The following is a 101,718-nucleotide window of genomic DNA, read 5'->3' as shown; positions in this document are numbered from 1 at the left end:
GCTTAAGGTGGTAGCCAAACAAATCCTTAACTGCAGCATTAAGGCCATACCAAGTTTATACATATATACAAAGAAATTTCCATATAAAAGACATACTATCACATTTTATTCTGGGAAAGGATGAGGAGCTTTGTAATTCTGACCCAATTTTTCAGGCCAATTAATTGTTGAAGATGTCCCCAGGATCCTTCTAAATCTCTTCTACTTTGGCTAGCTGTCAGTTGCTTTTATGTGGGCTTGTGACTTTTGTAGTCTCTTACGTGGAAGTATGAATCATCTTGAACCTCTTCCATTATGGGTGATGAAGCACTTTGTAGTTTAACTCACCCTGCCCAAAAGCCCAGCATATTTCTTTTACATCTCCCAAAAGTATTGGAATCACAGTTGGAATTGTAACTTGCAGTTGTCTTACCTGTAACAGACTCCATAGCCAATGCTGGCATTGTGACCTGAAGAATTACACAGTGCCTGTTCTTCGGGGTTAAAATAGCTTTTTGAGTAGTTAAAGTTTAATGAACCAAATTGTGAGGTTTCAAGGTAACATCCCCTGGACCTGTTGAAAATTAACACTTTTGCTCCCTGTATGTCATGACATACTTAAGTTCCTTTTTGGAAAAAAGGAAGTGTAAAATCACTTGCAGAAAAATAACACGGGGTTTGCTCTTCTGTCTAAATATCAAATCAGGCAGCTTTTAAGACAGGGTAGGTCTGTTGTGCAAATATCTAAATGCGTGAAATGGGGAAAATCTAAGGGCAAGTCCTTTGGAGATGACTTCCAGTTAGGCAGAAGTCATTTGCTTTGGCAGGGCTGGGGTATGACCCTTGAGAGTGCACACTCTGGTTCTTTTGGCAGAAATTGGGCCATCTTAGTGGATGAATCTTAAGTAAAAAAAAAAAAAGGTTACTAGGTCTAAGATAAATTATGTAAATAAAATCTTTCCCCAGTGACTGAGCCTTTATTTGATAGTTATAACTCCTTTAGAATGTTTGAAATCAGTCTAATACTTTTTCATTAATGTTGTCTTAGCTGTGAGTTGGAAATCACTGGTAGTCCTGTTTGTCCCCATTTTCCAAGTATGCATAGCTCCAGCATGTTTACAACAGTTACGGCTGCAAGGTAATCATTCTCCTCCCATGGGTTCCCTGGGCCAGTCAAGTTTGAGAATGAGGTCTCTGGAAATGGCCTGTCTTGAGAGGACCAAAGATTGTGATTTGGAAGCCCTTTAGTATGTTTGCATACTTAGAAAGTGAGCACTCACTGTCCTTCCCAGTCATGCACCAACTGCTTTTAACGCAAAATGATGCTAGCTGTTTACATTGCAATAATTTAATCCGTTCTAGACAAAGTGATTTTAGCCAACAGGTCAGTCGTGGTGCTGATCTGCACAGTGAGGCGTGGACATCCTTTGGCAGTCTTGTTCTTCCCTACAGGGCTTAGAAGTGTTAAGGGTTCTGTCTTGGGCACTTTGTGGTTCACTTTGTACATTTCAAGTCTAATGATAGCAGTTGAAGACGTGTCCAGCTTTTAAAACTTACTTGGAGGCCTCTGAGGTGCCTGCTATATTTTAGTCTTGAAAGTAGAACTTGGCTGTTGAGCTTTTTTTCCTTTAGGTAATCATTTTATCTGTGCCCAATATACTAAATAGCAAGGTGCACTTATGGGGGTTTACACTCATCTCATTTTAACTGTCATTAGTGCTGAAAATATTATAGTGGATTAAGTACTGGAAGATTGGACCATGAAACTATGATATATGAATTTTAAGTGTTCTGAAGTGCATTGTGGGAACATCAGTTTTTTAGCTTTTTACATGTCATTCAGGCATATTGAGCATGGTACACCTTTAAATGAGGTAGAAATACACCTAATATGGAAAAAATTGCGTTTAGCAAATGGCTTATTTGATACTTAAGTACTACTTTTAAACAAGATTTGGGGAAGTCTTTCATTTACAGGGTAGGTAATACCTATTGCCCCACAATATTCTTTCTAAAGAATTTGCCTAAGAAAGGTAAATTGTTAACAAACACACACACACACACACACACACAACTATTTACATACTTCCAGTAGCAATGACTTGATTAAAAACCAGTGACATTTTGTCTTTATTTTTTTCTGTTCATATTTGGCTTCTCCCCTGCCCCCCATACCCTTTTTACTTGTGGACATGATCTCATGGTTTGAATAGGGAAGTTCTCTCTATAGAGGTTGGGAGGAGTCATTTCAGATGCAGCTAAGAAATAAAAAGAACATGCTAGACTGTATTTTCCTTCTAGGTCAGCTCTGTTTAATATTTCAGATCACAAAAGGTAATAGTATTTGGACCACAAGCTCTCCTTTAGAAACATGTGCATTGTATTAAGTTTTGGTTTGATAGTTGACAAAGATAAACTCTAGAAGTAACTTTAGAATCACTGTAGAATAGTGAGCTTACTGTAGAACCATGATTTTACCATACCTCTGTTATTCCCTTTCTAGTGCCTACCTAGCACAACTAAATGCTTAATACTTGGGTTGAATTGATGCCCTTGAAGATGTGAATTTCTAGTAGGTATCATATCTGCTTCTTAGATGAAGGAAAAGATAAGTTCTCCCAAAATAAGGACAGGGAAATCTGAATTAGGCTGGAAGTGTCAGCTCATGGGAAGAAGATAGAATGAGCTGCTCTGCACATGAAGGGAATACTGTGTTGATTGGTCTTTGAGAACCGCCATGTTCCAGAGTCCTGATCCCTTATTCTATATTTAAGGGGTTATGATGTACTTCAAATCCATCTTTCCAAACATACCTAGCATTCATTACACGTTAGCCAAACAGATAATCACTGTACCTTGTATATGCCCCTAGTTTTTTACCTCCAAATTTTTACTCACGGTGTTCCTTTAGCTGGAATACTCTCCCCATCCATCAAAGCCTCCTCTTTAAGGTACTGCTGCTCAAATGGCCCATAAGCCTTGAAATGTCCCATGGTTTATTTTCTGCCTGCTCCATGGCACCCTCCTTTCTCTGTTAATATTTTCTGCATCCCACATTAGTGATTATTTTGGCACTTGTATCATCCCCTCCTATACTGAAAGAAAAGAGGCTGTGTTTTATTCAGATGCCCTGCTTTTAAGGCATACTGCCTTGCCATATAATAGATTTAATAGGCAGGTGTAAGGGATGTTAAAAACAAAGCTGATAGACTGGAAGGAGCATACATATTCTAGTCCTGACTGACACTTAAGTTTTGAGACTTGTTCCCTGAGCTTCCACTTGTAACTCAAACCTTGAAAGGCTGAACTGCTTTCTCCAGGCTGGGACATTGCACAAAGTCATCTAAAGGCAAGTCTGTAGCAGCTACTGGGAGATTCACTGAAGCTGAGTTGAGGTCACTAAGTAGGGTCCATTCAGAGTGCCCCTTTCCTCAGCAGCATCCAGAGCTGCACAGAAGGGGCAGCCCTGGTCCTCAGAGCAGTAGCTAAGACCTTCCTGGTGCTGCTGTAGCTTCTGGATACAGCTGAAGAGACGTACATGAAGCCAAGTGGGACCAAGGAAATGTAGTAAGCAGAGGCCTTGTCCCATGAGCTCCTCTCTGGCTAATTAGCACACATCCAGTTACCCAGGGGATTAAGTCAGAAACAAAAGGACTTGGAGACAAGCTGCGGTTTCTACTTAGAATAATTTTTTTGTGGGGTATGTCCATACATTTCCCTGTAATTCCATTTTCCCACTTTATTTCCAGAGCCTGGATGGGAGTAAAGAACCATTAGAAGACCCTCCTTTACTGGAACATTGGTCAGCCTGCCATTTTTAATACTCTTGTCACAATGGTATCTCGTATGAAGAGATGCTCCCACTTTACCTGAATACCTGCCTGAAGGAAGGGGTTTACCTGTGTTAACCCTTTGAAAGGTGGGTGAGACCACAGTTACATAACTCCAGATAGGAGACTGCTATGGAAAATAACCTTTTGTTTTAGAGTCTTAGCTCAAATGTCCTGTTCTCCATGAGACCTTGGATTGTCCCTAGGAGACACCGTTTCTCTGAATTCTGTCTCTGCCTCTGTCACCGTATCTCCCCTTGAATGAGTTATTCATATCCACAATCACATCTCACTGCACTAAGTTGTAAGATCTTTAGTTAGGGATGGTGTTTTTCTTTTCGTTCCTGTGCTTTGGCATTGTTTGTAGTAGGTTCTTAGTCGAGTGGATGTTTTAAAGGAATTCCGAACTTATGAAAGACTTCCAGAAAAAGTCAAGTCCTTACTCTTGAAGCTGGCCACATCCAAGCCATTCCAGGCACCCGCTGCTCTCATGCAGGACTACAAACCAGCGTTTTCTCACTATCCTCCAAATGGCATATATTCTACCCTGCCTTGTTGCTTACTCATTTTATTCTATTCCACAATTCTCCAGCCAGGAAATAGCCCCATATCAACTCTAAATCCCTCATACACCCAAAAGTAGATGAGTAGGCTCTCAACTTTTAAGGTGGGCTGATAGATTTATATTGTTTATATCCAAGTTCTACCTCCAAGTTCTGAGAAGAGGAAGGCCATGGATTGTCTTGTTTGGTTCTTAATCAAGAAGTTTGATTTCTAGTCTAGTACAAGATAGTATTCCTTGGCATTTAAGAGATTATAGGAGCATAAATTTTTGTTTAAGTAGAATGTACCAAGGCAAAAGGGTCCCTATTTCTTAGCAGTTATAAGATTCATTTAAGTTAAAATGAACTAATAAACACCTATATAGTTTTTTTAATGACAGAGTAAATTACCACATCAGTCACTTGATTTTATACTCAATATTGGGAAGATAGGGCTTTTTACAGAGGAGGGGTGACTAAGGTCACAGCCAAATAATTTGTTGAAGGTCAAAAACAGGTGAAGTGGAAGAGGGAAACACCTATCATGCCTAGTTCCAAAACTTAGCTTCCTGTTGTCCATAGAATCATATCTGAACTTTGGCAAGCACTCACCTCCTGTTGAACTCTGTCCACCTCAGGAGGCAGGTGTGTTTAAAAAGATACTGAGTTTCTGAAGTTGCTTAAGAAAACAGTGGAATCTGAAGAAAGGCAGGCCAAAACAAGGCCTTGCGGGAAACTGTGCAGCAGGGCAAGTGTAGGAATGGGAGCTCCATTATGCTTGTGTCTGTGTGAGACAGCAAATGTCTTTTGTCCTCATGTGAGCTGGTACTGCTCTGTAACTGGTTAATGGCCTAATGGCTAATAAAATAAACTTTCTGAGCTTCGGTTTCCTCATCTATAAATTGAGACGATCAGGGCCATTGGGGGAATTAAATTATGTAATTTAAGAATTGATATATAGTAGGTGCTCAATAGCTGTATTGTGATTCAGGGTTCATTCACAGTCTTTTACTAGTCCACATCTAAGTGACAACTATTTACAGAGCTATATGTGCTTTCTATGTAGGTGGTATTCAGATGATACCTGGGCGAAAGGGATGTAGATGCTTGATAAGTGGGCTAGAATTTAGGTCTTCTCAGTGCGTGTATAAGCTATGAGGTGAGCACAGAGGGGCTGGTCCTGAAATGTCACTGAATAGGCTGCTCTGTAGGGCAGGTGGATTTGGCTTTTGGGGAGCCAGCCTCAATTCTGAAAGCAAGCTCTTGGATGACCTCTTCTGGCAAACAGAGGAAGACGCGGTAAGAGATAATGACAATGCTTAAACATTACAGTGAGGGGGTGGGGTTAATATGTATTATGTCATTTTATCCAGACAGTGGACCTGTGTCGTGGGTTTTATTGTCCCCAAATACATAAAGAAGCTGATTGCCTGCCTATAGTAGTTGCATCTCTGCCTTCTTGGAAGCTAGTGCCCTTTCTGCTGTACTAGAAAACCATGAATGGGTATAGAGAGGAAAATGGAGAGGGTGAGCTGAAGAGTGGGACCCCCTTAAGTCTGGGGGAAGTGCTCTTCTTTTTTTCAGCAGCTAAAGGACAACTGGAGAAGTGGCTTTAAAAGAAAACTGCTGGGGAAACCCTTCAAGCTCAACAAATTCGGTACTTCTGTTGTACAGATAGGAAAGCTGAAGCTTGGAAGGGAAAATATGTAAGAATCGTACAGAGACCATATAGTAACCACCTAGAATATAGAATCACTATTTCACTGTAGTTGTGTCATCACACGTGTATCCATTCTAGAGTAGGGTAGGAAACGACTGGTTTACAGTGTGGTTTCTATTTTATTATGGGAAATCTAAAATTGTCTTTTTAAAAAAAAGTCTATTAATTCTTAACCTTGGAAACAAGAAAAAAGTTCGATCTGCAATATTCTCGTTAATTCCAGGGCCAGATGAAGAGAGAGTGAACATCATTTGTCATAATGTCAACCTATAAACGTTTTGAAGAGATTCCATTGATATAAAGCATAAATGTGTCCTTGCTGGGAAAGATAAGAGCAGTGTTTTCTGATTATAAGGAGTGTTTGTTGGAGCTACAGGAGTGTGGAAGCAATTTCAGAAACATCATTGCCAGGGTGTGGTTTTGTTTGGGGGTGCAGCATGGAGTGAGCTGGCCCAAGTCCAGCCACACCTACTATAGTATTTTTTCTTTTTATTAGTATAGCCTAGCTAATGGTATGAGTTTAGATGAATCTCTGTAGTGGTCTGGAGTAGGCCCGCTTTTTCTGCCTGTAATTGCAGCTAGCATAATGGACAAATAGGGGAAAATTGTCTTAAATCTTGCTGGAAGCTTCTGGTTAGGATTGAATTGTATATGTGGGGAAACACGCTGGGAGGGGACTTGGAGTCATTGGGGTTACCTCCCTAGGGCTATCCCACAAGCTCTGCTCTGATGTGTTTCTCTTTGATTCTTCCAGAGGCTCTGGCAGAGAGAACTCAACTGCCATGGGAAATGGGTTACAGCCTTCACAGGACATACAGGTTAAAATACCAGAGCGGAGTGTTGTCCTGGTGTTGGATGGGATTCTCAGGTGAGCAGCCAGTCTAAGAGGCAAGTCCATCAGCGCTGTGAAATACCTTGTCTTTCACGGCCAAAAAGCCCCACCAGAACAAAACAATGAAGATTGTAATCTCCTTGAGAGCCAAGGCTCTCCTCTTTCTTAAGCTCTCCCTACCTGCCCACCAAAAGGCCTGGGATGGGGTTCCAAGCTTGACACTGAAACAGGGAGATAGTCAAACCTTCTCTAACACATGGTATACCCTTTTCTTTAACCCATCAAAGTGTCCAGGGTTTGCCTTTGAAAAATCTCCTTCAACTTCCTCTTTTTACAGGGTAGTGAGCAGGCCAAGTAAGGCCAAGTAGCGCCCCTGTGTTCCCGTGATGAGCCTGAGGGAGCGCCAGAACAAGCACTCACCTCCTGTTGAACTCTGTCCACCTCAGGAGGCAGGTGTGTTTAAAAAGATACTGAGTTTCTGAAGTTGCTTAAGAAAACAGTGGAATCTGAAGAAAGGCAGGCCAAAAACAAGGCCTTGCGGGAAACTGTGCAGCAGGGCAAGTGTAGGAATGGGAGTCCCATTATGCTTGCGTCTGTGTGAGACAGCAAATGTCTTTTGTCCTCATGTGAGCTGGTACTGCTCTGTAACTGGTTAATGGCCTTATGTAGAACATAATTTTTATCACTGGGCTCTTGAAGGGTATATTTTTGGCTTGCCATTCTCTAGACTCTGACTTTTCGACCCAATGTTCCAATGGAAATTTTCCAGAGCAGTGAAATTTCAAAGTGCACAGGCAAGAGGAAGAATGGACATTGCAGCCTTAAAACAAACGAGACAGGAGCTACTATGTCCATTCTCGTCCCCCCACGCCCCACCCCCTCAGAAACAAACCAGCGTCTTCTGGAAGTGTTTGGCTTCACAAAATGAGATGAACAAGCTGATGAGACCGGGTATGCTGGCAGGGAGGCAGTGGGAGGAGGTAAGGGGACAGCACAAGAGGGAGAAGTGGTGGTCTGAATGCTAGCTGAAGAAGCCTGAACGATCCTAAAAATCATTGGGCAGTAATTTCTACTTTGGAACTCATTTTGCTGTTCTAAAGAATGATAAAGCACCTGAATTATTGCTTTAAATAACCACACAGCTCCATCAAAACAGCGTGTAACAGCACCCACGTTTGAACAAACCTATCTCCTGCCATTGCTGCCTTTACAGCTGGAGAAACCCTGAAGGAAGCAACAGGATACTAATTTGGTTAGCAGCAGCATCTACTCTGGGCCCTCAAGATTCTAGGTTCCTTGGGCCAGGGGGATTTTTCAGAGTTCTCTCTTTCTGCTGGGATTTCAACCCTCCCAAGGGTATTCTCCTTATCCCATTTGGATTTCAGGATACTGTGAAACAAAAACCTTTCCAACATATGCTCTTCCTTACACTGATACAAGTAGTTAAACAAGCCAGCTCAAACAAAACAAAGCATATTTCTTTTACTCCTTCTTTTGGTCAGGATAAGCTCCTATTTCTGGCTTTGTAGAGCTGCAGGAAAATAGGAAGGTTCTCAATTCAAATTTCTGGAGTTGGTTTCTGAGAGAAGGGGCTTAGTGGAGGACGAGAAGATAAATTATATTTTAAGAACATGCTTGTTCTTAATTTTTGGTCTGGTCGGTTCTTGAATTGAAGATGCTTTATATCAGAGGGTAGAGGCCCATTCGACCTTCCTCAGCAGACCTTACCAGCCCCTCAGAGTGCAAGCCTTCAAGTTAGTCTGAAAAAAAACACCGCCCATAGAGAAAGCCCAGTCTTGCCCGCCTCTTCGGAGTTGGGGTGGAGGGCGGGTGCTTGTGGAATAAATCTGATAGCTTCCACAGTGGTACTCATCGTCCCTGGGCTGGGATTCCAGTCAGCCTGGGGAAAAGTTGCCAATCTCAGCTTGGCCCCAGTCCTCAAGCTGACACAGATTGTACCACTAGCAAACCCTTTCCTTGCCAGCTTCTACTAAGGAGGCAGTTACTGCAGACACGATGAGGACTCCGCTCCTTTCGAGTTCAGTGTGCTGCAGTTAACTCAGGAGTCTCATTTTCACAAAAGACTGACTTATCCGTGATGGTAGCAGCTTAGCTGGGGCACTGGTCTCTGCAGTCGAATATCATGGAGACTAACAAAACACAATCTCTTTTTAATGATGCCCATAACAGTGTGTACTTTTTTTTTTTTAATGTGTACTTTGAAGGAAAGGAACTAACTCCTGTCATATTTATTTTCTCCCTAGTATGAAAAAATAGTCTATGAAAAATACTGATAGGCCTCTTAGAGGGATACATTTCTTATTTACTGACAGCTTAGGAGAAGAAATAATTTGGATCAGATGACCTTTTATCTTTCTCTCTCTTTCTCTCTCACACACATACTCTGCATCTTTCTATTCACTCCTGTCCTTGGTCACTTTCTAATAGCCTTAGCCAAGAACGGACTCCTGAATGTTTGAAAGGACCAGAGGGTGGCAGAGCTGAGCCATTAATTTTGGCTGCTCTTGAAACTAATCTAGGTAGGTTGTAAGCTAAGGTGAGAAGTTACTGGTATCGTTATCTGTCTACTTAGTTAATATTTCTTAAATCTGACTCCTAGGAAGAGCTGCAGTTTTGGAGGTGGGTGAACTCACCATCTGCTCTATGCCAGTGTCCAGTTCTACCTTCATGCATAAATATTGATCTAGCCATGTAGAGAGTTTGAAAACCAGTAAACCACTCATTACACCTCAGTCAGTTTTCCCCCTACCATAACATTTGGCATATGTAGTCCCAAAGTGTGATATCCTCTGTGCACAAACTGAAAGGGAAATTAAGAAAGCGTCCTATTTTTTGGAGCAACCTAAAAAATGTTTTTGGCTTAAATTATCTAGTTTGATTTTTTTATGATAAAATCCATGAAATTTATTGCTAAATCCTTTCTACATTATACATTGATGATAATGCCTTCTCTTTGAGCATGCTCCCATTTCTAATTCACGATGGTATTTTTGACTTTATCATGATGTTCTTTTCCCACCACTGCTCATCTTTGATAAAGTAAAGCAAAAAGAAAAATCTGCAAATGCTCCAAAGAAGGTAGGTCCATGTACATGTGCATATATATATATATATATATATATATATATATATATGCGCACATCTATCTAGAGGGTTCAGAAATTAAAGTGACATTAAACTTTTCATTGTGTAAACCTCCTTATAGTTCAAGCACAGGGGACAGTTAGAGCTGGAAGGGTTAGAGATCTGTACCACTCTCCCCATTGTGTTTGTAGAGGAACTAAAGCTAAATCATTTACCTAACGTTACCCAGCACATTATAGGTAGGACTAAAATTCAGGTTCTTTTCCACTATAATGTATTCACTCACATTTGTTTTCCATGAGGAATACCAAGTCTGGAATAGTTGGAGCAAAGATTTCAGTGACCTTCCTTCTCTGTGTCTCAAAAAGATGATTCTGTTGTCTGTTAGATACTGTTGACTAGACCTGGCAGCTCCCAGTGGGCCCAAAGTTGAGTATTGGTGGCAGAAGTTCAGGGACCCAGCAGAGGTTGGGCAAATGGCCCAGTGATTTCTCTGTTTTGGAGCAATTCCAGACACCTCACACAAGGAGCCCGGTTTGAAATCTGCAGATGCTGCTGTTTGAGTGGAGGCAGAATGTCTTGGAACAACTGGTGTTGTCTTCAGTCCCTGACAGAGGCCTTATGCCTTTGCTGCCAGATCACCTCGATTTCAGACATTCTGAATTTAGTCCGGTAATGAGTAAACTGGAGAAAAGGGCTTCTTTAAATTTTTTTTTTGTTTTATTAAAAAACGATTTTCCCCTTAAAGTGAATAAAGTGCTAGTGAAAGGGGCAAATAGCCTCTCCAGTGACTCACGCGCCACTGCGGGATTGAGGATTTCCTCCCTTAAATAAAGTGAATGTCGTGCTAATAGCAGTTCAGAGACTGATACTCGAGTCTTGAACTGGTGGTACTTATTCAGATCCCTGTGTTGCCCTTTTCCTCCTTTAGACACAGTCTGTGGTGCGGAAAAGGATACAAAGATAGTTGTGGATGAGAGCGCCTCACTCAGGATTCTGGGCTCTATCCCACATCGTCCAAGGCTAGAATACAGTTTAATTTTCTGGTCTGCACATGCCAAGAGAGGGAAGGCAATGACTTACTGACCTTGACCCTGGATGTTTTTTCATTCAAGCCTCAAATCCTTTTTTGGCTGCACAGTGCATTTTCTTTACCCAAATCACTCTAGATCCTTGTCTTTTGGCTTGGTGTTTTGGGCCTCTAGAGGTATTAGCCATTGTGCCACAGGGAATGGGAGAAATTTCCCTCGGGGAAGGGGCTTGAGGGAAGAGTTAGGGTCCCAGTGTCTCCCTTCTCTTCTCCCCCACACTGGGGATACTCTAAAGACCCATGTGAAACCCCAAGCCTCAGGACAAACCGACCGCCCGCTGTGTCCCACCATCTACCACTACTTTGATCCAAAGCCAAAAAAGTGCAAAGGAAGAATCGTAACCCAGTATACTGGTCACAAGCTGCAGCAGGGAGCATGCCCCAGACAGCAATGCCATCATTCAAGCACGATGCTGTTGGCGGAGAGGACAGAGGCTACTCCTGTCTTTAGCAGTCCCTGCCGCAGACCCTCCATCGGTGAACATCCGTGTCCTTCAGCAGGGTCCCCCACCCCTCACAATTTATTTCCTAATCCCTCTCCTTTTTTCTGGAGTGCCCTGGCTAACCTGGGGTAGTTCTGGCACTTCAGAGTTAGAAGGAAATATTTGTCTAACTTTCCTAAATGTTAAAGCTAAGCAAAGCACCAAAAAGGAAAACAGAAAAAGATTTATAAAAATATAATGGGTTCATCCCCCCCCATGCTTCCCGCATTATTTGTGGCATATGAAATGTCAAAATATAATGAACAGACTTTCTAAACATTACTATCTCTTCCCACCCGTATATATCTGAGCTGCAGCAGCATCGTTACTACCCTTTCACCTCTTAAAACTTCACTCTGTAGAGCCATTATAGAATAAATCTACTTCATCCCACCGACCCCACCTTCCCAAATACATACCCATTTGCAGTTCCAAAGAGACTCTCCAAAAAAATAGACATTTGAAAAAAGTGCATCTGTTCATACTCAGTCTATCTGCATATTACTTCTTGAGATTATTCCTTTTTTTTTTTTAACCATAAAAAAGATTGCATATTGGCAAAATGACGGGAAAACCATGGCGGCCATATCAGGGTGGCAGCGGAGGGTAGGTGGGGTGGGTGTTGAAGCACAGAAGCGAGAGGGCTCAGAGAGGGGCAGGCGTGGTCCTTAGCCTTGAGACCTGAGGACTGAGGTGGACTTGTCTTGATTATCAATCCTTGGGCCTCTGAGATGTCCCATCTCCTTAGCCATTCCCTCTCTCCTCTCCGCCTTTGCCCATGGCCACTACCCATGGCCAGGCCGCATAACCCTCTGGAAGCAGAGGTGGGATGGCTTTTTGGCATGTGCCCACCCGGGCTGGTTTGAAGACAGGCATGGCATTTGGAGGGCTGTGATACGGGACACACAGCAGAGCAAGCTTTGTGACTGTTTCCACTCTGGGAAAAATTGTCCATCACTTCTGTGGCTTTAAAAATTTAAGCAGTTACTAGGCTGATAGGTTTAGAAACAAATCTTTTGTTCTTGTGGTTTTGCATTAATATTAAGCATGAATATATATCATATATTACATTGCTTTCCTTCTGCTCTGGGGCAGACGGCACTCTCCTTCCGAATAGGAAAACTGCCCAGCCCATGGACTCCAATTTTTGAAAGCTGTTATTCCCCCACTCCCTCCCCCCACCCCTAACCCTCCCCTTCCTCCCGACCCCTCAGCTCCGATATTAGAAAAGCCCCTCCCTCCCCCCCTCCCAGCAGCCCACCCAGGGTTAAATATTAAATAGTGCCACATTCTAAGATTCATGCATCACTGCATTTTGCTGTTGCACACAGTGCAGAGAAAGAGGGAGTTGTGTGTGTGTGCCCCTCCCTCTCTCCTCCTCTTCCTTAGGCTCTCAGATTCCTGTGCTAGTCCCACTCTGCCCTCTCCCAGCCTCCCCCATGCCCCTCTGTCCCAGACCCGTCACTGGTTGTGAACATCCTCCCTGCGGACGATCTTGTAGATGATCCAGTAGAACATGTTGAAGATGAGGAAGGCCATGGGGAAGCCGATGCGGGATATTTTGTCGATCTTCTTGGCCCTCTGGATGAAGAGTTTTCGCATCTCCTCCGGGGACTTAGATGGTGCGGGAGGGGGGTTGGTGGTGGTGTTGTTGTTGGCGCCTTTGACCGAGATGCCATCTTTGGCCTGCAGACAGGCTGGGCCCATCCCATAGGCAGAGAAGTTGAAGCGGCCCTCTCCGGCCTCATCCTCCTGGAATAGATTCAGCATGGGGCTCTACTTAAAATAAGACAGGGGCTGGGCACCCTCCCTGCAAGGCACTCCCCTGGGGGCCAGGCCAGGCCCGTCTGGTTCTCCCTGCCCCCCTGCCTCTACCGTTCCAGGTTTCCTAAGGCTCTCAGGCTGGCTGGGGAGTTATGCCTTATAGAGGGGCGCCACTTGCGTGCTGAAACAGATGCAAACCAGGGGATGGGAACGTGGCCTAGAGTCTGCAGACCAAGTCCGGCTCGGTCACTTGCTGGCCGTGTGGCCTTAGGCAAGTCACTTCTCTCTTTGAGTCTCAGGTTTTTTTACTTCATATGTTCCTATAAATGGGGGGAAAGATTCGCCCCACTACATCCAAGGGGCCTCTCTGACCATCAGAGGTTACAGATGAGCAGACGTCCCGATGCTGTTTTGTTAGAAATGGGGACAGTTTGGAGAGATCCCCTGCTTTGTCTCTGTTGTCTTCTTGCCCTTCTCCCCCACCCGTCCCCCCAGGTGGTGTGTTCTCGGGCGTGGGTTTGGGGGGAGAGCAAAGGCTGTGGGCCTCAGCCCTGTTTTACACGCTGCCAGGGAAGCCACAGCTGCTTTCTTCCTCCACGTTCGCACAGCCCTGGCACTTGTGACCTCAGACACAGCTCTGGATTAAGTTACTGTTCAAAGCCCTTCATCATTTGGCTCCAAATTACTTTTACAGGCCTTTGCCCTTCCCCTCACCTTATGCTTGGCACACCTGCCAGTTTGGTTGCACTTTGCCAGTCCCCCCTGTGCATTTCTCGCACCCTGCCTTACGCTCACTACCAACATGCCTCTGCCCGTATTCTTCTAATGTCTCCCTTTCCTAGCTCGTGGTGATCTTCTCCTGACCTGACTCGTGCAGACACTGTTGTCCACTGTCATCACATCTAGCTTTGAGACCTTCCCCTGTGAGCTCCGCGCTGGCACCGAGAGGCTCCCATTGTCCTCCCACAGGGAGACAGCCTGTCTTCCGCTTGTTCCTGTGTAGGACAGGGCTGACAGAGAACAGGAGACACCGTGTACGAGCCCCTTTCCAGCTCTGTTCCTGCCACCCTTGCTTGGGCCACACCACGGGCTTGTTGGGACAATTTCCAGCCCAGTCTTCCTACTGCCTCCCGGCCGGCCCCCTTAACCCAGCTGAATTGTCATAACACACATCTTATTGGTCATCTTCTGCTTGAACTCTTTAATGGGCTGCCACTGGCTTCAGGATAATTAAGGTCCTTGCGTGGTGAGCAAGGCCTTAGATGGCCCAGACGCTGCCCTCTCCAGGCTCATCTGTGCTATTCTCTTTCCAGCACCGTATGCACCAATCATCGCAAAATATTTACAGATATTCAGACGTGCCATGCTCTTTCTTTTTTAACCGTGGGCCTCTGCTCAGATTGTCCTCTCTTCCAGGAACGTGCTCCTAACCTCTGCTTCCAACACCTTCTCTTTCACTGAACTAAAGTCTTACTCAGAAGCCTTCCCCAAGGGCAAGAATAGACGAGGTGCCCCTGCTATGTGCTCCATGAGCTCCCTATACATCCCTTTCTGTTGTTTTTTTAAGGCTCTTATCACATTATGTTTCTTTAAAAATATATATATATATATAATCTTTATCTCTTGCAAACCTTTTTTATTTCTATGTTTTAGAGAGCGGGGGTGGGGGAAGGGCAGAGGGAGAGGAAGAGAGAGAATCTTAAGCAGGCTTCACGCCCAGTGCAGAGCCCAATGCAGGGCTTGATCTCAGGACCCTGAGACTGTGACCTGAGCTGAAATCAAGAGACTCTTAACCGGTTGAGCCACCCAGGTGCTCCACATTATGTTTCTTGATTAATGTCTGTTTCTCCCATTAGACTCTAAGCTCCATGCAGGCAGAGTCTTATTCAGGTTCATTGCACCCTCAATACTGAACATACGAACAGGGTTTCTGGACATAAGCTCAAAGCTCAGTAAATATTTGTTGAATAAGTAAATGTTTACCAGTATATCTTCACTACTCCTAGCTTCCTTTTTTTTTTTTTTTTTTTTAAATGGGGTTGTATTCTTGGCACCAGGAGGATTTGAGACATGAAAAATGCTCAAGAAATCTTTGGCAAATCGTTGAATCTGGTCCAACACCCTCATTGCAGAAAGGGGGAAAGAACATGTGCTTGGCAAATAGATCCCAATAAATATTTTTCTATGAGTAGGGCAACAGTAGAGGGTTTGTGCCAGGTCCAAGGAAAGGAGTTGGGGGCAGCTATCCAAATTACTGGACCCTGTGGCTGGAAGGGGTCTGGGTCCAGCTCTGTTGCTGCCCTTGCTGCAGGACGGGGTGCTTGAAAATGTTTTCTCACTGGGCTCTAGTTATGCAAGGGAAGCACCAAATTAATTTTATATACAGCTTTGGGCGAATTATTCTCTGCCTTCCTCATCAATTAAACATGGAAGTGGAAGGAGTGGAGGTGTGGCCTGGAGGCCCCATCTAGTTAGATGATCATCAATTTCACACTATAGCCGGGAGAAAGGAAATTCCCTAGAAATGACGGAGAGAGGCTTGCTATTCCTGTTCTCCCCAGCAGATGGCAGGAAGTGAAGGCTTGGGGATGGAGCGGTTACAATCTGGTCGTCTCCTCCTCCCAGGGAGGTTGGGAGGATGCCTGCCTAGTCTGGCTCACAGATTTCCTAATAATCTGACTAATGAGGCCGGCCAGGGAATTTGAGGACCAGATGCTTAGTGCCCAACAAATGAGGTAACATGGGAGGATGGTGGGATTTGAGGAGCCTGGCCAAGATCACAGGCTCTGAGAAACTCAGGCATGGAGCTAGTTCCTTTTCACTCACCATCTGGGGCTGGAAACCCCCTCTCCAAACTTCCTGCTGAAGGGAGGTTTCTGCAGCCCAAGTTTATACCCTGCTGATGTACAAGCCACATCCAGAGGGGCTTACTCCAAAGGAAGCACTGCTTTATGGTGAACCCAATTCTGCATCCTTGTAGTTTCTGACATTTGGGTCAATTTCAGAGTCTTTAGGAACAAGGTCACACTGATTCAGCTACACACAAGGGGCCACACAGGAGAAATGTGAATGAAGAAATGAGCCAGGGCTGACAAAATCTCCAGTCAGAAGGGACTGTGTCAAAGCAGAGAATGCATTCCCTACCTAAGGGCAATTCCAGTGCCCCAGTATCAGGCGGGATGTGAATCCAGTGGGACCAGAGGCTGTGACTTTTTGAGTGAAGATTAAAGTGTGATTTTTAAATGCTGGCACCTTATTCTAGACTTCTAGACACTGCTAGTGAAATTAAAGACAGTTGCATGTTGCATTTGATTTCTGGCTACTGGTTTTTGACCTCTGCCTTGGGATACGTCTTCGTTCTTATTTTGATCTAATAAATCGCAGGGTTGTTTTTATCTGCTTCAGGATGGAAACATTGGTGAACAGATAAGCAACTGATGGTGTATGGTCAGTGGGAGCCATGGGATCTCCAGCACCTACCCTGCTTTTGCCACTAGTGCCTCTGTGGTCCTAGTGACTTGCTCCTCCTTGCGGTTGTCATCGGCATGGAGGAGTGGACAGGATGCCCTCTAAAGGGCTCTTTCAACACGAACATGAGCTGTGAGAGAGCAAGGAGGGAACTGAGCAGGGATATCTGATCAAATCTGATAGTGGCTTTATTTATATTTCACCTGGCCCTAGAGAAAGGTTAGTTTTTCTCTGGTGTGTAAAACTGGTAGGGAGTTGGCAAGGGTGGAGGCAGCCTTTGGAGGTACTGTAGGCCCACCATACTGCACGTCTGCAGGGGGCTCCATTTGCATTTCTTTCTCTGCAAATAGTGCCCCCTGGAGTTGTGCAGTGCACAGTCTAGTGGGCTGATGCTAGGCAAATATGGACATAGTTCCTCCAAATAAGTGTCTTTTCAACAAATGTATTAACCCTCTTTTAGCAGAGGAAAGTGCAAAAAACAGCTAGCCAGTGGGGAAAAAGGAAAAATAATAAATTCCCAAGATTGTTATGTTTGGTCAGTTCCTTGCTTAGATTATTTTAATAGAGGCTAAGTATCCAATGGGCAGTAAGGACTAAAACTAGAAGTCTTTTGAGAAATCCTGTCTGGCTTGCTGCACCTAAGGTAGTTTTCTCTTCCAATGCAGATTTAGAAGGATGGTTATACCTGAACTCCCATGGACATCTTCTGTCTTGAAATGTCTGCCTCTTGCCTATGATAAACTGCTAGAAGTTAATTGAATTAGATTGCTGATGTTTAAGGAACATTCTGATGGAAATCTGTGCGTGTGTAATCATTTTATTCCCTGGCACTTGTGTGACAGGAACAAAACTTAAAGCTACTTTGTAATCTGATTTAATCCTCACCCCAGTTCCCCACTGTGCCAATTTAGTCCACTTTACAGATGGAGAAACTGGGCCCAGAAAAAGATGAGTGTGAAGTCACATAGTAAATAGTGATAAAGAGACAGGGTCCTCTGACACAGCACATTGTAGCTGGATAGACAGCTATTTGAAGTAGGTCAGTCTAAAGCTTGGGAGGGAGGGCCTTGGTGTGTGGCAGGGATGTGGCATGGCCTGACAGGTCATAGTGTATGGGTTCTTGTTTGCCCCAATCTGTTGCTGGAAAAACTTCTGGCTAGGCTGTCTGACCGCAAGGGCTCCTCTTTGTTCATGAGTTTATTCCTTTGTCCATCAGTTCAGTAAATGCCAACAGCATGTTCACTGTATGTCAGGCATTGTGTTAGGCACCAGAGACATCGCACTGAGCAAAAGTTGACATGGTCTCCACCCTTACGAAGCTTATAATTCAGTGGAAGAGATAAGCACAAAACAACTGCATCATGAATGTGTGATTATAAATCAAGATGACTGTTCAGAAGGAGGGAAACTGAGTTTTATTAGAGCATGACCTTTGCTAGCTCACACAGCATCCTTGTGCAGATGAGAAAAAATGGCACCCCTCCTTTGTAGACATATGAATTAGAATCCTTCCTCTGGCAGATACTGTCCATGCCAAAGCAGGACCTAGAGAAAAGTGCCTCGTTGGCAAGGGGGCCCATGGAGGATACAGTCTGCATGCCCATACTTGACAGCTTTGCATGAGAACCTCACTACAGGACCTCTACCTTGACCCAGGTATCAGGGAAGATGCCTCAGCTGAGAACCTGAAAATGAGTGCTTGGTTAACACTAAGTAAAGTGCACTGGGAGGGCATTCCAGGAGAGAGCAAGACGTCTGAAGTCCTGTGTATATGTTTGAGCAACAAGGGAAAAAACTAGGGTGGTTGGTGCTCAGAAAGCAAAGGAGAAAGTGAAGATGAGGCTGGAAAGAAAAGTGGGTTCTCTGATCTCCAGGGGGAGAGGTCTTTTGGGGAAATATTTATTGACCAAGGTGTGCAACCAGTTTGTTCCCACAGACAGCACTCTCCCCAATGGCATTTGCTGGTTAGAACACAGCCTCTGAGTTAGCAGAGGGTGGTGACTTTGTATAGATGGTTGGCCAAGTAGTTCTGTATTCACACCCTCATAAAGTGAGAGAATTCACTCTGAGGGAGCATCTTGTGTGATGCTCCTTTCTTGCACGTAGGAAGCAAAGGCCTGGCACCTGGACATTCTACTCAAAGATCTTCCTTTTGTGGTGCAATTCCCTTCTGGAACCAAACCCTTGGAAATAATGCAGCCTTGCTGAAGACACCAATAAACATCTTTCAGCCTGCCAAGCTTCAAGGTCACAGCTCGTTATTATCTTAGCCCCATCAGTGTTTGCTCCATCAGTTCTGCTTCAGGTGTAACCTGATCATTTCTATAGTGTTATGGTTGGAAGAGTAACTCTCTACAGGCCCAACAAGGCATTATTTATGGGAGGGGAAGTTAGGAGTTGTAGGCCTTCAATCCCTATTTTATGTCTGCCTTACCCACTGAGAAGGATGGACCAGTGAAACAAGTATCACAAGACAAGGCTGCCTGGAACTCTTCTGCTGACCACCAGCTGTCCCTCCTTAGGTAGCGATCCAAAGGCCTACCTTGTGATGTCTTCGCTTCCTCCTGAATCGGAGCAGCTCTTTGTGCTGCCGAGACACAAAGTTGACAGCAGCATACTCAAGCAGGGCTGAGAACACGAAGAGCAGGCACACTGCCATCCAAATGTCAATGGCTTTCACATAGGACACCTGGAGTGGGGGTGGGGAAGAATGCAGGGGCGTGAGGGCAAGGGAGAATTAAATATCTCAATATTTCTGCTCCTCAGTAACTCCCCCATCACTCACTGCTATTCCCTCCTCAGCTGGGATATTAGGAAAGTGCAGAGGAAAACAGAAGAAAAATGCACCAAGAAGACTGTACAAAACATTGGAGAAAATAGAATATGGTACCCAGAAGAGTAGTAAGGAGAGAAGGATGGTGTACCTCTCATGATCGTTGAGTGAAACCAAATGTTGTGTTTAGTCTAAGGGTGATAGGAACAGAAGGGTTTACCTAACATTAGAAGTAAACAGAGAATGTTAGCAAAAGTAGCAGAGTAAGATCTTAAAAAACTCTTCTCCTGTATAAGAGCAATGAGGACAACAGCAAAAATGGTCAGAATCAACTTTCTCAGAAGCTCTGTTAACCAAAGGCTAACAGCAATCTTGAAAGCATTTACTTAAAAAGTCAGCTGAATGCCAGTAAGAGCATCAAAATTTGTGGCATTAAAAAAAACCACCAGCTTCATTGAGATGAAATTCATACACCATACAATTCACACAAAGTGTACATTTCAATAGTTTTTAATACATTCAAGATATGTGCAACCATCATCATAGTCAATTTTGGAATGTTTTCACCACCTCCAAAAGAAATCTAGTAACTTTTAGCCATTATTCTTTTTCTTATTCCCGCAATTCCTGTCCACCCCCACCATCACAAGCAACCATTAATCTACATTCTCTCTCTATAGATTTCCCCATTCTGGGCATTTCCTATGAATGGAATCATACACCCTGTGGCCTTTTATGACTAGCTTCTTTCACTTAGCATAATGTTTTCAAGATTCATCCATGTTGTAGTATATATCTATATTCCATTCTTTTTTTAAAAAGATTTATTTATTTATTTGAGAGAAAGAGAGAGAGTGTCTGCAAGCAGGGGAGGAGCAGAGGGAGAGGGAGAAAATCCCAAGCAGACTCCCCTTTGAGCACAGAGCCTGCTATAGGGCTCGATCCCATGACCCTGAGATCACGATCTGAGCCAAAACCAAGATTTGGATGCTTAACTGACTGAGCCACCCAGGTGCCCCTACATTTCATTCTTTCTTATAGCCAAATAATATTTCTTTGGGGGGAGAGGCAGAGGGAGAAGCAGACTCCCTGCCGAACAAGGAGCCCGATGTGGGACTCCATCCCAGGACCCTGGGATCATGACCTGAGCCAATGGCAGACGCTTAACCATCTGAGCCACCCAGGTGCCCTAAATAATATTTCATTGTAGGGATATACCACATTTTGTTGATCCAGTCATCAGTTGATAGACATTTGGTTGTTTCTACCTTTTGGCTGTTACAAATAATGCTGCTATGACCATCTGTGTACAAGTTTTTGTGTGGACTTATGTTTTCATTTCTCTTGGGGCCTTGTGATGTTTTAACTTGCTGAATTCTCGTTCTCCTGTGCTAGCCTTGAAAACCAACAGCCTGCAAGCATAGTGAAAACCAGCATCCAGGCAATCAGTGAATGGGGCAGAACAGAGTTGGAGCTTCTTTAAAGCCCCATTCCCAGAGAACTGTCATTATTTGCTGAAAGACCCCACTCACAAGGAAGGCTGTCTTTATTTGACCTGACTTGGAGCTGGCCTAGTGTGAACAGCCTATTTCCTGGGGGCATCTGTTGAAAATAGTCAGTGGCAACTGTTGAACATCACATCAGCCTGAGGCATTAGGTAAAGTTGAAGCAAACAGTAGGTTGATTAACAAGCTTAAAAGGAAAATCTGGGGGAATGAGATATCCACAGGGGGCTTTAGAAAGCTTTGACATATTTCTGGGAATTGGTGTGCATGCTTAGGCCTGTGTGCTCCTCAGGAAAAGGCCTGAGAAGACTCCTTAGCTCTCAACTCTGGCTAACCTTGACATACTGAGCAAGCTGCAAGTGAAGGGTAAGGCAACACTGTAAACTGCCTGGCTGAGTTGTGTCCTAATACGTCCATAGAGCCCTAGGAAAAGGGAGATTTCTAGGTTCTATGCATTTAAGCAAATTTCTGTCCAATTTTAGCTAACCACCAAGCTAACTGAGTAGAGACCAGTGATCCCACACAACAAAGAATACAGACCTTACAGAATTAGTTCTGTAGTAACAAGCGTTACTAAACAAACAGCAACAACAAATCTTGAGGAGGGAGAATCTGATTTCCAGAGATGCCACATTACATTATGTAAAACATGTAATTTGCAACCAAAAATTATAAGATATGCAAAAAATAAAGGATGGCCCTGCAATGGACTAAATGTTTGTGTCCCCACCCTCCACTTCATAGATTGAAATCCTAATTCCAATGTAATGGTATTTGGAGGTGGGACTGTTGGGATGTAATTAGATCATAAGACTGGAACCCTTGTGAAGGGATTAGTGCCTTTATAAGAAGAGGCCAGCTAGCTGGCTAACTCTCTTTCCAGCCTGTGAGGATATAATAATAAGTTGGTGGTTTGTAACTGGAAGAGGGTCCTCGCCAGAACGGTACTATGCTGGCACCTGATCTCAGACTTCAAGCCTCCAGAACTGTGAAAAATAAATTTCCTTTATTTATAAGGCACCCAATCTCTGGTACTTGGTTATACCAACCCAAATTGACTAAGACAGGCCCATACATAGAAAAAAAAAAAAAGGCAGTCCAAAGAAGCTGCCCCTGAGGAAGCCCAGATATTGGGCTTAATAAAGGCTTTATTTTTTTTTCAAATTTTTATTTATTATTTTATTATTTTTTAAAGATTTTATTTATTTGTCAGAGAGAACACAAGCAGGGGGAGCAGCAGGTAGAGGGAGAAGCAGGTTCCCTGCTGAGCAAGGAACCTGATGCAGGACTCGATCCCAGGACCCTGGGATCATGACCTGAGCTGAAGGCAGATGTTTAACCAACTGAGCCATCCAGGTGTCCCTTAATAAAGGCTTTAAATCAATTATTTTAAATGTGTTCAAGGAACTAACGGAGACCTGTACAAATAATAAAGCATGAGAACAAAGTCTCACCAAACAGAACATAAGATAGAAATGATAAAAAGAACCAAATAGAAATTCTGGAGTTGAAAAATAACTGAACTGAAGAGTTCACTAGAGTGGATAAATAGCACATTTGAGGAGACAGAAGAAAGAAACAGTGAAGTTGAAGAATCAGTGAACTCGAGGTTATGTTGTCAGAGGAGCAGAATGAAGAAAAATGAACAGAGCCTCAGAGACCTGTGGGTAACCATCAAGTACACTAACATATGTTTAATGAGTGTGCCTGAAGGAAAGGAGAGAAAGAAGCAGAAAGGGTATTTGAAGAAATAATGGCCAAAATTTTCCCGAATTTGAAGAAAAACACTAATGTACACATCTAAGAAATTCATGAACCCCAAGCAAAACAAAGGGCTCCACACCTACACACTTGATAATCAAACTGTCAGAAGACAAAGAGAGAATCTTTTTTCTTTAAAGATTTATTATTTGAGAGAGAGAGAATGAGAGATAGAGAGCACGAGAGGGAAGAGGATCAGAGGGAGAAGCAGACTCCCCGCCGAGCAGGGAGCCCGATGCGGGACTCAATCCCGGGACTCCAGGATCAGGACCTGAGCCGAAGGCAGTCGCTTAACCAACTGAGCCACCCGGGAGCCCCAAAGAGAGAATCTTAAAAGCTGCAAGAGAGAAGCAACTTGTCGTGCAAGGGATCCTCAGTAAGAATGACAACTGATTTATCATTAGATTATATACTTTTAAATTGGGGGGTGGGTAGAGATTATTAAAGCATAGGGACAGATCTGGTGGGCATATAGAGCTTCATCGTGATTGTGAGGAGCGAGATTTCTCATTAGAATCCAAGCAGTCTAATACAAATGGCTAACAGACACATGAAAAAATGCTCAACATCACTCATTATGAGGGAAATACAAACCAACACCACATTGAGATAGCACCTCACACCAGCCAGAATGGCTAAAATGAACAAGTCAGGAAACGACAGATGTTGGCAAGGATGTGGAGAAAGGGGAACCCTCCTACACTGTTGGTGGGAATGCAAGCTGGTGCAGCCACTCTGGAAAACAGTATGGAGGTTCCTCAAAAAGTTGAAAATAGAGCTACCCTATGACCCAGCAATTGCTTTACTAGGTATTTATCCAAAGGATATAAAAATAGTGATTCGAAGGGGCACCTGCACCCCAATGTTTACAGCAACATTATCAACAATAGCCAAACTATGGAAAGAGCCCAAATGTCCATCAACTGAAGAATGGCTAAAGAAGATGTGGTATGTATGTGTGTATATATATATATATACACATATATATATACACACACACACACACACACATGTACACACATATACACACACACAATGGAATATTATGCAGTCATCAAAAAAACACCCTGAAGTCTTGCCATTTGCAATGACGTGGATGGAACTAGAGGGTATTACGTGAAGCAAAATAAGTCAAAGAAAGACAAATACCATATGATTTCACTCATATGTGGAATTTAAGAAACAAAGCAAAGGAACATAGAGGAAGGGAGGGAAAAATAAAATAAGATGAAGAAAAAATAAGACAGGGAGGCAAACCATAAGAGACTCTTAACTATAGAGAATAGACTGAGGGTTGCTGGCAGGAGGTGGGTGGGGGGTGGGCATTAAGGAGGGCACTTGGGTTTTTTTTTTAATTTTTTATTGCTATGTTAATCACCATATATTACATCATTTGTTTTGGTGTAGTGTTCCATGATTCATTGTTTGTTCATAACACCCAGTGCTCCATGCAGAATGTGCCCTCTTTAATACCCATCACGAGGCTAACCCATGCCCCTACCCTCCTCCCCTCTAGAAACCTCAGTTTGTTTTCCAGAGTCCATCATCTCTCCTGGTTCGTCTCCCCCTCTAACTTACTCCCCTTCATTCTTCCTCTCCTGCTATCTTCTTCTTTTTCTTTTTTTCTTAAAATATGTTGCGTTATTTGTTTCAGAAGTACAGATCTGTGATTCAACAGTCTTACACAATTCACAGCGCTCACCATAGCACATACCCTCCCCAATGTCTATCACCCAGCCATCCCGTCCCTCCCACCCCCCACCACTCCAGCAACCCTCAGTTTGTTCCTGAGATTAAGAATTCCTCATATCAGTGAGGTCATATGATACATGTCTTTCTCTGATTGACTTATTTCACTCAGCATAACACCCTCCAGTTGCATCCACGTCGTTGCAAATGGCAAGATCTCATTCCTTTTGATGGCTGCATAATATTCCATTGTGTATATATACCACTTCTTCTTTATCCATTCATCTGTCGATGGACATCTTGGCTCTTTGCACAGTTTGACTATTGTGGACATTGCTGCTATAAACATTGGGGTGCACGTACCCCTTTGGGTCCCTACATTTGTATCTTTGGGGTAAATACCCAGTAGTGCAATTGCTGGATCGAATGGTAGCTCTAATTTCAACTGTTTGAGGAACCTCCATACTGTTTTCCAGAGGGGTTGAAGGAGGGCACTTGTGATGAGCAATGGCTGTTATATGTAAGTGATGAATCACTAAATTCTACTCCTGAAATTAATACTATACTATATGTTAACTAACTTGAATTTAAATAAAATCTTGGAAGAAAAAAAAAAAGAAACCAAGCAGTCTGGAGGGCAGTGGGATAGCCTATATAAATGAGAAGACATCCTGTGTTTATGGGTTGGAAGACTTGGTATCATTAAGATGGCAACACTCTCCAAATTCATCCACAGACTCAGTGCATTTTTTTTTTTTGATGCAGCAAAGCAAGGTTTATTGAGTGATAGCAAAGTGCTAGTACAAAGCACCCAAGGAGGAGGGGACCCGAAGGGGTTGCTGCAGACTCAGTGCATTTTTAATCTAACTTCCTTTTTTATTGTTGTTGCAGAAATTGACAAATGGGACTTGAAATTCATATTCAGATTCATATGGAAATGCCAGGGACCCAGAATAGCCAAACTAATCTTTAAAAGAACAAAGTTGGAGGACTCACAATTCCCAATTTTAAAACTTACTACAAAGCAATGGTAATCAACAGTATGGTACTGACATAAGGATAAATATATGGATCAGTGGAACAGAACTGAAAGTCCAAAAATAAACCCATACATTTATGGCCAATTGATTTTTGACACGGATGTAAATTCAATGCAGGGAAAGGATAGTCCTCTCAACCAATGGTGCTGCAGTAAGTGGACATCCACATGCAAAAAAATGATATCCCTCCCTCATACCTATATGCAAAATGCAAAATGGATTAAGGCTTAAATTTAGGGCTAAACTACAAAACTCTTAGGAAAGAACATAGGTATAAATTTTTGTGACTTTGGATTTGGCATTATTTTCTTAAATATCATACCAAAGGCCAAGCAACAAAAGAAAAAATAAATTTTACTTCAACAAAAATAAAAACCTTTGTGTATTAAAGGACACTATCAATAAAGTGAAAAGACAACCCAAAAAATGGGAAGAAATATTTGCAAACCATCTCTTTGATAAGGGATTAAAACCCACAATGCACAAAGAACTATTACAACTCAACAATAAAAAGAGAAGTACTTTTATTATAAATTGGGCAAAAGATTTGAATAGACGCTTCTCCTAAGAAGATACAGAAATGGCTAATAAGCACATGAAAAGAATGCTCAACGTTACTAATCACTAGAAAATGGAAACGTAAACCATAGTGAGATAGATACTACTTCACATCCACTAAGATGTTTATAATCAAAAAGACATCAGATGATAAGCATTGGTGAGGAAGTGGAGAAATTGGAACCCTGGTGAGATTATGAAGTGGTGTAGCCACTTTGGAAAATAGTTTGGCCGTTCCTCGCAAAGTTAAACATATAGTTACCATATGACCCAACAATTCCACTCTTAGGTAAATACCTATGAGAGTTGAAAACATATGTCCATACAAAAACTTATACACAGATGTTCATAGCAGCATGATTTATAATAGCCAAAAAGTGGAAATAACCCAAATGTCCCTCAACTGATGAATAGATAAGCAAAATGTGATTGTCCCATACAATGGAAATATTATTCAACCACAAAAGGGAATGAAGTGCTGATACAATGTACAACACAGATGAATCTTGAAAACATTATGCTAAACGAAAGTGCACATATTATATGATTCCATTTATATGAGATGTCCAGAATAAGCAAGGTCACAGAGGTGAAAAGTAGAGTAGGGATTGCCAGAGGCTGGTCAGAGTGGGGAATGAGGAAAGAGTGTTGATGAGTTATGGGGGTTTCTTTTGGGTGGGTGATGAAAATGTCCTGGTATTAGACAGTGTTGAGGGTGTGCAACTTCGTGAATATATTACTTGCCACTGAATTTTATGCTTTCAAAAAAGTGAATGGAGAAGAATGTGAGGTTGAGTGTTAATAGCATATGGAGCCAAATACCAAGTCTGGTGTTAACAATGAGTGGAGCAGAACGTTGAGTCTAGTGTAAATCATAAGTGAAAGAGAATGTAGCATCAACTCTTTTTTTTTTTTTAAAGATTTTATTTATTTATTTGAGAGAGAGAGAATGAGAGAGAGAGAGCATGAGAGGGGGGAGGGTCAGAGGGAGAAGCAGACTCCCCGCTGAGCAGGGAGCCCGATGTGGGACTCAATCCCGGGACTCCGGGATCATGACCTGAGCCGAAGGCAGTCGCTTAACCAACTGAGCTACCCAGGCATCCCTGTAGCATCAACTCTTAATAGGCAGGTGAGCAAGATGTTGAATCTAACATAAGGAAAAGGAAGCAGATATATCTGCTGTTACAATTGCACAGAGCAGAATGTGTTGTCACGTGGTAACAGTAAATGGGGTTTGGTTTCAAGCATTTATAGTGAATCTAGAAGAATGCAAAGTCTAGTGTTAATAGTGCAAAGGGCAAATTACTGAGTTTTGTGTAACAGTCAATAGAGGAGAGAGTGGTGTCTAGTGTTAATGGCAGATGAAGCCGAATGCCATCTCTCACATTAAATGTTAATGGAACATGAAATATCATGAAAACAAAACAAAAAAACAGTGGGGAGATTGTTCTAGATTAAAAGAGTAGCCATATACAGAGGTGCCTGGGTGGCTCAGTTGGTTAAATGGCTGCCTTCTGCTCAGGTCATGATCCCAGGATCCTGGGATCGAGCCCCACATGGGGCTCCCTGCTTCGTGGGGAGCCTGCTTCTCCCTCTCCCTCTGCAGCTCCCCCTGCTTGTGCTCTCTCTGTCAAATAAATAATCTTAAAAAAATAAAAAAAAAGTAACCATATACAATATGAATCTTGAGTGGATCCTTGATTGGATCCCTCACCATATTTACTGATGTTGTTTTTTGACATTTGGGAAAACCTAAAGTTTCTGTATTAGATGATATTATGGAATTATTTATAATTCAATAATTACTGATATAAAATTGATATATAATATATAAATATAATTGATATAAATATAATTATTATTGAATTAATGTTAACTTTTTTAGATGTGACAATATCATTGTGGTCCTTATTCCTTATTTAGAGATGGCTTGTCATGATGTCTGTAACCATTAAATGATTCAGCAGAAATTATGTCTATCTACCTACCTACCTACTTACCTACCTACCTACCCACCCACCTACCTATCTATACAGAGAACTAAAGTAAATGTGGCAAGATGATAACAGTTGGAATCCAGGTGAAGGATATTAGACTGATCATTGTATAGTCTTCCAACTTTTCCATATCAAAACAGAATGTTAAATGAGGCCTTAATTGGAAATGGTACAGAATGTTGTATTTAGCATAAGGCTGAAGGGAGCAGAATATGGAGTCTGGCAATAATGGTAGAGCTGAATGTTGTGTTTGCTGGTGAGTGATTAAAACAGAATGTGACTCAAACAGTAGTGAGCGTAGTAGAACGCAGGGCCTAGCATTAAGAGAGAGGAAAGCAGAATGAGGCATCAAGCATTAATAGTGAAGGCAGCAGAATGTTGTACCTCACGTATGGGTGAATGAAGGAGTATGTGGTGTCTGGCATTAATAGTAAATGAAGCAGAACATTATGTCTAGTGTTAAAAGTGAATTAAGCAGAATGTGAGGTTTGGTGTTAACAGTGAAAGGAACAGAATGTTGCATTTATTGTAAGGGTGACTGGTGGAGAATTAGTGTCTGGTGTCAGTAATGAAGTGGAATGCTGTGTCTGGTGTTCGAAGAATGGAGCAGAATGTTGTGTCTAGCACAGAGTGAATGGAGCAGAATGTGTATCTGGCTTATATAGTGAATGGAGTGAAATGCTGTGTCTAGTGTTAATAGTGAATGGAGCAGAGTATGGTTCAAGAGTGAATAGTGAAAATAGCAGGATGTGGTGTTGAACATTAGAAATGTGAAAGAAGATTGAGGTATGGGCAGAAAAGGGTTCACGTATGATGTTTGGGATGAGGCTGCAATCTTACAAAGGACCTACTTGCAAGGTTGGCCCTTGGTTGACAGCTGGGAACTTGGATTTTGGGAATGTTCCCACTTTCCCTAACTGATAAGGATGCCTCACTGTGCCTAGACTGCCCGTACCAACAATATGGATTGTGCTGAATGTCTGCTTTCCTTCTGGGAGTCCGGAGTTTTGCTATGTGCCAGGCGGAGGGGGCCTATGTGACCAGCACCCAATAAAAATCATCCATACTGAATCTTAATGAACCTCAAAACAATGTCTCTATCTCCCTGGGCAGAAACATCCCACACATGTGACTGCCTTTTTATTTTTAGGGTAAGAATGTGCTCTCTGTGGTCCCTCATGGCGGGGAGAAAACAAGGAAGCCTGCAGATGGTTTCCTACAGACCCTGCCTGTGTCTTTTTACTTTATCACCTAGCTGTGTATTCTTTTTAAAAATTTTTATTTATTTTTTTTATTTTTAGAGATTTTTGTTTTTATTTTTTTCAAGGATTTATTCATTATATATAGAGAGTGAGTGCTCGAGCAGGGGGAGAAGCAGAGGGAGAGGGAGAGGGGAAGCAGACTCTATGCTGAGCGTGAAGCCTGATGTGGGGCTCCCTCCCATGACCCTGAGATCATGACCTGAGTGAAACCAAGAGTCCCACGCTCAACGGACTGTGCCCCCCAGGCACCCCCCCAGCTGTGTATCCTTAATGCAACACTATAAGAAATCTTAGCCGTGAGTACAGTGATACGCTGCGTCCTGTGAGTTGTATCAAATCTCTGAACGTGGGGGTGGTCTTGGAGACCCCCACCACAAAGCATCTACTATTAATGGTAAAAGGAGCAGGATGTTGTATTTAGCACTAAAAGTGAATGGAGGAGGAGGTGGAGTTGAGTGTGAATAGTAAGTGAAGCAGGATGTATGTGGAATGTTGGTAGAGAATGGAGCAAAACGTGGGGTTTGGCGACTGTATACAACATAGTGTTCAGTCTGGAGGAGAGGTTTGATGCATCAGAATGCTGGATCCTGCCAAGTGCAGCAGGTGAAGACAGAGTGACTAATTCCTTGTGCTCCCTTTATCTCAGGCAGGGTAGGGAGATGAGTGTCCTTCTTTGTCCAGGTGTTCTGTGCTCTTGGGCAGTAGGACTTACCTTGGGCAGGGATGCTCGGGAGCCAGAGCTCTGGGTGGTCATGGTGAGCACAGTGGTGATGCCCAGGCCCACACGGGCTGGTGCGGCATCCATGTTGATCCAGAAGGAAATCCATGAGAGGATGACAATGAGTAGGCTGGGAATGTACATCTGGATCAGATAGTAGCCCATCTGTCGCTCCAGGTGGAACCGGGCCTCGATGCAGGTGAATTTACCTGTAAGGAGTTAGAGTGAGAAGGCAAAGTAGCCTGGTGGGTAGGACCATGACTCTGAGGTCAGAACAACCTCAGCTGGAGTCCTGGCTCAGCCTCACACTAGCTCTGTCCTCGGTCAAGTGACTGGATCTCTTCGTGTCTCAGTTTCCTCGTCTGCGGAAAACTGGGGATGATGATGATGATGATGAAGATGATACCTGCCTCATGTGGTTACCTGCGCAGTTACTGTGAGTATAAAATGAGATGATGCCTATAAAGAACTTCTCACAGTCGTCACATCATTTATGCTCAGGGATGTCAGTTGCCATCATCCTCATCAGCCCTGTTTTGTTGCTAAGAGTGGGCCTTAATGGATCAGTTATCTTCCCCAAACATGACTTGATCCTGTTACTTCCTCTTATAAAAACTTTCTTTCCTTCCTTCTCTCCTCATACCAGAAAGTCCCCATTATCTACAGGGAAAAGTTCAAACTTTTCAGTCTGCTCTTCATAGTCATGCTCTAGCCTGTTTTTCCATCCCACTTCCCTTCTTTCTTCACCCTAATCATGAGCCCCTCCACTCTATCCCCTGCCTTGAGCATGTCCTGCACTTTGACCTTTCTGAGCTTTGGCTCCTGCTAATCCCTCTGCCTGGGATGCTGGGACTCTTCCCCACAACCAGCCCCCTGCAGCGCGGTTACTAGGGGAGTTCCTAGAGCTCCCTGGACTGGTTGCCCCGTGTGGGCAGGGCCTCGTCAGCCTCTCCCCCTCGCATCCACAAGGCCTAGCACAGAACTCAGCTCTCACTGAAGTGGGAATAGTGAAGAGCAAATGAGATCATGAATGAGAAAACACTGTGTGAACAGTTTCGGGCTGTGGTACGTGAGTCAGTGTGACTATGTGATCCGTGGGAAGTCACTGCTCTCATGGCTGCTAATGGGAGTCCCATCACCTCTCTGCGTCTCAGCGTGCCCAGGGATCAGGAGAGTATCTCTGGAGGTTCTGAAGCATCTCGGAGGTGACCCAGGAAGGGGCAGCTGTCCTCAAAAGACCAGAGCCCAGGCTGCCTGCCCTTGCCCTGGGCCTTCTACTTGCAGCAGAGCACCCAGTGATTTCTCTCAACCCCCCTGCTTCACCTCCTCCCCTCCCTGGCCCCTGTCAGCAGCCTCTTTCATGCCTCCACTCTCCTCAGCTGGGCTCAGCAGCAGCCTCCTGTCCAGCCCTCCAACTGGTGTACTGACTGACTGCCTTTCTTCTGCTGTGCCTCCGTGAGCTCCTTCCCGGCCTGTGTCAGGGCAGGCGAGGCCAGTCTTGGTCTGACCCCAGTTCATTCCTGCATCCCATCTTCCTACAAAGGCTGTGCTATGCCTGGGAGACAGAGAGCTGAGCAGAACAGCCGTGGCTTCTTCCCCCTCTTGCAGCTCGCAGTCTAGGGGGACCCTTTCCAACTGCACTGTTTACGAGCCTTAGTGCCACCTCTCAGCTTCCTCCTGCTGGGGTCTGATGAGCGCACTCTGTGTACTGTGTCCTGTCAGAAATGCCAGTTCCCCTGTGACCGACACTGCTAGATGTCCTAATAGCAGCTCCTCCCTTCCACCTTGGGAATAGGATTCATTTTGACCTGGGCATGCTGCTACCTGGAATGAAGACTGTGTCTCCCACCTACCTTGCAATGAGCTATGGCCTGAGCTTCACTTATGTGCCCCAGGACATCCGGGAAGAAAGTATCAGAGTTTCAAAGACTATGCTCTTAACCACTAGGTAGTAAAGAACTGTGTCCATCACGGGCACCTCATAAGATCTGTTGGATCAAAGGCTGAATGAATGTTTGGACCTACCTGTGTTGTAATGCTTTGTGCAGTATCTCAAGTCCTTCTCCTCTTTCAGGATAAACTGGGGTAGAGTTAGTCCATCTGCCACCTGCACAGCTCCCTGCTCCTGCCACTCGAAGATCAGGTCATTCATGGTATATCCAACTGGGATGGGGGATCAGAAGAAGGAGCGGTCACCACCCAGAAGCACTTATTTGAGGCATGTCAGAGTTGGTTTGGGTTAGAGACTGAGAGGCATCAGGTACTAGAGGGAACGCATGAGACCCATGTTGCCTCACCACGACCCCCTCCTGACTCCCTTTCCACCCTCTCCCCACCTCCCCTGCAACCAAGGAGGTTAAAACTGGTTTTATTGTTTATATCGAGCCCCTGCCTTCTACCTCCCTTCCTGCCCCTACATTGGCTTGTCCTTTCGCCTCCACCTCTTACCCCCGTGGTCCTAGTCAGTTCACGTCTGCTGTTTGGCCTGCGTACCATCCTTGCAAGCTCCCTGCTCTGCTCACAGCAGCTTTTCCTCTGGGGAATGACTCTACAGAATACTGTTGTGGGACTATCAGCTGGGGGCCGAGGTGTTAATGACTCAACTAGACCAGTCAAATGCTCTGTCCCAGGACTTGACTCTTGAGTCAAGTGACAGAAGTTTCAGGAGTTGGCTGGTGCCAATTCCCTTCAGATGTGGTGCTCCACCCAAATCCTCTGCCCTCGTTCCTATACTTTCAGCTTCTCTTTTAAGTCCGTGAGGAAGCCCTATGTCCTTCCCTTGAATGCCACCTTTTAAATTAGATTGGTTTCTGTTTGCAGTCAAAGTCAGCACCCTCCTCCAGTAGGTTCACTTGTGACCTCCTACATAAAGCCCCCTCCAGTGCCCCCTCTCAATCCCAGTCAGAAGGAAGCACTCTCTCTGCCGGGAGTCACAGCATTCAGACTTCCAACAATACACTTACCACCTGCTGCCCTGTGTTAGAGTTATTTGTGCAGCTAGCTGTCTGTCTCCCCAGCTGCAGGGAGCATCCCCGGGAGTTCAGGGACCGTGGCTTATTCAAGCTCTTTCTCCTCTGTTCCTGGAGAGCATATTCACAAGGGACATGGAACAGTGCCTCTTGGGAGAATACTGCTGGCTCCAAAGCTGGGCCTCAGCCAGCCAGTAAGGGGGGTTAGATTTCTAATGCATTTTCTAAAGCAAAGACCCCCATCTGGTATTTTGGGCTCAGTCATCTCGTGGGGTCCAGCAGTTAGGAGCAGCTGTATGGGAATTTCTGCAGGTCCCATGGGTAAAGGGGAGTCTGGTTCTTTCTAAAGCCCTCATGCAGGGCACTCACAGCTTTCCAGTTGCATGATACACGTCTGGACATCCATGGGGAAATTCTTCAAGTCCATGGGGCAGGCCAGTGTTAGGGTGATTCTGAGAAGAGAAGGGAGTTGAATGATGCTAGAGCCACAGACCAGGGAAGCTGTACCTCCATTCTAGTTATTACCAGAAAATCAGTTATCTTGGATAGGTCAAGGAGGTCAGGGAACTAGTGTTTATTGAAATAATATACGTATATTTCTACATTCCAGATACGGAAATAGAGGCTCAGAGAGATATAGTAGGTTGCCTAAAGTCATACAGTCGGTGGAACTTCTGGGTTTCTGTGGAGTCTGTCTGGCTTCTAGACATCTGCTTTCAGCAAGTGAAATGAAGGCCTGGAGGCCAGGTACTGCCCCTGATCCCTACTCTTCTGCAGAGGCTGAATTCCAAGTTGAGCAGCCCCAGGCCTCAGGCATCCAGGTACACTTGCAGCAGGGGCTCCAAGTGGTTCTTTGCTGCCTCCCTTCATACACTGGACTCATCAAACATTTTAAAGAGGCCCTGGGTGTCCAAACAGAGCTAGCTCACACCTGTGGGCTCGTCCTGGGGTCAGTTGGGAAGTGGTGGGTGCCCCAGGCTTCTGGGAGAGCTGTCTATTTTGGTTTGTTCCACTCTTGCTGAGGCTGAGCCTTAGAACCAGAGGGAGTCCCCCAACAGAAGTAAAGTCCACAGTTCAGGCTAGGATGCAAGGCTTCAGCTTCAAAGGCTGTGCCCACATCGGAGCACCTGCTGCAGAGAATAGAGAAGAAAGGCTCTCAGAGCCCAAAAAGGCTTAGATCATCAGACCAACCCCCTCATTTGACAGTTGAGAAAACTGAGGTGCAGAGAAGGACTGGTCAGGACCCCTGCAAGGTCACACAATGCGTGATAGCTCAAAGGCAGGATTCAGAACTATGTTTCCTGGCCATTGGATTCTGAGTTCATGTGTTTATTTTCTGACACTGCTCTCCTGGAAAGCGCCTCATTGGTGGTGGTCTAGGGACACTTGGCTGCTGGCACCTTACTGCACATGGTGAGCACATGGCCCTGTATCAGCCTCCTCCCTCCAGCTCACACCCACTGCTCTGGGTTTGGGCCCCATGTAAGCACAAGGTATAAGCCAGCAGGGGGAAAAGGGAAGGGAAGGGGAGGGGGAAAGTGAAGAGAAAGTGAACAGAGTTGAATTTCTGAAGATAAAAGCTCCAAAGTAGGGCAGCTGTCACACTAGGTTAATTTTCTGAAGTTGAATGACCTTGGGAACATCACTTTCTGCTGATTTGTCCTTCTGTCATGCTGCATGGGGCTTAGCTTTGTAGAGATACCAAACCAGCCTGGCAGCAGCAAAATCCAGGCAGAGTAACCTCTCCTGCCCCAACCATCAGGGCGCCTGGGGTCATCCTGAGCCCCCCACCCTTCCACCTGGATGTGCACTGGCAGGATGGGCTCCAGGTTGAGGAAGGCCACGTCCACCTCTGGCTCCACCCAGCCATCCCCTCCTCGGTGCCTCCTTTCCCTGCTGAGGTTCTTAAGTCCCCTCTCCCACCTGGCCTGCTCGCAGGAGTCACCCTGAGTCCAGTCACATCTGAAGGTTAGGATGGTTGCAGCCTCGCCTAGGGGCCTGGACATTTAAAGCTCATCTCCTAATGGAAACAGAAAGATTTATTCCCCGAAGAGCTGGAGGGGGAGGAGGAGTCATTTAGGGCCAGTGTCCCCTTGAAGCTCTTTGAAATAAACACATACTCATTCATTCATCAAATGAGCGCCTCTTGAATGCTGGGCACTGTTCTGCTAGGCTCTGAGTGGGCATCGGATGCACACCAACAGATTGGAATCGGGGCTGTGCTACTGGGTGACTGTGGGAACTTTGGCAAGTCACTTAAATTTTCAGATCTTCACTTGTCTGATCTGCAAAATGGGCGTAATAGAAACTATTTCATGGAATTGTTAGGAGGATTACAAATAATATATGTAAAATACCCAGCCTAGTCAGTAAATTCTCAGTGAATGCTACATATGTAAGAATCTAGCATGGACATTGGTCATTTTCTCCATGACTTGGGGGAGGGAATGGGGAATTACATGGGAAGAGTTGGCAGGAGACTCTGAAAGTTTGCCCCTAACCAGTATCTGCAGGATACCTCCCAGCTGAGAAGGGGGTCCCAGCTTCATAGACTCAGTGCAAGGTATGGAGGATGGAAGGGGTTCATAGAAGGGAGGGAGCAGCCCTGGCTTGTACCTGTGAGTAGCCTGGCAGGCCCATTTTTGTTGAAGTTGCTATGACTTTTCAGGCTTTGTGCCTTTGCTCCTACTAATTTTTTTAAAAATTGTGATAAGAACATTTAACATGAGATCTAGCCTTTTAACAAATGTTTACGGGTACAATATAGTATTGTTAACTCTAGGCACAATGTTGAACAGCAGCTGTCTAGAACTTATTCATCTTGAGTAACTGAACACCCCTGCTACTGAGCACTGTCTTTGAATACTCTTTTCCCTTCTTGTTTTATTGAAATGCTGGGTAAGCTTAGGGGCCTAACCTTAACCCCTCTGTCTCTAAAATGCTTCCTCAGTTCCCCCGGTTATAACGAACCACTCACCTCTAGGACTTCACCCAGTATGTTATTCTTACTCCCTGAGTGTAATTTACAGAGCTGGCTCTGCACATTGTGCAAAGATGTGGGGTTGCCCAGGCCTGTGCACCCGTGGTTGGCCCACCTCTTAGCGTCTGCCCCCAGGAGGCCATGGGACCAGGTGCATCCTGAGGAGGATGGCAGGGGTGAACCTGTGTGGAGCTCACCTGATGCTGTAGAGGACATTTCCATTCCGGGAGATCCTCAGCAGTTTGTTGTCGGTGGTGATCTCGTGGAAGTGGGCCCCCTTCTCGTTGGCGAAGAACAGGTCAGGCTTCCAGATGGAATCCAACATGGATGGGTCCAGGTCCAGAGAGTCATCCGGGTATTCATTGTAGGCCAGCCGGGGGTCATTCCACTGCTGCCTCAGGAAGATGTTGACCCTATAGTCCTACAGCCAGGAGATAAGGAGGTGGAGTCAGGGTCAGGCCCCGGATGTCCGCTCTTGGAGGGCCCGGATGCTTTCGTTCAGTGCTCCCCAAAGTCCCTTTTGGAGAGTTAATGAGGGTGGTTGCAGCTTATGTGGGTGAGACATAAAGTCTGTGCCTCAGGGAAAAAGTCAGGGGAGTCTTCCCTGAAAATCCTCTCCATGCCCTATGAAGTATATTCAGCTCTGAACTGAGATTATTTAAATGGTACTCTTTTGAAAAAATTTAAAAATAAAGTTCCACCTGATAATAATAAACACCTGTTTTCATCCTGTTGACATTGTGTCACGTTTGCTTCATGTTTTCGACTAGAGAAATAGCACATCTCAGATAAAGTTGAAGTCCCCCTTTTATTATGGAGGCTGTCAGGGCAGTAATTCTCATGCACAGTGAAGTTTGAGAATCACTCTTCCAGGTAGATTGATGGAGCAAAAGGAGAGGCTGAAAGCTGCTGCCTGAGCATTCAAACTGTTCTGCTTGAAGAAAACAATTAGTTCCCAAGCAGTGAAGGAAGGATGGGTGAATTCTGCGGTGCTCCTCCTGGTTCTAAAGTACATACCACTCTGTTTCAATCCCAACCTTCTGCAACCTTCTATCACACATGTTGATTTATTTGTTTGGGGAGGATTTCCTTTTTAATTTTTTTTTCCTAATGTAAACTCTACACCCAACGCGGGGCTTGAGCTCATGCCCTCAAGATCAAGAGTCACATGCTCTACTGACTGACCAGCCAGGCGCCCCTGGGAGGATTAATAGACGTTGTGGAGCCACATCTTACTGGGTTCTAAACTCAGTGCTAAGTCTAATGCTTCTCAGATGGGACTGCAGTGTAGTTATTCTGCTGGAAAAAAAAGTCATGATCAAACCAATTAGGGAAATGTTGGACTAAATCAAATGCAACTGATTTTTTTATTGTGGGACTTCTTGGAGACCGTAATATGCTAATTATTTGTATGTATCTCCAAGAGGGGAATAGAATATATATTTCCCCGATTTATTTTGCGTACAGAACTCTTGCATTTTGGGCATGATGCTTGCCTTCTACAGAATGTATGTAGGAATTGCCGGCCTAGTCGAAACTCCCTCCCCCACCCCCCACCTTGGTTTCTTTTCTGGATGGAGAAACTGAAGTCCAGAGAGTTAAGACTGACCCAGGATCACTCTGAAAAGGCAGGTCAGAGCTGAATTGTGGAGCGTAAGAGTTCTGCCTCCTAGCTGAGGATTTGTTCAGCTGGTCCTAGGATTGCTGAAACAGTCCATTCAGCAACCAATCACAGCCTGAGAAGCAGTTAGTGGTATGGGTAGGTCTCCATGCCAGGAAAGTGGGTCATGAAGTTAAGAAATATTTTCATGAAGAAATATTTTCGATTTTGTTAGGGAGGCATTGTAAACCTGGGATCTATGAATATTATGATACCACAAGTAGAATTTGGGGTTTATTTGTGTTTTCCCAGGAAGAAGAACATGGCTGTCTATGTTGGATTCTCAAAAGGGTCTATAGTTCCCCAAAAGATCAATAACCTGGGTTCAAGTCCAACTCGGACTGCTGTCCTTCCAGGAATCATCTCCACATAGGAGTGCCTGCTGCCTCCCCTGAAGGTGCTGGAGAAATGAGGTCATGTAACATTTTCTCTTCCTAATCACTCTTGATCTGTCATCAGCAGGGATGGACTAAAACAAACAACCCTCCTCGCCACCCTCACCCTCACCCCTGCCAGGTCCCCCCCAGTACGTGCCTCATTCTGTTTGCGTCCAGAAATATCAATAGCTTCATAAAGTGTTCCAAGGTATTTTATAGGATTGTGCTATAATTTAATTGAAGCCTCTCCCTCCAGCCCCATAGAAAATGACATTTGGTCTCATAATCTCATGTCTTATAAGTCCCGTGGTGGAGGGAGGGCTCTAGGCCAGACCTGGATGTTGATACTTGGTTTTTCCTGCTGACAGTAATGGACAGCTCCCAATCTGGCCACCTCTGATGGGGGAATTAGAAGTAGCCTCTCTTTCTCTCTTCAATTTTATGTGGAGTGTGTGTGTGTGTGTGTGTGTGTGTGTGTGTGTGTGTGTGTGATGGGGCACTGGGCAAGTCATGTCAGAGGAAACAGACCATGAATGGTAGGGCAGGAAAAGCCTCCAGTCCCCAAATCCCAGCTGCACTTTTGAGGTTCTTGCCAGTGACGTGTCAATGCTGTTTATGTGGCTGGAAGGAAGAAAAGAAAGTAGCATTTCTTAAAATGGTCTGTTAGGCACCAGACACCATTCTAGATACTGTCTCACACAATTAATCCTCGCAAACATGGGCAAGCTAGACATCCAAGTTCCCGTAGTGAGGGGAAGGGGATCAAGGTTTGGAAAGGCTGTGAAACTTGTCCAAGGCCCAGAGCTAGTAAGTGGCAGAGCTGGGCTCCGAAGGCCCGTCAGCCCCACCTGCCGTTCCATCCCACAGGGGCGGATAGCCAGCTGGGTGCCAAGGATACTCCTCTCTCCTCGCTGCCTCCGTGAATTCTGCCTGCTCAGCTTCAGCGGCTTCAGCTTCTGCAGGAGCCTCAATGCCCCCAGGCTTCCATGGCCTCTTCCTTTTCTGATCTCCCAGCAAAACAGAATCACTGGAAACATGTCCTTTAGCACTGTAGGTGTCTTATCTCCTCCACTTGATCAGCAACATTTTGAGAGGATGAACCTGACCTTACATTTCTCCTGCACCGTCTCGCCTACCCACCCAGTCAGTGCACCTAGGAGCTACCCAATACCCAGAGGGAGGAGGAGGCAAAGCCAGAAAAAGTTCACTTAAGAAGAGCTTTCCTCATTTGAGAGTGGAGAGCCTGAGACCCAGAGAGGGAAGGCATTTTCTAAGGTCAAACAGCAATTCATTAAAGGACCCACGATCGGAACCTGAATTTGTTTCTCTAGTGTTAAAAGGAGTTAGGATAGATGGTCTCGAAGAACCCTTCCAAATCGAATAGCTAATTGCTAGTTTAATTTTTTTCCGGCAACATTTAACTGAGCATCTACTGAGTGCTAGGCACTGTTCTAGGCACCGGAGGATCTGCTGAGAACAAGAAAGACATATTCTTGCAGCCACAGAGCCTAAGTGTAATGTTGACAGCACATGGACATAAGGGCTCCCATAAGGATTAAGTATAGGGCGCCAGGGAGGTGTAGAAGACAGGCCCTCCCACTAGACTGGGGGCTGGTGGTCAGGGAAGGCTCCAGAAGAAGTAATACTCAAGGTCAGACTAGATGTGGTTGAGCCAAAGAGGACAAGCCCTCTGGGGCAGGAGGAACCGCATATTGGAAGGCCTAGAGGCAAAGCAGGGCATAGCCCTTTGGAAAGGAGAGCAAGCAGATGAGAAAGGGGAGGACCGTTTATGGGGCCTTGCCAACTGCCCTGAGGAATTTGGGCTTCATCCTGAGAGTCATGTGGAGCCTTTGAAGAATTTTAACATTATTATGTTTGTATTTTATGACTGATATTTAAAAAATATTTTCTTTTTTCTTATTATAAAAGTAAATGCATGTTGATGGTAAAAAAAAGGTAAAGGCACATCCCTTAAAAGAAGAAAAACAAAGTAGCCATAGGGTCTCGTGATGAAATGGCTAATGAAAAGTGAGAGCAGGAGACCTGGAGGATGTATCTGGTGTCCTCAGGCAGCTCGACTCCTCCTCCTGGCAGCCCACGCTCTGCCCACAGCAGCTGCTGCCCAAACAAGCTGTTGCATCGATTTTCTCCCCTCTGGTTGGGAAACGGCAGTAGGAAATGCAGTTTGGAGGCAATCGATGTAATTGGTGTAATAGGCTGAAGGCTAAAGGCTGTTTTGCTTAGTTAGCCCTGCAATCACGCTGGTCAGTGTTCAACATGCTGGGGGGCCCTGTTCAGGTTCAGGGGCCAGAGGAGCAACATTTGAGTTCTCTACCCTAGAACCTCAGGTTCCAGCTCTGGTAGTTGGCTTCCAGGTCTCAAGCTCTCAAGGGTGGCCCATCTAAGTCTGAGGTGGGAGGGATTTCCAGAGCTCTAGCTCAATAGTCTTTAGCATCAACTCACCCATCCTCCCTGTGAAGAGTCCCTGATGGTCTGCTTTCTGGTACCTGGGCAACTGCCTTGCTTCTAAGACCAAGGCAGAGCATTAATCCCTTCATTCACTCATTCTGTCATTCAATAAACATTTACTGGCCGCTTTCTGTGTGCCACCTGCTGTGGGATCTGCCCCCCACTGCCACCCCCACTGTGTCTAATTTCAGATTCTAACCTTTTCCAGTAGACTCCTCTAAACTCAGTACTGTGGCAAAAGAGGAAGCATGAAGTGTTTTAGTAGGAAAGAGCCTGTGTGAGTGTAGTGGTGAGAAGGGGATGTGGTGGGCGGGGTGTTGTTACCTTTGCAATCAGAGCCAAGAGACAGCACCCAAGCCCTGGACAAAGAACCAGATTCTTAGACCTTCCTAGGTCTCAGCATTCTGGCTCTCAAGCGATGTCTCTTCTCGAGACTCATTTCTACTCTATAAACATGTATTAGGCCTAGAATGGTGATGATGGAGGCATAAGGTCTTGGTTTCTATCCTCAGACAGTTCAAATTATCTAGCGGGTGAGGCAAGATATGGACACAAATATCTACCGTACAAAACTGACAGTGACAGAGGTCAAAGGGGTTTTAAAACTTTGCTATTAGATATTGCTCTCAAGCTGTTGAGATAGTTTCCAGCCAGGTTGGATGAATCTGGAAAAGCTTTCAGAGAGAAGGTGACATTGGAAATAGCCCCCCCTTTTTTAAAGATTTTATTTATTTATTTGACAGAGAGAGCAGCAGAGGGAGAGGGAGAAGCAGACTCCCCGCTGAGCAGGGAGCCCGATGTGGGACTCAATCCCAGGACCCTGGGATCATGACCCGCGCTGAAGGCAGACGCTTAACCGACTGAGCCACCCAGGGGTCCCAGGAAATAGCCCCTTTCAGTTTGCCTCATCCTACTGAAGTTAGCATCTCTAGGTCTGGTGTCCTGAGATGGGAGCTCTGTCTAATTGCAGCTGGAAAGGAGGACAGGGGTATGTGAGGAGGAAGTCCAGAGGTGAGGAGTGAGGCTTAGAGCAGGACAGGACTTGAGGCTGGGATGTGGCCTCCTCAGAGTCTTTACCTTAGGGTGTATATAGTTGCAGGTAGAAGGAATCTCGTGTAGAAGGAACAGCACAAGCAAAGGTGTGGAAGTAGGGGCATTCCGACCATTCAGCTTTGCTCAACCACTAGCCGTATAAGTAATAATAGGTCCCCCTTATTGAGGACCTACTATGTTCTAGGCATTGTGCTAAGCACGCCACACATTTCCTCTCATTTTATCTTTAAAACAATCCTATAACATAGGTATTTTCAACCTAAGTTATAGATGAAGATTCAGAGAGGTTAAGTAATTTGTCCAAACTCACCCAGTAATCAGTAAGGTTGGAATTTGGATCTGGTTTGTCTGATTATACAAATTCATGCTCTCAACTACTCTGCTGTGATAAGGCGGTAAAATGGGTTGATTTGAGACTGCAGATATCTTTAACTGCCAAACCAAGGGGTTTGGATTTTGTCATGTAGTCAACTGGGCACTGCTGGGGTCTTAAGCAGTGGAGCAATATCTCTGTTTGATTTCAGAAAGGTCAGTATGGCAGAAAGACCATGAAGTCCTGGAAGTGAGAGAAACAGGCACAGGGGGACCTGTTTTGAGGCTGTTGTGGCAGTCCAAGAAGGGCCAGCTAAGCTAAGACAGCAGGAATGGAGTCTGGGGTAGATGAGAGAAGCATATTTCTGTCATGACCATCATCAAATATTACAGTTGGAAAGAACCTGTGGAGAATTCTGTCTCAGCGTTTTCATTTTACACACAGCCCAGAGAGGGAAAGGGACTCTCCCTGGGCCACACAGCAATTCAGCGACTAAGGTGGGACTTGCATACAGACATCTTGACCCCATCCCACTTCTTTTCCTATCTCCTTGTACACCTTTGAGGGTAGGAGAAGGAGAACCTAGTTGAAGGTGCCATTAAGCAGGCTCTGCTTTCCTTGGAGAAGCTCAAATGTGAACTTGGCTCTGACAGGATTTGGGATTAGCATGAGAGCTGGACCAGTCTGCTGAAAGCCAGGGACTGGGGGCATCAGAGTAGAGGATGCCCAGGCTTGGTTTATGAGCCGCTCCTTCCTCGCCCACCTGCTGCCCTTCTTCCTAAGCACTTCCTCAGACCTCTGAGAAGCACTGGGGAGCCAAAGTCATAGACTTTGTGAGACAAGTCAGCCCCAGCTCTTCCCAGTTCTGTGAGAGTAAGGACCTGGCCCATTGGCATATGCGGAGTTTACTAAATCCTGCCCGAGTGCCAGGTCCTGTGCTAAGAGCTTTAGCGGACACTTTCTCTCTAAATTCTCACAGTGATGCCATTTTGCAGATAAACTGAGGCCTGGGGAATATCAAGGGCTTTGTGTAAAGTTAGTGACAGAGCCGAGACTTGAATCCATGACTCGCTGACTCCAAAGTCTGCTTTTAAGTAGTATATAGCATTGGCTCCTTTTTATTAATAATGCATCATATTTAGTTGCTGTTCTGTGCCATTTGGCATGAAGAGAAGATTCTTCTCCCCACTGGACAGGTGAGGAAATTAAAGTCCTAAAATCTTGAGTTCCCACCGCTAGTCACTGGTAGATCCAGAATTGATAACAGCGGTGCAAATAATACTAATACTTAAGATTGAGACTTTACCACGTGTAAGGAATGATGACAAGAGCACGATGTGTGTTATTTTATCTTCATAATAATCCTGTGATGTAGGTTCTATTACCATTCCCATTTTACAGTTAGAGAAATCAAGGCACACAGAGGCAAAAGTACTGTTTCTGACATCACACAGCGAGTAAGTGCCGAAGCTGACATTTGGACCCAAGATTTTCATGCCAGAGCCCACGCACTTAAGTCCTAGACTGCACCGCCCGGGATCTCCTAGAATTGCCCCAGGTGAGAGTTTCATGTCACCTGAATGCCATCGGATACTGCTTCTCGCTATGATTATGTAGCTGTGGGTTTGCAGAGACCCACAATTGTCAGGAAGTATTAAAAGGACAAAGCTTCTGCCCCAAGTCCAGCAGTCCACTAGTGCTTCTACTTCAGTCCTGATCTGACCCTTGAATTTGACCCATCGTCTGCTCTACACTCAAGTCCAGTGCTGGCAGACTCCCCAGATCCCGACCCATTGACTTCTTGGATCCAGATGCTGGCTCTGTGGCTTGAACCTCTCCCAAGTCACCACACTGCCTGGTGCGTTCTCATTCGGATCTCACGCAACCAGAGATACATTTGTTGTAAAGAACTGTGGATGGTTTGGACCAGTGGAGCTGAGCGTCTTTGTTTGTCTTTAGGGAATCACTAAAACACAGCATGAGTTTAATAATTACATAAAAAGCTAATAGCAACTACTTTTATTGGGAGTCTAGCATTTGCTAGAACTTTATATGCCTTGTATCTCTGAACCTTTCATCAACCTAGCACATTGGGTATTATTATCCTCATTTTACAGGGGAGGAAACTGAAATCCAGAGAGATCAAATAGAGGTTAAATGTCTGCCCCAAGCTCCCAATAGCTAGTAGGTGTTAGAGCAGGGATATGAATCCAGGAATGTTTGGCTCCCAATTTCATGTTCTTTTCACAACTGCATGCTGCCACTCTAGTTCCTTTTTTTTTTTTTAAACCAAATTCCTATGTGGGTAGGTAAAAGAAATATAACAGACATAGTATACTGGGACCCCACTGAGCCCATGTGACAGGTTGGCTCATGCATGTCCTTATAGTCAGTAGCAGGTGAAGAACTTTGGATTGGGATATTAAACAGTGAGGTGGCTTCATAACTGGTTGCCAAAGGGTGCAAATTGGGGGTGGATGTTAAGCTGGAAAGAGGAATGAGGACAGTGTTGGCAGCACGGGGCACAGTAGTGAGACATGCCACTAGCACATTTGGCAATATGGAAACCACAGGTTGCTCTGTGTGGGTTAAACTAACAGCAGAGAAGAATTTTCAGTAGAGGAGTTTGGCAAGGCCCAGCATCAATCACAATGTCCCACGTGTAATCCCGATGATTTGGAACAGGCCTGTGCTTGTAATTTAATAACTGGAACCCTAATTTACTGGACTGTATCTCATTTAGAGAACTGTTTTATAAACATATGGGAGTATTCATTTAGTAGTATGAGAAAGGGTGTTTTGAGGAGCAGGAATTTTGGCAGTTGGTAATCTAGCATCATCTGGTGGGGGGGAACACCAACATTTTCATTCCTGCAGAGAGGGTTTCTGTGTGGTGAGGCAGGGATGCTTTCTTAGATCTCTCTCTGGCCTGGATGAAATTTTCCCTAAAGACTGTCTGTCTTCTTTTCCTGTAATTCCAGGTATGTCTAATGTGACTCCTGATTGGCTTCCCCGATATTCAGAGAGCGGCAAGGGAGTGCTTTCATGGAGGACATAGCATTCTTATTACTTGAATGGAAGGCCCCACTGTAAATTAAATAACGTGGCAGTCTTATTTACCAACTTCAGTCTTTTGTGGGTTTGATTGTCCTGAGTCAGCCTTTCTGAATCCGATGATAGGGAGCCAACTCTGAGCTGTCATAAATTCCCGATTGCGACGCCCCCCTCGGTGGTGTGCTGGGAGAGAGGCATCCAGCCCCGTTTTCTGCCTGTAACAGACTCTAATGGCATTTCTGAGCCTTCTCTCTTTGGCCTTCTTTTAGTATTCAGTTTATCGAGGCTTTGTGGAGTGTTGAGCCATATCTAATTGGATGACATTTAATAGACTTTCTGTTGGATTCCCCCAAACCCAAGAGTATAAAAAATGACCTAGCATTAGCTGTGTAGAGAGACAAAGTGTAATGGAAAAAAGCGACAACAACAAAAGGATCTCATCCAAAACAGCAGCCAACCTCACAAAATATCCACGAATAAACCTAACAAGAATCTGTGACTCATAGATATTTAAGAAAAACCCCAACAACTCTAAAACTTTACTGAAAGGCATAAAGGAATACCTAGATAAATGGAGAGATGTACCGTGTTTATATGATATTGTAAAGATGTCAGTTCCTCCCAAATTAATCTATAAACTCAGTGCAACCCCAATAAAAACCTGAGGTGATTTTTGTCAGCCTCAACAAGCTGATTCTAAAGTTCATAAGGAAGGGGAAATGGGCTAGAAACATCAGGAAAACCTCGTAAAGAACAACAGAGAACTTTTTCTACCAGACATAGAAATATAACGTTAAGCCATAATAATTAAGATAGTGTGGTATTGGTGCAGAAACAGACAAATGAAGCAACAGAACAACACACTGAGACTGGAAACAGATGTAGGTATATATGGGGATTTAGTTTATGAGAAGGATAACATTTCACAGTGGAGAAATACTGACCACTTAAGAATAATGATGGGGAAATTACTATCTAATTGGAGAAAAATAGAGTTGAACCACCACCAAATACTTTACAGAAAAACAAAACCAACTATATTAAGGAGGTACATGTAAAAAGGGAAACCTATAATATTATTGATAATGCCCAGCACGCAAAGAATATGCAAAGATGCTCAAATTCACTAGGAGTCTGGAGTGAAAATTAAAAATGACAATGAGGCACCATTAAAAAAAATTCCATTTGATAAAATGAAAAGGCTTGACAATATCTTGGGTCGGTAAGGATAAAGAGAGATGAACACTGTTGTGGGGACAGTGAATTAGAAGCTTCTTTGGAAGTAAGCTGGACAATGAATCTGTCAAAATCACAAAAAGTTGCATGTCCTTTGATCAAGTCATTCCACTCTGGAACATCCTGAGGAAATGTGCAGAGTTATGTACAAGAATATTCTTTGTGGCATTGTTTGTAATAGTAAAAAGCTGCATAAACATAAAAGGTCCACCAGGAAAAGAACTTTTTTAAAAAAAATCTTATTTATTTATTTGAGAGAGAGAGAGAGCACAAGCAGGGGAGCAGCAGAGGGAGAGGGAGAAGCAGACTCCCCACTGAGCAGGGAGCCCGATGTGGGACTTGATCCCAGAACCATGAGATCATAACCTGAGTTGAAGGCAGACGTTTAACCGACTGAGCCACCCAGGCGTCCCGAAAAGAGTGGTTTAATACCACAGAATGATGGCCTGTCCTGAGCATGGGATTTTTTTTTTTTAAAGATTTGTTTATTTATTTGAGAGACAGAGAGTGCAGGGGGAGGGGCAGAGGGAGAGAGAGAATGTCAAGCATGTTCCCCCTGAGCGTGGAGCCCGATGCGATACGGGGCTCTACCTCACGACCCTGAGATCATGACCTGAGCTGAAATCAAGAGTCCAAAACTTAACTGCCTGAGTCACCCAGGTGCCCCATGGAGCATGGGATTTTACAGGCAGCTTGGAAACAGATTAGAATTATTTGTCCTATCTGGCATGTGGTAATAAACCAACTCTTATATTCCAAGTTGGTGTTGTGCAGAGACCTAGGAATGAGTTAGACCATATGTAGTCACGGGGAGAGAGATTCCAAGACACGGTGGGAAGGGAAAGAACACAGTCCTATTTATACAACGGTTGTGCATATGTACATATATGTATGTGCGATCGAGCGAGGTAGCAGGATGTACATGACTTGTTTGTAGTGCTTAACTCAGGATAGGACAGTGGGAGTTGGAGGAGAGTGGGAAGCAGGGGTCATTCCTCTTTTCTTTCTCTCTCTTTTTTTTATTGGACTGACTACAAAAGCTTGTTTTCATCTGTTACTCAGGTATTTAAAAGAATGTTCCAGAGTCTAGCTGTCTGTAGCATAGTGTGAGTTAACACTGGGACACGGCTACCTAATGGGAAATGTCTTTGAAGTGGCATGTATAGAAATGATTTTCGGGTTCTGAGGAGGTTCCCTGGGGTGGCCTTGGGGAGGCAGGGATTGAGGGAAAAACCAAGGGATAGCCTTGTTTTGGTTTGTTTAATCAGTTTGTCAAAGTGCTACAGAAGATTTAGCTTAAAACTGAACTGAGCTGCTGTTAAAAGCAATGCTTTGAAGCCCACTAACCCAGAATTGGGATGGCAGTGGCCTCACCTTGGGATTGGTTAGCCCAGTAATGGGTATTAAGGAGGGCACTACTGCATGGAGCACTGGGTGTTACACGAAAACAATGGATCATGGATCACCACATCAAAAACTAATGATGTATTGTATGGTGATAATGGTGACTAACATAACATAATAAAATTAAAAAAAAAACAAAACCCCTTCAAATAAAAAAGCAAACAAGACAACAAACAAGTGAATGTTTACATTTGAGATGTTGCTTCAAGGAACATAGATAGTGATGTGATAGTGACTGGAAGGGAGATCATTTTTAGATAGGGAGTCAGGGAAGAGCTCTCTGAAGAGATAGCTGAGCCCTGCAGGATGAGAAGGAGCCATTTCACACAGAGATCTCTCTGGGTGGACGGAACAGAACAGAATAGAGGAAGAGAAGCTGCTGCGGGTCTTGAAGCAGGAGAATGCTGTGATCGGATTTAGGGCTTCAAAAGATTCCTCTAGCCACTATGGGAAGCGGTAGGGGACAGGACGAGGGGAGGCATGGAAGCCAGGTAGGAGGTTGTTTTAGTCAAGCAGGAGAAAGATGATGTCACCTAGACTGACATCAGCAGGGTTGGGAAAAAGTAGATGGATTTAGTTTTATCTTCATGACTCAATGTATCTGCTTTATTCAATCAGTTGACCCCAGAAGTAGGTTGGAGTTACAACTAAGTACTGCTTCCCAAACAATGTATTAACATTTAGGGTTGGACTAAGGGGTAGTGGTAGCTGTCCTTGTGTATCTTGAGGTCTCATTTGCAAATATCCAAAGGGATGGTTGGACAAGGTCTTGTTATGATGCAAGTTCTGATAGAATTGCACAGATCCTACTGATTAACCAGACCACAGTGCAGAAGACCAGGATGAGGTCATGTCCTCCGATGGCCCATCGTCCCCTTGGCTCTGCCACCTTTCCTCTTGCCTCATGCTGAGCACGTGGGTTGGGCCAAGAGCAGGGCTTCAGAAGTCAGGCAGCCGGGGGGATAGTAACTGGTGAGGACATTTATTGGCTGGAAAGGCTTCAGTGAATTAAGCCCCTCTGAGCTTCGGTTTCCTCATCTATAAAATGGGATTGTTGGATTGCATGGAATAATCCCCATAATTTGCTAAGCACAGATGCTAGGTTTTCAATAAAGTGATCAATAAATGACAAACACTGCCACCTCACCCTCTCTTCACAGCCAAGCTTTTTGGAAGAATTATCTTCCTACTGTCTTTCCTTCAGTTTGTCTTCTGCTTTCTCCATGCCCCTGATGTTACATTCCCTAATTTCATACACGCTCCCCTTCCTGCAGCCCCCACTGCCAACCCATTGGATACTATTGTCTTTTCTTACCTGACTTTCCCCCTCCTTTAGCACCGTTGAACACAAACAGGTTTCTTAAAACCCTCTTACCATTGGGTCATTCTGTGACATCATCCTCTGCTGGAAGGTTTTAACATGGAGAGTACCATGATCAGATTTCCACTTTAGAAAAATTACCCAAAGTCACACAGCAGCGTTTTCACAGTACCTGGCACATAGGAGGTAAGTGTTGGCCAATATTGCTATGGGTTGTCATGATTCGCTATGTCCCATAGTGTCCTGTGATCTCTCTCATCACACTGTGTTGTCACCTTTGGTTTTGTTGTTCATCGTCTCCAAACGAGAAAGCAGAGACCTACTATTCTGTTTACTTCTGGGGATGTGGGGGGATCACACTTTTCTTCAGGCAGGGCCACGTGACTTCCTTTGGAGAATGAGGTGCTCAAGGCTTCAGTGCTTTCTTCCCTTGCACAACAAATGTGAAATCACATATTGATATGGAGATGCAATGCTCAGCCACGACATGGAGGATAATAGTCTTGGAGAGTCCCCTGGATCTGTAGCAGACTTGAGATGAGTGATAAATTAGTCTTTGTTGTTTTAAGACTTTGAGATTTGGGGGGTTGTTTGTTGCAGCAAGAAAGCCTAGACTAATATGAATAAAACAGAACTCTATTCCTAGAGCTTAATGCCATGTTCAGCACATACAGGACCTTAATAAATGGAGGTGGAAAGCATAAATGAATAAATAGGGAACAGAAGGAAAAAAACCAAGAAGGCATCTCCTCAGGCTTATGTATTGGAGTCCTTGGCTGATTGGTTCAGTAGTTAACAATCCTTTGCCTTTCTATAGCATTCATGAAAGTCTTTCATACCTATTACTCGTGTGTTCTACACACCATTCTTGGAGCCAGATACCTAGCAGGGACTCAGTATCAGTAGCATGAAATGGTGGCAGAGTTAGAACTCAACTCCTGGTCTCTTGATTTCTGGGCCAGGACTCTGTCCATTGTTCCTTAATACCTACAAATGAGGCCAAACTTGTGGACTATAGTTGGATAGGCTGTCACCAATCACTGGGGGTCCTGGACAGAGTGTGCCTGTCTCTATGCCAGGCTGGCCCAAGACTTGGCAAGAGAGGCCGGAGCACATGTCCTAATAATGGACATACTGGGATTCATGCCCAAAGGACATCAATACACACGCACACAGACACATATATACACACATGCACACACTCTGTCTCTCTCCCATTTGTTTACACATGAATCCCAGCTCTCAGTGTGTCCCCACGTGTGCACACTCACACGTGCCCCTGCACACATGCATACACATACTCGTACTCACATACTGATACACATTTAAATACTCTTTCACTTATTCACATGTAATTGTGTGTACACACATTCACACGCATGTGCATACACACATAAATGTGCTCACTCAAATGCTGAAGTATACTTAAATATCTGCTCATCTACCCACAAATCCCCATATACAGTTGTGTAACTGAAGACAAGACACTTCATGTACATTCACTCTTAAGTACTTGTACATATTCTTACATATATGTGTGCACACAGGAACATGCAATCCATACTTTTTTACGTGTATGTTTATAACCACAGAAGCAGACATACTTATGTTCATACCTGTACTTGGTCATACACGTTTCTCTTGGAGGTTACCTGTTTCAGTATTTTTAAGCTAGCATATACATGTACAACATGCCTATGTGCATACACATTTGCACAAATACACAGCCCCACAGTGTACACAGGGGCATAAATACTACACAGACCCGTGTATGCTTGTAGTATAAGCACTTAGTGCACACTTCCGTGTGTCCAGACAAGCTGGATGGATCCCTCTGAGTTCTAGCTCCCGATCTTTCTCTTGTAGCCTGCCAAGGGGGCTGCTCTAGTTCAGGACCCCCTTCCCTCTTCCCTTTTTTCCATTCCTGTTCCAACCCTACCTTCGTTTTCTGCATCGCCTCAATGAAAGTCCCTGGAAAGGTCAGATGAAGGGCTGGCAGCTTCAGCCCTCCCCTTGTCGGGAATGGGTAGAGACCCCTGTTGCTTTTCTGGCTGCCTCTCTCTGCTGTCAGGTCTATTAGCGCCAGTGAATAAAGCCAGGTGCTGGGACGCAGACAGTCAGGCCTGGGGACTCCAGCTGTTTATACTGCTGCTCTTGGAGAACAGACACAGCCTGGAAAGTTTCTGGCACTGGGACTACGTCCATATCACCACGGGCCCAGGAGGCACAGCTGGCTCTTTGCGTGGTCGGTGAGGCCAAGTCCTGGGCTGGGAGTCCATTCAGTGAAGCTCCCTTTCATCTCTGATTTCCTTATGATGAAAGGAAACAAGCAAGGGCTGGGGAATGCCAAACATCCAGGAATTAAATATTTATATATTTGGCTCAGGAGAAGATGGGCTTTGGGGGGAGATAAGATCTGAGTTCAAATTCCACCTCTGCCACTGATCAGCTGTGTGACTTTATGCAAGTGATTTAACCTTTCTGAGCCTCAACTTACTTATCTGTAAAATGGGGATAACATTTCTGTGCCTCATGGCAGTTGTCGTGAGCTCTGAATGAGATGACATATGCAGAAGTGCTCTGCTTGCTGCCTGGCCCGCAGTAGCATTTAAGGCGTGGTTGTGGCTCTTGTTATTAATATGGGTCCAGTCTTGCTCTCTAAACATATTCTGAGTGACAAGGAAAGAGGCTTGAATGGGAAAGTGGTCCAAAGGATTTGGTCGGTGGGATCTAGATGAGAAAGAAGCTGAGGGTGAGGGGAAGCCTTGGCCACGTGAAGAGCATCAGACCTGGGTTTCTGTCACACCTGCTTCATGCTGTGTGACCTTGCTCCATGCTGTCCCCACTCTAGCCGTCAGATTCCCTCTCTGTAAAATGAAGGACTGCCTTAGACAATTTCTTAAAGTTTTTCTAGTTCTGAGATATTAGGTTATGTTTTTCTGAAATCATCTGCAAAGTAAATTAAACGCATGTAGATAACTAAGGACCTCCTTTGTCGGGGGGGAGTCACAGTATTGTGGAATGTACAAGCTGAACATGGTAACTCCTATTTTGGATTAACATTAATTAAGAAGGAGAAAACTATGTCACCTGTGGACCACTCCCAAGGAGGCACATCATTGCCAATTCTTCATTCTTCGTCTGTGGATTCTGTTTCTCCACTGCAGGGGACCGTGTCCCCCGGGCTTACCTTGTGGGCTCTCTCTGGTTTTAGTATGTACTATTTTCCTCTGAGGTGTGCTGATCCTGGCACGAGGTGAGGTTGGATTTCTGCTTTTGATACTGCTTAGGTGGTTGCTTAAGCATGCTGTGTGGGTCTGTGGTCCCTTGATTTCCTGAGTCTTTGCCCTTTGATGTAATGCCAGGGTGGTGCACAGCAAACACCTTCTATGGGTCAGGAGAACTGGATCTTTATCCGTGCCTGGGGTGTCCATATCTGTTTCCTCAGCTGCACACTGGGGGACATAGTGTCTACCATGTCTACTGTGTAGAGAGTGGTCGGAAGACCAAGTATTTAGTGAAGGAATCAGATGAGAGAGTGGGTGTGAAATGTGTTGAAAATTATAAGCGGTATTTAATAATAATGGCTGATATTCACTGCGTGTGTACTTTGTGTCAAGCCCCGTGCTTAACATTTTCTATGCTTTATCTCTTAATCCTCACAACACGTCACAAGGTGGATGCTACTCGTACCTCACTCTACAGATGAGGAGGCTGACTCAGGCTACCCCGCCCAGGGTCACGGAGCTGAACCTTAAGTTTTGTCTGTCCATGGAAGATTGTGTCTTAATTGCTGCGCTGTCTCTATAGAGAGCAAAATGCAGCAGGACTGAAGTCTGGAAAGGTAGGCAGGAGACATGGGGGAGGGGAAATGGAGGCTCAGGATCGTACAGCTGACCAGTTACAGCTTTGCAGGCTCCATTATTGTCATCATCATCATCATCATTATCATGGGAGACATTAAGAGTACTGACAAAAAGCATTTACTGTGACAAAAACTTTATTGCACATAATTTCCACCCATGATACCTCGATGAAGTCAGTATGTTAGTCACCACTGGGATTTTATAGATGGGGAAACCGAGGCTTAAAGACATGAAGCAAACTGACTCCTTATATATAGTGAGTGAGGCCGGGTCTATGTGATGCCAGAGCCTGGCTTGTAACCACCACACAAGCTAAGGGCAAACTGCTATTCTTTTAGGAGGAATCTGTGTCCAGGAAATAGATCTCTGTGTGGCCATTGTAGGGAAACAAGTTGGGATGGGCTTGGAGAGCAGGTATGTACACCTGTTCTCAAAGAACCAAGTTCTTTACATAACTGGGAGGTCCCTGACTTGATCTGACGACTATGTACCATTCCAGAAGGAGAGTGTCACCACACAGAGAATATGAACAATGTGCTTCTGATTTGGGAGGGACAAGAAGAAAAGCATTAGGAGCTCTCAAGACATCCATTCAAAGTGTGGAAAAACTTGTTTTTTTGACCTGGATACCCAGTGAAAAGCAGCCATGTTTGTTCCTAGTCAACAGGTGGGATCATCTCTGTTTGGAGATAATAGGCCTATTAAATTTTAGGGAGTTTGATCAGTTGTCCTTTGGAGGCAGGCAGGGTCTATTTGACCCTATCAAGACAGGCCTCTTTGCAAAAGGACAGATTTTGGACCATTTGCCCCATGACCTATAGAGCTCAGTGATTTTTACCAGTCTGGGATTGAAAGATTAGATCTAATCTCCATAAATGTTTAGGACCAAATAATTGTGTGAATCAACAGACACTATACTTGATGATTGGTTTATTTATTTTAAGAAGTTATTGAGTACCCATTATTAAATCACCGTGCCAGCTGCTGAGGTTACCACAGGAAATGAGACAGGATTCCACCCCAGAAATAAGTTACGTTATAGCGAGAGCAGGGATGAATAAGCAGACGGTTAACCCTGTTACATGTTACACCCCGAGTGGTAAGTGATATTAAGGCCACTGTAAAATGTGTCACGAGAATGGGTGGGAAGAACTCATCGTAGCCTTGGGCCAAGCATGCAGGTGAACGTGTACACATGTGTGAGAGTATGCAGGCTGCCTCTGCCGGCAATTCCAGCATAGACTTAGAGGAGAATAGGAAGGACTCAGCAAGGGAAGGGGGCTGGTGTGGTGCTCTAGGCAGAGTCCTCAATGGCATCAGACAGAGACACACCTGTCTGGAGAACTCTAGGCCTTTCCATTATCCAGAAGGGGAAGCGAGAGAGAGAGAAAGAAGAGATGAAGCAGGGCAGAATCACCAAGGGTCTTCTATGCTTTGCAAAGGAATTGGGGCTTAATGCTGAAGGTGAAGGGGAGCCACCAGGGAGGTGTTGAACAGGGCAATGGTGTGATTGGATCTGTATTTCAGAAAGACCAGTGTCTGAGAAAGAAGGCTCGGAGTGGGGCCGGATGAGAGTTCAGACTCTTCTGCAGTAATATGAGCAAGCCCCATGGAAGCCTGAACTTGACTAGGGCCAGGGGGATGTCCAGAAATGGGTGGTTTAGAGGATTTCCTGGCAGTAACATCTGTCTATAGGACTTGGTGACTGGCTGGCTGCTCTCACTTGGCTCATAAAGAGATGACTTTAGGCTGCTTTAATTCCTTTCTCACGAGCTAGATCACTCCCTTCAAAACAAGTACAATTTATTTTTTGTTTTGTTTTGTTTTCAAGGATTGAGAAAAAAATTTTAAAGTATCATTGCATTTACTTATAATCACAAATGTAGTATTTGCTCCTTGCAGAAATTCAAAAAATAGGGAAAGACTGAAAGAAGAAAATTAAAAATGATCCATAAGTCTGCAGTCCAGGGATAATTGCTATTAATGTTTCGGTATTTTTTCCTTCTGGTCTTTTTTTCCAGTATAGTTGATATATTTTAAACTTTTTACTATGAGAATGTTGAAATATATACAAAAGCAGAGAGAGGAGTCAAATCAACCCAGTAGACCCACTGAGGCTTCTAGAAGCAGTCTTCTGCTCTTACAAGCAGCTCTTTACATTTTCTTTTTTTTTTTTTTTTAAGATTTTATTTATTTATTTGCCAGAGAGAGAGAGAGCACAAGCAGAGGGAGTGGCAAGCAGAGGGAAAAGCAGGCTCCCCACAGAGCAGGGAGCCCGATGCGAGACTCAGTCCCAGGACCCTGGGATCATGACCTGAGCCGAAGGCAGATGCTTAGATGACTGAGCCACCCAGGCATTTCTACATTTTCTTTTCATCTAAAACTTTAGCCTGTTGCTATAATTTTGTTTCTGTTATCCTGGGTGTTTGGCATATGCTAGCTCTGCTGTCTCTTTGGCCATTTGCAGATGTGTGTCTTCACCCAGAACATTGAATAGGACAGTAAAAATGCCCAAGTCGCACGGTATGCACTGGAGATCTGAAAAAAACACCAGATTCCCCCCCTCCTTGGGGAAGCCCAGTGCAGAGGGTACATAGTTCCGGGAGTGAGACGTCCCCAGCAGGAAATAGCAGCCTGTATTTTGACTCACTCACCATAGTTGTCTCAGCAATGGAACCGAAGCTGTTGATGAAAATGTTGCAGCTCACATTCACCGGGGGACCTGCCAATCAAGAGAGATTTCCTGCTTAGCTCCATGGCCAGGAAGGAACCCACAAGATAGGACCCCTTCCTGGAATACTGACTTCAGGGATGGATCCCTCTTGGCAGAGGAGACCCTTACGTGCCCTCCACCCCACCTCTGAGCAGCAGGGACTCCCAGCCACATCACTATGCCAGATTCCCTGTTTCCCAAGCAAGCACCAGGTACAGAACACCAGAGGCTGAGCTAGGATGTACTTTCATTAACACAGGATGATTCATCATCCTGCCATATGGCTGAAATCCCTTCCCCAAACCCCATTGGCTGCCTTCTAATTTGTGGCTGAAATGTATTTACGGCTCCAACATTTGGAGGCCATCTTGGGAATCACAAGGAACAGCAAGTTCCTTGCCTTGAACTTATGAACCAAGGATGATTGCCTGAAAGGGCGTTGATGGGAATTACCAGCTGAGGAATCCAGAGGGAACCTCAGGGGAAGTCCATAAGTCTTTATTAAATACTTTCCAGGCAAGGTTTTTGAATTCTACTGCAAAGGATAGGAAAGACATAGAGGAATGTTTGCTCTTTGGGATCTCATTGTTAGGGGACCTCTGTCCAGTTGAAACCCAATCTCTTCATTTTTATACTATTAATTGGAGCAGTTACCTTCTGAGCATCACAGGGTTTGCTGCTGTGCTGAGAATGTTACTGATACTATCTCATTATATCCTCTCAACAACTCCAGAAGATATGGTTATTACCTCCATTTTGCAGATGAGAAAACAGAGGCTCAGAGAGGTTATTTGTTCATGACCACACAGCTAGTAAGTGGTTGAGCCAGGGTTGGAGTTCAGATTTCTCTAATTCCAAAGCTGGTGACTGGCTGTACTTGGAGGAGAGAGGTTCGGAGAGAGGAAGGGGCATGCTCAAGGTCACAGAGTGGTAGAATGCTGGATTTTAAGCACTGGGCTTCCCCATGAGCTGACAAGGGGGCCAACAGAAAATAACCAGAGAGGAGTGTGAGACTGTGGGTAAGATTGCTATAAACAGTAGGCCTCTAGGTATAATAGAGGTTCTGGGGAGCAAGGCATTAGGAAAGACCTCGTGACAATGATAAACCGTGAGCTGACCTTGAAGGTGGGAAAGACTTGGATAATAGCTCATAATCCTTCACATGAAAATTGCAATGTGCAACCTGTGAATTTTTTCAGGTCTGCTTTCTTGTTGATCCCCATGAGGTCCTGAGGGAGCCAGGCCAAAATCACTGTCCCTGCTGTGGAGCTGAGAGTTTTAATAACTTCCTTGGGCTTATTTAGCCAGCAAGTGGTGGAGCCAGGACTCACACCCAAGTTTTCTGATTGTGGAAAGAAGGAAGCAGATGTCTTTGTGTCCCCTGTTATCCATTCCTCTCTGTCCCTCTTTAAAAAGTAACCCAAACATTTTACCCAAACTCAGTCAAAGTTTCCTCCTTTTCAGAAATCTTGGTGTGCAGGAAGGGACCCAGTCTTGTGGTGGGAATCCAGGTTTTCCCTCCAAGGGAGTGCCGGGCTCCCTGGGTTTTTGAAGCTCCAATACTCATTGGCTATTTGATTCAGGCATGCCCCTTCCTGTTTCTGGGTTACAATTTCCCCATCAGTCTGGGAGAGTAGCTGTTGATCTGGGTAGACACCCTGCACTCCTTTGGTTTGGAATTCCCTTATGGAAGCTATCCCTGTGAACTACAAGGTTACAGGATTTGGGGGCTGGAAGGTGTCTTAAGGGTCACCTCATCAATTTCTTCTGAAACTGCAGTAGAATCACTGGGGAACCATTTAAACTGCAGATTCCTTGGCCCAACCCCAGACCCAGTGAACCTGAATCATTGGAGCTTAGCCCAGAATGTATTGTTTAACAAGCTAACAGGGTGATTCTCACGCACAGCCAAGTTTAGGGACCACTGCTATAGTGGCACCAGCTGCCCACTCAAGGCTGAGTGCTTGAACACCTCCAATAGTGGGGAACTCATTTCGTCGTCAGCAGCTCTTTCCATAGCTGGATACTTCTGTCTGCTAAAAAATTTCCCTTTTGCTGAGTGGAAATCTGCCTCCTTGTCACTTCCACCTAAACAAAGACCCATTAAAATTTTTCCCCCCTCATTTAGACTCAGACCCAGGCTTTTCTTTTCATTCGGTCTCATGCCATTAAAATGCCCCAAAGAGTTACTGCCCGTGCCTTGAAATGACGCACTCAGAGTTCCCACCAGGCCCTGCAAGCGTCTGCTGCTGTGACTCCCATATAAATTAGATCCTGATTTATGTGTGTGAGAGGGCGCCAGCCAAAGGGACCCCATGGGGAGGTGCGGTTCATTGATATAAATCTGAAATTAAATTATCCTCAAGAAAATTACAATCCAGCTGCCTTTGGCAGCAGGATAATATATATACTTCATTAAATATTAAAGTTTAATTTTGCTTTTGTGTATGTGTTTGTATTAGGCTGTGCCCCTGATCCTGGGAGCCATTATTCTACACAAAGTCTTAAGGAAGATTCAGACTCTCAGCACTAGAAGGGCCTAGATCCTACTGGATCATTTTACAGATGCAGAAACAGAGGCCCAGATATGTCAAGTGATGGCCTTCGCGTCACACTATCAGGTCAGCGGTGGGAGGACTGGATTCCAGTTTTTGCACACTTTTCTTCTGTATTCTGGTTTGTATTGCCACTGTGTTCTGCAGACCGAGCCTGCTGTTTCTGCCACCCCATCTTCAGGAGAGTCAAGAGCAGGCAAGGTTTCTGGTACCTGAAGGGAACTGCCGGGTGATTAATCACTCTGTGGAGTTTTCAAACAACACAGGCCTCTTCCTCTTGTGTTAGGGTCACGAGGCCTTATCTACACAGCCTTTTCGGGAGCTCTGTGGTTTGTATGGGGTTTTGGGAATGCTATTTGTGCCTTGAGTGGAAATGTGAAGGGACCAGAGGACTCAGGGGCAGGAGAACCCTCATGCCAACGTTTTGGCTCTTACCATGAGGGAGAGCAGAGAAACCTTGCTTCCCAGTTTCTGGGGCATGGGGGTGGGGGAGGGGGTGTTCCAAAAAGATGTACCTTGCTCAGAGCCCAACGTGGAGGGGACTGAAGGGGGTAGAGACACTGCGGGTTTGGGAAAAACCTAAGACATTATCTAGTCCTGTAGATTTGGGGCCCGGATGTTCAAAGTAAGGCTCTCAGACTGGGGAGAAGGGTCCTGATTCAATAATTTTATAGTCTGGGTGAAAGTTTATTTCTTAAAACTGTCCAGTGCTAAGCAAATAAGTAAGTAAATAAATGAATGAATAAACAAATCAACAAATCACTAGCATTAGACAAAGAATTGAGTACATGTAGCTAACTGAGTGGAAATCCTAGTCTTGACGGCATCCCTTGGGAAAGTCACTTAACTGCTCTAAGCCTTAGCATATATTTTGGTTCATTCGTTCATTAATTCACTTTTGAAAGGTTTATTGAGGGCCATCTTTGTGCAAGTGCAGTGCTATGCATGAAGGATGACTAACACATGAACCCTGGATAAATACACATTGAACAAACGAGTTCCTCCCTTCTCAGAGAGCTAGACCGCAGCACTCAGGATGGAGTTCCGAGAGAGCCCACCAGGGGGAGTGGTGGGCCGGAATTCCGGAAAATTGTCCCAGGCGCGGGAGGCAACCTGGTGGTCAGCTCTTGAACGTGTTCGATTTGGCCAATGGTGTTTCTAAAAGATGTCATTTAGCTGCCAACTTGGAAGATTTCACAGAAAACCCTAGACTCAAGTCTTATCTTGGAAGGCCTGCTGCCCTGGGCTTGCATTCCTACCTGGCAGCTCCCTGAGCCTGTGCTTTCTGGTTTTCTCTTATCCCCATCCTGCTTCACTTATGTGTCATACCTGATCCCTCTGGGTGTCTGCGGTTGTGACGCTGGTGAGGGGCTGGGGTCCAGACACTATAGCAGCAACCCTGGTCCTGACTTACCTGCCCTTGAGGGAACCAAGGTCATGCTAAGGATGTTGAAAGATCGGGCCTCAGGAGAAGGGGCCAGAGGAGCCTGGAGGTAAACAGGAGTGGGAGGAGGGCCCCAACGACCCACCCCAGTGCATCTCCCAGGCCACCTTCCTTTTGCAGAGCTCTCTGAGAAAGGTACTTAGAGAATGGGGAGTAAGGTAAGCAAATATTAGGGAGCTGTTACCAGCTGTCACTTCCCTTGTTTGGTCTTGGACTTGAGCCAAATGGAACAGTGAGGAAGGGCGTCTAGAATCAAGAATTGATTAGAAGGCTGGCAGTTGGTCCTTGAAATAAGATTTCTGCAGGGGTCCTGGGAGAACAGTCGGCGTGCACAGGATCCCCAGGAGCTCCTCATGACCACACCTGCAGAAGTCTGCTCAGCGGCTTGAGATTACTGCAACTTCTGGGGTGTCCACGGACAAAGGGGCCCTGCCTCCTCTCGTAACAGACGTCAGGATCTCGTAGGACCCCGAGAGCTCAAAGAAGCTTCTCAGATCGCTCTGGTGAGGATTTGTAAATTGGTTGCCCACAGGACATATCTGGCTCACAAACACGTTTTGTTTGAATTTACATGTTTTCGGGATCAGGAAATTTTGCATAAATCTTGATTTCTGGCTCTTCTTAGAATATTGGATGATCTGGCAACATGGGGCCCTGATTCCTGCAGGGTAACTGTGGGCTGGGGCTAAGGAGAGGCTGTCCCCTTTCGAGGGGCCTGCACCTCTGTTTCTCCACAGTTGCTACAACTCCCTTTGGCCTTACTTTTGGCTCACCTCACTCATTTAAGTGACCTGCCTAATCCCTGTAGCCATTTGAAATTGTGACTCTGAGTTAGACTAGAACGTTTCAGAATTATATATCAATCCCTGGGAACTTTCAGCCGATGAATTTTAGTTGGAAGTTTCTTCTCTAAAACAAATGAAAGTAGGACGGCTTGGGAGAGAAGTGAGGGTGGGCTTGCTCATTATTCCCTCAGCAACGTTCTCGGGCACAGTTTAAAACCCACAGGTAGAGCCACCTCTATCCCGGCAGAGATGAGGAACTGAAGCCCAGAGAAAGGAAGAAGCTTATCAAAGTTCAGAGCATACGTTTGTGCCTGAGGCAAAACATGGACCCATTTCTCCACATTTCATGTTTGTCTATCTGTCCATTATACCAGAGGGAGCCAATAGGTTTTAATTCACCTGCTGACTCCAGGCAACCAGAGGTACTGCTGAGGGGGATTCTCTGAGGCTTTGTTTTGGGCTTGGCGGGGAGGAGACAGAACCCACTAACAATGTCTGCCTGTGGGCGAGGAAAGAGTCTCGGGATTCATACCGTGTACTTACCATCTGCATACAAAACCATGCTGCTTGGTTCTGTGATACAGGAAAGCAGATCCCTAAGGGTCTGGAAGGAAAGTTTACTCACCTTTAAAGTTGGGCCTGATCCTGGCGTCATATCCAGAGGTTCTCCCCATTAGCTTATCCAGGAAATCCGAGGGTGACATAGGCTTGGGCGCGGAGCGGGCAGCTTCAGCCTCCTTGGAAGCAGCAAGGCTAAGAAAGGAGAGAGGAAAGCAGGGGTTTGAAGACGGCCGCGTGATTCTACGCCAACCTCACCCGGAGTGACGGCCGTGCGATCCCACGCCAGCCTCGCCTGGAGTGACGGCCGTGCAATCCCACGCCAGCCTTGCCCAGACCCCAGAATCGCCAGAGTGTTCTCAGCCTGAGAAACGGGCAGTGTGGGTCCTTAATGAATGAGGAAAGGCCAGGTTAAACTGTTTAGTTGGCCAGATACTCGCCAACATGGGATTGCGGCAGGCAGCTGTGTGTCTCACGCTTCGAAGAAGCTGCTGCCTCCTCAGGCTGCCTCTCTGTGGTTCTGTGCAATCACACTCGGCTGTGGGGCCTCCCTGGGGAGGAGATCGAGGGGTTAACTTCCCAGGAGGCCCAGCCCTGGGTTTTAGGTGCCTGCACTCTCATGGGTCTGGGGAATAGCACAACCAGAGAGAGTCTTAGAGATCTCATAGTCTAGCCTTTCCCCAAAGTTCCTCTTCAGAATCAGCCACTAATTAAAAAAAAAATGTTGCCCGAGTAAAATACATTCGGGAACAGAAATTTAACCAGGCATCTTTACCTCGAGTCTTCTCAGAAGCTTAAACAAGCTTAGAGGCCTATACTTAGGGGACTACCATCTCATGAAACATACACTTTAGAAAATGCTCAGTTGGGAACATTGAGGTACAGTTAGTGGAAGAGGCTGACGTAGGTCCCAGAGTAAACCAGTCTGCCTCAGTGTATCCAGACTGGGGGATCTGAGATCAGACTGCTGGGGTGCTTGACACTGTTTCTGTCACCAGCCCCCACGCAACAAAGTACTCTCAGGTCCTCATTCATGCGGCGGCATGGATTACCGATGTCTAAGAACAGTGGCTGTCCCCCTGCCACACTCTCAAAGCTGTGCAGATTTCTAGGAAGAGTCAAGATTGGAAGCTGAAGGGTTAAAGAATAGTCCTTTGGGTTGCTTTGGGCAACTGAGCTTTCCTAGTCCTGAATTGATACCAGGAGATAGCTGGGAGCAAGTGTAACTGTGGTGTGTGGTGCGGTCAGAAGCTAATACGTTGAAGGACATGCATGCATAGAGGGATGAGTGTGTGCACGCACGTGTGTGTGTGTGTGTGTGTGTGTGTTGCATAAGATGGGAGCTTCTGTCACTTAACCAAGTAGGACATCATGTTCCCCAAGGATCTGTACTCAACTTCTCTTGTTCTTTGCCTTGGCTTGTTTCTGATCTCGGTTGTAACAGTTTAAGTGATCACCTCTAATGGATGGCTCTCAAGTCTGTCTCGCCTGGCCACTCCAGAAGCCCCCTTTCTTCATTTGCAAACACCTGCAGGGCGTGTCTAGCTAGATGTCCTGCCTGTGCCTAAAATTTATCTTGCAAACTGAATGCCCCAGCTTCCTCTCTGAATGTGCTCCTCCAGAGCCCGCTTCCCCAGACAGCACCAGCATTTGGCCACTGTCTAGCCTACGAGCTCCAGAGCCCTTGTCTCCTCGTCCCCCTTTCCTGTCACATCCCTCACTCACCAGGTCCTGGGCCATGCTACCTGGTAATATAATTACTTGTGTTTGTGTTTGAAGACCAGGAATCATGGTGTTTTTATTTACTGTTTATTTGTTCTTTTAATCCCCTGTTTGTGTCTACCATGGTGTCTGAGACATCATTGACACTCAGTGATTGCACAGTGAATGAATGAATGAATACGATGCTACTTTAATAAAATATTCTGGTTAGTAGGGTATTCATAAATATTCATGTACGGATTAACAATTTTAAAGTAATTAGACTATTCTTCCAGTAAAAAGAATACTGAAAGCAATCTGGTATTCCTGTGCAATTCCAGAAGGTATTTCAGGATTATTTCGACACTCATGTTATGTAACCTGAAGATCCCTTATCCATATACTTAAGAGCTCATTTTGATTGATAGGATGAGGGACAAATGCATTTTACTGTTTTGTGTGTGTGTGTGAGTTTGGATGTTTGTGAGTGGGTGTGATGTGGGCAGGTTTCTAGGTGTGATGTGTGCAAGTGGGTGAATGTGTTATGGATGTGTGTGGGGACTGGGATGCGATGGGGTATTTGTGGATGTGCGGTGGATTGTGTTACATAGATACATATGTGCAAACGTGAATACCTATGTTCGTGTGAAAGTGTTGTTAAGTACGGTGTTTGTGTGTGTGCATGTGGGGTATAGGGTGTGAGTGTGTTGAAGGCTTGTGTGGATGTATGTATGTGGTATGCGCATTGCATGTATGTGTTTCCGAAATGTACTGTGAGATGTAATATAGGCTAGCACAAAAAGAGTGAAAAGAACAGATGACTGGAATTTATCCTGTCTCACTTATTTATAAGCTGTATGACCTTGGGGAAGTTACTCACCTCTCTGAACTTGAGTTGCCTCATAGGTCAAATTAGTTTTACATGAGCAGTAACCGTGGTAGCACAGCTAAAAACACCTAGGACAGTTTTGGGGACGTAGTGGGCACTCAGTATATTGTTGCTCTTGCCTTGCTCTGTGTGTGTGTGTGTGTGTGTGTGTACGTGTGTGTGTGTGCGTGCGCGCGCTTGAAGCAGTTCGGAGCCTGTCTGGGGGCATCTTCTGGTCTCACTGCTGCTTTCAGCTGCACCATTGGCCCTACATGGCTGGGAAGTCGTGCTGGATGCCTTCCATGGCCCACAGTTAGTACTGCAGTCCCAGCCTTTTCCCCATTCAGTACCAGACTCATGGCTGCTCTGTGGCTTTGGCGTGAGCAAAAGGGACCACAGGCCTGCAACTGGTGATTTACGACTTTTCTGCTGCTATCATTCACTTCTAGAACCTTTCTAGGAGTGGCGGGTATGAAGCTTTCATAAGCTCCTGTTCTCTCCCTAGCCCCTCCTCTCAGATAATAAGATTTGGGAACACAGTACTCCTTCCCAGCAGCTCTGAGAGAACCAGCCATCTCTTGGCCCTTAGGCCTCTTTCATAAGCCTGAATCCTATTATGCCGTATGGGGAGAGAATGAATGTGCCCCAAAGTGTCCCCTACCATTTGCTATTAGCCAAATGTGCCATTTAATACCAGAATCCTCCCCCAAGCTGAGGAGTCCTCTGGTCCCCCTAGCTCTCATGTCTGCAGCATTTGTGGTCTGGTTACCTGGCCACTGACCCGCTACAAGCCCTGGCATGGGGAGCTGAATTGAGGGCACGGAGACTCTGAGAGGTTAAGTAACTGCCCTCAGGTCACACAGCACTTTAACAACAGAAGGGTTTAGAACTCAAATTTTTAAGCGTTGCTTCATCCAAAAGCTACAATGTATGGGAAAGCCTTGTAAATTGTGAAGTGTATCCATAACGTCGCTGCTATTATTACTATTTGTCTTGGAAGCTTGTGATATTCTCTGACATCCGGGAACATCAGAGCAGGAGTCTGACTCCGCAATTCTGATGCACACAACTGCACTCACCACACTGAAACATGGAGAAGAAAGAGTTGTGGATCGCCCCATGACCTGTTTCCTCAAGTGATTCATAGCGAAAATCTTTGAAATTCTGAGATTCGCTAGTCCCAACTGGTATCCCATACCAGTTGGTTTTTTGGGGATCACTTTCACATTTTCAGCCCTGTTCCTGCGCTACCTCTCCTCGTCAGCTACAATGTTTCCTTAAATTGCCTCACTTCTTTCAAACTTAACTCCTTAAACACCCAACTTGATATTTCATGACTTGCAAATGAAAAAACAGTATTATTTGCTGTGATAGACATAACCCGGATAGGGAAAGCAGTGAAAATGAAAGAAAAAGAGAAGACTAAAATTCTAGTTACCCACTGTTGATTACCAGCATTCGGAACCCAAGACCTGCCTGGAGTCCCAGGGGAAGACCAGCAAGTATTGTGAAAAGGTTGGAGACACATTAACACCTGACTTAGACCTTCTTCTCGAGATAATGAGAACTTGAAAGAGAACGATCTCAATCATAATTCACTGGTATTGTGTATGAACCACCCCCCGTCATCCCCCATCTCTTACTGCCCTAGACCCAAATTTCCCTAATTCTTTTTCACATACAGAGCCTCCATTTGAATGTGAAACTAGCCATGCCCCTCCACTTGACAATCATTGTACATTTCTGTCTATATTTAGAAAGCACATTTTGCACAGAATTAGTTCAAGGGCCCCCTATAGTAAATCTGTGCTCTGTGCTTTTGTGCAGAGTAAATATGCATCAAGGAGCTCTTGTTGCACATTTAGAACCACTACCTCTGGTGAACTTGAACCTTTGCTTATCAACTGTGAGCTACTGAACAGAGAAGCTGGGGATGAATCTGAGAAATGAGACGTTGGATTGTTAGGATTTGCTGACCCTATGAAAATATTTGGAAATGATGCAGATTGTTTCAGGGATTACTGTGATGTAATGGAGTGAATCAGACTCAGTTGAGACAGATTTGATTAATAGTAATTTCAGAAAGACAGTGAGGTCTTCTGGGACCAAGTGGTCTGTCCCTCGCTGGGAAGGCTTTATGGCCAAAGCTGCAGTGACTGGACAGAGTATTAAACTCCCTGTCACCTTTAAGTCAGGAGATTTGTCACACAGGGAGACTTTGGTAGTTAAAGGACTCAGTTTTGACTCCTAATGAAAGAGACCATGGAAAGATCCAGGAGTGGGTTTCCAAGCCGGGGGTGGGGGGATGGAGGCAGGGGGACACAGTGAAGTGGGGGCTGTGTGATCTTCAGAGAGTCACTCCCCTTTGTGGCTTTCAGTTTTCTAAGCTATGAAATAAGGGGTTTAGTATAATCTCTAAGAGTCCTTCTGGCCCTAAACTATCATTTTATTAGTCTGTAATATTTCCTCTTTTTTCTTTTTCTTTTTCACACATCTGGTCTTGGCATCTAAATTTGTCTGGAATCGTTTGAGGTAACATGAACATGTTTGTGACTTGGTTTTTTCCAATCCAGTCTCGAGATTTCTCTCCAATGGAACAACTCATTTTCCAGGGATTTGTTGGAAAAAAGGCCAGATCAATGCTCAGATTCTCATTCTCCTGTTGCAACATCGATTGGAAATAGGGAATCAATATGGAGCTGTCAATCCAAATTTCAAATGAGCTGGAGTTGGCAACAATACTGGGGAGAAACAGTTTTCAGTTATACCCGGCATGGCACCACATTCTAGGCTAGCAGAGGGGCTTCCCCCGACAGATTCCATCTCCTTGGTTCAACATGGGTAGACAAGTGGGGAGGTCCAGGGTGGGAAACGGGGAGGAAGAACAAGGTGAGGGGCAGAAGAGAGACTAACAGGCAGAGGGTAACCTAGGGAGAGGTGCGCAGGGCTGGAGGAGAAGCTGCAGGTGCAGGCTGAGAAGGGGAAGGGAGGTGGAGCAGGGAGAGGAGAACGTGAATGGGAAGGTGCCTGGGTGCAGCCAGTGCTATAATCAAGGGGCTTAGTGAGCACAAGGGATGGGCACTTGACTGCACTTAGGGGAGGGTGGGGGCTTTGCAAGAGGCTTTGCGGGGAAAGCGATTTTTACAATAGAGCTTGAAGGTGGGGTGTGGGGTTGGCTTGGAAGAAATAGGGGAGGAGGAGTGCTTTGAGTAGAAGGTACAGCACGTGTTCAGTCTAGAGGTGAGAGAGGACTTGGAGAACTGAACGAAGTTTAGCGTGTGTGAGGGAGGGAAGGGCGGTGCGGGGGAGAGAGAACAATGCCAAGAGGTGAGGATGAAACATTGAGTCTGTGAGGTTGGGAGCAGTAGGGACTGGCCCCCCTGGTCTGTGTCCTTACGGTGGGTCTAAAAGTTAAGGGACGATTACCCCTCCCTAGTCCCTTTACAGTAAAAAGAATCCATCCTGATTTCTCAGCTGTTTCTGGTTATACGGAATTGTGGTCTGGCCAAGCTTGGGGAATGGGCCCTCCGAAAACATCTCCAAGTGGGGGGTGTCCAACTTGGTTTCCAGGCAACTTGTCCCCAGACGTGGGCTAGAATATCTCTCCCCTCTGTCTTGGCAGGGAGGTGATCCAATGAGAGGGTGTTTATTCTGTGCTGAAAGCACCTGGTCAACTAGTCAAAGGTTGTTTGAAAGTCTGTGCTGTGCTTCCATGGGTATCTACTATGACACAGTTTTGAAGGTCGCCGTGGAACAGAGGAAAACACACTAAGGTGGGAGCTGGGGAGCAAGGGTGTAGTTGTAGCGCCAGCTCTAACTTCCTATGCGGTCTCGGGCTAATTCTTTCTCATAGGTGGCCCTCAGCTTCTTCACCTGTGAAATGGCAGATTGGCACTAGATCAGGCACAATGCACTGTTTCGTGTTGTGTGCCCACTCCGTTCAGCTGGTGGTGGCTGCTCAGAGAGCGGTTCTGGGACTCGACCCAGCAGGGGAGGTAGGAGGATGGATCATCAGTCTGTCGAGGGACTAGACTGTGGAGTGCTAGTTTGTCTCAATTCTGCAGGCCCTCTTGCTGTGAAATCCTCTGATCTTTCTGATTTATTAAGCACCCACTCTACGTATACGGCGCTATCGGGGGGATGCAGATGAACATGTCATTGCCTACAGAAGAAGCCCTCCATGTGGGCAGAGTTTGTGTCTGTATCCTTAGGTGCTTGGCATGTGCTAGCAATCAATAATCATTTGTTGAGGAGTGGCTTTTGCCCTCTTGTTTATAGTCAAGCAGACAGAACAGATCAGGTACATAAATAATTATCGGAGGTTGCCACCCAGCTCAGGTGGCATAACTGGATTGCTATGGTGGTTCAGAGGAGGAAGGCAGTGTTTAGGGGAAGGTGGGGACATGAATCAGAGAATTTTTCTGAGTTTTATTAATTTTAGCCTCTGCACTTTCAGAGAGAACCAACACTTGCCATTGTCCATGTTGTGCATTTTGAGGGGAAAGCTTTCTTTCTTTCTTCTGCCTGTGGGCTGTCCTGGGGAAAGGTAGGGGGAGAGGTGCTGGGGAGGGCTCCGTGTCCTAGGCTCCTGGGAAGTGGTGCGACTGACATTCTTTGGCCTTCTGGACTTGACCAGTTTCCTGGCCCCTAGCTCTGACATCCGGGAACCTGGGGGTTGCTGTACAGTGTGGGCCCTGCTGGTCGCCCTCAGCTTGGCCTGGGTTGCATCCTTAGGTCAACATCTGGCTTTTCATGGCCAGCTGTGCAATTCCAATTTGATTTGATCGCAGTAAGGGGCTTAGGCTGGCCAGGGAGGGCCTGACATCTTATTATTCTCGCTTCATGATTTGCTAAGCACCCCTGGGAGCAGAATGTCACACTCAGCATGCTTGGAGCCCACTTCTCCCTAGGGACTTATGGGACAACACCTCCTTCTCCCTTCCTGGCTCACCTCCCCCAGCTATGTCTGCTCCCTATAAGAAAACCTTATCTGTGTCAGAAAGCACATGTATTTGAATACGATTCTCTTGTGCAGGAAAGATAAAATCTTGGATCCTTGGAACTGGAAGGAACCTTGAGACTCCATCTGGTCCTTCCCCTGCCCTTAGGGAAGTGGGAATCTCTAGGGAGGTTTCATATACCTTATCATTGCTTCTGGTCTGTTCCTCTGTATAACCTCCCATCTGCCAGCTCTTCTGCTTTATTTTCTGTCTCTCCACAAAGCAGGCTGGCAGCAGGGCGGAGGGGAGGAGGCTCCTTGGGAAATTGAGGGAGGCACTCATTCTCAGGGTTGTGTGTGCCCTTGCAGGGGCCTGAGAGTGAGCCCCTCTTTAAGTGCGGTGCTCCGGGTGCCTCACTTGCCTCACCCTAGTCCTGGCCCTGCTATAGCATCACAGAGCCTCAAACCCAGGCCATTGAGGGTAGAATTTCCTATAGGTCATCAAACCCTGTAGGTGATCTCCTCTAGGAGAGGGAGTCTATACTCCCCACAGCCTCTCATTTTACTTCCAAAAAGCTGTGTTTTTATTTTTCTTGTTTGGTTACAAGAAACAGCATTACATATTTTATCTCGTTTTATCCTGCCAACAGCCCGAGCAGTAGGACGTCTGTCCCATTTTACAAGTAAGACAATTAAGGCTTCAAACTTGCGTGGTGATCTAGCGGTGGCACACCACACTGGATTTGCCTAACTGACCTCTCTCCTCACTCCACGTGTCGGTTTCAAGGCTGGAATCACAGCAGCCCTTGGTGTTTTCTGGTTCAAGCTCAACCTTCCACTCTGTAGCCTTCCTTTTCCTCAGAACTGGGGCAATTGAGGGGTTATGTAGGCAAGACCCTGCAAGAATGGTGTTTGCACGCTTCCTTCCAGGCTCCTTCCATGACGCATAGAGCCTGGCCCATGGTCAGGGCTCAATAGATATTTGTTAAATGGGTGCCTAATTACGGTTCTACAACAACCATCTCACTGACGGCCCACAAATGTCTCACTTGGGGAAATTTTCCCGTGCCTCTGACCATCGTGTCATTCTGCAATGAGTTACAGTGTGAGGAATCCAGGGGGATCCTTCAGAGACTTGAGTGCTAAAGAACAGGCCTATGGGGTTTGCTCTGCCAGAGTCAAAGCTCTTAGCAGGCCCTGTGTAATCAGCGTGCATCCCACGAGCTGGACAGGAGAGCAAACGACTCTCATTACCTTCAATGCAGTTTTCTTTTTAATCAGATAAATCTCACTGGAAAAGTATGTCTTTGCAGAGAATGGAGCTCAGGGCTTCTGGACAGAAAGTTTCGGGAAGAAAAATTGCTCTGATCAGCAGGGATTGGTCATTTGAGGTTGCCAAGACCTGGGAGTGTAAATATTGAGGAGAAATAACCAACAGGATAAAAACAGATAAAGACATGGTATTAGCTCAAGGTAGGGATAGTTCCCAATCACTTAGCACTTACTGTGTGCTAGGTACTTTACATGTGTCACTGGATTTGATCTTCTCAACAATCCTATGAAGATGACATCATTACCTCCATTTTACAGATGAGGAAGCTGACGCTTGCATTTTCAGAAGTGTAGTCAAGGTTGTATAGCTTATAAAGGTCACCGCCACCAGTCAGCTGGCCTCTAAAGCCCACGCTATTAACTGCTACACTCTGTTGACTCTTCCAAGTGATAATGATTGCAAAGTTCCTCTGAGGAGCCACTGTGGTTCATGATAAAATGTTTGCATGACTCTTGGAACTACCGGTGGGAATTCCTGGAACTCTGGGAATCGGAGAGTGTGCGTTGAGAACAATATGATGATCACTCTCATACAAATAATGCTTCCCATGTATATGGCACTTCCAAATCAGTCACTGCATTTGCTCCTTGTCCCATGCCCATGACAGCATCCCCGTGTACAGGTGATGACTTGGAGGTTCCACTGGAAGGTTGAGAGACCTGCTCAGGGTCTCGGATGGCAGAGCCATAACATGACCAGGATCTCCAGGTGTGGTCTGGGGCATCCTGACAATTTGGCTATTCACAAAAGACAGGAAGGGGATGGGCAATCCCTTCTTGGCTGTTCATTAAATTGTTTCTCAGAATTTCTCTGGCATTAGCTTGACTTTCATTTAATTTTTTCCATCTCAGTTCACTCATCTTTAAAATACACCTGACTGTACCAACTGCAGGTGTCATTTGAATGGCCAAAGGCCCCATGCTTTTACAGATGCTGTGGAAACAAGCTCTTTCCCTTCACTGGGCAGTCAGCCTTTTTCATTCTCTAGGCACTTTGAGGTTATGATCATCTCCTTTGAGTTACCATTAATTTATTACTTCATTTGTTTACTTATTTATCCCAAACTATTTATGTAGTGCCTACTATAAGCCAGAGATTGTACCAGGTGACTGAGCAAAATATGAATAATATAATAATAATAGCTGGCCCGTGTTGAGTAGTTATAAAGTACCAGGCATTACACTAAGAGCTTTATTTTCAATATTTAGTCCTTAATATAATCCTATGGGTTGGGGGTCATTATTTCCATTTTACTGATGAGGAAACAGGTTCACAGAGGTCAAATAACTTTTCCGGGTAGACCTGACCTGATAAACTTCTCTCTTAATTGTATCAGTAGTGAATATGCCTTAGCCCTTACTTTGTGTGAGCTCCCAAACTAAAAGAGGAAGGCCTACGTGAAGACATGTAAGTGCTTGAATATCTGGGCCTATTAGAAAAAGACATATCACTTTTCCCTCTCAAGTCGATACCAGGTCAGGCCTGTAGTGGAAAATAAGCCACGTTGCAATGAAGCCATAGGAAATGCATCAACAAAAAGGGGCTATTTATCCCAGAGAAAACAGAGGTTTTCATGAGTGGAGCTTGGATGTGTGTGGCCCTTAAGCATCCAGGAGACTGATTTCATAGGAGGATGTTGAGAAAATAAACAATCCTTCCTGGGCTCAGAGGAAGAATGACCTTAAATTGTAGAAAAAGCAACTTGGATTCAACTGTGAAGCTGCCTTTAATCAACTGAGTGACTTGTCTTCAGAAAGAGAACACTTAACTGTGAGTTGAGAGGGTTTAGTTGAAGTGGGTATTTGTATGTAAATACAGAGTTTTCCGGAAGCTCCAGGGCTCTAATACTTCTCTAAATAGCCCTTGTTCATTCCCCTGAATCCTCTAAGCAGAGACGCAGCTCTGCAGCTCTGCTCAGTGGGGTGGAACTTCTTTGTCTCACTCAGCAGGTTCCAAAGTCTTGGGGAAGACGAAGGAAGTGGAGTCATAGAATTATGGGACCTGGTCATCTTGTGCATTAAAAAAAAAGACATTTATTGAACACTTGCTGTAGGTTAATGGCTGTATATTACGGTTTTACAAAATCAGTAGGGATGACCATCTCCATCTTATAGAGAAGGAAACGGACTCAGAGGTTAGCTAACAGTGATAGCGATCGCCATCAATGCTTCAACACTTTCTAGGTGCCACGTACAGAGACAAGAACTTTTCCATACATGCTTTCTAATCCATCCAGCAACTCTATGAAGTTGGTACCAGTTTCTCCTCCATTTTCCAGATGAGGACACGAGGGCTTGGAGAGCTTAAATGACCTAATCAAGGTGCTCTGATGGCAGAATTGGTACACGACTCTGAGGTGGAATTTTGGTGTAAGTTTTGGAGCAGCTGTTCACATGTGCTAAAACAGTTCACTCAACTGGAATATGCATTGTGTTAAGTTTCTGTTCCTCTGTGGTTTAGTATAAGTTTCTGTAGGAAGCACTGAATGAGGAGAATTCAGGGGATGTGTCAGTGAAACCCTTGGGACCCATTGAGACGAAAGGAAGATAGATGGACGATGAGGGACCGACAAGGTGCCCCTTCCTGGTTTGAGGATGAAGGAGGGCTAGTTGCAGAAGGAATGCAGTGTCCCTGCTGCATCTTTCTTTTCCTTCTGGGGTTTCTTTCCTTTCTACCCTGTGGGATCCTCCAGCAGGGTCACCTCTTTGTAACTAATAGGGGGCCCACCCAGGAGGCCAAATTCCATTGCCTCCTGCTTCTTGCTGCAGGTCTCAGAGGCAAAGAGAAGCAGCCAGGGAATGGGGAAGGCTACAGATGCGGAGTCAGAAATCTCTGGTTTGACTTCTGCCTGTTCCTTTCTTGTGTGACCTTGAGCCAGCCCTTCATCATATTTAAGCATCAGTTTCCTCATCCATAGAATGTAGATACCTTCTGTCCTAACTTATAAATGACTATTTGAAACCATGTTGAAGAAAGCATAAGGTGCTACCCAAATAAGAACTCCCTTCCAGACTGGAACAGGGGTGTGCTCCATGGACTCTGCCATCAAACTCAGGCTCTGCCATTTATTAGCTGTGTGGCCTTGGACACACCACTTATCCTCTCTTTGTTTCTGCATCTGTAAAGTGGGGTTAATAGTGGTTGCTTCTCATAGAGTTGTTGTAAAGAGTAAAGTAATTCTTTTGTAATGCTTGTTTTGGTACCTGGCACATCATAAATACCCAATAAATTTTTATTGATTCAGAGAGAACTGGTTGATCTAGGCTCTTTGATGAGGGATAAATAGATGGACTTCTAGAAGCTTCTTTGGGCTTTGTGCTTGAATGTTCGAGGACCACGCACTGTCACACCTAAAGGAGTACTCTGGGGGATCCTTCTCCTATGCTCCTAGTAATTTATCTGTTAAGTAGTAAATTAATAGCATTACTTTGGCTTTTCAATCAATAGGATTAAGATGATCTGATGGTAACAGAGTAATAATTGGTGCTGCACAGATGGAAACTGTCCAGTGGCAAAAACTGTTCTTCACAAGCCGGCTGGCTGCCCTCAGACCAGATTCTTTCAGCCCTTTTAAAAAATAACATTTTCCTCTGATGGTTAAAACAATAAATGCACATTGGAAAAATACAACCAGGTTCAAAGACAAACTAAAACCCACCTGGAAATCCCATTATCTAGATACCTACTGTTAGCATATTAGTAAATTTCTTCTGGGTTTTCTTTTTTCCTCTGTAGATTATAATCGGTTTTGTTTCCTGCTTTTTTTTTTTTTGCTGAAGATTCTAAATGAGCATTTTCTCTTGTTATTAAACCTTTAGAAACATGATTATAAATGACTGCCTATGCCAGTGTGTGGCTGTATTAGCTCTCACTTAGCTATTCCTCTACTGATGGGCATTGGTATTATTTTCAATTTTTAGCTATTATAAATGATGCTGTGAAAACCCCCCTTGGTCACAAACCTCTGTTCATGTCCTAGACGCAAAATTGCTGAGTCAAAGAGTATGACTAGTTCTAAGGCAGAAAAACTACACCAGTGTGAAGGAGCTTCTTATTTCCCCCAGCCCCAGGACCAGCAGGCTCCTCACTGAAAATTCTTTTTAAGGTGGAGTCTGCTCGGGGCAAGGGTTGAAGGAAATGGTGGGACAGTGAAAGTTAAAAGAAGAGAGATGACAACTTTTATCTTTTTCCTTTTTCTCCCTTAACTCAGATTGCCCAGGAAGCCATAGTCACTGGCATGTGCTGGAGGGGAGAAGGAGAGACCTTTGTGACAGTGTAGTCCAGAAGTCCAATGTTGCCGGTGCCAGACATTTCTTTTTTTGATATAAAATTGCCCCTGCCTATGTCTTCTGCCTATATCATATCCAATTTTTTTTTATCCCTGAGAGTACTTAGATATAAGAAGGGGCCCACATGTGCTTGCTTTGCGAGGGGGGTTGGAGTAGTGGGCTCACAAAGCTGAGTGATCTTGGGCAAGTCACTTAGCCTCTTCAAATCTATTTCCTTATCAGAAAAAGGAGGGATTGTCAGGGTTGAAGGAGAAAATGCGTGTCAGATGCTGATGTGGTACCAGACACAGAGAAACCACTTGGTGTGTTCGCTATTATTACAAATAAAAATTAAAGTTTTTGTGAGATTCAAACATTCTTCACTAAAGTTTTATGCTTGTCTGGCTTACACCTAATAATTCTGAAGAACTCCAGAAAAATATAAAGACTAAGAGAGGCAGATAGGGCAGGAAAGAAGGGATGTGGGCTGCACTTCAAATCTGGGCTAATTTATTATATTCCACTGTAGGCCCTGCATTTTAAGAGGGACATTAACAGGTTGGAGCAGGTCCAGAAAGGAACAACTGGGCTGGTAAACAAACTTGAAATTGACCTGTAAGGAATAATTAAAGACTCTGTGGGTGTTTGGCTCAGAGAAGATTTAGGCAGAGAGATCATTTTTTACAAATCTTTGTCGGGTTGTCAGTGGGGAAGAGGGACTCTGTAAAATAATGTTCTTGAATATTTAGTGTTTGCCAGGCACTGAGTTCAGCCCTGTGCAAGTGTTATTTATTTTATCCTCTCCCAAACACTATGGGAGGAATAGTTGTGTTCCTTTTGCCCAGATGAAGAGACCGAGGTGCAGATGGCAGAAGATGGCAGAAGTGCCTTGGTAGAATGTGCCATGGCTGGTGGGTGGTAGGTAGGAATAGAACCAGATTTTTCGGATTCCATAGCTGAGGTACCTTTTACAGCCCACTGACTTGTGCCAGGCGGCCAGGGAAGGTGGAGGGGACTTTCAGAGAGGGAGACAGCTGCCTGATACATGGGAGGAAAGACCGTGTTGACCAGGAGGGCTGCCCAGTAATGGAAGGGGCAGCATTAGGAGGTGGCATGTTTCTTGTTGCTGGAAGTGTTCACGAATTAGGCTGAACCCTGAGCAACGTGCTGTAAGGATGAGTCAGCGGAAGAGTGGACTAGAACTGTGACTTTACCCCTTACTTAAGGGCCTTGAGAGTTGCTTAGCATCTCTGGGCCTCAGTTTCTTCTTCTGTAAGCTAGGAATACTTAATTCTAATTTTAGGATTGTTGGGAAGAATAAAAAAATTCAAATCAATTGCTTAGCCAAGAACCTGGCATACAGAAGTTGCTCATGGTATGTGAAGCGAACAATTATCTATGGTCTTTTCCTTTGCACCCATGGTTCTCATTTATATAGTGCTGCTGTCTATTCACATCTTCCCGGGGGTCAAGTCCGGATTTGGCGCTGTCACCTGCAGAGTGGGTATTCTCCCTCACTTCCACAGAGGCCCGTATCTACCAGCTTCTGTCCTCTCAGGCAAATGACAGGTTGGACTTTGAAACAGGGGCAGTGGAATAAACAAAAGGAAGAACGTTTAGACTGAAACGTTAAGCAACAGAATAGATATTATTGGGGGAGAGAAAAGAGAACCATTTCACCTACTGATCAGTTATTGGAGAGCTCACTGTGTGCGCAGCACTGTGCCCTGTGCATTAAGGGGGTAGTCCATTAGTCAGAGGTACTGCCTTTGTCTTCAAGGGCCTCAAGGCCTGGGACGGCCCAGAGAACTCTGAAAACTGGAGAATAAGACTGAGTGTCACCCTGTACTGACTCCCTCGGCACAGGGCTATTAGCGAAGGGATGCTTACAGGCAGGAGGTTGGAGAAGATGAACTTGGAAGATCTCTTGCTGGCCTGGGATTTTCTCTGTTGGGTGGCTCCCAGGATTGCACCCTTGCAGGCACAATGTGATAATGTTATAGCTGTAGCCCCCTTGGGCACATCCTCTAGTTTCCCCAGGACACCCCTCGGACCTGGGAATATGCTAATCATTGTCGTCCATTATCAGGCCCAGAGGAGGAGGGGCTGCCCTCCTTCCTAGACAGGGAGAACCAGGTTGCCCCGGCCTGCCTCCCAGGGCTGCTTCGGGCCCCCACCACCCCCAGCCCTGGCCCCCACCAGGGGGAGGCTTGGAGCTGACTGCCTGAGGATAAAGCTTTTACTGCTGTAATTCTTGATAGGAGAATCCTTTCTTCTCTTTCAGCAAGAAGGCCGACTCCAACTGATTTGGGAAATACCTCTTTTCTTTCTCCTCTTGTGCCCTCGCCCTTTCATCATTCCTCCTTGGTGTTTGCCTCTTCCTGCCTACACTTCTCTCCCCTCTGGTCTTCTACCTTCTTCCTTTTCCTTCGTTTGTTTCTGAATCCTAGAATGATGGATCTGAGAGAGATCTTAAAAGTCAGCGAGTCCAGTCCGCCCGTCCATTTCACAGATGAGAATACTGTGGCCCAGAGGGGGAGGGACACTCACACAGAATGGTCTTGGCTGAACCCAGAGGAGACTCTCCCCTTTTGATTTCTCTGCTTATCTCCCCTTCTCTCCACCCCTCATCTTGTCCCCTCTTTATGTCCTGCCCCATATTATTTCTTACCCTCTTTTGTCTCTTCATGAATCCATGGTGACAGATGGAAACAAAATCAGGATTTTGGGGGGCAGAACAGAGGGAAGCATGTTGTCCAGTTCTCCCTGCCTCCTTCCCTCACTGGGAAGGGCTGTGATTTGGGGTGAGTCTCTCACTTTTCTTCCTCAGAGACTCTACTCCCTCCACTCTTCCCCAGCACATCTCTGGATGTGAGGTTTGTACCAGATTTTTCCTTTGCACCCATAGTTCTCATTTATATAGTGCTGCTGTCTATTCACGTCTTCCCCGGGGGTCAAGTCCGGATTTGGGGCTGACATTGTACAATGTCTTCTGCCTGTGAAGACTTTGAACTGGATTGGCCTCACAGTGTCCCTGATGGTCAGATCACTGCTTTGGCACAATCCGGCATCAGCCACAAAATGGGGATGATAATAGTACCTACTTCATAGGGTTGCTTTAAAGATTACATAATTAATGGATATGGAGCTTTCAGAAAAGTTCCTGGCATATAGTAGATTCTAAATACATGTTATCTGATAATATTATAAGTATTATTTAGAGGAATTTCTGTTCATAAAGGATTGGGAGTCACAGATGTTTTAACATGAGAAGGGAACAGAAAACTACGAATATAGTTTCAATAGATACTTGTTGGTGACCTCGTCCCCGCTGTGCTCTGTTTGCTGAATGTGCCTACTTTTTACCCAAATGTGCCATCTTTCCTCCAACTATTTGAATTCATAGAGCAGCCCATGTCCATGACTCACACCGAGAAGCTGTTTGAGACCTAGAGGTACAGTTAGGCTTCACTCAGAACTGAGTTTCCCAAGTCCTTCTGGTATTTTCCATTCAATCCAATGGTAGTGTCTAAGATGGAATGTAGAGTACAGCATTCTTCAAACCCAAATTGCCTATATATCATATGACAAATTTTACCCAATTCATGTGCTGTTATTTAATTTACCCTTAGTTTGATTTTTTAGCATAACAGAGACTACTAGTATTACAATGAAAGTGGTAAATTCCAGTACCCCAATAAAATTCATGATAAGTAAAATGGAAAAAAATTATTCTGTACCATTGAAATTTGTCTTGCACACCACCAGTGGAACAATCTTTAGGTTTAAGGTAAAACTGTCATAGTGATAAGAGACTTAAGAGTCCTCAGTCCTTGTCTGGGCTGGACATTAATTCACTGTTGACTTTATAGACAAATCCCTTTCCCTCTGGCCTCTGTTCCTCCCTGGGAATTGAAAGGATTGAGTCAGATAATTCTCTCCATCTCTAAGTTTTGCTTTTTTTTTTAATGACCAGGAGGATTTTATGAAATTACAAAAAGAATTGGGTAGGGCTTCATTTACCCTGATGAAAATACCTTCCCTCCCTCACTTGTTCTAAAAACCCAAGTCTATAACATAACTCTGGCCTTCCATTTTCCAATGACATCTCACTTCTAGCACAGTGACTTAGGTGGGGGAAGCAACTTCCATTTGCTCAGGAAATTCCTTCAAATACACCACATAGTCTTAGCCTCTAGGCTCACTTTTACTTGGAGAAACCAATCAACAGGATGCTGGTTCAGACCACGCCAAATGTCTTTTTTCCCTACCTGGTGCATGTGTCTTTTATTTAGGTGGGCTCCAAGTTTGATTGTGACACCTTCTTTTGAAAAAATCTTTTTTTTCAGCTTTCAAAAGTAATATATATTGTGACACATTCAAGCATTACCAAAATATTTAATGTAGGAAATAAAAGTCCCCCATAGTCCCATTCTCAAGAGATAAAACAACTATAAACAGTTTTGGGTCCATTTCTCTAGACTTCTTTTTCCCCATATAAAAACAATAAAACATTAAAAAATAGAAATGGGATCTTACTGTACCTACTGTTTTGCTACTTGCTCTCCGCATTCCCCCTCCATTTTAATCTTTTATCCTGGATATTTTTGACTTTTTCTGCATGGAATGAGGTCACCTGCCTGTGGCACTTATTGGCCATGAGATTTTAGATGAATCACTGCTCCTCTCAGGGTTTCTGTTTCCTCATCAGTAAAAAGAAAGGGACTTTCCCCACCTGCCCATCTCCCTATGATATGTCTTTTTTTGGTAAGACTTTATTTATTTTAGAGAGAGAGAGAGCATGAGTGGGGCAAGGGGCAGAAGGAGAGGGAGGGAGAGAATCTCAAGCACACTACCCACCGGGTGTGGAGCCTGACGCGGGGCACAATCTCTTGACTCTGAGATCATGACCTGAGCCAAAATCAAGAGTTGGATGCTTAACAGACTGAAGCCACCCAGGTGCCCCCCTATGATATAAATCTTAAGGGAGATGATGTGTGCATGTGCAAGCGTAAGCAGCCTGGGGTGGACTCCAGTGGATTAGTCTCTGTCCCATCATCTGATTTACTGGGTTTGTAGCAGTGCCCATGACCAGAAAATCTATAGTTTACCAAGTTGTTTGTTTGTAGACCTCTCTAGAAGTTAAGCTGCATGAGAGCAGGGACTACATCTGTTCTGTTCATCCCTGTGTCTGTCCCCAGAACTTAGAACAATTACTGGCTTATGGTAGGAATTCAGTAAGTATTTTTGGGATAATGAGCAAATTGTCCACTCTCAGGTAGGTTTCCAGTTGATAAAAGGCCCAATGGGAAGGAACAGGGCAGAGCAGGACTGGGCTGAGCCTGGGTGCCAGTGGATGGCTGGCTCCTCCAGTGTCCTTGAGCTCCCCGTCCTCCAGCTTGCCTATTCTGCAAGCCTTCTCTCTCTGCCTGCAACATTCTCTCCTGGCACTATTGCCACCTGGTGAATTAGTCATTCTTTGTGGCCCAGTTTGTGTCCTGGCTTCTTCAACTTTGTGCTGTCTCCCCACCTCCAGGCTGAGTTAAACAGACTCTTCTTGATGCTCCATAATGCTCTGCACCTATCCCCTCTTAATAATAGTCATCACGGTTTTCCTGCTTTGCACAATTTCTTTGTGCCACATGTATGGCTAACACTCTATATACCTTCTCCCATTTAATCCTTAGGATGATTTTTGGGGGTGGGGGGGGACTAGATACTAATCATTGCCATTTTACAGATGAGGAAAACCGAGGCTTAGGAATCTTAAAAACAATCTTTGTCCAGGACATACAAGTATCAATCAAGTGATATAACCAGGATTCCAGAATATATCTGACTGATACACAAGAGTTTTTAACTGCTGGGTCTTCTATGAGCCAACTTAATTTAAGAATTATGCAATGACAGCTGGACAGACCCATAGGCTTTATACAGTCCAGTCTTCTTATAAGCATGGAAGAACTGAGACTCAGTGACAAAGGCAGAGCAGGAATTGCAGGGGGAGGAAAATCCTGTTCTCATCTCCAGGATGTTCAATTTTGAGGCAGCATGGGAGTTACACCTTTTATTGAAACTTGTCACCCTTTTTTCTAGGAAGCATACCTTTTTATATTCCAAGGCATATTCAACAAAGTCCTCCAAGCCCCTTCTCTCTGGATATGATACAGTCTTTTCTTGGCTCCTGTCAAGAGTTTTTCTTTTCTGCTAAATGTTTTAGGTCACACCACGAAAATGATCTCTAATGAAGTTCATGCTTTCTGCACAATTAAAAACCATTGTAGGAAGTTTGCCTTGTTCTATGGAAGGGGCCTCTCTGCAGACCTGGGTCATGGTGGGAAGCAGCTTGATCTGTGATGGCTCAGATGTTTTGAAAGGCCCAGAGTTTTCACATGCTCAGCCAGATAGCGAGGATAAAGCTGAGCAACTCACCTCACTGGCTACTGAGCCAGGGCTGAGCCACCATGTCCAGCTCACTCTCACTGTGACTCATGTCTTAGAGCAAAAAAGGGGTCACAGTGAGACACAGCAGTGCTTTGGGGTTGGCTGGTTGGAAGCCTTCTGGTCCTGGGCTTCTGCAGAGCCAATAAGAAGATGATGGGGGAGCAGGCATGCGGGGACCAAGTAATTCAACTCAACAGGCACTGAATACCTAATATACATGAACCACGGGGTCACTGCTATGTGTGAGGAAGAAGTAGAACAAGTTGAAAACTCTGGGAAGCATCAGGGGGTGTGTCTTTATCTTCTTGTTGCCCTTCCCCATGTCCCACAAAATGCATTAAGTTCCTGGCCTTGGAAGGGCTTACAGTCCAGTAGGGAAGTTAGAAGGGCACCCAAATGCACGTAAGGCCACTGACAGTGACCTGAGTGCTGAGGGGCATGCCTACATCTCCCAGGGGATTCAGGAAGGAGAGTCTACGGCCAGTTGGGGGATGGTGGTGGTCCAGGGGCTGCCTCGCAGAGGCAGTGAGGCTAGAGCTGGACCTTGAGGCATGGATAGGATCTCAGAGAAGTGCAGAAGAAATTGGCATTCATTAAGGGCTTATGCTCTGTGCAGAAAAAGTGCATGAAAGGTAACTTCATTGATCTATTGGTGAAGCTCTTATCTTCAGTTTTTAAGATGGGTGAACTGCCAAGATCATACAGCAAGGAAGTGACCGAGGCAGGATTCAAAGTCAAATGAGCTTGAATCCTGAGCCAGTTGGCGTGCCTTTCAGGGCAGAAATGAGGGAAGGGTTTTTTCTGGATTTACGGAGAGATAGGAACCAATGTGAGAACAGTACAGGGATGAGAATAAGGGGCATACTACAGAGACCAGTGAGAAGTTCAGTTTGGGCTGTAATTTGGTTTGTGTGAAGGAAAGGGCTGGACACGGAGGTGGGGGCTTTATGGTGGCAAGTGGAGTTTGTGGCAAGTGGAGTTTTGTCCTGCTAAAACCTGGCACGCTTAGCAAAGGGCAGCGTGAATGCAAACGGGTGAGATAACTCTGCATGCACACTGACAACATATTGCTGAGTGAAAAAAGGAAGTTGCAGAGCACGGTGTTTACTATAAGCCCATTACTGAAAAACAGAAACAGCTCCCTAGTGTAGCACGGCAGGTCAAAGCTCTCTGAAGCCAGACTGCTTGGATTTCAATCCGGCACTGCCATTTCCAAGGTGGGTAACCCGAGGAAAATGATTTAACCTCCCTGTTTCCTCATCTGTAACCTCATCTCTACAATGGGGTGAACAATGCTTTATAGGATTGTTCTGAAGCTTACGTAGCTTAATACACAGCTTGTAGAAAGATATCAGGTACATAGTAAGCACTCATGTTTTTGTCATTATGTTATTAAAACCATCTGGAAGGCTGACTATCAAACTGTTAAGTGATTTGCCCCAGGGGGTAAGATTTCTGTGGATTTTAGTTTGAATCCAATTTCCCTATGTGGTTTAAATATTTTATAGCAAACCTGTAATGCTTATAATGTAAACAAACCAGCAAGTTTATTTCAAGAGTTGATATTAGGAGACTTTGTTTTTATTGTATTTTTTTCTTCTATTAGCAGCAGGCCTGCTATGGATACACTTGGAGAAGTCTCTGGTGTCACTCAGAGAGCTATTGAAAACAGGTGTCTGAGACAGCATTGTTCGGGCTTCCCACAGGCCAGGTCTGGCTGGAGTGCCGCTCATGATTACAGAGGAGTGCTGGCCCAGTCCTTGCTTCCTGTCCCCATTCTGCTCCCGCCACCCTCGTCAGGCCTGGGCATGATTTCTTGGATTAGAGATGTTCTAAGAAGCCCTTTGGCCACGCTTTGGGAACGGCCAATCTGGAGTCTGTGGCGAGACCTTCAATGCTGGAGCTTGGGCTGCCTCTCCAACCTCCCTCCCTGGAGAATAAGGGAAACTGAGTATTCTCAGTCTTGTGTGTTTGTGGGTTAGGATGTGAGGCTTTGGTCTGAGGACTAACGACTGGCAATTAAAAATTTTTAAGGGCACCTGGATGGCTCAGTCGGTTAAGCATCCGACTCATGATCTCAGGGTCGTGAGATTGAGCCCCTTGCCAGGTTCTGTGCTGAGTGTGGAGCCTGCTTAAGATTCTCTCCCTCCCTCTGCCCCTCCCTGCTCCTGCTCACATGCACACTCTCTCTCTCTAAAAAAAACTTAAAAAAAAAAACGGGCCACAGATTATGCTGTTTTTCTTCCTGGCCTCCCAGCCCAGGCAGACATTGTCTTCCAGAACCCTCGACAGCTCCTTCAATCGAGGGCTTTTGTTCATTAGGCAGGTGGGATGAAGAAGAAAGGTACTGTAGTGACCTGTCTGCCCTTAGAGCCCTGACCACGTCCATCTGTGATGGGGGCAGAAGTCAGTACCATTCCCCTCCTCTGTGAAGGGAGGAGAGTGAAAACTCACATCTATTTATAGATGTACGTTAACTTTATGATGATCTAGAACCATCTGAAAGAGATTAGCCCTTGATTATCTAGAGAGGGAAATTAATCTCCTTTCTACCTCTGTTTTCGTCATCCACTTCATTCCCCTCTCTCCTCCCTGGTGCATTCTTGGAGTAACAATATCAGTGCAATGGTTAAGCGAATGTTTTCTGGAGTCAGCCTGGTTTTGAATCCCGACTTTGCCTCTTAGTCGTTGTCTTACCTTGGGCAAATTACATAACCTCTTTATGCCTAAGTTTTATCAGCTGTAAATGGGAATATAATAGTACTTATGTCTAAAGATTTTTGTGGGGTTATGAGATAAGGCACATGGTGTTGTTAGCACAGGACCTGGCATTCAATAAATGCTCAATAAAGAGTAACAACTATTATTAGTGCATTGTTGCAGCCCAGGTTGAGAGGGAGCATCATGAGGGAGGAAGAAGGGAAGATTCGGGAAGAAAGGAACGTTAGCCTGCAGCATCTATTAGCATAAAAGATGCACGTACTCTGTGCCCCAGCAATTCCATTTCTTGTTCTTGTTATCTGCCTGGGAAAACATCACATGTGTTCACAAAGATGTAGGGACACTGTGATTACTGCAGCACTGATGGCAGTGGGAAATTGAGAAGAAAGTATAGATGCCCATCAGTCGCGGGATGGCTGGAAAACAAGGGGATATACGTAACATCAAATGCTCTGCACTAGTTAAAAGAATGAGGTGGAACTGTATGCCTACATAGGTGAAGCTTCCCAGGGACATGGTAAGACGTGCACAAAAGAAATTGCAGAATGATACAGGCAATATGCTTCCTCAAGATGATAGTATATGTATCCTTCAATAGTTACGCACACGTGTGTGTATGCATCCATACACATACACACACACGTAGATGAATAAAAATTATCAAGTACAATACCTCTTAAAGAAACAAAAGCTGGGATGGACCTGGAGATCCTATCAAAGGGGATTTTTAGGCTGAAGTCTAGTTATTAGATTTTTTTTAAAAAGGAATGTATGCATATATTGTACAATTACAAATGATCAAGAACAGAGAAAGAAATAACCTATCTGGCTAAGAATCAGAAGAATATGGCTGTCGAACTGAAGGCCTGATGGAGAATTCCCAGCTCTTCTCTTGTAGGCTCCTTTCCATCCTCCCACTGTGGCCCACTGGGGGAGGGGGGCTCTTAGGCTGTGGACTGCACCAGCTCATCAGACCTGCAGCTCTTGGAATGTATATGTGTGTGTGTGTGTGTGTGTGTGTGTGTGTGTGTGTGTGTGTGTGTGTATAGTCTTAGGCAAGTCACTTCCCCAAATCTCCGTTTTCTCACTCTAAAATGGGGATAGTAACCACTGTCTTGTATCTATTTTTTAAGGTGACTGGGAAGCTCCTATGGGATCGTGAGTGTGAAACTGGCTAAGCTGCCAAGTGCTCGTGTAGGAGAGTGCTGCAGGTCCGCCTGGCCGCCAGGGTTGCTGCGGCCGTGCCGCATTCCTCCCGAGCTGGGCAGTGCTGCAGAATTGAGCACACGGCCATCAACCCACAGCTCTCCAAGGCCAAAGACCATAGCGGTTACTTTATTTGTTGTCTAAGATAATAATATGCTTTGCAGAAAGGATAATAGGTCGAAATGGGTAGAGAAGAAGGAAGGACGTGGTCCCAAGGTCAGACAGATGGTAGGAGGGGGCAAGACTCTGAACATCTGGGAGTCCGAAATGGTACACTAGTTATGTGGGGCTGACAGTGTGATGTGCACAGGGAGACTGATCAGTGAGGTCATCCTTGGAGCGAGAAACCACAGATTTCCTCCTTCTGATCACCTTGATCTACCTCCTCCATCAGTCCCGACAGACTCACTGCTGTGTCCTTGAGCCCCCCAGGGCTGGGATTCATAGCCCATTCCTCAGGTGCCCCTTCTCCTTATCCAGCATCGCATGGTCAGAATACCCAGGTACACTAGGACTCCAGGGCCCAGACCACCAGTTTGGGAATGGGGATAGCTCTCTGAGGTGTGTGTCTGTGTTTATGAGCCAAAGGAGGAAAGTGCAGAGGCAGAACCCTTAGAGGTGACATGCAGGGGAATCAGTTTAGGGGCTGAAGAGAACTGTGCAGGACTTGGGGAGCTCCACCATTCACTCTATAACCTTAGGGAAGTCATTTGTCCTCTCCTCATCTGCAAAATCAAAGGGTTGATCTATGTCAGGGGTCCCCAGCCAGAATCATTTAGAGCCCTACTCCTCAAACCTTGGGTCCATGGAAGCATCAGCATCACCTGGGGGCTGTTAGAAATGCAGCCTCTCTGGCCCCACCCCTGACCTCCTGAGTTTGAATCAGCATCTCAATGAGATTCTCAAGTGATTCACACACACACTGAAGTTTGAAAAGCACTGATTTAGAGACTCTTGCTAACATTACAAGTTTCTGGGTCCCCCTCCTGAGAGATTGTGATTCAATAGTCTAGTATGGAGGGGGGAAAACTATATGTTTGACCAGCCCCTTACAGCTAGATTTGAGAGCCGCTGAATTATAGACTTGCCTTAAGTCTCTATGATTCTGTTGGCACTTAAAATACTCTGAAGGAACGTGCGACTCTCTGGGGGTGAATGGGTGGGAAATTGAGGAGGACCTTGCCAGGAAAGGAGCAGAGGCTTATACTCTAGGTGCCTCTGGGTTGCCCCGTATGTGAGACAAGAGCGAAGCGCTGCCCATTTCACGGCTGGGATTAATGACTGTCAGCAGCTCCCTGTTAAGACGGTAAACTCATTTAGCAACGGACACCAAGAAACAGCCGGATCCAAAGGCAGAGAGTGATAATCTAATTGCACTGAATTAGCCTCAGGAGACTCGGACAATATCAACTTCAGAAAACCACAAAGGGATCCTTTATAAGGAGTTTCAAAAGCTTTGGGGCCTCCGGCACCCCTCATCAGGGCTTGCATTACAAAGCAGAGGCACTGCCGATAAGCCCCTCTCCTCAGCATCTCCGGGCATTGTTCCCTTCCAGTGTGCTTTCTGCATGAATTTGGTGGCTGGCCCCATGGTGTTTTCAGTTGTGTGTTAGGCTTAACAGGGCTGGTTCAGGAGGGACAGCTGGGGTTCAGGGCTGAGAGGCCTTCAGCCATACCTGCCACCGGTCCTGTGAACGCTGTCCGTGCCCACGGACTTGTCCGGAGACAGTGCACTTTCTAGTGGTCTTTCTGGCTCTGACATTTTCTTATTCTGAGGTCTTTCTCACTTCTTAAAATCAGCCTCTTACATAACCAGGTGATTTCTGTTTAATAATCCTTTGTTGCATCATGTGTGCGCGTGCGCATGCTCGTGTTCATTGCCCAATTTATTCATCACCAATCCATTTTAAAGAATGAAAAGGGATGAGTGAAAGTGTGTTTATGGCATGGCCCAGAGAGCTTACAAAGATCAGAATGGTACTTTGGGGGTCAGGAAAGGAGGGAATAGCAGTATTGTGAAGATTTGTCTCTGACCTGCATTCATTTACTTTAATGCAGTAAATTACAAATCTCATTCCACAAAAGCAGCTTGAATTTCTTCTACATCCTTCCTGGGAGGTGGATTTCTCTGATTTCATACCTCCAGTGACAGGGGACCCTTACTACCACCAAGGCAGCCCATTGCACCACTTGACGGATCTGCCAGAAACTTCCAAATTACATTGAACTAGAATTTGTGTGTGTACATTAAAATAATTATCCATCAATTTGACCCACTTCTTCTCTTGGAGCTGTATAGAATAAATCAAATTTAATATTTCCCAAATGGGGTCCCTAGATATCTAGGGGGTTCATGAAATAGTAATGAGGATTCAGAATCCATTTTAAACATTTCAGAGACTCTAACAAATTGCATATTTACTTCTGACAAAGCTCTATGGACTCACTAAAAAGCATCACGTGTCTTTACTTTTGTTTTCTCTTAGGTCAACTCAGTGTGGCGATATCGCTTATCCCATAATGTTCAGTATTTCTGGCAGTTATGTATGCCTTTGATTAATAAAGATGGGGAAAATAAGTTAATGATGAATAGGATTTGGCAAACAGATTTTTACAAACATAGCTTTTATGGGGGGAGGAAAAAACCCAAATGGAATCCCCAGTGAAAGTATAGAAACTTTTGGTCTCTTTCTCATGCCACTCCTCAGCTCTGTGGGGACAGTAATCAAGCACCATGTTTTCTCATCATCCAAAGCGCTTCCTGGGGAAATGGACATATTTATGTGACTTGTCAATAATCTAGGGTATCACCATCTAGGGTGGGATAACCCTCCACAGTGAAGTTGCTTAATGATGTCCTCAATTCTTTCAGACTTTTGAGCCTGAATATAATGCAACGTTGCTATTTCTTATAACAATTGAAATATGCAGCAATATTTGTAACCAAAACTATTCTATCACGGAGGAGATTGGAAGAAGATAATCCTTAACTGGCACAGTTAAAAATGATTTTAGAGAGAGTGATTTGTTGATTCCCTTCATTTTACAGCTGGGGAAACTGAGGACCAGAAAGGTCACGGAACCCTCTCAAGGTCATGGCCCTAGCTAAATTCTGGATCCCAGGTCTCCTGCCCTTTGGGCCAGGGCTGCTTTGCCTAAAGCAGCAGAAAACCTGCAGAATAGCGTCAAGATGGCCAGGCAGGCCATCTGAAACATCATTCTGGCTTCTGCAAGCTGATGAAGGAAATAAAGTTAGTGACGCCCACATAAATGCGATGCTGTCGCAAGACGTGTACATGGGCTGTCTGAAGAGGAGTTCTGTGGGCCCCCTGATGAAGGAAAAAGGTTTTCATGGAGTTTTAAAGGGAGCAGTGTCTCCCCTTTCTGCAAGGACAGGGACTCTGGCATCTGTTACCTCTGTCCCCCCACAGAGTGCCTGGTTGTGGACCAGACACTTCCATACATGATAAATACATGCCTGGTGAAGAAAGGAAGGCAGCGTTGGCACTGAAGCAAATTCATTTTGAGCCTTTGTGGGTATGGGCCTCTTTCTTTTATAAAGACCTTATCCCAGGTGGGAGGGAACTTAGAGGTGTTGGAATCAGTCGTTTGAGTTGATTGGTGAGAAAATTGAGTCCCCATGATGCAAAGAGACTTGTTAAAGCCATGCTGCAGGACGGGGGCAGAGCTGACTTTAGAATGGGGGTTTTTCAAATCACAGCCCAACTGCTCCCTCCACTGTACCACATGTTTGCAACTTCTTTCATAACAAGTTGGTCTCAAGAATAAATTTCCTAAATATCCCCTGATAGGTCATCACCATTTTTGCGAATATGCAGAAGTTATGTGCCAATTCATAACTCTATTTACACCAGCCTAGGGTCCTCGTCGAAGCTGTCCTTCGGAAATAAAAGACGTGATGCTTTCTTTTCTCTTATTCAAGGTTCCTAAGCTCCCAGAAGAGGGTAGACTGACATTTTGATTGGCCCTGGTGCAAACTTGCCCAAGAAACTTCTTTCCTTAGGAAAAGAATCCTTGGTCCATTTCAGAAGCTCTTAGATACTTTCTGTGTGCCCAAAATGCAGCGGGTAAGATTTGAGGGAAAATACAGCTATGCTACCAGGAGGAAAAGATTGAGGTGGGCATCTGCCCCTCTTGGCCAGCTTGGAGAGTGAGAAGCCAAAGGGGCCACCTCAAAGGAAAATTCATTCACCTGGTTTTCCAGGATGATATGAAAAAATCTATTTGCCATGTTTCTTTTGATCCAAGTGTGAATAGAAACATCTTTCCTTCAAGGTTTTAGTGACCTTTCTTCGTAAATGAGTGCCATATTTAGCACAAAACCCTGTGCAAGGAAGCATCTACTGGGATGGCAGGTAGAAGTGGCACATAAAGAGAAGCTGATCATCTTCTGGGAAAGCCAGCCATGGATTAGGCTTGGTTTATCTCCTCTACCTTTATTCCCTTTGCATGCATGGGCTAGGTCCCTTTTTGCTTCATTAGGGTGCTTTGTGTGTTTCTTAAGGAGCATTTTCTCAAGGAAACTTGACTTCTTTCTTCATTAAAAAAAATTAGTACATCAGAACAGCAGATTAAATATTTGGTCATTCTATACTGGTGGTTCTCAGCTGCATATAATTTTTGCACCCCAACCCCCACTGCAGGATTTTTGGCAAGGTCTGGAGACATTTTTGATTGTCATGACTTGGGGGGGGTGCCGCTGGGGCCATGGCACTGCTAAACATCTTACAATGCACAGGACAGCCCTCCTAATAAAGATTATCCGGTTCAAAATGTCAATAGTGCCAGGACTGAGAAACATGTTTTATGCTATGAGTCTATTTGAATTACTCAGAAGATAAAAAATTCTGGGGTCTTCCTGGGGCCCTTCTAGCCATAAGGCACTGTAAAGGCTCTGGGAATCAAAGCAAGTTCCCTTTGGCTTGAAAAGGAGGTTTGAAAGGAATGTGCTTCTACCATAAAAAAACCATATCTTTGCCTATTATTTTTGACCAGTCTGGATATAAAGCCCCATCTCCAACTGAAGATAAAGAGACAAAATTTAGGTTATTGAATCCTAGAATGTCACTCATGGAATTTTAGAACCATAGGCTTTTAAAATACCAGAGCAGGAACTTCAGCCAAATCACCTCATTTTACTTATGGGGTCACAGTTGATGAGCACTGCAATGCTGTGTGCCTCCCAGTGCCCTATGTCTCTCTCCCCTCAGCTCTGTCTAAGGCCTCGATTTGTTCTCTGTGTTGGCACCATCTGAGATTTCTGGCTCACTTCGATTGTTGTTTTGTGTTACCGTCATTATTGCCAGTTTGCTGGTTATGTACTGATGCAGCGGTACTTCTGTTATTGATGGCCTTTCCTTTTCTGGCCCCCAGATTTCCCCAACAAGGTGATCAGCTGGCATCATTTAATCTAAGGAGTACCTGGGTGCCTGAGATGATTGGACTGGCTCATTCCAACATGGGTGCCTGTCCCTTGGGGGAGAAAGGGTTATTCACATGGAACCTGCTAGAGAGCTGCCCGTCTCCATTCACCCCCACATTACAATTCTATTGAGTCCCCAGATTTTAATACTTCTGCATTTTTACCTAAAATTTCAAAAATGAGAGAGTTAGAAATGAAAGTGCCAATTATACAAAGACGATACTTTCCCTCCTTTTGACCTTTCTTCCCCCATCTCTCTGAAAAATTCCTGAGGGTATTTCCCTAGTTCAATTCCTAGTTTTATTATTTTATGTTTCAGAACATTTCTGAAACAACATTTACTCCTCAGATGATGTAGCCATTCCTGTATTTTGAAAGTGCAATAGTACCAATCCCTTCCCAGCTCTCCAGAGTCATGACTCTTCTTTCCTTATAAACACAGAATCCCATATACATTGTAGCTCAGATATGCCTTGACACATGTAGGGGAAGGAGATGTAGAGTGAGCCTTTCTGACGGGCCACCACCAGTTTACTTAAAGAATTAACACGGTGGATTCATAGTGTTATCAAAATGATTACAATGCAAACCTTTTAGACTGTGTCTCCCTTTTGTGAAAGACAATGTCGGGGAGAAGAAAATCAAGCATACTGTTCATCAAGAAAAAAGGAATCGGTGTGCATATGGGGGGTGATGTGCTTGGTCCTATTAATTTGCTCTTTAACCTTTCTGGTTCAGTTCTGTCTCAGTAAGCCAAACAGAGAATCAATTTGCATACAAATGTTACCAAGTACCCCACCTCCAAGCATTTTACAGTTCTGTATGTATGTAGGGGAGAAAGGATTTGATATTGTTAAGAGGATACTTCCTGCCCTTTTCCCCATAAAGTAGCTACATTTCACTACAATTCACAAGGCCCTGGATTGTTGCACTTTTTTCATTCTATCTGACTCCCTGACTATTTGCCTTCTGAGCTGTGGGCAGGACTATGGCCTATCAAAGAATTATTTGAGCTGGAGATTAGAAGCTTTGGCATTGGGTATCGCAGGGAAGGAGGGGGTTTTTTCTTCATCTCAAGAGAAAGACATGAAGAGTGGTTGACATATAAGACCCTTACAACCTGGGGTCTGGGGGAGGTGTCATTCATTTAATAAACCAATCGACAGGTTAGTCAAACCAACAATTCATATGAGAATTCTCTACAATGTTAAAAGGAAAACCAAGAATTAGTTGCTGGTTTATGATGGAGAAAATAATATTTGGTGGTTACTTATTTTTAAAAATAACCTAGAGTGGGTTTTTCAAATGACTGTTAATACAATGCTGTGGTAAAACATGAGAGGCAGGTATCTAAAATGAGAAAGATTAATGATCCCTGCGGGTCATGGAAGAAGAAAAATTTTTTTCAATTCATATAAATGGAATTTATCATAACCATCTCTGACGATGGCTGATTCACCCACTTACAAAGGACTATCTATTCCAGTGCTTCCCAAAGAGGTGATTTTTCACTTTTCACTTGTACTAGCATAGAAGGCTAAGCCTTTAGGCAGAAAATTTTAACCTGGGAGATAACGGGTGAGGGAACTCAGCTACAGACTGAGGGACAGACATAAATTAAACAAAACAAACAAGAATTGTCCATCAGTTCAGGATCTGCAGCTAACAAAGTAGAGTTTGAAAAGGTGAGTGGGTGAGAGGAGAGAGTCAAAGTTTCAAAAGGGAACGTTTCCCAGGATCTGTTCCTAAGTAGATTCACTCTGCACCCAAGTTCAGGGCTTTACAACCTGAGGTCATAACACTATTGTTTCCAAGCACTAAGCCTCAGCCATCCCCCCCCCCCACCGCAGAAAAAGAAAACAACAACAAAAGAGGAGAGAAAAATAAAATGTTCTGTGTCCAGCAAGTTCGAGTGCAACCTTCCCCGTCACCGCTAGTTGTCACTTGGCTCCCAGACGGGAGAGCTGAGGTTTTCGGCACTGCGGTTAGAGAGAATGCAGTCCTAATTAAACTGAGTAACTCCTAAAGATTCCCCTTAAAGTCCTCAGCCCAGTAAGAGCCAATATGCAGAGGGGCTGGGGGCCAGTGATAGGGCAGGGGTATAGCAGGTGGAAGGACAAACAAATCACAAAAAAACAGGCAAACAGCTGCCAGAGCAGCGACTGTCTCAGACCTCCACGCACAAGCCAGACACCCTGCGGGCGGGGTGGGGTGGGGGAGCGGGGGATGGAAAGACCCGATTGCAGCGGTATACAACAGCCCCCTCCCCCAAAATGGGGGGATCACGGACAGAGTCAGCCTCAGTGCTCCTTTCCCCCATTTCCATTACAGCGATGTGGTCAGTAGAAAATTGCATACCTGAAGAATACAATGGTCTCCCAAAGGTAGAGTCGAAGAGTATTGAAGCTGTACATTTTTCAGGTCCTTGTGCTTTGTAGTCCACGAGTTATGGGGGCAAAAATGTTTCCAATCGGCACTTACAAAACCAGCGAGCGCTACTGAAAAAATAATCCAGATGCTAAGGGGAGGTGGAGAACCGGGGCGCGGAGGAAGAGCCCCAGGGGAAATTGGAACGAGGGGTCTGTAGGTACCACGGACAGAGGCAACCGCGAAGCGTTTCAGCACCACGGAGAGCGTCCAACCCTGCTTTTCAGGAGCGCGAAGAGTATTGCTGTTTGTTAAACTCCAGCTTGTCTGTTGGCTCCCTGCGGCGCTGGGGAGGCACGTTTGGGGTGGGTATATTTTCTTTTTTACCCCTGTTTTTCTGTTTAAACGGCCAGCTCCATGCAAGGAAAAAAAATCTTCTGTGGCGATCAGAGCGCTGGCCTCGGACCGTTAGGTTGGGCGAGCATCTTGGGTAGAGAGAGCTGGGCTTTATGCCCCTGGGCTGGCCTGAGAGGGTTAGGGGCGAGGGGAAGCGATTGACGGTGCTGCCTTCAGTTAAATCCCGGAGAATGTGCCAGCCTGGCGCATCGCGACCGAGTCCCGGAATCTTGTTATCCTGCCTGCGTGCTGGTCTGCTGTCGCCTTGCGATCGCTGTTCTCTGGGTGCCCGCCGAATAAGTTATGATCGTTGCAGGAAAGGTGTCCCATTGCTCGGGGCTGCAGGCGTGAGAGAGCTCAGGGCAAGTTTCAGGGGCTGCCGGGGTCCATGGCGACCCCGCGGGGCTCAGTAGCCCAAGGCTTCAGATGCATCTCGATTTTCTGAGCTCGCCCATCTTCCTTTGGCCCGGACTCCTTCAGATCTTCAGACTTTCTTACTGCATTAATTTAACAAACTGGCGGCATGGGGGTTGGAGGGGGCGCTGGCGAAGGCCGATGGGAGGGGGTGGAGAGGAAAAAAGGGGGGAAAAACTCCTTAGTATCTTCAAACCCTCCCACTCGAGGTGCTCATTGGCCCGCGGCTGCGAAAACCAGATCTTTTCTCAGTGTTTGGCCAATCGCGTATTAGACTCTGGGTTGAGCTTAACGCTTAAAGTGCTGGACGAGATCCGCGTCTCTCCTCTCCTTTGCAAGCGGGCGGTGGGGTGGGGGAGATTATGGAGTTAATCTCTCGAGGTCTCCCAAAATGTTGCCACGATATTTAAAGAATGTAGTTGTATGTGAGTAAAACAAACACCACGCGTCCCAGTTCGAACCTGCTTCTGGGCTCAGTTCATCATCTTAAAAGGGAAGAATTGAACCAGATCCCTAAGTTTCTTTAGAGCTCTGAAGTTATAATATTTGGTACAGAAGTAAAGGAGAGGTTTCAAGAAGTCTGGTCCATAAAAGCCCCCTCCTCTTCCCCTGGGCCACTGCAACAGGGAGATGCAGATGAAATTCCTTGACCACTGACCAGGGTCAAGAGGGAGCAATCCTAGCCTCACTGCTGGCACCCTTGGGGGAGAAGGAAGGAAGGAAGATATGGAAGATATGCCCTCTTCCAACTGGACAGGAGACAGTTTTATTTACATCTCACAAGCTGGGGCAACAGAGCCCAAGAGAGCTGTGTCTTGTTTCCAAATAATGATTGAGCCAAGCTGTACACACAGGTATCTAGTACTTAACCACTCCTATCCCCCCCTTCTCTGTTTCCCACCTTAGTTGAGTCTCAGAAACCAGCTATACATTTCAGTCTAGAGTCCAGCTGGGGAGGTGGAATTAATCAGATTTTCTCCAAGCTACCAGACTTTAGTGGATTAATAGCCTCTGCAGGATTTTCTGGCTTATTTGAACTGTCTGGGACTCTGGGGTCTCTCCCTCCCAGCCTAGTGAGTGGGGACAACCCTTCCCTCTTTCTCAGCAGTGTTAGGAACTCTTTCTTTTGAGGTTTTGGAGGTTGGTTCTCCCTAGAAGAGTTCTTAACAGCTCAGCTGTCTCCAAGCCCAGGCTTTCTCCCAAAGAAGTCTGGAAAGCTTTGTTCACCAGTCTCCTACCAGCAGGGATCCCCACTTCCAACCTCCACGCCACTGTTATGACACACTCCACATTATTCTTTTTTATTGACTTCCACACACCAGAACAGTGATGGGCTGCTTAGTATTTCCATGAGTTTCTGAGTAGTGACTGAAAAGGAAATTTTGCTTTGAAGGTGGTTATTCATATGTCTTATATACATTTATGTTATCTATCTATCTATCTATATCTACTGCTAACCTTTATTAGCATGCCTTTTATCTATCAGGTGCTAGTGTGCACTTCACATAATCTCATTTATTTCCCATGGTAATACCTTGAGGTAAATAGTATCTTTGTGAATGTGTTTGTGTATATGTGTATGTACATTTGTGAGTAGCTTGGGCAAGACAAACATGTATATTTCTGTATATATAAATTGATTTATGAATTGGTATCCACCCGTCCATCCAGGTATTCTGAAGCATATGGGCAGTACACATGTGTATTTGTACATTTGTGCTTGTAAATGGGTCTCTATCCACAAGGGCTTATATGTATGCATCTACTTGTGTCATTGTTGTACCCCTGACGATTCTAAAACAAACTGTGATGCCATAACTTTGTCCTTGTTCCTTACCTGGCTAGGAAGCAAGTGGACGCAGTGCGTAGAAGTTACATTTTCTTTTCCTTCAAGGGACGCTGTGTGTGTGTGTGTGTGTGTGTGTGTGTGTGTTGTTGTTGTTGTTGTTGTTGTTGTTGTTGCTGATGTAGGTGTGACCGGCTCCAGGGCTTTGGGCTGTGCAGGAAAGAATATTTACTACCTGGGGCTCCCTGTTTTCTAGTAGGCTTCTGTCTACGCTGAGGCTGCTACTTTTATTTAATCAGCGTGCATGAAGTCAGAGTGTGCCAAGCATTGGGGATCCGCCAATATGTAGGATGAACAGTACTTCGAACCTCCGGACATGAAATCACTTTAGAGGTTCAGTGGGAAAAGTTCCTCATTGTTGTGAATGTACACTTTTTACCCCAAATCTCATGTATTTCTTATGCCTATAAGCAGTATACTTGGATCTTTCTGTCTTGTGTAGGTCACTATTGAAATACCTGCAGGCTTGGAGGTCAGAGATTTATGTTCTTATTTTATCTCTGCCTCAAAAAGGCTGGATGATGTTGAATAAACGACCGAATCTCTTTGGGCCTAAGTCATACAGGGAGAGTAGCATCCATTCTTCTCATCACAAGAAGCTGCATAGAAGATATGGCATTCTGGTCTAATCTTATTGTGACTACCATGCTTTGAAACAGAAATCTCAATGGAATTGAATGGACTGGCTCCCCGGCAGATGGTCCATTTTGTAATGGTAAGTATTCTGTGTAGCCTAATTCCAATACTTAGGGTGGTCCCTTATAGGTAGCCAGATTTCAGCTCTTCGAAGTATGAGTACATTTTGACCTACACCAAGACTTCTTTTATTCCTAGAGGCGATTCATGCTTTAATTTCATTCATTCATTCAGCATTTACTCTGTGTCACTATTCTGGGCACTGGGGATATAGCAGGGAACAAAACAGGTAAAGATCCCTATTCTAATGGAGTGTATCTTCCAGTGGAGGGGAGAGCAGATAAAAAGGTAAATTATGAAGTATTAGGTGATCATAAGGTTTATTTATTTATTTATTTTTAATGATAAGGTTTAAAGAGGAAAAAGCATTTTTTAAAATTTTTTTATTATGTTAATCACCATACATCATTAGTTTTTGATATAGTGTTCCATGATTCATTGTTTGTGTATAACACTCAGTGCTCCACACAGAACGTGCCCTCTTTAATACCCATCACCAGGCTAACCCATCCCCCCACCCCCCTCCCCTCTAGAACCCTCAGTTTGTTTTTCAGAGTCCATCGTCTCTCATGGTTCGTCTCCCCCTCTGACTTACTCCCCTTCATTCTTCCCCTCCTGCTATCTTCTTCTTTTTTTTTCCTTAACATATATTGCATTATTTGTTTCAGAAGTACTGATCTGTGATTCAACAGTCTTGCACAATTCACAGCACTCACCATAGCACATACCCTCCCCAATGTCTATCACCCAGCCACCCCATCCCTCCCACCCCCCACCACTCCAGCAACCTTCAGTTTGTTTCCTGAGGTTAAAAATTCCTCATATCAGCGAGGTCATATGATACATGTCTTTCTCTGATTGACTGATTTCACTCAGCATAACACCCTCCAGTTCCATCCACGTCGTTGCAAATGGCAAGATCTCATTCCTTTTGATGGCTGCATAATATTCCATTGTGTATATATACCACTTCTTCTTTATCCATTCATCTGTCGATGGACATCTTGGCTCTTTCCACAGTTTGGCTATTGTGGACATTGCTGCTATAAACATTGGGGTGCACATACCCCTTCGGATCCCTACATTCGTATCTTTGTGGTAAATACCCAGTAGTGCAATTGCTGGATCATATGGTAGCTCTATTTTCAACTATTTGAGGAAGCTCCATACTGTTTTCCAGAGTAGTTGCACCAGCTTGCATTCCCACCAACAGTGCAGGAGGGTTCCCCTTTCTCCACATCCCCACCAACATCTGTCATTTCCTGACTTGTTAATTCTAGCCATTCTGACCAGCGTGAGGTGGTATCTCATCGAGGTTTTGATTTGGATTTCCCTGATGCCGAGTGATGTTGAGCACTTTTTCATGTGTCTGTTGGCCATTTGGATGTCTTCTTTGGAAAAATGTCTGTTCATGTCTTCTGCCCATTTCTTGATTGGATTATTTGTTCTTTGGGTGTTGAGTTTGAAGAGTTCTTTATAGATTTTGGATACTAGCCCTTTATCTGATATGTCATTTGCAAATATTTTCTCCCATTCTGTCGGTTGTCTTTTGGTTTTGTGGACTGTTTCTTTTGCTGTGCAAAAGCTTTTTATCTTGATGAAATCCCAATAGTTCATTTTTGCCCTTGCTTCCCTTGCCTTTGGCGATGTTTCTCGGAAGAAGTTGCTGCGGCTGAGGTTGAAGAGGTTGCTACCTGTGTTCTCCTTTAGGATTTTGATGGACTCCTGTCTCACATTGAGGTCTTTCAACCATTTGGAGTCTATTTTTGTGTGTGGTGTAAGGAAATGGTCCAGTTTCATTCTTCTGCATGTGGCTGTCCAATTTTCCCAATACCATTTGTTGAAGAGACTGTCTTTATTCCATTGGACATTCTTTCCTGCTGTGTCAAAGATTAGTTGACCATAGAGTTGAGGGTCCATTTCTGGGCTCTCGATTCTGTTCCATTGATCTATGTGTCTGTTTTTGTGCCAGTACCATACTGTCTTGATGATGACAGCTTTGTAATAGAGCTGGAAGTCCGGAATTGTGATGCCGCCAGCTTTGCTTTTCTTTTTCAGTATTCCTCTGGCTATTCGGGGTCTCTTTTGGTTCCATACAAATTTTAGGATGATTTTTTCCATTTCTTTGAAAAAAGTGGATGGTATTTTGATGGGGATTGCATTGAATGTGTAGATTGCTCTAGGTAGCATTGACATCTTCACAATGTTTGTTCTCCCAATCCATGAGCATGGAACGTTTTTCCATTTCTTTGTGTCTTCTTCAATTTCTTTCATGAGTATTTTATAGTTTTCTGAGTACAGATCCTTTGCCTCTTTGGTTAAATTTATTCCTAGGTATCTTATGGTTTTGGGTGCAATTGTAAATGGGATCGACTCCTTGATTTGTCTCTCTTCTGTCTTGTTGTTGGTGTATAGGAATGCCACTGATTTCTGTGCATTGATTTTATATCCTGCTACTTGACTGAATTCCTGTATGAGTTCTAGCAGTTTTGGGGTGGAGTCTTTTGGGTTTTCCACATACAGTATCATATCATCTGCAAAGAGTGAGAGTTTGACTTCTTCTTTGCCGATTTGGATGCCTTTGATTTCTTTTTGTTGTCTGATTGCTGTGGCTAGGACTTCTAATACTATGTTGAATAGCAGTGGTGAGAGTGGACATCCCTGCCGCGTTCCTGACCTTAGGGGAAAAGCTCTCAGCTACCATTCTACAGAGAATGGTATTCGCTGTAGGTTTTTCATAGATGGCTTTTACGATATTGAGGTATGTACCCTCTATCCCTATACTCTGAAGAGTTTTGATGAAGAAAGGATGCTGTACTTTGTCAAATGCTTTTTCTGCATCTATTGAGAGGATCATATGATTCTTGTTCTTTCTTTTGTTAATGTATTGTATCACATTGATTGATTTGTGGTTGTTGAACCAACCTTGCAGCCCAGGGATAAATCCCACTTGATCATGGTGAATAATCCTTTTAATGTACTGTTGGATCCTATTGGCTAGTATTTTGGTGAGAATTTTTGCATCCATGTTCATCAAGGATATTGGTCTGTAATTCTCCTTTTTGATGGGGTCTTTGTCTGGTTTTGGCATCAAGGTAATGGTGGCCTCCTAAAATGAGTTCAGAAGTTTTCCTTCCATTTCTATTTTTTGGAACAGTTTCAGGAGAATAGGTATTAATTCTTCTTGAAATGTTTGATAGAATTCCCCTGGGAAGCCATCTGGCCTGGGCTTTTGTTTTTTGGGAGATTTTTGATGACTGCTTCAATTTCCTTAGTGGTTATAGGTCTGTTCAGGTTTTGTATTTCTTCCTGGTTCAGTTTTGGTAGTTGATACATCTCTAGGAATGCACCCATTTCTTCCAGGTTATCTAATTTGCTGGCATAGAGTTGCTCATAATATGTTCTTAGAATTGTTTGTATTTCTTTGGTGTTGGTTGTGATCTCTCCTCTTTCATTCATGATTTTGTTGATTTGGGTCATTTCTCTTTTCTTTTTGATAAGTCTGGCCAGCGGTTTATCAATCTTGTTAATTCTTTCAAAGAACCAGCTCTTAGTTTCGTTGATCTGTTCTACTGTTCTTTTGGTTTCTATTTCATTGATTTCTGCTCTGATCTTTATTATTTCTCTTCTCCTGCTGGATTTAGGCTTTATTTGCTGTTCTTTCTCTAGCTCCTTTAGGTGTAGGGTTAGGTTGTGTATTTGAGACCTTTCTTGTTTCTTGAGAAAGGCTTGTATTGCTATATACTTTCCTCTCAGGACTGCCTTTGCTGTATCCCAAAGATTTTGACCAGTTGTGTTTCATTTTCATTGGTTTCCATGAATTTTTTAATTCCTCTTTAATTTCCTGGTTGAGCCATTCATTCTTCAGTAGGATGCTCTTTAGCCTCCATGTATTTGAGTTCTTTCCGACTTTCCTCTTGTGATTGAGTTCTAGTTTCAAAGCACTGTGGTCTGAAAATATGCAAGGAATAATCCCAATCTTTTGGTATTGGTTGAGACCTGATTTGTGACCTAGGATGTGATCAATTCTGGAGAATGTTCCATGGGCACTAGAGAAGAATGTGTATTCCGTTGCTTTGGGATGGAATGTTCTGAATATGTCTGTGAAGTCCATTTGTCCAGTGTTTCATTTAATGTCTTTATTTCCTTGTTGATCTTTTGCTCAGATGATCTGTCCATTTCAGTGAGGGGGGTGTTAAAGTCCCCTACTATTATTGTATTGTTGTCAATGTGTTTCTTTGCTTTTGTTATTAATTGCCTTATAAAAGTGGCTGTTCCCATGTTAGGGGCATAGATATTTACAATTGTTAGATCTTCTTGTTGGATAGACCCTTTAAGTAAGATATAGTGTCCTTCTACATCTCTTATTACAGTGTTTGTTTTAAAATCTAATTTGTCTGATATAAGAATTGCCACCCCAGCTTTCTTTTGGTGTCCATTAGCATGGTAAATGGTTTTCCACCCCCTCACTTTCAATCTGGGGGTGTCTTTGGGTCTAAAATGAGTCTCTTGCAGACAGCATATTGATGGGTCTTGTTTTTTAATCCAATCTGATAGCCTGTGTCTTTTGATTGGGGCATTGAGCCCATTTACATTCAGGGTAACTATTGAAAGATATGAATTTAGTGCCATTGTATTGCCTGTAAGGTGACTGTGACTGTATATTGTCTGTGTTCCTTTCTGATCTATGCTGCTTTTAGGCTCTCTCTTTGCTTAGAGGACCCCTTTCAATATTTCTTTTAGGGCTGGTTTTGTGTTTGCAAATTCCTTTAGTTTTTGTTTGTCCTGGAAGCTTTTTACCTCTCCTTCTATTTTCAATGACAGCCTTGCTGGATATAGTATTCTTGGCTGCGTATTTTTCTCGTTTAGTGCTCTAAAGATATCATGCCAGTCCTTTCTGGCCTGCCAGGTCTCTGTGGATAGGTCTGTTGCCAATCGTAGGTTACATATCTCTTCTCCCGAGCTGCTTTCAGGATTTTCTCTTTGTCTCTGAGACTCATAAGTTTTACTATTAGATGTCGGGGTGTTGACCTCTTTTTATTGATTTTGAGAGGGGTTCTCTGTTCCTCCTGGATTTTGATGCCTGTTTCCTTCCCCACATTAGGGAAGTTCTCTGCTATAATTGCTCCAATATTCCTTCTGCCCCTCTCTCTCTTTCTTCTTCTTCTGGGATCCCAATTATTCTAATGTGGTTTCGTCTTATCGTATCGCTTATCTCTCGAATTCTGCCCTCGTGATCCTGTAGTTGTTTCTCTCTCTTTTTCTCAGCCTCTTTATTTTCCATCATTTGGTCTTCTATATCGCTGATTCTCTCTTCTGCCTCATTTATCCTAGCAGTTAGTGCCCCCATTTTTGATTGCACCTCATTAATAGCCTTTTTGATTTTGACTTGGTTAGATTTTAGTTCTTTTATTTCTCCAGAAAGGGTTTCTCTAATAACTTCCATGCTTTTTTCAAGCCCAGCTAGTATCTTTAAAGTCATGATTCTGAACTCTAGGTCCAACATCGTACTAATGTCTGTATTGAGTAGGTCCCTGGCAGATGGTACCACCTCTTGTTCTTTTTGCTGAGGTGATTTTTTTCGTCTTGTCATTTTGTCCAGAGGAGAACAGATAAATGAGAGAACAAAAGGCTAACAGGTTAACAACATCCCCAGCAAATATACTGTATACAAATCAGAAAAGACCTGAAACCAGGGGAAAAGAAAGGGAAAGAAAGAAAAAAGAAAGAGGAAAAAAAGAAAAAGAAAAAAACAAACAAAAACAGAACAAAACAAAAAAAAAACAGAATATGATCAAATATGATCAGGCTAGTGCATAGATCAGTGCCACACACTAGATTTTGGGTGTATTTTGGTCTGTTAGAAGAAAGTGCCTCCTAAAATTTTAAAGGAAGAAAGACTTATATATGTACAAAATAAGGGTTGATACAATGAAGGGATGGCAGATGACTGTAAAGATGAAACTTACAAAAGGTTTTATAAACGGAATTGATAAGTTGTTTGAAAGAAGAAAGAAGATTTAAAAAAAAGAAAAAAGAAAAGAAAAAAAAATGGGAGAGACTGTGATCAGGCAGGAGACTAGAACAAAGCCATACACTAGTGATTTAGGGTATATTTTGATCTGTTAGAAGAAACTGTATATCAAAATTTTAAAGAGAGAAGAACTTATATATATGCCAAAAATAAGGGTAACTACTATGAAG

The 101,718-nt window shown here is 44.7% G+C and overlaps 1 protein-coding gene across 2 annotated transcripts; it reads right to left on the bottom strand.

Moving 5' to 3' along the window:
• Positions 1-12,881: 12,881 nt before the first annotated feature.
• Positions 12,882-92,209, bottom strand: GLRA1 (glycine receptor alpha 1). Of its 2 annotated transcripts, none has more exons than XM_025867187.2 (9): positions 92,154-92,209; positions 60,940-61,067; positions 55,472-55,539; positions 36,262-36,485; positions 33,454-33,536; positions 32,141-32,278; positions 30,110-30,324; positions 19,355-19,501; positions 12,882-13,356 (listed from the first exon to the last, which is right to left on the bottom strand). In XM_025867187.2, the coding sequence occupies exons 1-9, from the start codon at positions 92,207-92,209 to the stop codon at positions 13,042-13,044; spliced, it is 1,374 nt and encodes a 457-aa protein (XP_025722972.1). In that variant the 3' UTR covers positions 12,882-13,041. The 2 variants fall into 2 exon arrangements, with proteins under 2 accessions (XP_025722972.1, XP_025722973.1); XM_025867188.2 differs by having other exon boundaries at positions 12,882-13,332.
• Positions 92,210-101,718: the final 9,509 nt, after the last annotated feature.

Source organism: Callorhinus ursinus, unplaced genomic scaffold (assembly GCF_003265705.2).
Source record: "Callorhinus ursinus isolate GAN/ISIS: 27379988/994484 unplaced genomic scaffold, GSC_fseal_2.0 scaffold3, whole genome shotgun sequence".
Lineage (NCBI taxonomy): Eukaryota > Metazoa > Chordata > Mammalia > Carnivora > Otariidae > Callorhinus > Callorhinus ursinus.
This window is presented reverse-complemented; position numbering and strand designations above follow the sequence as displayed.

What these genes read in the sequence shown, in the direction of transcription:
- GLRA1 (XM_025867187.2), bottom strand. Translation starts at nt 92,209, where the DNA reads ATGTACAGCTTCAATACTCTTCGACTCTACCTTTGGGAGACCATTGTA. An exon ending in GATCAGGCCCAACTTTAAAG is followed by an intron (nt 55,540 to 60,939) that starts GTGAGTAAACTT and finishes CTTGATTGGCAG; the next exon opens with GTCCCCCGGTGAATGTGAGC. An exon ending in TATCATGCAACTGGAAAGCT is followed by an intron (nt 32,279 to 33,453) that starts GTGAGTGCCCTG and finishes CCCCCATCCCAG; the next exon opens with TTGGATATACCATGAATGAC.